The sequence below is a fragment of the Schistocerca cancellata genome, chromosome 1, assembly GCF_023864275.1.
Source record: "Schistocerca cancellata isolate TAMUIC-IGC-003103 chromosome 1, iqSchCanc2.1, whole genome shotgun sequence".
NCBI classification, from domain to species: domain Eukaryota; kingdom Metazoa; phylum Arthropoda; class Insecta; order Orthoptera; family Acrididae; genus Schistocerca; species Schistocerca cancellata.
In genome coordinates, this window is record NC_064626.1 from 366,309,290 (window position 1) to 366,453,468 (window position 144,179).

Sequence of the window (144,179 nt, forward strand, 5' to 3'; positions counted from 1 at the left end):
GATACCTTCAGCTAAATGCTGGCGGAAGAAAGGCTGCAGTGTACGGTACTATCTTTATTTTTGGCGGGAAATACGTCCAACTGATGAGATATTGGTATTGTACAGAGAGGAGTTTAATAAGAGCATTACCTGTAAGCATACAGCTAAGGACTGTGTATGTAGCATCATACACAAGGAATGCAAGGAGGTGATAATGGATGAGTGTGTGGGGAATGCTTTTCAGCAGATATTGATCATGCAGCTGGATGGACTGAAGTTGCATTTCACAACTCATAGAGACTATTACCTGTGCTGGAGCTGTTTGCGTTTCTGAAATGGCCAGTCAATCCACAGTGCAGGAGACGGCTTCGCGCACCCCCCCCCCCCCCCCTCCCCCCAACCCGTTTAGCCGATCGAATGTGTGTACCGTTGTTTGACGCTGGAGCTCACTGCAGACGTCTCCCGCTGAATTGATCGACAATCACCCTGCAAACCTGCTGCTCGATATTCAGGAAGGCCATTACATGCTAGCACAACTGATGGAAAATACTTCACTGTTCTAATTACACACCGAAATTATCATGAAAAAGCAGAGCTCATAAACAACAGGTCATAATGCAATACACATACTGGGCATTGAGAAAATCATCGTAATAACACAGCTACTGCAAAAAGCGACTCCAAAAAATCACACCAAGGAAGAGGCGTAGCAGTTACATAAGTGTTCTCCTCAGTATTTGGTCAGGATCTAACCAGTTTACAGCCAGTGTTACCCACCCCCTCCTACCATTCCTCATCCCTTCCTCTCCTCACCGTAGCGAGGGATACTGGCCTGTTCTATCCTGTCGCTAATGGTCCACAAAGAGATCCATCTGGTGGGCACTGATATACTGTTCAAAAAGTGGTTCAAATGCCTCTGAGCACTATGGGACTTAACTTCTGAGGTCATCAGTCCCCTAGAACTTAGAACTACTTAAACCTAGCTAACCTAAGGACATCACACACATCCATGCCCGAGGCAGGATTCGAACCTGCGACTGTAGCGGTCGCGCGGTTCCAGACTGTAGCGCCTAGAACCGCTCGGTAACTCCGACCGGCGGTGATACACTGTCTCTCGTCTGCGGAAATCAGTCACATATGAACAGAAAGAGCAGGACGTTCCCTGCAATCTGTTAAACGTTATTTCTCGCTGCCTCTGCTGGCTGAAGACTCTGCTCCCAGATGTGGAAGGGCCTGCAGTCAGCGGTAGCTGGAACCTCTGCCTCTCCTGCCGATCAGGCAGTCCAGGTGGTCAGTGCTATCGATGCCGACAGGCCACACAAACACAACAGGCCACGAGGCCAGTGGGCCACAGATCGAAGTGCGATAAATGACAGGAACCCCAACCGCTTGTTCTCTGTCTAAAGATGCGGCTGCAGAAGCACTCCCCCTGCCGCCATCGACTGCTTTTGCTGCACCTACCATTCTGTGAAGGAAGACATTTCACTGTAACAATTGTATTTAACTACAATACACCTTTTATAACAAAGCATCTATTGAAAAGAACACAATCGCGACAACAATAATAAAAATCGGTCTTGTTTCCATGGAAACAGGCGCAGTCCATTTTCTTTTAGTTTTACGGGAAAAATCGGTATAGTTTGAGACCATTCATCATGTTCAAATTATAAATTCTCATGTGTGAAGGCAGTATGTTCCTTTCAGACTGTTGAATCATCAGTATATAACGACATCTATATAGTCATTCTTTCATGTTACACTGTAGTATACAATTCACATCTCTCTCTGTGTCTCCCATAATTTTGTGATATCCAACGATGTGAAGAAGAAAACTGCAGCACTGCCACCGATTACAGATGACCAAACTGCAGACGTTGGAGCTCTATAGCCATACTTCTGACGGATGTATTAACTTATCTCATTTATCCTATACATGTCCAGCCAGCGTATAATAAAAAATACATCCGCTATTTTACTGCAAAAACTACCAATCATTACAGAATGTCCTCGTTATTGCCCGCATCTCGTGGTCGTGCGGTAGCGTTCTCGCTTCCCACGCCCGGGTTCCCGGGTTAGATTCCCGGCGGGGCCAGGGATTTTCTCTGCCTCGTGATGGCTGGGTGTTGTGTGCTGTCCTTAGGTTAGTTAGGTTTAAGTAGTTCTAAGTTCTAGGGGACTTATGACCACAGCAGTTGAGTCCCATAGTGCTCAGAGCCATTTGAACCATTTTTTGTCCTCGTTATATCGAAACTTCCATCAAAATAAGGAAAACCCGAGAATTTAAAAACCGAAGAAAAAAACCATACAGTCTAACGAAATGTCTATGTTAAGAGATTTCTTTCATTTTAATGGACAAAATCAGCTGGTTTGAGAGCATCCCTGGCGTTCAAATCAGTGTTTGTAAATAAACTTGACACGCTGTCTGCTCACATGTCGGAAGAAAAAGTCATGTTGTAACGCCGGAAATGCATATCCTCCTATTTCCATCTATTGAACTATAATTGTTTTCCTTATTTTGTCACCTGAAGATATGATATTTCTGTCTCTTTATTGTAATTGTTTTACTGTTTGTATATGTATATATATGCATTTATGTCGATGTATAATTGGTTTGTTTTGTTAATATTATTTGTATTTATACGCTGGGTCTGGCCTAGGGAAAACTATGCTATCGAACGAATACATCGATAGGTCGTGTGGAGAACCAAAGTGTTTAGGATCTTTGGTAGTGTTAACTCTGTCGCGTGGAGCGCGGGCAGAGAGAGTCTGACGGGAATAGTGCGGTGGAGCAGGTGTGTGTTTGGCAGCATGTAATTGCGCTCGACTTGCTATGATAGTTTCTGACATGGTGTCGCGGACGGGAAGCATTAGCTGGCGCACATCAAGAGCCCGTTTCGCCTGGTGACAGTGTCGAGAAGAAGGCGCGCCAACATCCAGCTTCTGCAACAGCTATGGCCGAAAATGGGTGACTGTCGCCACCTCCTCGATCGACGGTTTCAAACCTTCAATCAACCAACAAGGAAGACTGGAAGCACGTAAAGTTTTAGAACTGTATGGCAGACCTCAGCTTTTCAAACTGTTCCATTTCCGTAACTATGATTATAGCAACTTAGCATGAACATTTGTTGCTCATTGTCCCAATTGCATTACCAAGCAGGGCCCCTTCCTTTTCCGGAAAGAACCCGAGTGTCGTTGAAATTCAAACGCCAGCATTATAGTAATATTATTCCGTTTCACTGCTTTAATTTCAAAGTTCAGTTAAGGTACTCATAGCTGGCTACAATATTTAGATTACACAAGCACAAATTAAGAGTGCGAGTTTTGTTAGCATATTTTAGCTTACCTGTGACTGCAGCTCAGCTTGGTACGTACTAAATGTTACTATTGTTAATTGTCCAGAATCATTTAATTCAAGTTCAAAGTTAAATCTCTTATTTCTAAATTGCGTAGATTGAAGTAGCTTTTGAAATGATTGTTGAGGTAGCCCAAGACTAACCGTATTTTACTGAATTTCGACGTGCTTCAGAAACAAAGCTCACTATTAATTTGTCACTAAATTAACTTTCAATTTTCCGGTTTTATTAATTCTTTTGCTGAATTAAGTCAGAGTGTAGCAAAATTTATTACTTCTGACAAACTTTCAGTTTTCACACTACATGTGTCAGCCTTCAGTTGCCACGCTTCTAGTGCTAATTATATGTGTAATAACCTTTCTTTTTCACTTACTATAGTAATTGTCCATAGGACTGGCGACCGTAATTTCCCCCAAATCTCAGATATCTAATTACCACTAGTTAATTGTTAACGTAACGGCCCCACATTTACTTTCTTTATTAACTTTACCCCTTTTCAAAGTTCATTTACACCAGTTTTATTTGCATTTTTCGTTTCATTTAGATGTAACCTTTTGCTCCCTCTTTACCGACAGATTAACTTCGGTGACGATTGCTTTTCCCAAATTTCTATTAGGTACACGCGGTTTAATTTTTCACTGTTATTAAGGTCGATAAGTGAGGGGGAGGTTACAATGTTATGTTCGGCAACAACAAGCTATAATTCAAGAGGATGTTGCTGTTTTTTGCACTATCGCGGGTCCTGTTTTACCATTGCAATGGTATATCGTGCTGGCGTTCACGAAACATAAAAAAGAATTCGTGAGAGCATGTCTTCTAATAGAAGCTCCTAATGCCATCCAGTACAATATTCCACCGATACATCAAAAACAGATATCATCTGCGCACTGACATCTGACACGTCTTTATTCTGTAACCCGCCTCTGCCGACCTTAATTGTTGGTTGCGGCAGATTCTTGTGTTCTAGTTTCGTAAGCAATTTCGTCGTCACAGAACAGCCTGTTTCACGCAATCTAATCATATGTCGGGAAAAACACTATCATTTCTAGCTTCCACAATGAGCTATAATTCACATGGTAGCTGTTTTATAATTGGAGATTATGAAGTATTAAGTAGCACAGGACTTGCAGCAATACATATTTTTAAACAGATAATTGTGACGATAATAATAAAAATAGTCATGATTATGAAGAATAGAATAGGCGATTTCTATTAGTTTTATAGCAAAATTGCTACTGAAATGTCTAATGAAATGACGGGAAATATTTTATGTCTATACACCTGATTATGACTACTGTCTTTCTAGTTGAGAGATTTTTTACTACCTTATGAAATGCCATATGGCTAATGAATGATGTTTCATGCCTTCCTTTGTACATATTTGCTCATTTCGTTTAATATCTAGTTTCTAGCTGCACTGCAGCATTGGTTAAAATAAAATTTAATAGATGTACTAGTATAGTTATTTTATGCCTACAGATCCAGTCAATTATAAATTTATGATCTATTAAAAAAACGAAGGAGCATAGAAAGACATTTCCCTTCACAGGAATTGCATACGGAATTTTCTTTTCAACTACTTGGTAATTTTTTTGGTAGAATAACTTCTTGTGGTTCACCACTTTAATTACATAGACATTAAGATGTGAATATACATTTCCCTTGTCTGCATTATTGTCTTTAGTGTAATATTTTTTTTTTTTTTTTTTGCTTGAGCTATGTCATGTTTAGATATAAGTTATTACATTTGCTGTTGCTGTTTGCCAGGCATAGTGCTACTAAATTTCACTTTGTATTACTCTGTTAAGCTAGTTTTACTACTGATTTATTTTTCTTGTTGCTGCACATTGGCTCATATTAGTTGTAATGTTGCATTGCTTGGTAATTTAGATTTACTGCAGCTTGCTTTTACAATTTTCATTTTTTTCATTGCTGTCTGTATTAATTGTTTTGTGCTTCTGCATTGCCTCGTCCCTTAGTTTAATATCTGAGCTCAGTAGATTTAAGTTAGCTTAGGAGGGGGTAGACTATATGAGAAATTAACTATGATGAATTGGAAGAAATGCATTGAGAAGCTATAAAAAATGGTTTGGCCAAAAAAGTATTTTGAAAGAGGATATGAGCAAAAAAGTAGGGTTTAGAGACAACAGGTTTAGGTAGGATTTTCTTGGAAATAAATGATGAGGTAAGATAATGGAAAATAAATAATGAGGTAAGAAATATGTGAACATAAAAATACAGAAAGCATGCTTGGATAGGATTTCTTTTGGTGGAAACAAATGCTGAAATAAGACGAAAGATCTATGGAATGAAGTTTTGGGTTGGACTGCAGTACTAAATGTTACACTGAAAACAAACCCTGCACTTTCCTCTTGTGTTACTCTGCTATGTGTTTGTGTACCCTTCTTTATTTGTGTTTTTCCTGTCTTTATGTGTTTATCTGATAAGAGATATGTTGTAGAATTTTTCTAATAATGTGTTATTTACTTTGTAAAGATGTTTAGACATTATTTATTCTGTTTTGTTTTAATGCTCATGAGTGAAGTTGATGTTTCAAAAGTTATTCTGATCTTTTATGTAGGTACTTATAATTCCTGTAACACTGATGTATATGTTATTTCGGTTCTTTTGTAAAGCCTGTATTACTACAAATGTTATCTGTATTATTATGTTTTTAATGACGTTTTCTGTACCTTTGTTATTGTATTCTCATGTTATAATATTGTAATTGACACCAGTTCATCAAATTAAGTAACTTGTAAGTTACATTTCACTGCACACGTTTCTGTTGGTCATAGTATATGGACAATATGTGAGAAGTTGGGACTGTTAGTGCTTGCACGTGTGTTAATAATTCAGCGAGGGATTGGTTAACAGCATTGCTGGTTCTAAGGACAATTCCAAAAACTTTGTGAGTGCACAAGTGGTGGTTTATGGACTTACTATAAAGGACTACAGTGGGTCTGCATCTTTGATGGTCCACCAATACCAATATTTCTACAAGGAGTACAGTGGATCTGCACGTTTGATGGCCCACCAATACCATTATCTCTACAAGGACTACAGTGGGTCTGTATCTTTGATGACTCGCCAATACCATTATTTCTGCAAGGACTACAGTGGGTCTGCATCTTTGATGACTCACCAATACCATTATTTCTACAAGGACTGCACTGGGTCTGCACCTCTGGTGGCCCACCAATACCGTAATCTCTACCAGGACTACAGTGGGTCTGCTCTGTGATGACCTACCTACCAATACTCTTCAAAATTTCGCCTGACTCTGCTGTGGGTTTGCTCTGTTGTGGACCAATACCTGTCTGCATGTCAAGAGTCAGCACTGTCTTTCCGTTGGAAGGACAACACTACTTCTTCAAGATTGCATGGAAATCCACTACTTCCGTGTGCATTTTCTTTTACTGCACAGACTTTGAGAAAAACACTGCAATTTTACTGTGATGAATGATCAGGACTGTCTTTATGGACTGTGAATTTTAGCTTTTGACCAACATTGTATCAATAAGTGTGTGCATTTGATATCTTTGTTATTGTAATTATGAAAAATTTTATCAAATCATTATTGGCCACTGCCCAAATCAATTTGTAAAATTTTTGTGGGGAGCGTGGGGGTTATGTAAGTAGGCTGTTCACGTTTTTATATTGGTAACGCCACGTAGCGCTCTGTATGAAAATTACTGGCTGTGCTGTGTGCAGTCTGTGGCTAGTTTGCATTGTTGTCTGCCATTGTAGTGTTGGGCAGCTGGATGTGAACAGCGCGTAGCGCTGCTCAGTTGGAGGTGAGCCGCCAGCAGTGGTGGATGTGGGGAGAGAGACGGCGGAGTTTTGAAATTTGTAATACTGGATATCATGAACTGCTATATATATTATGACTTTTGATGACTATTAAGGTAAATACATTGTTTGTTCTCCATTAAAATCTTTCATTTGCTAACTATGCCTATCAGTAGTTAGTGCCTTCCATAGTTTGAATCTTTTATTTAGCTGGCAGTAGTGGCGCTTGCTGTATTGCAGCAGTTCGAGTAATCAAGATTTTTGTGAGGTAAGTGATTTGTGAAAAGTATAGGTTAATGTTAGTCAGGGCCATACTTTTGTAGGGATTTTTGAAAGTCAGATTGCGTTGCGCTAAAAATATTGTGTGTCAGTTTAAACACAGTCGTATATAATTTTTCTAAGGGGACGTTTCACTTTTAAACTCACGGACATGCAGCCACAGATACACAAGGCACCAGAAGCGTTGATCGGCGGCAAAGAGGTATAACATATGCGTGGAATTGGATCTATGGCTGCGCGATTGATCCACACGATGACATCGATGTATCACTGAGAGCTGCATCGTCACGACATCTTTGTGAGTTTATTACAGAAAATGCCAGATTCCATGATTTGTCCAAGCTGAAACCCCATTTTTATTAATTAAATTCGTCGCCAACAGAATTTTAATTGCTCTTTTCACTGTTGAGTCCCATAAAGATGAAGCTGAGGCTAAAATTTCGACATTATCGTACACCATAGAGTACCCCGTGTCAATACAGTGCTCTGCCATCGCAGATTTATTAGGCTGTAAGGGCCGGGTGTACATGCGGTGCTCTGTGCATCTCTCATGCACTGCACATGTCGTCCGTCCGATGTATGAACGGCCACATTCACAGAGCATATTGTAAACCCCAAGCTTCCGAAGCACTAAATCATATTTAACAGAACCTAAGAGTGCTGATGTCTTTGGTAGAGGGCTAGAAATCACTTTCACTTGTGTTTACTGAGGACCCGTCCTGTTTTTGACGATAGGCTTCCAATGTACGGCAGAAAAGCCGTGGATTTAAAACTTTCCGTGTCTTCTTCTGCGTTCCTTACACCCACTGTAGGTTTCGTTTGTAGCAGATTACGTATTTGCTGTGGAGAGTACCCGTTGGCTTCAAAAATTCTTCTCGAGTGTAGAAACTCTTCCTCCAGACTGCTTGTCAGCAATGAAGTCCGTTCTGTGTACCAGCGTTCTGAGTACACTCATAATCTGCGAAGAATGGTGTCAGCTATTCGCACGTAAATGTACGCTACTGGCCATAAAAATTGCTACGCCAAGAAGAAATGCAGATGATAAACGGGTATTCATAGGACAAATATATTATACTAAAACTGACATGTGATTACATTTTCATGCAATTTGGGTGCATAGATCCTGAGAAATTAGTAACCAGAACAACCACCTATGGCCGTAAAAACGGCCTTGATACGCCTGGGCATTGAGTCAAACAGAGCTTGGATGGCGTATACAGGTACAGCTACCCATGCAGCTTCAAGAGTAGCGACTGGCGTATTGTGACGAGCCAGTTGCTCTGACATCATTGTCCAGACGTTTTCAGTTGGTGAGAGATCTGGAAAATGTGCTGGCTGGGGCAGCAGTCTAACATTTTCTGTATCCAGAAAGGCCCGTACAGGACCTGCAACATGCGGTCGTGCATTATCATGCTGAAATGTAGGGTTTCGTAGGGATCGAATGAAGGGTAGAGCCACGGGTCGTAACACATCTGAAATGTAGCGTCCACTGTTCAAAGTGCCGTCAATGCGAACAAGAGGTGACCGAGACGTGTAACCAATCGCACCCCATACCATCACGCCAGGTGATACGCCAGTATGGCGATGACGAATACACGCTTCTAATGTGCGTTCACCGTGATGTCGCCAAACACGGATGCGACCTTCGTGATGCTGTAAACAGAACCTGGATTCATCCGAAAAAATGACGTTTTGCCATTCGTGCACCCAGGTTCGTCGTTGAGTACACAATCGCAGGCGCTCCTGTCTGTGATGCAGCGTCAAGGGTAACCGCAACCATGGTCTCCGAGCTGATAGTCCATGCTGCTGCAACCGTCATCGAACTGTTCGTGCTGATGGGTGTTGTCTTGCAAACGTCCCAATCTGTTGACTCTGGGATCGAGACGTGGCTGCACGATCCGTTACAGCCATGATGCCTGTCATCTCGGCTGCTAGTGATACGAGGTCGTTGGGATCCAGCACGGCGTTCCGTATTACCGTCCTGAACCCACCGATTCCATATTCTGCTAACAGTCATTGGATGTCGACCAATGCGAGCAGCAATGTCGCGATACGATAAACCGCAATCGCGATAGGCTACAATAGGACCTTTATCAAAGTCGGAAACGTGATGGTACGCATTTCTCTTCCTTACACTAGGCATCACAACAACGTTTCACCAGGCAACGCCGGTCAACTGCTGTTTGTGTATGAGAAATCAGTTGGAACCTTTCCTCATGTCAGCAAGTTGTAGGTGTCGTCATCGGCGCGAACCTTGTGTGAATGCTCTGAAAATCTAATCATTTGCATATCACAGCATCTTCTTCCTGTCGGTTAAATTTCACGTCTGTAGCACGTCACCTTCGTGGCGTAGCAATTTTAATGGCCAGTAGTGTAAATACCTATAGGTCGGTTCTCGATGTACTGCATGTCCAAAAGTGCCATCATCTTTGCGTCATACCACAACATCCAAAAATGGAAGGCGTCCATCTTTTTCGATTTCCATCGTGGACTGAATTTGTCTGTGGATGGAATTCAGATGGCTTAAAACAACTTACTCACGGCACCCATGACTCAGGGTACGCCTGAGTTAGTGTTCGAATGTGGATCCATCTCGCATTGTATCTGGAATGATATCTAGAGATGGACCCAAAATGCGTTACATGAGGGGCACAGTTAGAAGGTGGATCCACCACGAATTATATCCAGAACGGTGTCTAGAGGGTGATCCGCAATGCACTACATCAGCTACAGTATTCGAAGGATGATCGAGCGACGAGATGACTGGGTCAGGTTTACGGAAGCGAGCCACGACACAAGTATAGACACAGAAATACCGAAAATAGTGCAAATGCACTGCATCTGTAGAATATAAGGTTGTAGGTGACTGGGTGCATTCGCGTACAGCGTCACGCTATACTGTCCAACTAATGCGCTGTTCTATCTGGTGCATGAGAATGATACTCACGAAGAGGTGTCTCCCTTCATCCAATGGACATCTAGCACACAAAATAACAGATGTGTAATGATCGTGTGCTGTCATCGTGGATCTTTGGCAGTATAAAAGGAGGTGTGGTAGGCGCAGCATGATGCCTTGGTTTGTTGTAATTAGTGGAGAATGTAGACAATACGAGGTGCATTCAAGTTCTAAGGCCTCCGATTTTTTTTCTCCCGACTGGAAAGAGATAGAAAGATGCGCATTGTTTTAAAATGAGGCCGCGTTTATTGTCAATACGTCCCAGAGATGGCAGCACCGTACGGCAGATGGAATTTTACCGCCAGTGGCGAGAATGAGAACTCTTTTAAATACTTAAAATAGCGAGGTTTTCCTTACTTGAACAGCGTGCAATCATTCGTTTTCTGAATTTGCGTGGTGTGAAACCAATTGAAATTCATCGACAGTTGAAGGAGACATGTGGTGATGGAGTTATGGATCTGTCGAAAGTGCGTTCGTGGATGCGACAGTTTAATGAAGGCAGAACATCGTGTGACAACAAACCGAAACAACCTCGGGCTCGCACAAGCCGGTCTGACGACACGATCGAGAAAGTGGAGAGAATTGTTTTGGGGGATCGCCGCATGACTATTAAACAGATCGCCTCCAGAGTTGCAATTCTGTGGGTTCTGTGCACACAATCCTGCATGACGACCTGAAAATGCGAAAAGTGTCATCCAGGTGGGTGCCACGAATGCTGACGGAAGATCACGTGGCTGCCCGTGTGGCATGTTGCGAAGCAATGTTGACACGCAACGACAGCATAAATGGGACTTTCTTTGTGACAATGGATGAGACGTGGATGCCATTTTTCAATCCAGAAACAAAGCGCCAGTCAGCTCAATGGAAGCACACAGATTCACCGCCATCAAAAAAATTTCGGGTAACCGCCAGTGCTGAAAAATTGATGGTGTCCATGTTCTGGGACAGCGAGGGCGTAATCCTTACCCATTGCGTTCCAAAGGGCACTACGGTAACAGGTGGATCCTACGAAAATGTTTTGAAGAACAAATTACTTCCTGCACTGCAACAAAAACGTCCGGGAAGGGCGCCGCGTGTACTGTTTCACCAAGACAACGCACCCGCACATCGAGCTAACGTTACGCAACAGTTTCTTCGTGATAACAACTTTGAAGTGATTCCTCATGGTCCCTACTCACCTGACCTGGCTCCTAGTGACTTTTGGCTTTTTCCAACAATGAAAGACACTTTCCGTGGCCGCACATTCACCAGGCGTGCTGCTATTGCCTCAGCGATTTTCCAGTGGTCAAAACAGACTCCTAAAGAAGCCTTCGCCACTGCCATGGAATCATGGCGTCAGCGTTGTGAAAAATGTGTACGTCTGCAGGGCGATTATGTCGAGAAGTAACGTCAGTTTCATCGATTTCGGGTGAGTAGTTAATTAGAAAAAAATCGGAGGCCTTAGAACTTGAATGCACCTCGTATTACAAAATAACGATGAGGAGTGCCCTCGCACGCAATGAATGACTGTATGGATGCTGATCGGTATCGGTGTTTCATACGCCTGAAATGAATGTAATACCCGTGTGCGTGACAATTTGTAATTTTAACACACGGAATACTCTCAAACTACAGCGATTTTGCTCGTAAAATAATAGAAATTGACTGTATCCATTCTTGTGGAATCATGACTATCTTTATTATTATCATCACGATTGCGTGTTTAAAAATATGTATTACCACAAGTCCTGAACTATTTCACACTTCATAACATCTAATTATAAACTAGACACCACTTTTATTATAGCTAATTGTGGAAGCTAGAAATGAGTGTTTTTCACACCATGTGATTAGACTGCAGAAACTGGCTGTTCGGTGATGACCAAATTGCTTACGAAAGTACAACACAAAAATCTGATGGTATTGCCGTCGATGGTTTGCTGGCCGACAGAAACTTTACACACAGGTTGGTGGATGCAAGTTATGGAGCAAAAATGTCAGATGTCAGGGCACAGATCAGATTTGTTTTTAATTTATCGGACAAATCATATAGTGTTCTCAATTAGGTGACGTTAGGAGATTCTGCTACAAGGCATGCTCTCACGATATGTTTTTTTTTTAGGTTTGTAAACGCCAGCATAATATAGCTCTCCACTGGTAAAACGGGACCTGCAATAGTGTGTACAAAGCAACATGCTCTCGAATAAAAGCTTGTTGTTGCTCAACGTAAAATAAGTGTGTTTTTTCCCGACAAGTGAACAAATGATGTGAAAGATCGTGTTCTGTAATGTTATTTCACATGTTTTAATGTTTTTAATGCACATGAGCATGACAGTTTATTTACACTCACTGATTTTAACGCCAGGGACGTTCTCAAACCATGCAATTTTGTTCATCAAACTGAAACATATTGTTTAACACATATGGTTTTTTTTCTTTGGAGGTTAAGTTCTCGCTTTTCCTTTACTCTAATGAAAGTTTCGAGGTAATGATGACATTCTGCAGTGGTCGATAGTTTTCGCAGTGAAACAGTGGAAGTATATCTGATTATACGCAGGATGGACACGTATAGGATATGTGAGATAAGTTAATACATCTGTCAGATGTATCTCTATATAGCTCCAACCTCTGCATTTTGGTCATCTGTAATCGGTGGTAGCGCTGATTTTTTTTTTTTTTCACATCGTTGTATGTCACGAAATAATAGGAGGCAGAGAGAGAGATGTGAATTGTATACTGTAGTCGAACATGAAAGAATGACTGTATAGATGTCGTTCTATATTGATAATTCAGTCATCTGAAAAGAATGTAATGCCCACTTGCATGACAATTTATGATTTGAACATGATGAATGCTCTCAAACTATACCAACCTTGCACATAAAACTTACCAAACTGCGTTCCTGCAGGGTATCGCCTCAGTTGTGCGACTGGATTCGTGATTTCCTGTCAGAAAGGTCATAGTTCGTAGTTATAGACGGAAAGTCATCGAGTAAAACAGAGGTAATACCCGGCGTTCCCCAAGAAAGTGTTACAGGCCCTCTATTGTTCCTGATATATATTAACGACATAGGAGACAATTTGGGTAGCCGTCTTAGATTGCTTGCAGGTGATGCTGTCATTTACCGTCTTGTAAAGTCATCAGATGATGAAAACGACTTGCAAAATGATTTAGATAAGATATCTGTATGGTGCGAAAAGTGGCAATTGACCCTGAATAAAGAAAAGTGTGTAGTTATTGACATGAGTACTAAAAGAAACCAGTTAAATTTTGATTACACGATAAGTCACACAAATCTGAAGGCTGTAAATTCAACTAAATACTTAGGGCTTACAATTACAAATAACCTAAATTAGAACGATCATATAGATAATACTGTGGGTAGAGCAAACCAAAGAGTGTTATTCATTGGCACAACACTTATAAGGTGCAACAGACCTACTAAAGAGACTGCTTACACTACGCTTGTGCTCCCTATTCTGGAGTATTGCCGTCCGGGGTGGGATCCGCATCAGGTGGGACTGACGGATGACATCGAAGAATTACAAAGAAGGGCAGCTCGTTTCGTATTATCGCGAAATAGAGGTGACAGTGTCACAGACATGATACGCGAATTGGAGTGGCAATCATTAAAACAAAGGCGATTTTCGTTGCGACGATATCTTCTCATGAAATTTCAATCACCAGTTTTCTCCTCCGATTGCGAAAACATTCTGTTGGCACCCACCTACATAGAGAGACATGATAATCACGATAAAATAAGAGAAATCAGAGCTGGCACAGAAAAATTTAAGTGCTCGTTTTTCCCACTTGGCGTTCGACAGTGGAACGGTAGAGAGAGACAGCATGAAGGTGGTTCATTGAACCCTCTGCCAGGCACTTCATTCTGAATAGCAGAGTAATCACGTAGATGTAGACGTAGATGTAGAAAAGGAAATGGATTGTGTCTATCATCGTGGAAACAGAACATTTCTTATCGTCACAAGAGTGTTGTTTTTTAATAGATGCTCTCCTATAAGATGTACATTGACATTAAATACAATTGATACAGTGAAATGTGTTCCTTTGGAAAATTGTGAGTGCTTGTGGGGGCAGGATGCTGGCGGCGGGGGTACATGACTCATAGGCTCCCACAGCTGCACTTTCAGACAAACAACACATGGTCGGGGTAGCTGTCATTTATCTCGGTTTGTTGTGTGGCCCACTGGCGTCACGGCACGTTGTGTAGGTAGAGCTTTTGTGAGTAGTGATAGGGCTGACCGCCTGGACTGCCTCGTGCTCTGCCGGGGAGGCTGCTCGAAGGCCCCCAGCTGCTGGGGTGGGTTGTGCGGCTGTGTGCTGAAGTGGCAGCAGCTACGTGTTTTTCAAGCAGCAGACATTTGATACAGCGTTGGAGTGTTCTCTGGAATTTTATTGTTGTTCCAGTGGGAGGAGGGGGGAGGAGGGGGACAGCCTTCCTGAGAAATACGTTTAATAGATAGCACGAAGCGTCCTGTTCTTTTTGTCCATAAGTGAATAATGTCCATAGACCGGAGGCAGTATATCACTGCCACCAAATGGATCTCTTTGTGGACCGTGAGTGACATGATAAATAGGTTTGCATCGCTGCCTATGGTGAGGACAGGGAGGGATGGGGGGAGATTGGGGAGGGGGGGTGAGAATGTAAGACTGGCTCTAAGCTGGTTATTTCCTGACCGCTCATCGAGGACATGTCACTGCTCCCCCCTCTCTCCTGGTGTGATATTTTGCTGTCGGTTTTGGTGGTAGTTGTGTTATTATGATGATTTCCTCAATGCCCAGTACATGCGTCACATTATGACGCATTGTTTATGAGAGCTGATTTTTTTTCACGACAATTTAGGTGTGTAATTAGAACAGTGAAGCATTTTCCATCAGTTGTCATAGCGTATATTGGCCCTGCCAAATTTCGAGTACTAGGGCTGCAGCGTGATTGTCGAGCATTGCAGCGGGAGTCGTCTGTAACGAACTCTGACGTCAAACAGCTATAGACACAGTCGTCAGCTGTATGCTTATTAAATTCATGTATGCGCAACACCAACACTTCGTCAGTCGAACAGATGTCCCACCACAAACAATGATAGTACCTCCCACTCTAGCCTTCTTCCCGCCAGCTTGTAGTTGAAGGAGTCGTCCTGTGTGGGTTTTGAGTACGGTTCCCAGTAGTATTGTGAATTTTTTCCCAGCAGGATAGCACCAGTTGTGTGATATCGTCAGTTTTTGAGCTGTATCGCGATTTTAGGGGCTCCTTGTGTAGCGTTATGCATGTACATGTGTAATTAGTTCTGATCTTTATGATTATCATGTAATTAGGAGCGATCTTTACTTCAACCGGCCGGAGTGGCCGTGCGGTTCTATTCGCTGCAGTCTGGAACTGAGCGACCGCTACGGTGCCAGGTTCGAATCCTGCCTCGGGCATGGATGTGTGTGATGTCCTTAGGTTAGTTAGGTTTAATTAGTTCTAAGTCCTAGGCGACTGATGACCTCAGAAGTTAAGTCGCATAGTGCTCAGAGCCATTTGAACCATTTGCTTCAGTTTCCCACCTAACCTTCTGCTCCTGCATCTGGATAGTTTCCCTGTGTTGTGGGGTGCACTTAGGCTTTCAGCCCAGGAGGAGTGGGGTTCGAGCCGAGAAAGGGCACCGCCATTTTGAATTTCCAGTTGATTCCCGGGTTCGAGGTTGTGTGTAACGTCAGTAAAGCACTGAGACATAGAAATTACCGCCATTTTTGAAACTTCCACCTTTTTTTATTGCCGCCAAAAATTCGTAATTCCCGTCAACAGGTCAAGTATGTGTGGGGTGGATTGGGGAGGGGGAGGGGACCACGACGCACGTGCCACCTGGGGAGAACTCATGACATCATATGGTGTTGGGGAAGGGGGTGTAATTATTTATCCATTTAATTAATTACTATAAATAATATATCAGTTTCACATCAAAAGTGCACCAGTAAAGCCAACATCCCACTACTGATGTTTCCTGCATCGTATTAACTATACCAATTGGTGGACGACTTCTGCAGTGTAAACTAACAGTTTTGTGTACTCGTGTCCACATTTCAAATAAGCATTAATGAGTTGCTCTTGCCACACATACTTGGAGGTACCAACCAACCTAAAAACATAAGACTTGTAATAACTGTAATTATTAGTCTGCAAATGATGCATGTACTAATGCAGTGTTCTTCAGTACACTGTCCTCAGTCACCAACAGAAAAATCTGGACTTGTAGCCGTTGCACTCGGATTTCAGAAACAATGTGCGCTCCATGCACACATTACCTGATCGAAAGTGTGTGATGACTCATTAGTGGCCAATAATATGGGATGTATCCACCCGTCACGTTTATGCCCATTGAAACTCTACCTTGGGCACTTTAAATAAGATGTCTGAATGTCTGTGGAGGAATGACAGACCATTCTTCCACAGGAGCCGAGACCACAGAAGGAAGTGATGTTCGACGCTAGAGTCCAAATAGAAGTCGCCGTTCCAACTTGTCCCACAGATCCGCCACTGAATTCAGGTCGGGACACTCCGTAGGCCAGTCTGTTTCAGGAATTGATATTGCACAAAACATTACCAAACAGAAACTGTTTTGTGACACGCTACATTGTCACTTGAAACAACACCGTCTTCGAACTGATTCTCTACTACTGAGCGAGATAGCGCAGTGGTTAGCAGACTGAACTAGCATTCGGAAAGACAACGGTTCAAAACCGTGTCCAAGCATCCTGGTTTACGTTTTCCGTTATTTCCCTAAATCGCTTACGGGAAATGCCGGAATGGCTCCTTTGAAAGGACTTGACCGATTTCCTTCCCTGTCATTTCTTAATCCGAATTTGTATTCCGTCTCAAATGATGTAGCTGTCAACAGGATGTTAAACATAAATATTCCTTTCTTGTGTCTCTGCTGTACGCAGTACATGACGCTTAAGTGGAATAAGGGGGTCATACACCAACCACGCAAAATATCCCCGTACTGTCACAGCACTTCCTCTTTGCTCCTGTGCTGGCAGTACACAGCGTGGCTAGCAACATTCTCCAGGCATTCGCTAAGGCGAAACTTTGCCTTCGGATTCCCAAAGTATACAGTGTAATTCATCACACCCAGTGACTCGTTTCCAGTCATCCACTGTCCAGTGCCGTTGCTGTTCGCACCCCTTGAAACGCCGCTTATCGTTAACTACAGATATGTAGCCATTCTTTTAAAATTGCTAAGTAAAGCCACTGGGTTAGCAGCATTGCTGGTAGCACTCTGGAACTCACGAGTGACTCCCTCCTCTGTTTCCATGCGACTGTTTTACAGTCATCTTTAGTAACGCTCCAAAGTACTTATCCGTCACTGCAAGAAGTCTACCTGGTCTTGGTTTGGCTATGGTTGTTCTCTCGAGTTTCCGCTTCACAAACACATCACTAAGAGTCGATTTGGGCAGCTTTCGAAGAGTTGAAACGTTCGAAGTCACTGAGCTCGCTTCCCGTGCACGGGGTCCCGGGTTCGATTCCCGGCGGGGTCAGAGATTTTCACCTGCCTCGAGATGACTGGGTGTTTGTGTTGTCCTCATCATTTCATCATCATTTATGAAAGTGGTGATATTGCACGGAGCAAAGGTTGGGAATTTGTACGGGCGCTGATAACCACGCAGTCCACAAACCAAACACACCATCACCATCTTCTGACCGACCCATTCTGCTGTCACTGCCTCTCTGCTGGCAACACTGTACTCCCCGCCTCCTTTTATACTGGCGGGCCGGCCTCTCGTGGCATCTAGTGGTCAGTTCTGCATTAAACAAACGTGTCCAGATACTTTTAACCGGATAGTGTACTATTTCTGACCTAATTTTGGTGTATTTCCCCAATGTAGCGAACGACATTGAAAGAAACTACTTTCCTACGTCGTAGTAATTTAAATTTCTTTGTTTTTATTCACATCACATCTTAATGTACTGATCCTGCACGACGTGTTGGCAGCCATTCTCAGTGTCTGCGGTTTCTGCCTTCGCGGAAAGGTGAAGCGATCGTTTTCTCATTCATCTTCGTGCGATCATCAAAGTCGTGGGATTTCCGCGTGAGGGCCCTTGCGTCTTCAGTACTTTCCTTGGTAATTGGAAGCCAGCATTCAAAACACTACATGTCGACAGTCACATAAAAGACATGACTAAACAACTTAAGGGCCGTTTGTCGTACGAAATATCCGTATCTATGATATGGAAAGCATCACAGCTAACACTAATACGCAAGAAAGACAATAGTAATAATCCGTTGAACTATTTGTCGGTATGAATGACATCCGTTTGTAGTAGGCTTTTGGAACACTCATTCTTGAACATTTACTTCATCTTTTCTGTTGAAGGAATTTCGGAAAACCTTGTTTAGTAACTCTTGCTTTAGTGGCTCTGTCAACGGTAATATTACCATTGCTAAAGCGCAGCGAAGGTATTGGCTGTGTCTAGCCACTGGTATATTTTTACATACGACCAGAATCTCTTTGGATTGTCTACCAGATTTCGAGACACAGTTTCACTGTGGAAACTACCAGAAGCATCTCGCATCGAAGACGACGATAAATTTCGAGCTTCAGTGAAACTTCGCCAAACTTTAAAATTTGGCATGCTTTTTTCGTGGCTTCCACAACATGGTTGTCACCTGTTTAATGTACCCTTGGGGATTAGTAACATCTCCTATTAATTTATTTGGTATATGTCTCTCAACTGCTGTCGATACTTTTTCTTTGAATTGAAGCCATGGCTGGTGTACGCTTATATAGTCACTTTGGAAGGAGTGGAGATTTTCTTTTAGGAAGGCGTCAAGCGAATTTTTATCCGAATTCTTAAACAGAAGTATTTTGCGTTTAATTTTGATGGATTTGGAAGTTACGTTATTCAGTCATGCTGCAACGACCTTACAGTCACTAATCTCTGCATCCGTCATGATGCTCCCATTTACTCAGGCTTACTTGTTTCAAAGATGCCAATTATATTTCCATAACCGTTTACAAAAAATGGTTCAAATGGCTCTGAGCACTATGGGACTTAACAGCTGTGGTCATCAGTCCCCTAGAACTTAGAACTACTTAAACCTAACTAACCTAAGGACATCACACACATCCATGCCCGAGGCAGGATTCGAACTTGCGACCGTAGCAGTCGCACGGTCCCGGACTGCGTGCCTAGAACCCCGAGACCACCGCGGCCGGCATAACCATTTACATTTCGAGTGTGCTCGTGAAGTAATTACTCAATATAATTTTCGAGCAAAGCATTCAGTACTAATTTCTGACGATATTTTGTACCTACCACCGGCTTTGAACAGGCATTTTCGGAAAAATGTCGAAGGTAGATGATCATCTTAAATTAGAACCGTCACATAAAAATAATGTAGAGAAAGCGAGTCAAGCACGGCGTTTCATTGGTCGAAGATTTAGAAGATGCAACACATATACTACGCTTGTCCATACTCTTTGAGATACTTCTACGCGGTATGCGATCTTTACCGACAGCATTGACGGATTTCTTAGACGGCCCGTTCGTTTTGCATTATCAGGAAATAGGAGATAAATGTGTTCCAGCTATGATAATCTAGTAGGAACGGCAATCTTTTTCTTTTTTTTTTTTTAAAAAAAAAAGCGCTTCTTGGAGCGCTATATTCTCGCCACCTTTCTCCTCCGAATTCGAAAATATTTTGTCGAGTTCCATCTACAGAGACATAAATGAACACCTTAATAAAATAAGAGAAATCAAAATTGGCAAGGGGAGGATTATGTGTAAATTCTTCCCAGCTACACTTCTAGAGCCAGCCGCTGTGGCCGAGAGGTTCTAGGCGCTTCAGTCCTGAACCGCGCTGCTGCTACGGTCGGAGGTTCGAATCCTGCCTCGGGCATGGATGTGTTAGTTGGGTTTAAGTAGTTCTAAGTTCTAGGGGCTTATGACCTCAGATGTTAAGTCCCATAGTGCTTAGAGCCACCCTTCTAGACCGGAAGATCGAGACATTGTCTGAAAATGCTGCTCTAACAGACTGCCAAGCATTGAAGTGTGATTTGGAGAGAAGGTCTGTAAAAGCGGAGAGAGTGTAGGGGATAGAGAGATAGATAGAGAGAGAGAGAGAGAGAGAGAGAGAGAAAGAGAAAGAAGCAGGGTTAAGACGAATAGCGTCGGGACAGACATAATATCGTGGGACTCTCTACCCGTTTTGTATTATCGTGAAATAGGGAAGATAGTGCCACAGAATGGGAGTGGCAATCATTAAAACAAAGGCGATTTTCGTTGCGACGGGATCTTCTCATGAAATTTCAATCACCAGTTTTCTCTTCCGATTGCGAAAACATTCTGTTGCCAACCAGCTACATAGGGAGAAATGATCATCACGATAAAAGAAGAGAAATCAGGGCTCACACAGAAAAATTTAAGTGGTCCTTTTTCCCGCGTGCCGTTCGAGAGTGGAACGGTAGAGAGACAGCTTGAAGGTGGTTCATTGACCCTCTGCCAGGCATTTTATTGTGAATTGCAGAGTAATCACGTAGATGAGATGTAGATGTAACTTCTTGGGTTTGCCCTACAACGGAAGGGGAATTGGTGATGTGACCATCCTCTCGACGGGTGAGCTTATTTTCAAAATTTTACCGCTATCTCTCGCAGACTAGTGACAGTATCTGTCACAAAGTATGCCGTGTGCCGCCACTGGAATTGAAAATTCTCTCCCACTGACATCAAAAGCACAAACACAAAAATAATTTCTACACGCATTTGTCTCTGTTGTCTACTCTGGACAGATGATGTCACGTCATCACAGCGGAGCGATGTAGCGTAGTCTGAACCTCGTTATCCGTCATTTTCCTGAACGTCTTAAAAGCAAGTAAAAGGATAAGATATTCAACAAAGCTACGGCAGTTTGTTTTCAATATCCTTAATCAATTCAACTTTAGATCACTCTCTTTAGAAATGTAAAGAGAGATATCCAAAGAACAAGGTGGAAAGCTGGGCTGTTCAGCGCTAGGCAGATAGTAAATGACGATATACTGTACGCAAAGACATAGAGAACTAAATCCTTTGCTGCGCCAGTTGAAGGCCCCGACAAAAGCAAAAGTAGAACAAAATTAAGTAACTATTGGGGTACATAAGTCTTCTCTTTAATGTTTCTTTCGTATAAAAATACTAAGTACTTTCTTCAGAAAGGTATGTCTAGGCAAGCTGGTCATATTAAAAGAAATTTCTCACGTTTTCTCGGCGTGATTGATTAATGGAGTACTCAGGTGAACAGCCGAGTTATCTCCATTTTTGCAAGATATTTCGACGACTGACCAACTAGATCTTCTACAGGTGCTCCGATTTGTGCTGTTCTGTGCACTCGCTGCCTACACTTCAAAAAGACTGAAGTACTGTTGGTCTCGTGCCGATATTTATAGCTGATTGTAAGTTCGTCTCCCGACGCCCACTGCGCCATTTGATGCTATTTTGTTTCTCAGTGTCTGCGCTGATATTCCGCGAAATGCACATCCTCTCCGTGCTACGCACCTCAGGTTGGATTTGATGGCCGGCGAGGTCTTTCTGAATTCGTGCTATACCTCAAGCTTCGTCTAAATTGAGACCTCTGTCTGTGTTTGTCAGCTTTTTCGACATATTTATTTTCATAGGTTCCTTAATCATGCTGTCTCAGAAATTCGCAAAACGATACTAGGCGCTTCATACTTTATTTCATGGTTATGTTTGAGGCTCATTTCATAATTATATTCGAGGCGGTGCTCGGTGCAGGCGATTTGCTTGATGGTTTCAGTAGGGTGTGCCGGTAACGTTCCTTGTATCGCTCCTAGACTGTTCTAATAGTCTACTCTACGTAATACATATCACATTTGCATGGAATTCGTAGGAGACCTAGATCGTCTTTAACGTTACAAGACCTTTCATCTTTGTTGATAGGAGCGATAAGTGCTGGACGACATGTTTTCTCCGGCGTCAATCGATCTTCTGGGGTACCAGGCCAGGATAAGGATGGTAAGCACTTTTTGGCTTCTCTTCCTCTTCTCAGTCTCAACCTCTGTCGCCAGCGTCTTTAATTTTGGCTGTAATACCTACTCGATTTGAAGATCTGCGTATCCATTGAGATCAGTGCGAGTAGGTTTTCTATAAACACTGAACTAATACGTCGAGGATACATTTGCAACTTCCACCGTGAATTTTATGTTACGATGGACAGAATGTAAATTTTCCAGTTTTTCCGTTCCACATGTTCCACCTAATCACTCCATAATGTGACGTCCACTTATTGAAATAAACAAGTTCGTTTCAAGTGGGCATATCATAGTGCCTTTTCCTGAAAGCGTTCCATGTATAGGTTCCCCCACGAAAGGCGATAATGGACTACCCACCGCCAAGCCATCGGTTTTGTTCGTACTATTTCGGGCTGAATAGGAAGTAAGCTGATGTCACAACGTGTTTAAAAATTTCTGTAAAAGAATCGGTGAGACTCTCTTAAGGAGGGAGACTTCATGGAAACTGACATAATAATCCGAGCAGTTCGCTCAGGTGGTGAACAAAGTCAGCTAATCTGCAAATATGGTGTTCGTACTTCCCCACTCTGCGTGGAAAACGTTTTGATACAATTGATGTAGCTTCCAGTGAGATGATCTGAGTAATCAGACAACTCAACAATGAAGGATCCCTACCCAGTACACAGAAGTTGCCAAAACATTGGGAAGTTGACAGAAGCAAGAATCGAGAATTACAGTATACTGAAGAAGTGCAAAGATATTTTGTAAAACAAATTATTTTCTTCAGTTCTATCTTACAGTTTGCAAAATCTTTGAAACGACCTTGGTATCTATAGTGTATAAGGCGAACAAGTCACTTCGATTTTTGTATATTATCTACTTGCACGTCAGACAGAGAGAGCAAGTTATGTTACTGTTCAACAATCTTTGGTCTTGTTATGGCACAGTCTTTGCCTCTGAGCAATCTGATACATTCTTTGTTGAAGTGTGGTAGGTAATGGACGTATTCAGTAGTGTTGACTTGTGATTGTATCTGTTAGGCGAAGAAAGATCTATTGTAAAGGATAGCAGGGATGAATATGATGTATGTAATGGAAGGTGGAAAGAATATAAATTTTGAATAATGTTGCTATTTTTGAAGAGAAGAAGTTTGAGGTAAGACTGCAGCAGTGTGCTGTTTGTTTTTTAGAAATTCTCTGTTAACATTGTACCATTTTAAAAAACATTGTTAAATTTGTTAAGCGTACTTACGTTCAAACCAATACTATATGTGAAAATCACATGAAGCTTTACTCCGTCTTTTTGAATACATACTTCATTCTAAAATCGTTGTCTTGTAATATCGTTTCATAGGAATAGCTACTCTCCCATCCCAAAATGTAAAGTAGGTTGATGATTACACATTACTACATTACATCATACGATATGCAACAGTTTGAATATTGTTTGGAAATTTTACACCTAAGAACCAAGAAAACTGGTACAACTGCCCAATATCGTGTAGGCCTTCGCAAGTACACAGAAGTGCCGCAGCATGACGTGGAATGGACTCGACTAATGGCTGAAGTAGCGCTGGAAGGAAGTGACACCATGAATCCTGCAGGGCTGTAAATAAATTCGTAACAGTACGAGTGGTGGAGATCTCTTCTGAACACCAAGTTGCAAGGCTTCCCAAATTGCTCAATAATGTTCATGTATGGTGGGGTTAGTGGCCATCGGAAGTGTTTAAACTCAGAAATGTGTTCCTGGAGCCACTCTGTAGCAATTATGGGCATGTGGAGTGTCGCAATGTTCTGATGGAATTGCCCAAGTCCGTCGGAGTGCACTATGGACATGAATGGCTGCAGATGATCAGACAGGATGCTCACGTACGTGTCACCTGTCAAGACTTGTATCTAAACGTATCAGGGTTCACATACCATTCCAAACGCACACTCCCGACACCATTACAGACCCTCCACCAGCTTGAACAGTCCCTTGCTGTCATGCAGGGTCCATGGATTCATGAGATTGTTTCGTAGTCGTACACATCCATCCGCTCGATACAATTTGAAACGAGACTCGTCCGACCAGGCAACATGTTTCCAGTTATCAACAATCCAATGTCGGTGCTGACGAACTTAGGTCAGGTGTCAAGCAGTTATCAAGGGTACACGAGTGGGCCTTCTTCGAAAGCCCATATCGACGATGTTTCGTTCATAGTTCGCAAGCTGATACTTGTTGGTGTCCTAGCATTTAAATCTGCAGCAATCCGCGGATTCTCTTCAGTCGCAGTTGGTCCAGTTCTTACAGGATATTTTTCTGCCGCAGCGATGACGGATATTTGTTGTTTTACCAGATTCCTGATACTCACGGCACAGTCGTGAAATGGTAGTGCGGGAAAATCCCCAGTTCATCTCTACCTCGGAGATGCCGTGTCCCACCAGTCGTGCGCCTGGTATAACACCACGTAAATCTTGATAACCTGCCATTGTATCAGCAGTAATCAATGTAACAACTCCGCCAGACACTTGGTTCCTGCTACAGGCGTTTCCAACTTCAGAGCCATATTCTGCCTGTTTACACATCTGTGTATTTGAATAATTGTTCCTATACCAATTTCTTTGGCGCTTCAGTGTATTTAAAAAATGGAAATCTAGCTTAGCCGCTGCCTGCTTGCTGTTTGCTGTTGTATTTTCGAGAAATCTGCAACAATGTTGTCAAGACGCGAAGTAAATGGAAATTATGATTTGAGCCAAATAATTGCTTTACTTCAGTTGCGCATCTAATATAAAGACAAGTTGTACTGAGACCAGTTACAGTTCATTTCAAATTAAGTTCTTTTGAATCAAAGGTTAGCATATGAGTTTAAGTTAGATAAAAGTTTGTGAGTACATTATTTTGGTAATGCGTTTTTTTATAGAGTGGGAGGTAAAGCTGGGGTAAATTTAATACAAAAATATATAGTAGGGAGGTTACAAATGATGTAAAAAAAGCTGGACGAATATTCAGATACAGCTTTATAAATTTTTGAGTGAACATCAATTAGCTTTAAATTTACAGAAATTTAAGATTCTGCACTTCATAAAACGCAGAAAAGTGATAACCTACGGTTACACGATCAGTAAGTCGCTGTTGTAACGAGCACATAGGCTCAACTCGTAGGTAATGCAGGGCAGACTTCGGTTGATTAGCAGGGTTCTGGGACAATGCATGAAGCGTACAGGGCTGACAGCTTACAAATCACCTGCGAGTACCACCGTAGTACACTACTAAGGACTGCAGGAATGGCTACAGATCCGTTCGAGTCACAGGAAACCTGAATTGAGAAGTAAGCGCCAATTATTCCTCGAAATCCTACTTACGAGATTTCTAGAGGCAGTATTATGGAAAGAATCCAGAAATATTATTCAGGCCCCTACGTATCGTTCTCGTAGGGACCGTGAAAACAAGATTATACAGGACGCTATGAGGTGTTTAAGGAATCACTTTCTCCCTTTCTCCAAACGCTATTGGAACGAGATGAAACTCTAACATATTGTGCAATGCTAAGCATCCTCTACTATGTACTTCGCACTGGTTTGTTCAATATATATACGTTTGGAACAGGTTTTTTGTGATTTCTCCGTCCATGACTAAATTTCGCTATATTGTCACATTCCCCGTGAGATGTTCCATACGAAAAATACTGCTGTGAGTTTTCCCTGATTTATTTCACCTACATGTACATCTACACGAATGGTCTCCAATTTATCCTTAAGTACCTGACAGAGGGTTCGTACAGCAACTTTCAGCCTGTTTCTCTACCGATTAAATTCTCGTAACTGGGGTTCACAGTCATGTGCAATTTTGAAAAATGACATCTTATATACAGTGTACACGAATAATAATTTGAAATGACTCATGATAAAGATGTTAACAACAGCCGGCCACGGTGACCGAGAGGTTCTAGGCGCTTCAGTCCGGAACCACGCGACTGCTACGGTCGCAGGTTCGAATCCTGCCTCGGACATGGATGTATGTGATGTCCTTAGGTTAGCTAGGTTGAAGCGGTTCTAAGTTCTAGGGGACTGATGACCTCAGATGTTAAGTCCCATAGTGCTCAGAGCCATTTGAACCATTTTTTGCTAACAACAGCAACTAAAATTAAAGACCCAACTTATGACGTGCCTCGCATATGCCACATGATTTTTAGATTTTGACATATGCGAAGGATAATTATTTTCATATGGTTATGGAGACACTGCCAAAATTGTAATAATAGATTGCACAAATAAATGATTTTACAGCTGAAGTACATCATATCATGCACAAAATTACTCGATCGTCCCACGTGGTAAGAATGAACTGCTAAATCTTTCCGTGCGAGCTTTGATTTCTCTTATGTTATTACGACGGTCATTGCAGCTATTAGGCGGGTGTCAACAAAATATTTTCACATCTACATCTACATCTACATGATTACTCTGGAATTCACATTTAAGTGCTTGGCAGAGGGTTCATCGAACCACCATCATACTATCTCTCTACCATTCCACCCCCGAACAGCGCGCGGGAAAAACGAACACCTAAACCTTTCTGTTCGAGCTCTATTTTGATGATCATTCCTACCTATGTAGGTTGGGCTCAACAAAATATTTTTGCATTCGGAAGAGACAGTTGGTGACTGAAATTTCGTAAATACACTCCTGGAAATGGAAAAAAGAACACATTGACACCGGTGTGTCAGACCCACCATACTTGCTCCGGACACTGCGAGAGGGCTGTACAAGCAATGATCACACGCACGGCACAGCGGACACACCAGGAACCGCGGTGTTGGCCGTCGAATGGCGCTAGCTGCGCAGCATTTGTGCACTGCCGCCGTCAGTGTCAGCCAGTTTGCCGTGGCATACGGAGCTCCATCGCAGTCTTTAACACTGGTAGCATGCCGCGACAGCGTGGACGTGAACCGTATGTGCAGTTGACGGACTTTGAGCGAGGGCGTATAGTGGGCATGCGGGAGGCCGGGTGGACGTACCGCCGAATTGCTCAACACGTGGGGCGTGAGGTCTCCACAGTACATCGATGTTGTCGCCAGTGGTCGGCGGAAGGTACACGTGCCCGTCGACCTGGGACCGGACCGCAGCGACGCACGGATGCACGCCAAGACCGTAGGATCGTACGCAGTGCCGTAGGGGACCGCACCGCCACTTCCCAGCAATTTAGGGACACTGTTGCTCCTGGGGTATCGGCGAGGACCATTCGCAACCGTCTCCATGAAGCTGGGCTACGGTCCCGCACACCGTTAGGCCGTCTTCCGCTCACGCTCCAACATCGTGCAGCCCGCCTCCAGTGGTGTCGCGACAGGCGTGAATGGAGGGAGGAATGGAGACGTGTCGTCTTCAGCGATGAGAGTCGCTTCTGCCTTGGTGCCAATGATGGTCGTATGCGTGTTTGGCGCCGTGCAGGTGAGCGCCACAATCAGGACTGCATACGACCGAGGCACACAGGGCCAACACCCGGCATCATGGTGTGGGGAGCGATCTCCTACACTGGCCGTACACCACTGGTGATCGTCGAGGGGACACTGAATAGTGCACGGTACATCCAAACCGTCATCGAACCCATCGTTCTACCATTCCTAGACCGGCAAGGGAACTTGCTGTTCCAACAGGACAATGCACGTCCGCATGTATCCCGTGCCACCCAACGTGCTCTAGAAGGTGTAAGTCAACTACCCTGGCCAGCAAGATCTCCGGATCTGTCCCCCATTGAGCATGTTTGGGACTGGATGAAGCGTCGTCTCACGCGGTCTGCACGTCCAGCACGAACGCTGGTCCAACTGAGGCGCCAGGTGGAAATGGCATGGCAAGCCGTTCCACAGGACTACATCCAGCATCTCTACGATCGTCTCCATGGGAGAATAGCAGCCTGCATTGCTGCGAAAGGTGGATATACACTGTACTAGTGCCGACATTGTGCATGCTCTGTTGCCTGTGTCTATGTGCCTGTGGTTCTGTCAGTGTGATCATGTGATGTATCTGACCCCAGGAATGTGTCAATAAAGTTTCCCCTTCCTGGGACAATGAATTCACGGTGTTCTTATTTCAATTTCCAGGAGTGTAGTTCTGGCCGCGACGAAAAAGTCTTTGCTTTAATGACATTCATCCCAACTCGCGTATCATATCTGCCACACTCACTCCCCTATTACGTGATAATACAAAACGAGCTGCCCTTTTTTGCACCCTTTCGATGTCCTCCGTCAATCCCATCTGGTAAGGATCCCACACTGCGCAGCAATACGCTAACAAAGGACGAACGAGTGTAGTGTAAGCTGTCTCTTTAGTGGACTTGTTGCATCTTCTAAGTGTCCTATCAATCAAACGCAACCTTTGGCTCAACTTCCCCACAATATTATCTATGTGGTCTTTCCAAAAGAAGTTGTTCGTAATTTTAACACCCAGGTACTTAGTTAAATTGACTGCCTTGAGACCTGTACTATTTATCGAGTAATCGAATTCCAACACATTTCTTTTGGAACTCATGTGGATCACCTCGCACTTTTCATTATTTAGCGTCAACTGCCACCTGCCACACCATACAGCAATCTTTTCTAAATCGCTTTGCAACTGATACTGGTCTTCGGATGACCTTACTGGACGGTAAATTACAGCATCATCTGCGAACAACCTAAGAGAACTGCTCAGATTGTCAACCAGGTCATTTATATAGATGAGGAACACCTGATATCACTTCAGTTTTACTCGATGATTTGCCGTCTATTACTACGAACTGCGACCTTCATGCCAGGAAATCACGAATCTATCGCACAACTGAGACGATACCCCATAGGCACGCAGCTTGGTTAGAAGTCGCTTGTGAGGAACGGTGTCAAAAGCTTTCCGGAAATCCAGAAATACGGAATAAAGTTGAGAATCCCTTGTCGATAGCGGCCATTACTTCGTGCGAATAAAAAGCTAGCTGCGATGCACAAGAACGATGTTTTTTGAAACCGTGTTGATTATCAATAGATCGTTCCCTTCGAGGTGATTCATAATGTTTGAATACAGTATATGCTCCAAACCCCTACTGCAAACCGACGTCAATGCTATATGTCTGTAGTTCGATGGATTACTCCTACTACCCTTCTTAAACACTGGTACGATCTGCGCAGTTTTCCAATCTCGAAGGAGAAAATCGCTGACAGAAATTTCTCGAACAGAGTAGAGTGCAAGGGAAATCAGTGTACGAAAGGCGCCCGCTGTGGAATGGTTTTCTTGACCTGTGGCCACGTAGAGCTCTTCCAGTGAGTGGAGGTGGGCTGAGCGTCAGTGCGCGTTCCAGGTAGCGGCCGCAGCTGCGGGTATAAAGCGGGGGGCGGTGCCAGCCATCGCCAGTCCACGGCTGACCGCGCCATGGCCACCTCCTGCACTCCGAGGACCGCCGTCCTGCTGCTGCTGCTGCTGCTGGCTGCCGCCACGGCGCGCCCAGAGCACATGGGTGAGTCTGCCGTCGCGTCTCGCCGAGACGCGCCTCAGCTTCATACATTCCGCTTAATGGACGTACCCTTTCGCGGCTAAGACCATTCACGAAGTACTACACATACAAATATGATTGATGCATGAATAGAACCGTATAATCACCGAGGTCGCATTTTGCTCTCTACGAATGTTCTGTGAGTGACCCTCTGGTCACACGACATACTTCCATGCTGTAGTGAGGTTCGTTTCATACCTCGTGTCGCAACATCTTATCAAGGCGTTGGGGCGTTCTCTGATCTTTTTCCGTGTTCTTGGCAGTGGGTGTACTTAAACAGGATCCTTAATGTACCACTGAACGAAGAAGTCGCAAGGTGTTAGGTTAAGCCGACCCTGGGAGGACAACGGAACAGAGGCACATCATCTTCGCTACTATGTTCGATACAGCAGTGTGGAAATCTTCAACTTTTGTAGTCCTGTCTTCCTCAGTTGCGTGTAATATTACGGTATATTGATAATTTTTACTTATGGACAGTCTGACAACAACTGAATAGAACACAATTTTAGTGTCATACGCGTTTCGCCTTTATTTTCTGCAAGGCATCATCAGTGACAGGTTGCGTGGACAGTTTCTTACATATTACACTCCTGTTGCATTTTTGGTGTTGTTCTTCTTCTTATGAATGCCAATTTTTTTCCCCACATTCCATAGCACTATGAAATGAATACGTATTGAAACAAGCGTTCATTTCATAGTCCTGTGGAACGTGGGGAAAAACCGCAAATTGGCATTCATAAGAAGAAGAAGAACAACACCAAAAATGCAACAGGAGCGTAATATGTAAGAAACTGTCCACGCAACCTGCCACTGATGATGCCTTGCAGAAAATAAAGGCGAAACGCGTGTGGCACTAAAATTGTGTTTTATTCAGTTGCTGTCAGACGGTCCGTAAGTAAAAATTATCTACATACAGCAGTGTCGAAGTACATCGTTTAGGAAGCAACGAACACCGGTGCTCCACTGAGGGCGTGCCCCGACCTGTTGGAGGTTGGGAATCTCAGAATCAGCTGTCAGTTGTGGAAACAAGCACAACTGCAACGTATCAGGGTAAGAGATATCTTCCCAGTCTTCACAAGAAGAAAAGCGGCCCATACAGCTTCGTCTGTCACATTCCACGGAAAACATTAACCTTCGGCGAATTTTGTTCTCGCGCCACAATTTCAGGATGATTTTCAGTTCCCCATGCTCTTACAATGTGGCGATTAACCTTTGCAGATAAAAGGAAGGTAGCTTCTTAGCTGAATATCAGCTTCGAGGTGAAATGTTAATCCTCAAGGTCTTCCTGTATTGTGGGGGAAAAACTAAAGGAGCCGGCTATTATCTTTCGGTTGCAGACCGCACAGTTTGAAATGCAACCGCCGCCGCATAACTTTCCAATTTGTTTCATGCGGTCTTCCAAATTTGAGACTTCCGTGGACCGTTGATCTTTTTGCACTGCGTACGAACTTTTCCTCATCCTCCTCACAGCTGACACACTCTATCGACTGGAACTTTTGTGTTTAAGGACACGACTTGTATCTATAAATTGTCGATGTCAAAGTACAATCCTCTACTTACATGGTGATCGTTCTCCGTATTTCCTTCTGAATGCATACTTCACTGTTATAAAAGATAAACATTCGCATATTCTAACATACAAAAACTTGCCGCTATTTTGTCAAGGAACTACACTCTCACAAAGCAAACTCGGTATTTAAGGTTATACTCATGCATCAGTCACATCCGTGTATGTAATACTTTGGAAAATGTAACATTTTGAAAACGAGCGAATCGTTTATAGTAGCGCTGCAAAAAACGCATTTCGGAATACAATGTTCGCACCATCCGATTGTCGACACTCAGCTCAATTGGTAAAGTACTGAAAGCTCAGACAATACATTTCAAACGCTCATAAAAGGAACACAAATTGGACAGCGGATCCTCGCCTTACATTAAAATCTTCCTCTTCTGCCAGGACGCGAGAAGCTCCAACTGGACACTTTCGATCCCCACAGATGATGAAAACACGATTACCTGGTACGCGGTTACTGTCTGTGGTGTGATTTTAATGTAAGACGAGGACCCATAGTCTACTGTACTTTTCTGTTTGTTTTGTCAACACTGCAAGTATTTTTCAAAGATAAAATAAATTTCGTGTAATCAATTACGCTGCTATGGGTATTCTTTTATTTGAAATATAGGCCTATCAGGTTATCTGTAATAGAACATTTTATAAATTTTGGCACGTTTGTTGTATGACATGTGAGTTACTTATGGATAATATTATGTTAGCCTTGTTCAATTTTACACTTTCTATTAATTTTTCCATTTTAATTTTTATGCGTATAGGACGCAAAATATTCCCCATGATATTGCATGACATAATGAAAATTGCATAGTGCAAAGGTTGTTAGAGTTTTTATTATTTAATCGTGATATCTGACTGTCGACAAACTGATGATGATATTGCCTCTCGAAACGTGTTTTTTATGTGAAGTGCTGTTAAAGTGGTTGAATGCTAGCAATTATCGACGATGAAGTATAATAACATCTAACTGACATTCGAAAAATGGATAAATACATTAAATCAACCACTGTTCTTTATATTTGTGTATTATGTTTTATTATTTTGGATTAATTTGCCACTTTATCTACTTTATTTGTCCCATATGAATTATATAGTTACGTTCCGCCTAGCCTCTGACTTGGGACTAAGAATACTCTAAAGTATTTCGTTGGTCCTCTATAGGTATGGTTCTGGGAACATATGATTTTTGTGTGTTAATAATACACAGAAGACACAAAATAAATTTTCAAATTGTCTTGATATTCTTATTTTTATTGCAACATAACTTCACTCCGAGTAAACAGTTGCATTTTTGCTTCTTTTATGCTATTGTTAAACACGGCACATTGTGGTGATCCCTTCGCAAAGTAATGGCGATATGGCGGATATTTGATAATGGCGGACCAGGTAACAAACAGTGTCCTGTTGCTTTCACTGACGAACTAGAACTAACTTCACCGGCATCGTCTCCTTCATCGAGAAGAAGGAGACCAAAAAAAGAAAAGAAAGAAAGAATTGCCGTGCGGGGTAGCAGCGCGGTCTACTGGGCCTTCTCACGGTTCGCGCGGCTCCCCCCGCCGGAGGTTCGAGTCCTCCATGCGTAAGTTAGTTTAATTAGTGTGTAGGACTGGGGACGATGGTCCCATAGAACCTTACCACAAATTAAAAAAAAAAAAAGAATTCGTAGAGAGTATCAAGAATCGTTGCCCTACTTTAACGGTGGTAGTAAAATATATTTAATATTCAGACATTGACATGCTTTGTTGCTACACAGATATTATACAGTCCAACAATTATCACTATCTTGATGATGTTCCAACTTTGGAAAGTATGTAATGTTAAATGAGATAGGTTAAATCATGCCGAGAGATTATACAGCGCAACATGAAAATATTGCAAGCTGACGATTTAATAAAAACTGCCATAGTACTACTTTATATTCAGGAATTATTTAATATTACAAAACAATAGCAAGAGATAAATATGAACGCCACTACCAATGAGTGTCGTAATTCGCAGATCTACATAGCACATGAAGTACGATCGATTTCTTATTACGCATCTAGTCCGGAAATTCGAAAAATTTCTATCTACACCTGTTCTCCTCAAGCCGTCTTACGATGTGTGGCGGAGGGCGGAGTACTTCGAGCATTACTATCATAATCCCCATCACCGCCACGACCTTTCCCTGTTTTCCCTTAACACAACCTCCAATTTCTGTGATTTTTTTGCCGTTGTCATTTCGTCATGTGGCTGGTAATAATGATTCCCAACTCTTGCTGGAATACACCCTTTCGGAATTTCAAAGATTAACCTCTCCATGATGCACAATGGCTGTCTTGCAGCGCACATGCCAACGTAACCTTTAAAACAATGTTTTGACAAATCGATCCATGCCACATTCTGTAGGCTCACTTTTACAACTCAAGAACATTGAGGTGGGTGATATCTTCCTATTCCTAGAGCAAAGTAGGAATTTCAAATTTACAATAACGTCGTCAGAAGGAAGCCACTGATATTGCAACAAGTGTTCCGCGCTGCACACTGTGACCACCCCCGTCTCCATCACCTTAGCGGTGCAAACAATATCAAATAAGGACCCTGTACCTTATGTCAAAGGTGTCACCGATCGAACAGGCAATGTTTTTCACCGAGGAGGCATGGAACGCCTAAACCAGAATTTGGTAAAAACCACCAAGGCTGCTGTAAAAGCTCTCAACATTGCACGTGTACACGAGATACACTGCGAGTGCGCTGTAGCATACAATTGGAAAACCGGAAGGCCTGTTGCCACCCGAATAGCAGAGTTATGTTCGACTGTGGCAGCAAAAGCAATTGGTACTAGTGGAATCCCAAATGCGATTTTGGGGAGGCTATTAAGTTTCAGAAAGCCCGAGAACTTGCGAGACAGTCATCTGTGGGCTCGTATACAAACTAAGAAAGGCGACTGAACTTCTGAAGCAGCCTAACAACATGGATAGAGAGGATGTTCTGGCAGCCCGCATTGAGACCGCAGGCCACCATCATCATCGAACAGTGCCGAGAGCAGATTAACGAACAGTGCTTGAAAAGCTGTCGTGGTAGCTCTATGACTAACAGAAGAAAATCTCTGTTCCATATAGCCTGCCACGTCCCCTCCCCGCCGGACGGGGTGGCTGAGCGGTTCTAGGCGCTACAGTCTGGAACCGCGCGACCGCTACGGTCGCAGGTTCGAATGCTGCCTCGGGCATGGATGTGTGTGATGTCCTTAGGTTAGTTAGGTTTAAGTAGTTTTTATTTCTAGGGGACTGATGACCTCAAAAGTTAAGTCCCATAGTGCTCAGAGCCATTTGAACCATTTCTTCCCCCCCCCCCCCCGCCCCTCCCCCCTCAGCGCTCTCTCTCCCTCCCTCCCTCTCCCTCCCTCCCTCTCTCTCTCTCTCTCTCTCTCTCACTCTCTCTCTCTCTCTCTCTCTCTCTCTCTCTCCTTACACCACCCAGTGATATTTTAGGACCAATAAAATCTAAGAAATTTGACATCGGTGGTCTTATGGCACCGTTAAAATCTACGGAAGCACCAATTATACAGCTAACTCTAATACACGGAAGTGACAAAAGTCATGGGATACGTCCTAACATTGTGTCGAACCTTGTTTTTCCAGGTGTAGTGCAGCAGCTCGACGTGGCATGGGCTCAACAAATTCTCAAATAACTTACGGTTTTGCTACCGGGTGATGTGGTCGACCACCGCCAATATTTCGACAGGTGCATACCCTGCCATTCTCAAGGTAGAACTGGCAGGGTGTGCTCCTGTCGAAATATCGGCGGTGGTCGACCACATCACCCGGTACCAAACCCGTAAGTTATTTGAGCATTCAATTCGCCGGGAAAAGTTAAGGTCTCACTCAACAAATTGCTGGAATTCCCCTGCAGAAATATTGAGCCGTGCTGCACCTTTAGCCGTCCATGATTGTGGTGCAGGATTTTGTGGACGAACTGACCTCTCGATTGTGTCGCATAAATGTTCGACGGGATGTCGGGCGATGTGGATGGCTAAAGCATTCACTGGAGTTATCCAGAATGTGCTTCACACCAGTCGGCCCGGTGACATGACATCGTTGTTTGTCAACATGAAGTCCATGAATGGCTGCAGATGATCTCCAAGTAATCAAACATAACCATTTCCAATCAATGATCAGTTCAGTCGGACCAGAAGACCCAGGTCTTCCGCGTAATCACAGTCAATACCATTAAGGAGCCACTTCCAGCTGGCACAGTGCGTTGTTGACAACTTGGGCCCCTGGCTTTGCGGCGTTTGCTCCATACGCGAACTCTATCATCAGCTCTTATCAACTGAAATCTGGACTGATCTGACCAAGCCACGGTATTCCAGTCGTCCATGGTCCAATCGATATGGTCACGAGGCTCTGCAGACGATGTCGCGTTGTTAGCAAAAGCACTCGAGTCAGTCGGCAGCTGCCATAGACCATTACAGCCAGATTTCGCCCACTGTCCAAACGGATACTTTCGTCGTATGTCCCACAAAGATTCATGTGGTTACTTTTCGCAGTGTTGCTTGTCTGTTAGCACTGACAACTGTACACAAATGCCGTTCCTTTCGGTCAAGTGAGGGCCGTCAGGCACCGCATTATCCGTCGTGAGAGGAAACGCCTGACACTGTGGATCTCGGAATATTGAATTTTCTAACGATTTCCGCAATACCCCATGCGTCTAGCGCCACCAACCAAAGTCTGTTCAAACTCTGTTAATTCATGTCGTGTGGCAATAATCACATCGGAAACATGAATCACCTGAGTACAAATGACAGCTCCGCCAATACTCGGCAGTTGTATACCCTTCACATGCGATACTACTGCCATCTGGATATGTGCATATCGCTATCGTACGACTTTTGTCACCTTACTATATTAACCCTCATACTTCGCTTGCACCAACACATCAGCCTAACCTTACATCGACACTATTTTCACATCCTATCCCACTGTAACTGCCTTTTCCCTTCTTGACCAGGAAACCCGCCCAGAGATTGCCCAGTCCTCCCAGCTCTAACGGAATAATCTTCTCCTTATCGGAACTCCACTTCACCACGTTATATCCCTCTCCACCAGCAACTTTCCTCTCTCACTTTCCAAACCTTTTCAAACGCTTAGCCAACGGTTCTCTCCCTGTTTCCGTAACACTCTCCCTCCTACAACCCTCCTCACCTAACGGTCATCTATTGTAATTTCAGTAAAGTTAAGAGTTTCGTTTTATCTTTCATTGAATTTTTTTTTAAATAGATGGTAATTTACATAAATGTTCAGTGACAAACGTCTCTTTTAAAAACTTTATAAACAAAAATATTTAATATTTTTAATGTTTTTCTAAAGTACGTGTATTTTATAAATGCTCTCCGCCGAAACGGGGCAATGTTGCGCTGCCATCCTGTCCTCGCCTTGATGGACGAAACATAAACAACAACAAAAACACTGGTGACTAAATCAACCTACATCCTGAGGCAGGTCGCTGTAACATGACCGAAACGTCGTTTATTTTAGCATTTTAAGTATTTTATTCAACGGCCTTTCCTGCAATGGTGACACAGGTGCCTTTCAGATCGCCGAAGTTTAGCGCTGTCGGGTCTGCTGAGCACTGTTGGCAAGCAGGGTGCGCTCAGCCATTTTGTGGCCAACTGAAGAGCTACCTGACTGAGAAGTAGCAGCTCTGGTCACGAAAGCTGACAACGGCCGGGACACCGGTGTACTAACCACAAGGACCCTCCATGTCCGCATCCAGTGACGCCTAACGGCTGAGGATGACCCGGCGGCCGGTCGGTAGTTTTGGGGCTTCCGAGGCCTGTTCGAACGGACCTTAATTTTTAAGTATTTCAGAACGTGACGCAGCACTACACTCAGAAAGATTTTATTGAAAATACAGTAACTAATTTCATTGCAGAAAAGATATTTTTTTCAGTCATGCAAACAAAGCTAGTGAGACACGTTTCTTGTGGAAATCAGTTGATTTCAAAATATGGTAGTGTTCTGGAAAGTGTTTTATTGTGTTTCCCACTGTGGTTAAATAATGCAGTACCGGCTACGTCTAAGCTAATCGTGGTTGCTGTTGTTTCATTAAACATCCACTAAACATATTAATAGTGTCTGATGCAACTGAATATTTCTGCGGAGTGGAACACTGGTCTCGGACGTCATACAGCGGCGTACGGCGAGACAGCGGGAACTGCTACAGAAAGAGTGCCGGCGCGTGCAGTCGCGATTACGCAAAGGCCAGGCTTTGATATTGTTGTGGTGTTGTGTTGTTGCAGGCGGCGTCAAGGGCGTGAAAGGCATCGCGGCTGGCGTCGGACGTCCCTCAGGCAGCGGGTCCCTATCTGGTGACGGTAAGTGCCTGCTTATAGTCAGCCGCAATTCGTGACGCCTGAATGGAACGGCAAAGAACAGAAAAAAACGAATTTTATCCTTCGTATCCACATCGTTGTAGCGTTTGTATATTCCTGTTGCCATCTGTAACAGAATGTATGAAATCGAGATCTCGCTCTCTCTGTGTGTCTATCTATGTACCTACCTATCTCGCTAACGTCCAAAACCGGTCGCGTAAGAATTTTTTCTTGGAGCACCTGGAGCTGCCATTCAATAAAGCTAGTACTGACAGTCGTCGATGCACTGTGTGTTAGCAGAAATGTTGGGCTAAATAATAATACACGTAGTGTTGCACGACGTCGGTATTCCAGCCTGTTATTTCAGTGAGTGTCTTATAGACAGACAGACCCTCAATGATCTTTTTTACGATGAAACCGAGTTACATTTGTCGCGGAACCTGATCTCGCAGAACATATTGGTGTTCTGAAAACTTTCTACACTAACATAGAGAACCTGTGCGTGATGTGAAGATCCGAGTCCGAAGTGCAATTAGTTCGACACATACTTTAGGGCCGATCTTTGTCCACCAAATGCTAATTTATAGTGGCTTTGTGACCAACATATTAAATCTTCTAAATTTCTTAAAATCCACGGGCTTTCGGCCAATTGCTCCTCGGCCATTGTCAAGTGCCGATTGTTGTGTGACAGCGCTGACGTCCTTACACAGCCGCGCTGACTTCTTTGACGTCACTGGTACTCACTCCAGAGTCATTTGCGGTAATATTTTCGTTGCGCAGCCACCGCGCCGGCTTCAGACATCCCATGCCCAGGTCTCAAGCTCTGCTTACCTGCAGGCCCGCCGCATAGGGTAGCCGAGTTGTCTGGGGCGCCTTGCCACGGTTCGCGGGACTCTCCCCGTCGGAGCTTCGAATCTTCTCTCGGACATGGATGTGTGTGCTGCCCTTAGTGTAAGTTAGTTTAAGTTTGGTTAAGTAGTGTGTAAGCCTAGGGACCGATGACGTCAGCAATTTGGTCCCATAGAACGTTACCACAAATTTCCAGTTTCCAGTAGGCCGCGGGCATTATTGAAGGTGTTGCGACAAATTTTATACCGATTCCTGCTTTGTGGCAACACATTAATACAGCTGGAAACCTGCAGTTAAGCACAGGTTTGGAGCCAGTGATAGAAAGGTTGAAGCGGGCGTAGCGGGTGCGCAGCGAACTGTATTCCGGGCTGAAATGAGCAGCAAGTGACGTCACAAAAGGAGATAACCGTGAGAGAATTTTATCAATTTGTATCGCCGCGAAAATAATTCATGTACACTGGAATCTTTTCTTTTCTTCAGAGATCTAACAAGTAACAAATAAACCTACGGTTATTTCTTGCACGACCATGGAATTGAACACATTTCCAAAACGACTATGACAGTTTTCCGATGTGTTTTTGATGACAGGAACTATCCTATTTCACGATCAGCTTCTCCATCATGCATAGACGTCAATATTCAGGTGTTGTTCAACAACAATGCGTGACAGCTGGTCAGTCGATGCACTACAGGTAATCTGGAAGTTTCAGATTCAGTTAGTGCGCATTTCTGCGAGCAAACGCTGCTGAGGTGTTAAAATATGCAAAGGTTTTCCAAGCCCACTCCTAATTGGTCTGCTGTATTCTTGTCACACAAACCGAACAACGGCCCGGCCTGTCAGGCGGAGATCGTAGTCACAGCGTACCTGCGGCGATACTTATTCCCGCGGAACCCAGGAAGCAGCGCTTGCGTCGAACGTGAACGAGGTACTGGCAGAAGTAAAGCTGTGAGGACGGGGCGTGAGTCATGCTTGGGTAGCTCAGTTGGTAGAGCACTTGGCCACGAAAGGCAAAGGTCCCGAGTTCGAGTCTCGGTCCGACACACAGTTTTAATCTGCCAGGAAGTTTCATATCAGCGCACACTCCGCTGCAGAGTGAAAATGTCATACTGGAAACATCCCCCAGGCTGTGGCTAAGCCATGTCTCCGCAGTATCCTTTCTTTCAGGAGTGCTAGTTCTGCAAGTTTCGCAGAAGAGCTTCTGTAAAGTTTGGAAGGTATGAGACGAGGTACTGGCAGAAGTAAAGCTGTGAGGATGGGGCGTGAGTCGTGCTTGATAGCTCAGTTGGTAGAGCACTTGGCCACGAAAGGCAAAGGTCCCGAGTTCGAGTCTCGGTCCGACACACAGTTTTAATCTGCCAGGAAGTTTCGTGAAGCACAATGTTGTTATTCAGGCTTGCTACAGGATGTGCCTCGTAAACACGTAGACGCTTGCGAGTTACGCCCAATCTGACACCAGCACATTTCCATTCGACCTTAATCCTTCAGAATGAATTTCCATGAAACCACCTAAAGCAGGTATTATTAATGGAAGGACTTTTCATTCACTACATTTAAAAGGATTGGAATAGAAGGGAGAACCGATAGGTACTCAAGGTACCCTCCGCCACACACCGTCAGGTGGCTTGCGGAGTATGGATGTAGATGTAGATGTAGATGTAGATTTTACAGTCTTCTTAACAGATTGAAATTATGTCCGTATCTGACTGGATCTTAATAGTATAGCTCTCTCGCATGACACATGGCCATATATTACCAGCTAAAGTACAAAATCGCTGAGGCCAGAATTATTATTTTTTGCCATGCTGTTAATATGCAACAAAAAGAGCAGAGGAGCTGTTATGTTTTCTCGATGTTTCTCTACTCGAACAGCCTGTACTCTGCCTTCCAACAAAGTCGGAATTCATTAGCGAGAATTGTGTACTGAGTCCTAAGATTTTTAAAACGGAAGTTTTCCAAACTTCACCCACTCGAAAAAGTCGGCTTGTACTTTCCATCTAGCGACAGTCAATGACCCATAGCAAATCATTGCCAAGAACATTAGCTCAAGTGTACGTGCCGACGTCACAAGCAGAAGATGAAGAGGCAAAGAACGGGTAATTTAGTACGCAAGGGTCGTCCGTATCAAAGACTTGGGATCCTATATTAGATCCAAGTTTAACATAACTTTGGAAGACTTGCCGTTACATAAGTCAGAAGGAATAGATAACGGGTGTTCGGAATTTCTAAAAAAATTGGAAGAGGTGGCAACTAGCGAATTTTCAAGTTGCTCTGTAGGATCTACGAGGCGGTAGATATACCATCAGACTGCTAGAAAAATATACACACAATTCCAAAGACAGCAAGGACCGGTAAGTGCGAGAACTATCGCACAGTCGACTTAACAGCTCGTGCATTCAAATTGCAGGCATCAATAATACAAAGAAGAATGGAAAATAATATTGGAGACCAGTTAAATGCCGATCAGTTTAGCTTTCAGAAAGGTAAAAGCACCAAAGAAGCAGTGTTGATAATGAAAGAAAAAGAAAAAGAGACACGTTGAAAGGATCTTCAACTCAGAAAAACCTTTCGACAATGTAAATTCGTGCAATTTCGAAATACTGAAAAGATAAGAGCAACTTACAAGGAAAGATGGTAACGTACAATATGTACAAGAACCAAGAGGTAATGATGAGAATAGAAGACCAAAGATGGAGTGTTCGGATTGAAAAGGGTGTAACACAAGGATCCAGCCTTTCTTCCGTGCTGTTTAGCATGTACGCTAAGGAAACAATGGCAGAAATAAAAGAAAGGTTCATGAGTGGGATTGAAATTCAGGGCGAAAAAATAGCAACGATAAGATTTGCTGATGCTGTAAGAGTGGGGAAGAATTATAGGAGGTGTTGAATGGCATGAATAGACTAATGCTTGGAAAATGTATATTGAGACTAAACCGAAGAAAGACAAAAGAAATGAGGAGTATCAGAAATGGGATTAGCACTAGCTTGACACTAGAATTTGGTGACCCGTAAGTAGACGAATTTTGTAGCCTTGGAAACAAAATAACACGTGACTGACGAAGCAAGGAGGACACGAAATGCAGAATAGTGCAACGAAGGAGACTGTCCTGGCCAAAACAAGTCCACTAGTATCAAACATCGCCCTTAATTTGACAACGAAATTTGTGAGGCCGTTCGTTTGGAACACAGCATCGTATAAAGGTGAATGATGGGTTGAGGGAAATCAGAAAAGAAGAGAAGCGGTGCGTTTAAAATTTGGTGCTATAGAAGGATGTTGAAAATTAGGTGGACTAATAAGGTGAGAATAGAGGAAGTTCTTCGCAGAGTCGGTGAAGAAAAGAACATTGACAAGAAGAAGGGAGAGGATGATAAAACAACAGTTATTAACTTTTATGGTACTAGAAGGAGCGGGTAAAAACTGTTATGGAAGACAGAGGCATAAATGTATCGGAAAACTTATTCCAACATACAAAAGCTTGTCCCTATGCTTGTCCCTATGCATCCCCGCCTTACGTTAAAATCGTCCGCTTCTGTCAGGACAAACTAAATTTTGTAAAACCAGTTACGCTGCTATGGGTATTTTTTATTTGAACTTTAGACTTGTTTCAGATATACAGCCGTCATCAGATTATCTGTAATGGAACGTTTTATAAATATTGGTACGTTTCTTGTATAACAAGAGTTGTTTATGGATAATATCCTGAAACCTTGTTGAATTTTATACTTTGTATTAATTTTGCCATTTTACTATTCGTATAAGGCGGAAAATGTCCTCCATTATATTGTATGACATACAACAAATTGCATACTTCAAATATTTTTAAAGCTTTTAGTGTGGGTGTCGACAAGCTGATCATGGCATTGCCTCTCAAAATGTGTTGTTTATATTAAAGCGATTGAATGCTAGCAATTATTGACGATGAAGCATAGCATCATCAACCTCACATTCGACGAATGGACAATAATATTAAATCATCCACTATTCATTATATTTTTGTTGTGTTTTATTGTTTTTGGATTCATTTGCTACTTTATCTATTTTATTTGTCCCACATAAATTATATAGTAATGTACCGCCTAACCTTTGAATTGGAACTAAGAATGCTACAAAAATAAAATATTTCGTTGGTAGTCTGTAGATATAGTTCTGGGAACAGAAGATACTTTTGTGTTAATAACACACAGAAGACACAAAATAACTTTTCAAACTGTTGCAAGGTACAATCGCTATTTTGAGACGAAAAGGTTGGCATAAGAGAGAAGTTGCTGATAGGCCGCATCAAATCAGTCACAAGTCTGATGACTTGAAACAAGATGCTGACAACGGTCCACACTTACTGATGGTGTTTACTTTTCTCCACTGTGTGGCACAGGCGTGTGGGCGGGCTCTGGCAGTTCCTCCAAGTCGTCGTCGTCCTCGTGGTCGTCGTCGGGCGGCGGCTCCGGCAGCGCCAGCGGCAGCCAGTCGGGCAGCAGCTCCTCCTCCTTCGGCACTGGAGGCTCCAGCAGCAACGCCGGCTCCTCCTCCTCCGCGGGCTCCCTGGGAGGCGCCGGCGGCTCAGCCTCTGGAAGCCACAGCGGCAGCCACGCCGGATCTGCGTCCGGGTCAGGTGAGAGTACACTCCAGTACACACTCTTACATCTCCACTGGCTTCCAGAGTGCCGAATATGGGCGAACTGCCCAAAGCTCTTTGCTGACGTCCTCGCCCACAACTGGACAGTCGAACTAGGATGTGCAGCGCCTCCCCGTACTTAAGTTCTGTCGCTGAGGTGTACAGGAACTGTGCTGGCAGCCTTCTAACCGTCAATTTTTCCTACCTACGTTTATTTCTCTCTGTCTACGTACAAACATTGTTGATTCTAAGACGTTTTCGCTTAAATTTCTTAATATTCAATTAACAGGAATACGGCACAATTTCTATACCAGTCACTAAATAAGAAGTCACTAACTAATAAACCAGCAGTACATAGCAAAGAACAGAAAATGTAACTATAAAAGAATGTACGAGAGTATGAAATTAAAAAAGTATTTTCAAAGTTAAACAGCTGAAATACACATCATGAACACCTTGTTGATCAGACATATAAAGTCTGTAACAAACAAAGACGTCATGACAAACTGACCAGCTAGAATACGATAGCCAGAAAGACAATTTAAGCCACCAGAGGGCGGTGATGAACACAGAAGTAGTGCCACGTAGCGGAAAAAGCAGAATTTTTTTTTCTTTTTGATAAAAAAATATAGCATATAAAATTAACCTTTTACAAAACTTTACAAAGTGCGAATAATAAAATGAACGAAGAAAAGAAATTCACAGTTGTATAGAAAATTTCACCGACAAGAAAGACATACATATAAAACGACAAATAAACAGAATAAACATTCCTTAGCAGCTACATAAATTCAAACATTCATCCAAAATTACACAAGTAAAAAAATGAGGGAAGACAGCTTAATAAGGTACAAAAAGTAATAATGAAAGCACGTGTAAGAGAGGGTATAGATTATGTGAGGGAGATCGTGCAAGTAAAACTAATTAAAAGACAAAATCAATAACGTAATAAAAAAAGACTATAGGACCACAAAGCAACATAGAGGGCGTAATGTAATTTCCAAAAGCATTAGACTTAGCGGTAACAACCTTTTTCAGTACATGAGCATTAATTACAATAATAGACGTCAAGGATGCTGTGCACTGGAACCCTCAAGAAGTACACATAACAAAACTGATATTGGGAACAGCTGCATAGAGGTAGAGGTACAAAGAAAGGGATAATACATGCGGAAACGCTTGAAATTACACGTCCAATATTTCACTGAATATTTAAAAGAACTACTTGCGTCTAGACGACAGCTGTTCGCTCAGAATTAAAGTTGAGCTGCGCGACTGGTGTATAAAGTTTCTAATTCCTCCAATATATCCGACTCACACCTTCTGGCTGAACATGGAGTATCAGCAGTCCTCTCTCTATCGCAACATAAGCTGCCCCTCTGGTGTGTTAAACTATGTTCCTGGTCATCGCGTTCCAGCTAGTCAGTCAGTCTGCCGTGATAGCCTGTCTGTTACATAGTGTCTTCATATATCTTATTACCAAGATGTTCACGATGTGTATTTCAACTGTTTAATGTTGACTATACTTGTAGTTTCATACTCTTGCACATTTTCATAGTTACATTTTCTGTTATTTGCTATGTAAGGTTTGCAGGCCATATGAGATTGGGTTCTACCTGGAATGGGTCAAGTAAAGTGACTGGTTTATTAGCTGGTGGCTTCACACTTAGCGACCAATATAGGAATTGTGTAGTACTCCTACTGATTTGCAACATGGTCGCATTCTTCCTATGTAACCGTATGTCACAACTGTAAGTGTAAAAGGCTGCAATCAGATGAAACCAGAAACAGTGCATAATAGCCCCAGGTCCACCTCACCTCCACGTGGCAGGGAACGGTGGACGTGCAGCCGGAGGCAGCCACACACGAGCTGTCGTGAAGGCGCCGGTTAAGAGACCAGACAGTAGCTTTCCGGTCATCTTTAAATTATAAGGGCCACTCAAATGAAAACGAGACAAATGAAAAACAGCAAATAAACTGTTAATTATTTCGAAAGTAATCACCATATCTGTTAATACATTTATCCCACTGTCAGAAAAAACGGTCAATGCGTGGATGGAAAGATGTTTGCGATTGCCTACGGAACCATGATTGTACACAGGAGTGCACCTTTTCGTCGGAAGCAAATTGACTTCAGGACTCCAGAAATATTGAAGGCACATGAGAGAGATCGGGATTCTATGGAGGATGTGTAAAGGCTACCCAGCGAAACTTCCGCAGCATAGTCGAAACAACCCTGGAAATATGTGGGCAGGCTTTATCCTGCAACAGAAAGATGCCGTCCGTCAACATTACCGGCCGTTGTTAGTTGATAGCCGGTTCCAGTATTTTCGAAGCATCCACGATCGCTCGCCTTCTTGTTGCTTCGACTATACTGCAGACTTTTCGCTGGGAAGTACTTACACATTAACCACAAAGTCCCGATATCTCTCCATGCGATTTTCATATTTTTGGAGTCCTGAAGGAAAACATTCGTGGCTGTCGATTTGTTTTGGACGAAGAGGTGCACGCTTGGGTACAATCACAGTTCGTAGGCAACAGCAAACATGTTTCCATGAAAGCACTGACCGTCCTGTCTGTTAGTGGGATAAATGTATCAACATTTATGGCGACAGCTCTTGAAATGATAAACAGTTGAATTACTTTTTCCATCTGACTCATATACTAGGTAGCCTCTTATACTAGGCAGCCTCTTATACTAGGTAGACGTCTTTGAATTGCACAATGGTGGAAAAAGATCGTTCCACATTTCTGAGGTAACCGGAACTTCTGTGCCTCACTTCTAGACGTTACGAGCCGTCACCCCTGTCTTCTCGTGGTTACCACTAGAAGTTGATGTGATAACAGGAGAGATACCTGTATTGGCCTCTGCTACTCGATGAGATTTTGGAAGGAAAAAGTAACCACCTGTGTACTATCCCAGATTAAAGACAGCTACACAAGCAGAGCTAGCTGAGGCTAGGAGAGTCGTGAAATGTAAACATCAACATGACACTTACCGGGAATCGACCGTTACAGATTTGACACAACTGTCGTGACGCAGATTGAACTGTCTGTTCAGAAAACATTATGTTTCAAGGGTTAGTATCTCTTTTGTTTACCTTCCTCCGAGGTGGAGACCAAACCTGTTTCACACATTTACCAATGCAGTACGAACTATACACGGAGCGCTAATATCCTTAAGGTGTCTCCTCTAGGGCATGTCCCTTGTTTGTCGTTTTATGGTGAAAATGATATTAGGAATTGGCACCCCTGTGGCGCTTGGTGTGGACACGTTGACAGTTGCTATTTTTCCTTCGACGGCGTGAGCATCCCCCGCTTGTATGCCAGTACTCAGCATTCCTAAACCTAAAAGACGGCAGTGTTACGAATTTGCACTAGCGGAATCTAGCAAACATGCTGCCGCGGCAGGTCTAACACAACCATATCACCAGAAAGCTCGAAGTGGTCAGTCCGGCACCCAGGTCGTGTTGTCTAAGGATAAAAGCGGAACAACAGTGACAGCTTCTGTGGTTTTACTGTTTGCCCATCACTGTGGGCCAGCGCATCTAGTTTCGCCTCTCGGTTTCCTCCAAGTGGTGGCAGTTGTAAGCCACGACAGTATATCTTTGACAATGCAGATGTCATTTAACGGACAAACTTATGTTTTCTACTCATCTGTTTATTCTAAAGTGAAACATTTTGCATGAAGCATTATGTACATAATCAAGAATCTAACACTGTATTTTTCCAACCTCTGATCACAGAGGGTTCATTTGGTGGAGGAGACCAAACAGCGAGGCCATCGGTCTCATCGGCGTAGGGAAGAAAGCCGGCCTTGCCCTTTCAAAGGAACCATCCCGGCATTTGCGTGGACCGATTTAGGGAAATCACGGAAAATCTAAATCAGGATGGCCGGACGCGGGACTGAACCGTCGTCCTCCCGAATGCGAGTCCAGTGTGCTAACCACTGCGCCACCTCGCTCTGTCTTCTGGTCACAGAAATGGTCTCAGAACCGGTTTTGACTTCTTGAAAAATCAGCATCACATGGCCCTTTTAAAAACACTGGAAATAATGAAATACTAAGAAACTTTATAACAAACTTAATCAAACTTCCACCTACATCTACACGCATTTCAGAACGTTACGTAGTAGCTTTGTCACATACAACTGAGAACTGACGACACAGAGAGAGACGCTCACTGTCTGAACGTATTCTGATCGGTGAAACAGAAGACTACAGTTAATTGGGAAAAAGTATAGTTCTTGTACCTTTCAAAATTGTAACATTAACTTGAAAGTATTAATATAACTGATTCGCCTCGATGGACGATGGATCCACCACATTCAGAGCGGCTGCACATTTACGTCCGATATCTCTAAGCAGCGAGCATGAAGGACATGGAGAGGGACAGCGGATAGGTGGCATTCGGTGGGAATGTAGATCGGCCGAAAGGCGTGCCTAGATCATCCACGCAGTTGCGATAAATCCGGTGTCTCCGTGACGCAGTGGTTAACGCAACTACCCTATCAAGTGCAAGATCACGGGTCCGAACCCCTGCCCGGCACACATTTTCACTCTCCGCTGCTGATGCCGCACAGAGTCCTCGTGCAGCTGATATCTATAATCTCTTCCCTTTCCTTTTCTTTGTCCCCTGCCTTCCTTCAATTTACATAATCAAAATACAAAATTGATTTTGAGTCGGATATATTCGTCTCAAAGAAAATAACTGACCGAAATTAAGTAACTACTAGTGTACGTAATTCGACACTCACGTGAAGACACAGTTAGCAAGTGCAAACCGTCAGAAAATGAAATCCTAACAAAAGAGAAAAGAAAAAGACAGGGAAGACACACCATAACAGATTTTTGTTATTTTCATAACTGATGTGTCGTGGTTTTTAGTGAGGTTCTTCAAGTGTCTCTAAATGCACTCTTTATAAATGTAATGCTATCTAACAGGATGGCAATGTATCATTACATACGTCTTGTGGATTCACAAACATAGTGGAGAGCTGATCATCTAGAAGTGAATTTATACATACACTGAAGAGCCAAGGAAACTGGTGGTCCTGCGTTATATCGTGTAGGTCCACTGCGATCACGCAAAAGTGATGCAACACGACGTGGCATAGAATCGCGTAATATCTTAAGTAGTGCTGGAGGGAACTGACATCATGAATCTCAAATGACTGTCCATAAATCCATAAGAGTACGAGGGGTTGGAGATCTCTTCTGAACAGCACGTGCAAGGCATCCCCTGTACGCTAGATATTCTCAATAATATTCATGTCTGGAGAGATTGGTGGCCAGCGAGAGTGTTTAAACTCAGAAGAGTTCCTGAAGCCACTCTTTAGCAATTCTGGAATTGCCCAAGTCCTTCGGAATGCACAATGGACATGAATGGATGCAGCTGATCAAAAAGGGTGCTTCCGTACATGTCGTATCTAGACGTGTCACGGGGTCCCATACTACTCCAAATGCACACGCCCCACCACCATTACAGAGCCTCCACCAGATTGAAAATTCTCCTGTTGATATGCAGGATACCATGGATTCATGAGGTTGTCTCCATACCCGCACACGTCCTTCCGCTCGATACAATTTGAAACGAGACTCGTCCGACCAGGCAATATGTTTCCAGTCATCAATAGCCCAATGTCGGTGTTGACGGGCCCATGCGAGGCGTAAAGCTTTGTGTCGTGCAGTCGCCAAGGGTGGGCCTTCGGCTCCGAAAACCCGTATCGACGATGTTTCGTTGAATGATTCACAAGCTGATACTTTTTGATGGCCCAACATCTAAATCTGCAACAATTTGCTGAAGGCTTGCCCTTCTCTCATGTTGAACGATTCTCTTCAGTCGTCGTTGCTCCCGTTCTAACAGGACACTGGTGAAATGGTCGTACGGGAAAATACCCACTTCATCGTTACCTCGGAGATGATGTACCCCATCGTTCGTGCGCCGACTGTTAACACCACGTTCAAACTCACTTAAATCTTGACAACGTGCCATTGTAGCAGCAGTAACTCATCTAACAACTGCGCCAAACACGTGTTATCTTATGTAGGCATTGTCGACCGCAGCGCCGTATTCTGTTTACATATTTCTGTTCAAATGGCTCTGAGAACTATGGGACTTAACATCTATGGTCATCAGTCCCCTAGAACTTAGAACTACTTAAACCTAACTAACCTAAGGACATCACACATATCCATGCCCGAAGCAGGATTCGAACCTGCGACCGTAGCGCCTAGAACCGCTCGCCCACCCGGCCGGCAGTCATCATGAGGCAGAGAAACATATTTCTGTATTTGAATACGCGTGCGTATCTTTGGCGCTTCAGTGTATTTCTTCTATCGTAATCTTCCTCTTTTGTTTTTATTGATTAGCAAATGTTGGCGGGGAATATAGATGGCCGTGTGGTAAGTACTGAAATCCGCCCTCTGTGGGAGTCAAGAGGCCTGAAGAAAGCAATGCGTTAAAGATTAATGTTTCTTGTACATCCAATTAAACAACTTCAATATTGTACATCTGAGTAGCATCAACATAACCCAGCTTTATACTTACTGGCGGTTTATACGTTAGTAGCCACAGAATTAAAAAATATAAGTTCCATAATATGTACTTTTCCAGAAGACAGACAACTCACTACCACGTTTCTGATCATAGTTTGCCGACACTCTCGATGTAAGTTTCATTCTTTCACTGGCCACAGTGTTACAGAATAAATCGAGAAATTTAGTCTCAATTACGAGTCTCTTTAGGACAGTTTCACATAAAAGTTTTTAATTTGGCAACAAGGTCGTATAATGTGGATTAATCAAGAATTAGGGAGCACATTGCGGATTGGTTAAACGTAGTGAACAGTAATATTTCGAGCATATTTTAGTGTCGCAAGTTCAAAATATTTACATTTACCTATCGTTGTGGTCGTATTTATTTCGTAGATAGAAAGAATTTTAATATTTAAATGAGTTTAGTATTCGGATGAAATGCAAGCAGATTTTAAGTGCGGTCTTCTAGTGATTTTAATAATTAAACTAGCAACTCATCACCTTCATTGACCCAATACATTTTGTGCATGCTTCCTGTATGTCGTGTGATCAAATGTGTTTTTGTGAGAGCATACGTCTCTTTGTCATTCTGTGGGAAATATACTTATCCCCAAATGCTAATTTCTCGATTAATATATATGTTACATATAGATATTTGAAAGTGTATCCTAAGAACTATTGATTATTTATTAATACTAACCTGACCTATGGTAGCAGTTACAGATATGGTAAGAAAAAACGAGGATAATGGAATGTAGTCAAATTAAGTCGGGTGATGCTGAGGGAATCAGATTAGGAAATTAGACACTTAAAGTAGTAAAGGAGTTTTGCTATTGGGGAGCAAAATAACTGATGACGGTCGAAGTAGAGTGGGTATAAAATGTAGACTGGCAATGGCAAGAAAAGCGTTTCTGAATAAGAGAAATTTGTTAACATCGAGTATAGATTTACGTGTAAGGAAGTCGATTCTGAAAGTATTTGTATGGAGTGTAGCCATGTATGGAAGTGAAACATGGACGATAAATAGTTTGGACAAGAAGAGAATACAAGCTTTCGAAATGTGGTGCTATGGAAGAATGCTGAAGATTAGATGGGTAGATCACATAACTAATGAGGAGGTATTGAATAGAATTGGGGAGAAGAGGAGTTTGTGGCACAACTTGACAAGAAGAAGGGACCGGTTGGTAGGACATGTTCTGAGGCATCGGGGGATCACAAATTTAGCATTGGAGGGCAGCGTGGAGGGTAAAAATCGTAGAGGGAGACCAAGAGATGAAAACACTAAGCAGATTCAGAAGGATGTAGGTTGCAGGTAAGTACTGGGAGATGAAGAAGCTTGCACAGGACAGAGTAGCATGGAGAGCTGCATGAAACCAGTCTCAGGACTGAAGACCACAACAACAACAACAACAACAACAACAAGAATAATCAGAGCTCACACGGAAAGATTTAAGTGTTCGTTTTTCCCACTCACTGTTCGAGAGTGGAACGGTAGAGAAGTAGCTTTAAGGTGGTTCGATGAACTCTCTCCTAGGCATTTAATTGTGAATTACAGAGTAATCATGTAGATGTAGATGTATGATAGTTTTTTATTTATAGCGCTACAGACTGTAGCCGAGGGACCACTACAGTCGGAGGTTCGAATTCAGCCTCGGGCATGGATGTGTGTGATGTCCTTAGGTTAGTTAGGTTTAATTACTTCTAAGTTCTAGGCGACTGATGACCGCAGAAGTTAAGTCGCATAGTGCTCAGAGCCATTTTTTTATTTATGTTTCAGTTTACTTCCTGAATTTTATTTCAAGTAGCAAGCATTCAATAACAGAAAATTTAATGATTATATTTCAAAAATAAGCAATAGACATTTAAATACTTTCAGTTAAAACGTTTTTATTCCATTTCAATTTACAATGTAACTGTACCACTGTTCTTACAGGTGGCAGCAGCTCTGGGTCTACCTCTGGATCTATATCTGGCAATGTGGGCAGGGGGTCAAGTGGTACAGGAGGTGGAGCAGCCGGTGGGTATGGTGGAATCACTGGAGTGGGATCATCAGGAACAGGAGGCCTTGGAGGTGCCACAGGTGGTGCAGCAGCCACTGGAGGCAGTGCTGGATCCCAACCTGGTGGGTCTGGTCATGGTAGTGCTGGAGCAAGTGGTATAGGAGGTGGCTCTGGAACAGGAGGAATTGGGTTTGGTACCCATGCAGGAGCTGGTGGACAAGGAAATGTAGCTGGTGGTTCAGGTGGAAGTGGCGCTGGAGCTTTTGGACCTGGAGGAACTGGTTCTGGTACTTTTGGCAGTGGTGGATCAGGTACAGGAGGCTATGGCTCTCCTGGATCCGGAAATGTCGGAAGAGGAACTGGAACTGGAGGCAGTGTTGGTGCACCATCTGGTGGGTTTGTCACAGGTGGAGTTGCTAGTGGCTCAGGGATATCTGGAGGGCATGGTGGTGCAGGTGGCATTGGAGGTATTGGTGGAACTGGGTCAACTTCCAGTGGACATGGAAATGGAGCAGCTGGTCATGGAGCCCAAACTGGGTCTGCAGGCTTTGGTTCAGGTAGTTCATCTGGTGGAGCTGCTGGTGGATCAGATATATCTGGAGGGTATGGTGGTGTAGGTGGTGCAGGAGGTGTTAGTGGAACTGGGTCAACTTCCAGTGGACATGGAAGTGGAGCAGCTGGCCAGGGAGCCCAAACTGGGTCTGCTGGCTTTGGTGCAGGTAGCTCATCTGGTGGTGCTACAGGAGGTTATCGAGGCACTGGTGGTATTGCAGGTGGACCAGGATCTGGCAGCATTGGTCAAAGTGGTGCTGGCAGTGCTGGTGCAGGTGGTTCAGGAGCTTTTGGTGCATCTCAAGGAGGTTCCACTGGAACTGGTGGTGCCTTCAGTAATGGGGGCACAGGAGGTGCTGTGGGACATGGTGGTCCTGGAGGGGCTGGTCATGGTGTGGGCACTGGTGGAGCTGGTAGTGCTGGTGGAAGCCAGGGAGCTTACTCGGGAAGCTCTAGTGGTGGTTTCTCTGGAGCTAGTGGCCTGGGTGGAGTATCTGGTGCTGGTGCTGGCAATTTAGGACATGGTGCATTGGGTAATGTTGGTGGTGCTGGTGGTTCTCAGGGTCATAGTGCAGCTGGTAGCCATGGTGGAGTAGGAAGCTCTGGTGGTGGTGCTGGTAACTTTGGTACTGGTTCCATTGGAGGAGGTTCTGGAGCTTCTGGGTCTGGTGTGAATGGTGGTATATCTAGTAGTGGAGGTGCCGGAGGTTATGGCGGAAGTTCTAGGGTTGGAAGTGGTGCTGTCGGTGGAGGCAATCATGCTGGAGGTGCTGCTGTTGGCTCTGGGCACGGAGGTCTTTCCACTGGCTCCTCTGGACTCGGTGGCAGTGCTGGCTTAGGTTCTGGTTCCTTAGTCGGTGGTGGAGCAGGACAGTCGGGAACTGGCTCTTCGGCGGGAAGTTCGGCTGGATCCTCCTCTGGAAGCTCTGCTGGCGCTCTTAGTGGCTCTGGCGGCAGCTCTGGAGGCTCCAAAGCCAGTTCCGGCAGCTCTGCAGGTAGCGACGCCAGCGCTGGATCAGGCTCTGGTGCGTCTTCAGGCAGCAAGGCCAGCTCCAGCGCGAGCTCAGGAAGTGCTACGGGCAGAGATGGCCATGGCCGCAAGGGCGTCAAGGGATACCACGGGAGCCACCACTGACATGCAACACTGTTCGCGTCTGCACACAGATAATCTTGCTGAACTCTAGTATGTCGCAGTGTATGAACATTGTGTTCTGCCAAATTATACAGACATCCATCTGTGATCTACTATACTACATTACATTTCAACGCAATTTTCTTACTGTTCAGTGAGCCTGACTATAGGTTAACAGAAAATGTGCATTTTTTATTGCGTGAGTTGTGTGTAATAGTCAAGTGAATCGTTTATTATTACGCAGTGAATCCATTTGATAGTTAATTAACTTTTGTCATTTTGTGATACTCATGTATGAATGTTGTTTCTCAGTGAGTTTGAAAATATAGAACTGTTAACAAATGGATTTTTGTATCATTAGTTTCCTTCCAAATAATTTTCCGAAATTACTTCAAATTTATATATTCTGTTTGTATTTTTTTTATCAACAACTTACTACTAGTTATGAATAAGTTTTCTGGCACTCTGCAAAATTTTATCTAGCATTCTGGAAATACGCAAAAGTTGCTCTACCAAAAACGGAATGCTTCAATTAAAAATAAACTTGCCCGACAGAAACATGGCCATGAAAATCACTATATGGCATATTTTGTCGTATTTTGGCGGATTCTCCTACTGTGGTGGTAATACATAGTTTTCATTGTATCGTACAGGTGCACATTGCAGCCGATCCCAGTCAGGTGTTTCGCACGCTCTCTCTCGGAAAATCGCTGTATATGCCAAACGTGGCTGACAGCAGCAACGTGGTACCGGAAAGACTTTAAAATAGAAAAACCTTTGAGATGCCGTTTTTGAGCAAACGCTAAGAAAGGGAAAGCTGTTCCCGGAGAAACAGCATCCAACAACATGTGAATGCCATAACGACCTACAGAATTGCAATGTTGCTGTCTGTATGAACAGTTCTCACAAAGCTATCGACTCAGACCATATGACTCGTAATAAACGCAACCTATCACTAAAGATAAGCACATAAGCCACTAACTCGAACAGAACTGTACTAAGAAAAGCACCAGTGAAACGAATGATCTTGATGGACAGTGATACATAAGATCATTTCGCCGTGTGCCTGATACGAACTAAATAGCTTACGTCTGTTCCATACCCTGTTTATTTTGTTTTAAAGATCGAGCTGTCGGTCGGAATAGCTGCTTTAAAACTGTGTGTAAAAAGCTAAACTTGAAAGTGAATCGAATATGAAGATCTGACTACATCTCGTTTTACTTGAGCGACTGTCTGGTCACGCTCGACTGTTCACAGTGCGTGCGCGTCACACACCAGCGTGTGAATTAGCCGCTGGCCACGTCAGAAGTGAGGCGATGAGATCTGAGACTCACTGATTGTGCCGAGTATAGAATTTAAAAAATCTTTCGTGTGTTGAAAACAGAGGAAAAACAACGGACGACAGCGTTGTTGCTAACATCGGAAGTTAAGCAATTCTCGCCTCGATCACTCATTGAAACAGAAGTTGTGCTTTTGTCTCGTTTTAATCTTTATTATATTGTTTGGTGCGTTTCCGTGACAAGCAACATACGCCGCATGGGGACTTGGTCTTTTTCTTACGAGTTTTCTCTGACAGAAGAAATCAAATACTGAAAGCATAAGCTATTTATATTTCACGATCCCTGGAAAAAGGTTACAGTATCCATAAATAATAATGTAAAAAGATAAAAACGTTTTTTAGTGAAAATTGTTTGAGCAGTGACAAAGTCAAATGTTGAGGAAGAACCTGGTTTAGAAAGTTGTTTGGACCTTAAACGTAAAAAAGAACACAAAAGGTAAAGTAAGAAGCCACAATGCAATGCCTTCTAAATAACGTTTGACGTAGTTGTATGCATTTACATCCTCGAGCAAATATATATTTAAACAAAATTATTCTATTCTTTCCGTTTTCTTCGTTGTAGAGAGTTTACCATCGATTATGAATTTCGCTTTAGTCTTCAATAAAACCCGTTATCATAACTAGTGTCTTAATAATTATGTTACCATATACCGACTTTTTGTTATAAGAGCAGCAGATATGTAGGCCAGATGAGTTTGGTTAGAAAATTCAGCATGTTATGACTTCAGTGGAGTGAAAATGACGAAATTTTTAAATGCTAAATCTCACCTTTGGCAGAAGCATCAAAAACAATGTATCTTTTTTTGTACACAACTTATTGGTTTCCAAAAGATCGACAAGATATTTTGATATCACATAGTTTGCTGCTCACTTCATCCACGCAAAAAGATAAAGACACATATTATAAAATAAATCAATTTCTTAAGAACGCTTACAGGTGCAGAAATACAGCAGTTGTAAGCAGTAGAGCTGCAGTCAACAAAAATTATTTCTAATATCTTTTATATTTTTTACAAGAGAGTAGAAAAAATAAATTCAAGAAAAAATCTTTCAGGACTGACTTCTGTTTCTTTCACAAACTACATTCTTTGGTTCAGATGTTGCACAGAAATCCCTGTGCTGCTAACTAAAAAATGGCAACATCGCCATCAGGTTTTCCGGTTTGGTAAGTGACGAACATAGCTGGTCTTCCATAAGAATTACGGAACGACATACGCCAGCCATGGTCTTTCCTCTTATTCTCAGTAAGAAAAATTAATAGCTTTTTGTGACGAATGAGTGTGAGACACTTAGATCATACAGCATATGGAGCTCTTACACCCCTGCATTGACAATGTTCCAACAGCATATTTCAAATCAAATCAAATCAGAAACTTGTATGTTATCCACTCAAACCATCCCAGGTTAAACGCAGGAGTCTTTCAAGCACTGCACTTCGAGCTCCGGAGGGAAGAACTGCTTCGCACACAGACCAAGCACCAGCAACTAATAAATATTTGGAAGATTTTCCCATGATTTGGCATTTTAAACAAGTCTGGAAACATGCAACACAGTACTGAGAATACAACAGCAATGAAAAAGCTTTTTGCGAAAACGTGCAGCTTAGAAAAATTGACATTTCCACTCTTCGTTTGCTGACGAATGGCTTGCTATTCACATCTAGCTGTTAGCAGTAGCAATACCAACGCTTTTTACACAATGTGCGCTACCACGGGGGTAGGGGAGGGGGGTACTTTATGCCCACCACAAAAGAAACAAAAAAAACGCATTAACTGCTGTTAACTTATAGCGATAGGTTGTTGTTGTGGTTTTCAGTCCTGAGACTGGTTTGATGCAGCTCTCCATGCTACTCTATCTTGTGCAAGCTTAATTTCCCAGTACGTATTGCAGCCTACATCCTTCTGAATCTGCTTAGTGTATTCATCTCTTGGTCTCCCTCTACGATTTTTACCCTCCACGCTGCCCTCCTCGATGTCTCAGAACATTTCCTACCACCCGATCCCTTCTTCTAGTCAAGTTGTGCCACAAGCTCCTCTTCTCCCCAATTCTATTCAATAGCTCCTCATTACTTATGTGATCCATCCATCTAATCTTCAGCATTCCTCTGTAGCACCACATTTCGAAAGCTTCTATTCTCTTCCTGTCTGAACTATTTATCGTCCACGTTTTACTTCTTTACATGGCTACGCTCCATACAAATACTTTCAGAAACGACTTCCTGCGATAGGTACTGCTGTGTAATTAGGGTCTAGAAGCTGAAAATATCCTTTAGCAAATTGCTTTTGATGCTTCAGTTGAACGATGATGCAAATGTGTACAAATGAATGAGGACTATGTTGAACGGTTGTGTTGTGTAGAGGAAATTTGTGGTAAGGTCTTATGGGACCAAACTGCTGAAGTCACCGGTCCCTAAGCTTACACATTCCTGAATCTAACTTAAACTACGGAAAACACACACTCATGCCCGATGGACGATTCAAACCTCGGACGGGGGAACCACACGGACCGTGACAAGGCGGCTAAGGCCGCGCGGCTACCCCGCTCGGATGTGTAGCGGACAATTGAGCTAATATCTGTAACAATTCAGCTGTTATATCTTCAGTATTAAAATTTTATATGACAGACGTAGAATTACTTTTTGATCCACGCTCGGAAGACTATCGAAATAAAGGGATTGACAGACGAAATTAAAATTAAAGAATGAATACTCCTTTTGCAACATTAAAACTGTCTAAAATGTCACATCTTCAGATGTACGTCATTGTTGATACAGTGGTGTTGGACGACATCGATAATACTCCATGCATGTATGGCACGGCGCAAACAGCTTCTGGTCCTTGATTCCGTCAAGGAAATGCTATCGCACAGGAACGGGTAGCACTATCTGCCGCACAGAATCTCTCTGTATGCAAATGATGCTACATTCACTTAAGTGGGAGCTCGACTCGCGGCTACTTACGCGAGCGGTTCGTAGCTTCCTGTTTCTCTCACGGAACTAGCAACGAAGAGGTCGGGAGTAGGTCGCCCTAAGCGTTTAACACGTTTTCTGGAAGTCTTGGAAAGACAAATTATTCCAAATATGTACATAGTTCGTGTGAAACGCGGCGTGCTTCATGCCTACACGACATATCGCAGACGACGGGTAGAGTCCGTCTTCCTGGATTTCAGAAAGGCTTTGGGCGCGGTACCACATCGTTAACTACTAACCAAGACACGACCATACTGAATGCCTTGGCAAATATACGATTTAAGACAAATTTACTTACTCGGGGAATGAGCTTTATGGAGCAGACACAGGAAGTCTGTATCACCATCCTGTGCATAAGTCTAGTGGAGATGGTTATTCATTGCTTTCCTCCGACCTGTTATGAAGTGTCAGTTGCGTATCTGTCTCGTGTGGAAGGCTGCGAAGAGTGCATGTATTGTGTAACGTTGTTATGGATTGACAAAAGCCGGTCGCGGTGGTCTTGCGGTTCTGGCGCTGCAGTCCGGAACCGCGGGACTGCTACGGTCGCAGGTTCGAATCCTGCCTCGGGCATGGGTGTGTGTGATGTCCTTAGGTTAGTTAGGTTTAAGTAGTTCTAAGTTCTAGGGGACTTATGACGTAAGATGTTGAGTCCCATAGCGCTCAGAGCCATTTGAACAATTTTTTTTTGATTGACAAAATGAGATGATGAAACTCGGTGTAGGCAGATAGCCTACTCCTCTCGACTAGCGCCGAGGGGAGTGGCAAATTTAACGTCTCCATCCAGTGGACGAAGCACCATCAACAATATCACATTTCGTCACTTCATGAAATACTGCAGAGAGGTTTGGAATTTCGGAATGTGATAGAGGACATTGGAGCAAGGACTGGTGATCAGGAACTTCACGCCACCACCTCTCCTCCTCTTGTCGGCCGAATACTGCAAGTGAAAATTTTCCACCAGCAGGATTCGAAACGGCTTAGCCCCGAGTCGAGCGATACTGCACATGTGTTCTAAAGCCGTCCCCACGTTGTACGCAAGCCAGACTTCTTGTCCGTCGCGGTTGAAACACGCTTTGAAACGACTTGTTACACCTCACAGAACGCAGTTTGCGACCATACCACTCTCAAATGGCAGTTGTCGGCTGCCTCTAGCACACTAATTACACAATTTTTCTTACGAAAATGGACGCGCATAAAATAGTTCCCTGTTAGCTATCGTCGAAGTACGTTGGAAGAACTGCGAATAAGATTTTGGTCTAGTCGATGACTTGAAAAGTGAATTGCTAGTAGAGAAACACTACGTATGCTGCGTAATGGTCTGATATGCATACTGATAGAAGTTATTCGTAACTCAGTTGAATCTCCATCACATTTTCGTTTTAGATTAAATATAGTTAAATTGCAGCATCTAATGTCAGTTTTCGCATCTGTAACATCCATATTCTCTATTTTGCATTGACTACATCACTTTGAAGTAAGGTGCTTTGTCACATAGATTTCAAGCTCGAGTTTCGTATTGCAATTTCTTTCAAATGAAAGGGGAGATTTTCTCAAAGCTACTCACCATCACTGAGAAAGAAAAATAAAAACATGAGGCAGTCCATAAATACAAAACAGGTTTGTATCTTTTACATAAAGTTTAAATAGTAGTAGCTTCCAGGTTGTAACTTCTATTTACTTTCTGACAGACTCGCAGTTACGTTAATATTTCTAGCCGCTGGGGAAGCGTTTCAGTCATTGGCCTATGCAGAAAGAATTGCAGCAAATACATTATTTATAATAAAAATTACATCGATTACTGCAGATAATACTTTTATTCAAAAATGGTTCAGACGGTTCTGACACTATGGGACTTAACATGTCATCAGTCCCCTAGAACTTAGAACTATTTAAACCTAACTAACCTAAGGACATCACACACATCCATGCCCGAGGCAGGATTCCAATTTGCCACCGTAGTGGTCGAGCGGTTCCACACTGAAGCGCCTAGAACAGCACGGCCACACCGGCCGGTATACTTTTATTCAATTAATAAAAATGTTCCAGGATCTTTTATAAAACAAGAGGTGAAAAAATTGTAAATAGCTAAATATGTGCCTGCTTCTTATGTTATTATAGTTTACACCACTATCAATGATTGAACAGTTTCACGACTACAGAGGGGCCTAAGTTATATGGTATACAATGTCTAAAGGTTGGAACTGCAAACGCCATTATTTGACATTTAACTATGACAAATTGTACCAGGTACGACTCGCTTTTCCTTAATCATCATACTGTAATAGAACTGAAACGGAATACTTTGATAGGACGGTAGTTATAGCATTGAAAACATCCAATACGAAAAGCCTTTTAACTATCAAGAAGTAGTTCCCTGTCCTTTTATTATTATAAATGGTGCCTAAAACGACGTTTTCGGGAGAAACAGCTTATATTCACGCCAAGCACACTAGGATACAAAACTTACCACACGCAATGCTCAACTCAGTTTCGCTTAATAGAGTACAGCGGGGCTATAAGAATAATTTCCAATTACATCGAATTTTTTCCGGAAAATTATTAACTAAATTTGCGTTTTAGGAATTTAGTATTACTTCTGTGGGTATACCTATCCTATTGGTGAAATGTGGTTGTAAACTACTGTCAGACGTTTACGTTATGCTGTTATTCGAACTGATCTCCCGATTGGACAAAAGCACATTTCAGTGGGGCTATTCGCTTAGTGGTCGGGAATATGTGAATAATGTAAATTATGGGCGAAGACACAATTAAATTACGTGGAAAGTTAACTGATAATACGCTAATTTCTGTTTAATGCTCAGTACATCTAATAATACAATAATAAGTACAATAATAACGACCGAGCCGCTAGTTATAAGCGATAATCATTAATATCTTTAACAGTGGAATACATGTACCGGTACTATTGTTGCCAGGACTACAGGATAGACCACTTTCAGAAATGGTAGTATGGGACAAAATAAGAAAAAAAAAGTTTTGTGAACGTGGGCTCTAAATCGCATGCCTGAAGAGGTATGAGGACTTGTTCATCTGCTATAATGTGAAACACGTCTCTTCTATCGAAGAGGTGCTCGTAGGTCTTAAGGTATGCGTTTTAGAGGACATATTTCCTGGACATTTTTTCTTGTTCTGGTACATACTACCACCTCTCAGAGTCACCTACCTACAATCGTAGCAATAATGGTGTCTTTATACACGACTTTCCAGCGTCTGTGTTATTCCGAACTACGATGCAACGTTCCTTTGGGCATGTATGCATGTCCATAGGAACAGGCAGTGCGCCGCTTACAGCCGTTACGAAATATGTGAAATGAGTTCGCCATTGCGGCTATGGACAACCATCAGCTTTATAATGGAACGATGACAATGAAAATTTGTGCCGAACCGCGGATTTCCCGCTTTTCACGAGCGATCGCCTTGCCATTGGGCTATCCGATCACGACTCATGGTGAGACTAGGCTTCCATACGTCGTTTCCATGTGTCTACAACCTGTACTCGTACATCCATTATGTATGTTCCCGTACAGGCGAGACATTTTACTTGAAAGTCGCTTGCCCGGTGTCGGCGGATAAATACTACATTGCACTGCCTGTGTTATTCCGAATTACGACGCAGTGTTCCTTTCGACATGCCCACAACAGTCTGCTTTCCGCAGTCGTGCGGCTCGGGTGTCTACTTCCGTCCCTGCGGCGGAGCTTCGCGCGCACGCGGTTGCTTACTTCTACATCTACATCTACATCCATACTCCGCAAGCCACCTGACGGTGTGTGGCGGAGGGTACCTTCAGTACCTCTATCGGTTCTCCCTTCTATTCCAGTCTCGTATTGTTCGTGGAAAGAAGGATTGTCGGTATGCCTCTGTGTAGGCTCTAATCTCTCTGATTTTATCCTCATGGTCTCTTCGCGAGATATACGTAGGAGGGAGCAATATACTGCTTGACTCTTCGGTGAAGGTATGTTCTCGAAACTTTGACAAAAGCCCGTACCGAGCTACTGAGCGTCTCTCCTGCAGAGTCTTCCACTGGAGTTTATCTATCATCTCCGTAACGCTTTCGCGATTACTAAATGATCCTGTAACGAAGCGCGCTGCTCTCCGTTGGATCTTCTCTATGTCTTGTATCAACCCTATCTGGTACGGACCCCACACTGCTGAGCAGTATTCAAGCAGTGGGCGAACAAGCGTACTGTAACCTACTTCCTTTGTTTTCGGATTGCATTTCCTTAGGATTCTTCCAATGAAACTCAGTCTGGCATCTGCTTTACCGACAATCAACATTATATGATCATTCCATTTTAAATCACTCCTAATGCCTACTCCCAGATAATTTATGGTATTAACTGCTTCCAGTTGCTGACCTGCTATTTTGTAGCTAAATGATAAAGGATCTATCTTTCTGTGTATTCGCAGCACATTACACTTGTCTACATTGAGATTCAGTTGCCATTCCCTGCACCATGCGTCAATTCGCTGCAGATCCTCCTGCATTTCAGTACAATTTTCCATTGTTACAACCTCTCGATACACCACAGCATCATCTGCAAAAAGCCTCAGTGAACTTCCGATGTCATCCACCAGGTCATTTATGTATATTGTGAATAGCAACGGTCCTATGACACTCCCCTGCGGCACACCTGAAATTACTCTTACTTCGGAAGACTTCTCTCCATTGAGAATAACATGCTGCGTCCTGTTATCTAGGAACTCCTCAATCCAATCACACAATTGGTCTGATAGTCCATATGCTCTTACTTTGTTCAATAAACGACTGTGGGGAACTGTATCGAACGCCTTGCTGAAGTCAAGAAACACGGCATCTACCTGTGAACCCGTGTCTATGGCCCTCTGAGTCTCGTGGACGAATAGCGCGAGCTGGGTTTCACATGACCGTCTTTTTCGAAACCCATGCTGATTCCTACAGTGATAGTCTTTGCTAATGCTTGCATTTTACATCTCGAATGGATCATTCGTAACGACAGACTACCATCAAGATCAGCTTCAATAATGAATTTGTGCGATCGGAGGCATTTAAAGAGGAACGATTTATACGCGAAGAAATTAAAATTGCACCGTAAGATACAATTGGAATCCATTCTCTATCACAAGGGTCGTGATATGCGTCTAACTGATCAGTGACACGCTTTGTGACAAGATCGTACGCGACCACAAAGGTGGACTTAAATTTAAGTCGTATTGATCATGCGAGGCTTGGATTAACAAATGTCAGAGTATCTGAGCTAGCATTTGAGATTCCGGCTGACATCGTGATTGCCGCGTTACAGCCCTATGGCAGGGTAATCAGCTACATAGCAGAAAAGTAGAGAACCTTTATCACGTACTCGGTACTTAATTGTGTGCGACAATTAGCGATCGAGTTAGCAAAACATGTGCCGTCTTATCTCACTATTGGAAGCTGCAGAGCGATTCACTTACGATGGTCAGCCGAAAACTTGCTCCAGTTGTGGTCAGGAAGTCCGCGCCCGCTCGGCGTGTCTCCAACGGAGAATTGTATAAGTACCAACAGGTGAGGCTGTAGCAACACCAACGGCGACATCCCTCCCTCACACATAAGCAAACGTGTTCTGGAAAGACGTCTCACTGAACAGTGGGATCACGCAGCAGGTGCACAGTCCCGTCGAAAAGCCGACGCCGGATGACGACATGAGCCTGGTGGTGGCGGCAACGCCCCCCCCCCCCCCCCCCCCACCGAGTAGCACCGACCGATTCCTACAATACAGAAAGAAAGTGGTCATCGACAGTCGAATAGTGCCAACGCTTGTTTTCGTCTCAGACTGCAGTGACGACAGAGACACTCGCCCACATTCGGATAGAGAAACGCAAACACATAAGCAACGATCCCCGAAACAGAACAAGAAACGATGTCTCATCCCGTCAGATGACTGCTTAATACATACGTAGGGCGAGGATCAAGAAGTGACCTTGGAAGAGGTCACCTTACAGAGGGTACCGAGACTTCACATACCGAATACCACAGTTTCGACAGCAGTATTCGTCAAGAGCGACCTGGAAAGTTCGACAGCGCACAGCTATCAGCTGTCCGCTGTCAATCCAAGGTAGCAGAAGACGCGACACGGAGGGACGGGGTTGGAAAGACTCGGCTTGCGGCAAACTTATTCCAAGCAGGCTGGGGTGATGATTGTGAAGGGGACCCACGAGGTCGCAACAGGCGACACGGCGGGGGCGACGCCACTCTAATGTTAGAAATATAACCGACGACGGCGGACAGGACGGAACCACATAGCGGATCAGTACAACAACAGATGTCGCAAGTTCCCATGGCCGATACGCATATGACGGAACGAAGACAAGCATATCGGCTTGGCTCTATCAATACCATATGAACGCAGATTAATATGTCCGTACTCAAAAATATGTTAAAAGCGGCGGACATCGTCCTCCTCCTCTTACAAGAAGTATACGCAGATGAATTTCCTGTCATTTGCGGGTACGGCTCCTTGTACCTACCGTCGGCGCGGGAAAAGCAGTGACAATTCTTGATATACGACTCATCAACATCTACCCATTGGCCGGTACAGACAGGGAACGAGAGCGTTCCCGCTTGTTCACACAAGTATCGCTATAGAGCTCCAGCCTCTGCAGTTTGGTTACCTGTAATCGGTGGCAATGCTGCAGTTTTCTTTTCCACGTCGTTGGATGTCAAATAGTAATGGGATACAGAGAGATGTGAATTGTATCGTGCAGTCGTACATGAAAGAATGACTATATAGATGTCGTCTTATATTGATAATTCAATCGTCTGAAAGATAATGCCCTCTTGCACGACAATTTATAATTTTAATATGATGAGTGCTCTCAAACTATACCGATTTTTCTCATAAAACTAAAAGAAACTGGACTGCATCTATTATTGTGGAAAAAGGATATTTGTTATTGTCACAGCTGAGATTTTTTAATAGATACACGCTTGTAAGATATGCATTGACATTAACTGCAGCTATTGCATGAAATGTCTTCCCCCGAAAAATGGTGAGCGCTTGTGGAGCAGGATGCAGACTGCGAGGGGGGCATGTCTCATAGGCTCCCAGAGATGCCATTGTAGAAATGCAACACACGTTCGGGGTAGCTGTCATTTATCTGAGTTTGTTCTGTGGCCCGCCGGCGTCGTGGCCTGTAGTGTATAGGTAGCTTTCGTAGACAGTGATAGCACTGACCACCTGGACTGCCTCGTGCTCTGCTGGGGAGGCTGCTCGAAGGCACTGCCTGCTGGGGTGGGTTGTACAGCTGCATGCAGAGGTCGTAGCAGCTACCTGTTTACCAAGAAGCGGACATTTGAAAAAGTGTTGAATGTTTTATGGATTTTCATTCTTGTTACAGGGGGAGGGAGGTTGGGGGAATCTTTCCGAGAAGTACGTTTAACGGATTACAGGAAGCATCCTGTTCTGTTTGTCCATCTGTGACTTGACTTCCACAGACTAAAGACTGTATATCACCGCCACCAGACGGATCTCTTTGTGGACCATTACTGGCAGGATAAACAGGCGTGAATCCATACTTACGGTGAGGAGAAGGAGGGATGAGGCGCGATGAGTGGCAGGGGGGGAGGGGGGGGTAAGACTGTTTCTAAGCTTGTTATTCCTGTCTGTACAGGATAGCACATGTGTAACTGCCCCCCCCTCTCACCTGTCGTGATCTTTTGGAGCTGGTTTTTGTGGTAGTTGTGCTATTACGATGATTTTGTCAATTCTCAGTACATGTGTTAGATTATGACTCTTTGTTTATGACTGCTGGTTTTTTTTTCACAACAGTTTCGATGTGTAATTAGAACAGTGAAGTATTTTGCATCAGTTGTGATAGCGTGTATTGGTCCTGCCGAATTTCGAGCTGTGGGGCTGCATGGTGATTGTCGAGCAATGCAGCGGGAGGCATCTGTAACGAACTCTGACGTCAAATAGCTATAGACACAGTCGTCAGCTGTACGCTTATTAAATTCCTATCTGGGCAACACCAACGTCTTGTCAGTTGAAGAGATTTCCTGCCACAAACAATGATAGTACCTTCTCCTCCATCCTTCTTCCCGCCAGCTTGTAGTTGAAGGCATCATCCTGTGTAGGGTTTGAATACGTTTGCCACCAGTGTCGTGAATTTTTCGTAGCAGGATAACAGCAGTTGTATGACATCGTCAGTTTTTGAGATATAATGCGATTTTCGGGGCTCCTTGTTTAACGTTACGCATGTACATGTGTAATTAGGTCTGATATTTATGTTTACTATGTAATTAGGACCAATATTTACTTCAGTTTCCCATCCAAAATAAATAAAGTGTACGAACCTAACCTTCCGCTCCTGCATCTGGACACTTTCGCAGTGTTGGGGGGTGCACTTGGGCTTTCGGCCCAGGAGAAGTGAGGTTCGAGTCCAGAAAGGGCAGCTTCATATTGAATTTCCAGTCAATTCCCGTGTTGAGGATGGTGTGCAACGTCAGAAAAGCACTGAGACATAGAAATTTCCGTTATTTATGAAACTTCCATCTTTTTTTATTCCCACCAAAAATTCGTAATTCCCGCCAGTAGGACATGTGTGGGTGGGGTGGCTAGAGTAGGGGAGGGGGAGCGGACTTCTACGCACGTGCCACCTCGAGAAAACTCGTGACGTCATATGGTGTTAGGAGCGGGGGTGTAATTAATTGATCAATTTAATTTGTATAATTAATCTGATATCAATTTGACATCAAAAGTGCACCAGTAAAGCCATCATCCCACTACCGATGTTTCCTGCATGGTCGTAGCTACAGCTACTGGTGGACTATTTCTGCAGTGTAGCGTAACCATTTTGTGTACTCGTGTCCACACATCAACTAAGCATTAATGAGTTGCTCTTGCCACACATACTTGGAGGTACCAACCAACCTAAAAACATAAGACTTGTAATAGCTGTAATTATTAGTCTGCAAATGATGCATGTACTAATGCAGTATTCTTCAGTACACTGTCCACAGTCACCAATAGAAAAATCTGCAGTTATAGCCGATGCACCCCGTATTTCAGAAACAACATGCGCTCCATGCACACACTATCTGATCGAAAGGGTGTGGACACCCATTACTGGCCATTAATATGGGATGTATCCACCTGTCACCTTTATCACGGTTGAAACTCTACTGTGAGCACTTTAAATAAGATGTCTGAATGTCTGTCGAGGAATGACAACCCATTCTTCCACAGGAGCCGAGACCACAGAAGGAAGTGATGTTCGACGCTAGAGTCCAAATAGAAGTCGCCGTTCCAACTTGTCCCACAGATCCGCCACTGAATTCAGGTCGGGACACTGCGTAGGCCAGTCTGTTTCAGGAATTGATATTCCACAAAACATTACCAAACAGAAGCTGCTTTGTGACAAGCTACATTGTCACTTGAAACAACACCGTCTCCGAACTGATTCTCTACTACTGAGCGAGATAGCGCAGTGGTTAGCAGACTGAACTAGATTCGGAAAGACAACGGTTCAAAACCGTGTCCAGGCATCCTGGTTTACGTTTTCCGTTATTTCCCTAAATCGCTTGCGGGAAATGCCGGAATGGCTCCTTTGAAAGGACTTGACCGATTTCCTTCCCTGTCATTTCTTAATCCGAATTTGTATTCCGTCTCAAATGATGTAGCTGTCAACAGGATGTTAAACATAAATATTCCTTTCTTGTGTCCCTGCTGCACGCAGTACACGACGCTTAAGTGGAATAAGGGGGTCATACACCAACCACGCAAAATATCCCCGTACTGTCATAGCACTTCCTCTTTGCTCCTGTGCTGGCAGTACACGGTGTGGCTGCTAACATTCTCCATGCATTCGCTAGGGCGAAACTCTTCCTTCGGATTCCCAAAGCATACAGTGTAATTCATCACACCCAGTGACTCGTTTCCAGTCATCCACTGTCCAGTGCCGTTGCTGTTCGTACCCCTTGAAACGCCGCTTATCGTTAACTACAGATATGTAGCCATTCTTTAAAAATTGCTAAGTAAAGCCACTGAGTTAGCAGCATTGCTGGTAGCACTTTGGAACTCAAGAGTGACTCCTTCCTCTGTTTCCACGCGACTGTTTTACAATCATCTTTAGTAACGCTCCAAAGTACTTATCCGTCACTGCAAGAAGTCTACCTGGTCTTGGTTTCGCTATGGTTGTTCCTTCGAGTTTCCGCTTCACAAACACATCACTAAGAGTCGATTTGGGCAGCTTTCGAAGAGTTGAAACGTCCCTGATGGATCTGTTATTCAGGTCACATCCAGTGGCTACTGTACGTTCGAACTCACTGAGCTCGCTTCCCGTGCACGGGGTCCCGGGTTAGATTCCCGGCGGGGTCAGAGATTTTCACCTGCCTCGAGATGACTGGGTGTATGTGTTGTCCTCATCATTTCATCATCATTCATGCAAGTGGTGATATTAGACGGAGTAAAGGTTGGGAATTTGTACGGGCGCTGATAACCGTGCAGTTGAGCACTCCACAAACCAGACATCATCACCATCTTCTGACCGACCCATTCTGCTGTCACTGCATCTCTGCTGACAACACTGAGCTCCCAGCCTCCTTTTATACAGGTGAGCCGGCCTCTTGTGGCATCTAGTGGTCAGTTCTGCATTAAACATTTGTGTCCAGATACTTTTGACCAGATAGTGTACTATTTCTGACCTAATTTTGGTGTATTTCCCCAATGTAGCGAACGGCATTAAAAGCAACTACTTTCCTACGACGTAGTAATTTAAATTTCTTTGTTCTTATTCACATCACATCTTAATGTACTGATCCTGCACGACGTGTTGGCAGCCATTCTCAGCGTCTGCGGTTTCTGCCTTCGCGGAAAGGTGAAGCGATCGTTTTCTCATTCATCTTCGTGCGATCATCGAAGTCGTGGGATTTCCGCGTGAGGGCCCTTGCGTCTTCTGTACTTTCCTTGGTAATTGGACGCTAGCATTCAACACACTACATGTCGACAGGCACATAAAAGACATGACTAAACAACTTAAGGGCCGTTTGTCTTACGAAATATCCGTACCTATGATACGGAAAGCATCACAGCTAACACCAATACGCAAGAAAGACAATAGTAATAATCCGTTGAACTATTTGTCGGTATGAATGACATCCGTTTTTTGGAACACTCATTCTTGAACATTTACTTCATCTTTTCTGTTGAAGGAATTTCGGAAAACCGTGTTTAGTAACTCTTGCTTTAGAGGCTCTGTCAACGGTAATATTACCATTGCTACAGCGCAGCGAAGGTATTGGCTGTGCCTTGCCACTGGTATATTTTTACATACGACCAGAATCTCTTTGGATTGTCTACCAGATTTCGAGACACAGTTTCACTGTGGAAACTACCAGAAGCATCTCGCATCGAAGACGACGATAAATTTCGAGCTTCAGTGAAACTTCGCCAAACTTCAAAATTTGGCATGATTTTTTCGTAACTTCCACAACATGGTTGTCACCTGTTTAATGTACCCTTGGGTATTAGTAACATCTCCTATTAATTTCTTTGGTAAATGTCTCTCAACTGCTGTCGATACTTTTTCTTTGAATTGAAGCCACGGCTGGTCTACGCTTATATAGTCAGTTTAGAAGGAGTGGAGACTTTCTTTTAGGAAGGCGTCAAGTGAATTTTTATCCGATTTCTTAAACAGATGTCTTTTGTGTTTAATTTAGGTGGATTTGGAGGTTACGTTATTCAGTCATGCTGCAACGACCTCACAGTCACTAATCTCTGCGTCCGTCATGATGCTCCCTATTTACTCAGGCTTATTTGTTTCAAAGATGCCAATCATATTTCCATAACCATTTACATTTCGAGTGTGCTCGTGATCTAATTTCTCAATATAATTTTCGAGCAAAGCATTCAGTACTAATTTCGAACGACATTTTATACCTCCCACCGGCTTTGAACATGCATTTTCGGAAAAATGTCGAAGATAGATGATTATCTTAAATTAGAACCGTCATACAAAAATAATGCAGAGAAAGCGATTCAAACACTGCGTTTCATTGGCCGAAGATTTAGAATATGCAACACACATACTACGCTTGTCCATACTCTTTTAGACACTGCTAAGCGGTATGCGAACTTTACCGACAGCATTGATGCATTTCTTAGACGGCCAGTTCGTTTTGCATTATCAGGAAATAGGAGATAAATGTGTTCCAGCTATGATAATCTAGTAGGGACGGCAATCTTTTTTTTTTTTTTTTAAAAAAAAGAGTTGCTTCTTGGGGTGCTATATTCTCGCCAACTTTCTCGTCCGAATGCGAAAATATTTTGTCAAGTTCCACCTACATAGACAGAAATGAACACCGTAATAAAATAAGAGAAATCAAAGTTGGCAAGGGGAGGATTATGTGAAAATTCTTCCCACCCACTCTTCTAGAGCCGGCCGCTGCTGCTACGGTCGCAGGTTCGAATCGTGCCTCGGGAATGGATGTTTATGATGTCCTTAGGTTAGTCAGGTTTACGTAGTTCTAACTTCTAGGGGACTTATGACCTCAGATGTCCTATACTGCTTAGAGCCACTCTTCTAGACCAGAAAATCGAGAAATTGCTCTAACACACTGCCAAGCACTGAAGTGTGATTTGGAGAGAAGGTCTGTAAAAGTGGAGAGAGAGAGAGGAGGGAATAGAGAGAGAGAGGAGAGAGAGAGAGAGAGAGAGAGAGAGAGAGAGAGAGAGAAGAAGCAGGGTTAAGAGGAATGACGTCGGGACAGACATAATATCGTGGGACTCTCTACCCGTTTTGTATTATCGCGAAATAGGGGAGATAGTGTCACAGACATGATACATGAATTGGATTGGCATTCATTAAAACAAAGGCGTTTTTCGTTGCGATGGGATTTTCTCATGAAATTTCAATCACCAGTTTTCACTTCCGATTGCGAAAACATTCTGTTGCCACCCACCTACATAGGGAGAAATGATCATCACGATAAAATAAGAGAAATCAGGGCTCACACAGAAAAATTTAACTGCTCGTTTTTGCCGCGTGCCGTTCGAGAGTGGTACGGTAGAGAGACAGCTTGATGGTGGTTCATTGAACACTCTTCCAGGCATTTTATTGTGAATAGCAGAGTAATCACGTAGATGAGATGTAGATGTAACTGCTAGGATTTGCCCTACAACGGAAGGGAAACGTAATGTGCCCATCCTCACAACGGGTGAGCTTATTTTCAAACTTTGCCGCAATCTCTCGCATGCTACTGACAGTGTCTGTCACAAAGTATGCCGTGTGCCGCCACCGGATTCGAAATTCTCTCCCACTGACATCAAAAACACAAAGTCGAAAATAATTAGGTAATTACTGGCATACATAACTCTTCTCTTTAATGTCTCTTGCGTATAAAAAATTACTCAATACTTTCTTCAAAAAGTTATCTGTAGGCAAGCTGGTCATATTAAAAGAAATTTCTCAGGTTTTCTCGGAGTGATTGATTGATCGAGTACTCGGGTGAACAGCCGAGTTGTCTCCATTTTCGCAAAATATTTCGACTGACCCACTCGATCTTCTACAGGTGCTCCGATTTGTGCTGTTCTGTGTACTCGCTGCCTACACTCCAACCAGACTGAAGTACTGTTGGTCTCGCGCTGCTATTTATAGGTGATTGTAAGTTCCAGTCTCGACGCCCACTGCGCCATTTGATGCTCTTTTGTTTCTCAGTGTCTGCGCAGTGTTTCCCAGCTCAGGTTGGGAGTGGTGACCGTACCTCAAGCCTCATTGAGACCTCTGTCCATGTTTGTCAGCTTTTTAGACATATTTATTTCCATAGGTTCCTTAATCATGCTGCCCCAGAAACTCGACGATCGCTCGACGATATTAGGCTCTTCATACTTCATTTCATGGTTATGTTCGAGGCTTGTTTCATAATCATATTCGAGGCAGCTCTCGGCGACAGCCGATTTGCTTCATGGTTTTAGTAGGGTGTGCCGGTATCATTCCTTGCATCGCTCCTCTATTGTTCTAATAGTCTACTCTACGTAAGACATGTCACATTCGCATGCAATTCGTAGGAGACTTAGATGGTCTTTAACGTTACAAGACTTTTCATCTTTGTTGAACGGAGCGATAAGTGTTGGATGCCATGTTTCCTCCGGAGGTTTCAATATTTACGGGTACCAGGCCAGGATAAGGATGGTATGCACTTTTTTGGCTTCTCTTCCTCTTCTCAGTCTCAACATCTGTCGCCAGCGTATTTAATTTTGGTTGCAGTACCTATTCAGTTTTTAAGATCTGCGTATCCACTGAGATCAGTGAGAGTAGGTTTTCTATAAACACTGAACTATCCTACGATGGACAGAGCGTAAATGTTCCAGGAAATTTTCAAGTTTTTCCGTTCCACCTAATTACGCCACAATGTGACGTCCACTTCTTGAAATAAACACGTTCGTTTCAACTGGGCATATCATAGTGCCTTTTCCTGAAAGTGTTCCACGTATAGGTTCCCCCACGAAAGGCGATAATAGCCTACCCACTGCCAAGTCATCGGTTTTGTTCGTACTATTTTGGGCCGAAGAGGAAGGAATCTGACGTCAGAACGTGTTTAAAAATTTCTGTAAAACAATTGCCGATTCCATGGAATAGGTGAGACTCTCCTAAAGAGGCAGACTTCATCGAAAGTGACGATAATATCCCGAACTGTTCGCTCAGGCGGTGAACAAAGTCCGCTAAGCTGCAAATTCGTTGTTCGCACTTCCCCACATTTTGATACAATTGATGTAGCTTGCAGTGAGATGACCTGAGTAATCAGACAGCTCAACAATGAAGGTGCCCCATCCGGTATACAGAAGTTGCCAAAACATTGGGAAGCTGACAGAAGCGAGAATCGAAAATTACAATATATTGAAGGACTGCAAAGATATTTTGTAAAACAAATTATTTTTTTCAGTTCTATCTTACAGTTTGCAAAATCTTTGAAACGACCCTGGTATCTATTGTGTGTAAGGCGAGCAAGTCATTTCGATTTTTGTAAATTATCTACATGCGCGTCACACAGGGAAAGGAATTTATGTTAAAGTTAAACAATATTTGGTCTTCTTATGCCACAGTCTTTGCCTCTGCACAATCTGATGCATTCTTAGTTGAAGTGTGGTAGGTGTGGAAATGGAAATGCCGTGTGGCTAGGGCCTCCTGGTGTAAGTCTTTCGAGTTGACACCACTTCTGTGACTTGCATGTCGATGGGGATGAAATGATGATGATAAGGACAGCACAACACCCAGTCCCGGAGCGGAGAAAATATCCGATCCTGCCGGGAATCGAATCTGGGCCGTTAGGTACGACATTCCGTCGCGCTGACCACTCAGCTACCGGGTGCGGAAAGTATGATAGGTGATGGACGTATTCAGTAGCGTTCTATTGACTTGTGACTGTATCTGTTAGGCGAAGAAAGATTTATTGGAAAGGACAGCAAGGATGAATATGATGTATATAATGGAATGCGAAAGGAATATAAATATTGAAAATGTGACTATTTTTGAAGAGAAGAAGTTTGAGGTAAGACTGCAGCATTGTGCTGTTTGCTTTTTACAGAAATTCTCTATTAACATTGTACCGTTCGAAAAACATTGTTCAATTTGTTAAGCATAATTACGTTCAAACCAATGCTATGTGTATGAAGATCACGCGAAGCTTTACTCTGTCTTTTAGAATACATACTTCATTCTAAAATCGTTGTCTTGGAATATCATTTCATAGGAATAGTTACTCTCCCCATCGCACAGTGTTAAGAAGGTTGATCATTACGCATTACCACATTACACCGTATGATATGCAACAGTTTGAATACTGTTTGGAAATTTTACACCGAAGAGCCAAAGAAACTGGTACACCCATCTAATATCGTGTAGGGCCCTAGCGAACACGCAAAAGTGCCGCAATATGGCGTGGAATGGACTCGACTAATGTCTAAAGTAGTGCTGGATGGAAGTGACACCATGATTCCTACAGGGCTGTAAATAAATTCTTAACCGTACCAGAGCTGGAGATCTCTTACGAACACCAAGTTGCAAGGCATCCCAGATATGCTCTATAATGTTCATGTCTGGAAAGTTTGGTGGCTAGCGGAAATGTTTAAACTCAGAAGAGTGTTCCTGGAGCCACTGTGTAGCAATTATGGACATGTGGAGTGTCGCACAGTCCTGATGGAATTGCCCAATTCCGTCGAAGCGCTCAATGGATATTAATGGCAGCAGGTGATCAGACAGGATGCGTACGTGCGTGTCACGTGTCAGAGTTGTATCTAGACGTATCAGGGGCCCATACCATTCCAAATGCACACGCCCGACATCATTGAATATCATACACCAGCTTGAACAGTCCCCTGCTGTCATGCAGGGTCCGTGGATTCATGAGATTGTCTCATACTCGCACACGTCCATCCGCTCGATACAATTTGATACGAGACTCGTCCGACCAGGCAACATGTTTCCAGTTATCAGCAGTCCAATGTCGGTGCTGCCTGGCCGAGGCGAGGCGCAAGCTTTCTGTCTTGGAGTTATCAATGGTACACGAGTGGGCCTTCGGCTTCGAAAGCCCATATCGACGATGTTTCGTTGATGGTTCACAAAGTGATACTTGTTGATGGCCTAGCACTGAAATTTGCAGCAATCTGCGGAAGGGCTGCATTTCTCTCACGTTGAAGGATTCTCTTCAGTCGAAGTTGGTCCCGTTGTTACAGTATCTTTTTCTGGCCACAGCGATGACAGATGTGTTTTACCGGATTCCTGATATTCACGGTACACTCGTGAAATGGTCGTACGAGGAAGTTCCCACTTCATCGCTGCCTCGGAGATGCCGTGTCCCATCACTTGTGCGCCAGATACAACACCAAGTACAAACTCACTTATATCTTGATAACCTGCCATTGTAGCAGCAGCAATCGATCTAACAACTGCGCCAGACTCTTGTCTTATATTGGCGTTGCCGACCGCAGGGTCGTATTCCGTCTGTTTACATATCTCTGTATACGCATGCCTATACAAATTTGTTTGGCGCGTCAATGTATTTAAAAAATGGAAATCTAACTTAGCCGCTGCCTACTTGCTGTTTGCTGTTGTATTTCCGAGAAATCTGCAGCAATGTTGTCAGGACGCGAGGTAAGTGCAAATTATGATTAGAGAGAGATAACTGTATTACTTCAGTTGGGCACTTAATATAAAGACAAGTTGTACTGAGGCCAGTTACAGTTCATTTCAAATTAGGTTCTGTTGAATCAAAGGTTAGCATACGAACTTAAGTTACATAAAAGTTTGTGAGTACATTCTTTCCGCAATGCGCAGATTTCTTTTACAGAGTGGGAGGTAAAGTTGGGCTAAATTTAATACAAAAACATATAGTAGAGTGCTTACAAATGATGTAAAAAAAGCTGGACGAATATTCAGATACAGCTTGATACATTTTTGAGTGAATATCAATTAGCTTTAAATTTACAGAAATGTACGATTCTGCCCTTCAAAACACGCAGAAAAGTAGTAACCTACGGTTACACGATCAGCGAGTCACTGGTGGATATGGGACAAGCACATAGACTCAAGTCGTAGGTAGTGCACGGCAGACTTCGGTTCATTAGCAGCCTTCTGGGGCAATGTATTCAGTGGACAGGGCTGACTGGTTACAAATCACCTGTGAGTACCACCGTAGTACACTACTCAAGTGTGTAAGAACCGCTCTAAATACGACTAACAACGTGTACTGGACGTATGCACAGAAGGACTGCAGGAATGGCCACAGATCCGTTCGAGTCACAGGAGAGCGCCACGTAAATGTTGAGAAACCTGAATTAAGAGGTAAGCGCCAATTATCCCTCGAAATCCAAGAAGCAGTATTATGGAAAGAATACAGAGATATTATTCAGGCCTCTACATATCGTTCCTGTAGAGACCGTGAAGACAAAATTAGACAGGAAGCTAGGAGGCGTTCAAGAAGACACTTTTTCCCTTTTTCCAAATGCTATTGGAACGAGAAGAAACTCTAACATATTGTACAACGCAGAGCACCTTCTACCATGTACTTCACGGTGTTTTGCTCAATATATATGTATATATGTTTGGAACCGTGTTATTATGATTTCTCCGCCCATGACTAAATTTCGCCATATTGTCATATTCCCCATGAGATGTTTCAGATGAAAATTACTGCTGTGATTTTTCCCTGATTCATTTCACCTACATGTACATCTACAGGAATAGTCTCCAATTTATACTTAAAGAAACAGGGTACTTTTCCGGCTCAATACTACATATAAATCAACACCTATTTTTTCAGGCACTGTTTGTAAGGTATATGTGTTACAGATTTTTTGTTGATGTCAGTTAATGCAGCACACTTTCTGAATAGATTAGAAATATTTAAAATATTTTTGAACCTGCTTAGGGGTATTAAAAAGAATTACAAAGGAATTTGTACAATTTTTTCCAAAATACTTACTCAAATTGAGGTACCGTTTAATCCAAAGTCATACATTTGAAGGAGACCAAATTCTTACCAGATAAGCATGACATGATGGCTGAGGTACTAGAGCTATTTAATTCCACCTATTACGTATATTACAAGGATAAAAAAAATCACATCTTACATTTTAATTTTTATGATGTTTTTCCTAATAAAAATGTTATTTTTTCTATAATTTAGTAGATTCTACAATAAAGCTTAGTTCTACTACATAAGTGTGGACTATTTCCAGTTACAGAAAAAAATTAGAGCAATGCTTTATAAACTTTAGGAAATATTTTTATCTGAATCCTGAAAAATACAACTTTCGGGAAATTTGCTAATGAAGATATGTGAAACGTCCCCTTAGGAAAATTTATACAAGACTGTGCTTAAACTGACACACAATATTTTTAGCGCAACGCAATCTGACTTTCAAAAATCTCTACAAAAGAATGGCCCTGACTAACATTAAACTATACCTTTCACAAATAACTTACCTCACAAAAATCTTCATTACTCGAACTACTGCAATACAGCGAGCGCCACTATTGCCAGCTAAATAAAAGATTCAAACTACAGAAGGCACTAACTACTGATAGGGATAGTTAGCAAATGAAAGATATTAATAGAGAACAAACAATGTATTTACCTTAATATCATCACAAGTCATAATATATGTAATTTCAAAACTCCGCCATCTCTCTCCTCACATAAAAGTTGTATAAGCAAATACCATATTAGCTAGGGCTCCTTGTGCTTGCCAAACACATGGTACACAAAGTAAATGTGTACCCCCCTGAGGATTAATGTAATTATAACCTCAGGTGTTACAGATTACAAGAATGGAATGAAATGTATTACGGAAAACCTTTGTATCATTGTACTTCAAATATCTTTAAAAATAAATGATTTAAGTACAAAATTAATCACTCAAATACGTGTCTTGTAGCGCTAAATGTGCGTCTTGCTGTAAGATAATCTCTGTGCAAGTGTCGTAGTTATTGTCCTCCGAAAGCTAAGTTCTGCAGAAGCCAATGTACTTACCTCATGATAAACAAAAGTGAAATGCTTTGCGTATAGATATCTTAGTTATTACGCTTATTGTTGTGATGAAGAACGTACTGTGCTGTAATGTATTGTTGTGCTACGAAAGAGGCTGTCTCATTGTAGCTATACCACCAAAGTTACTATTAAACATGTTTTACTTTCCAGAAGAATTCAGAAAAACTGTGCAGATATGAAACAGATACTCCGCAAAAGCAATAATGTAAATTGTGTTACACATTCGAAACGTCGTGATATAATCGTGTAGCTGTCACATTAACTAACCACTGTGTCATCTGGTATCTCCCAGAAAGTACTTTAATTCAGAATGTATTTTCAAGTAAACCAAAATGTTGCATTAGACTCTCATTAGCAGTGCTGGTATATGTTCTAAGTATGTAAGCCGTATATTCGTTACGTAATCGTGCAACTAACAAGGAGGAATGTATAAATAACAACACTGTGTCGTCTGTTCGCAATAACAATGCATTCGCAATTACTTGTCTAAGTTACCTATGTTCTTGACTGGATAGTTAGTTAGCTTTAAAACATAGTTGCATGTTAACAGTTTGTAAGTGTGACAAAGAGTACTAGTAACGTGAAGTGAAAAATTTTATAGCAAAGACTAAGATAAAAAAGCAGATTATCTTTCAATAAACGGTTTTACATGTGAAAAGTGGTGTAAATCTTTACTCTTCCTAGTACGCAGAGTTTCAACTTCAACGCAATTATCATGTGGTATACGTCCGTAAAGAATACTGGAATTTTGCTCACGGTTAGCATCAATGTTATTTTTCCCTGAGCCAGCGGGCGCAAGTGGCTGCCTGCGGTGCGAGTCATTGTCTGTTTCTTTGTTGGCGTGTGTCGTTATTAGGATTTGGAGACCTAACTTCCACAAATTCACCGTGACAAGAGGGCTCTGCCCTGTTTAAAGCTCGCCAGTTCCGATGGAATTCAGGTCTGTCGTTTTGTCAGTAGTTCCTGTAGATTCTTTCTTGTCGGTTAAGTGGTGGAGAATTTCTCCCTGAATTATCACTGCACGGTGGACCGTTGCATCTGAAGTTATTATGTCTCCCGTGATAATAATAGTTCTGGTTGCCAAATTGTCTGTTTCTATGATTGTCTCTGTCATATTCATTACTACGGAAATGCGATCTTTCTCTGTAACTATTACTCTGCCAGTGGTTGTCATACGGGTGGTGTCTGTTTTGGTCACGATTTACGTTGTAAGAATAGGCTTGTCGTGGCCATTTATTGTTTCTGTCGTCACGGAATTGTTACGGATGTGACCTGTAGTGATTGTTTCCCTGTTTTTGCATCCCGCGACTGTCTGTGTCAATTTCTAATTCTTGTAAGAGTCCCTGAAAAGCTTCAATGTCGTCTTTGCAACGTCCTGCCAAAATAATATGCTGTAAATGTTCAGGTAATTTGATTAAGCAAATGCGGATGAGTTCTGAGGGGATGTATGGGTTTGACAGGTACTGATTCTTGTGCAACATGTCTTCAAAATATTTGACAAGACTGGAAAATTCAGATTGTTCAAAGTGTTTCATCATCATGATGCTATGTTTTACTCGGTCTTGTGTAGCTTGTGACCAATATGCTGAGAGGAACGCATGGTAAAATTCTCCTTCACTGTGACAATCGTGAATGACCAATCGCATTCTTACAGCTGGTTCATTCTCCAAGTAGCCACACATAAATTCTAACCTGTGCTCCAATAACCAGTTGGGAGGAAAACAATGAGAGAATTGATGGAGCCACGCTTGTGGATGAATGTCGTTGGCAGAATTCTTAAACGTTTTGAATTTACGTGTAGCAATGAACAGCTTATAGTCAAAATCATCGTGTCGGCGAGTAGCATATCGGACATTGTTACGCCGTGTCGGCGGTTCCATCTCAAAATTCGGTGTACATTGCCAATTCCTTTCATAACTTCCGAAATGCCCTGTGTTATTATTTTGTGGCTGTTCCGCATTTCTATGTCCCTCTTCCCGTATTGGAGCGCGAGTGTCCTCTGAAATACGTAATTCTTGTATTACCTGTGTCAGCTGATCTTGTACTTCCCGGATTTCTCTTTTGTACTGTGTATTATTTTGATTTTGATTTTGTTTGAATTTTCTTATTTGTTCATACTCTTCTGTGTCAGTGAAGGCTACGGGTCTTGTGTCATTCAGATCATCATCTACCTTTGTAGATAAGTTAATGACCTGATCCGAAAGTTCGGCTACTTTCTCCGATAGTACTTATTTCCTCCATGTGTCTTTCTGAACCAATTTTCAGGGTATCTACTCTGTCCTTTAAGTTTTCCTGAGTTTTTGCAAGTTGTGTAACCGAATCAGTAGATGCAACTGAGTCAATTTTAGCTTTCAAGGTCTCATGATTTTCATGAACAATAGTTTGCAGTTCTTTTATGGCTGCTTCGTGATTCTGTAATGCATTTTCATGACGCGAAAAAATATGTTGGAAATGCTCACAAATTTGTGTTTTTACGTCATTACAGACCTTTTGACATTTCGATTCGATGTTATGTAACTCAGTGGTTAAATCTTCAAGTGTTTGTGCAAGTGTGGTGTCTAACTTTTGAAGATTTTGTTCCATTGTGTCTAACTTTTGAAGATTTTGTTCCATTGTGTCTAACTTTTGAAGCTTTTGCTGTGTTTGTCTCTGATTTTGTTCCATTGTGTCTAACTTTTGAAGCTTTTGCTGTGTTTGTCCCATTTGTTGTATTAATTGTAATAACAATGCATTGGTGTCTGAAACATGTTCCTCAGTGCTTTTCGGCAGTGAATTTGCACCGGCAACATTCACATTTTGACAAGCGGAAAATGTGTCTTGACTCATTTGAAAAAACGGTGAGAACCCAAAACCTGAGTCTAAAGTATTTGCAATATTGTGTTCTGTCATTCCCGATTCCTGAGGCGAGCTGTTGCCGACCGATCGATCGATAATGCTTCCCTGTTCACTACCTGTTTCACTGTCTACATCATTATTTGACGCCCGCTCCATTTCCCTATGCACAATTACAAAATTACTACTTTCAACATTAGTAAATTCATTACTCGGCGGCGCTGATAAGCTACGCTCGTCGTCACTATTATTTCTCAGTTTACTTTGGAGCCTAGTGTTACGTTTTTCACACGCCATAATTGTCATAATATTTCACACGATAACACAGAAAAGCACAATTTGAAGAGTAAAATAAGATAACACATTAACATAGAAATGGAAATAATGTCTACTTAAATACTTGGTGCAAATCTACATGCATGTCACAACTGTTTTACTGTACAACAATGAAAGACTGCAACTACAAAGGAGATTCTCTCTATAATTACGCGCTAGCAATAAACAAAAGCTACACTAATTGCACAAACTACAAGAAAAAAATCAGAAGATTCCAGTGAGGTATCCTAGGCTAAGGGTCGACATATGAAACGTCCCCTTAGAACAAATTTATACAAGACTGTGCTTAAACTGACACACAATATTTTTAGCGCAACGCAATCTGACTTTCAAAAATCCCTACAAAAGAATGGCCCTGACTAACATTAAACTATACCTTTCACAAATAACTTACCTCACAAAAATCTTCATTACTCGAACTACTGCAATACAGCGAGCGCCACTATTGCCAGCTAAATAAAAGATTCAAACTACAGAAGGCACTAACTACTGATAGGGATAGTTAGCAAATGAAAGATATTAATAGAGAACAAACAATGTATTTACCTTAATATCATCACAAGTCATAATATATGTAATTTCAAAACTCCGCCGTCTCTCTCCTCACATCCACCACTGCTGGCGGCTCACCTCTAACTGTGCAACGCTACGCGCTGTTCACATCCAGCTGCCGCTGCCTAACACTACAATGGCAGACAACAATGCAAACTAGCCACAGGCTGCACACAGCACAGCCAGTGATTTTCATACAGAGCGCTACGTAACGTTGCCAATAAGAAAACATAAACAGCCTACTTACATATGAGTCCAATTAAACTGTGCCTCAGAATACCTGAAACATTGTCTTCATCCTGCAGCATTTCTTCATCTTCAAGTTTCCTCTTGGCATTCCTTTCAGCACTTCATGCTTCTTTGCTAAATTGAAGAGCGAATCTTTCAGCTTCATGCACCTGTTGTCTATCACACACAAGCAATTGATCTTCCATATGAAAGCCACATTTTATGCTTAAAATTTCTCAGGACTTCCAACCTTCCTATCACTCCATCATTGAAACATATCACTTTTAATGTGCTTAGTACTAGAAAAACATTATTGGGTAATCTTTTCCATAAGCAATAATTGAAACTTTCATTTATAATTTGAGTGCCCCCATGAAGACTATACTAAGCAAAACAGGGTCACTCAGGTCTTAAAAATTTGGTTTTATTTTATTCATAACAGGCTCAGGAAGAGAATGCTTATGATGGTATATTTGAATACTTTCTTTTGTTTCTTGGTAACCACACCAAGAATATGCTCCTTTAGGCAAAGTATGTGAACAGGGTGGTCATCTGTGGACAATTTCTGAATTTAGGTGGCACTACAGTTTTTCTCATTGCCGTAACATCATTCAGAGGTGCAGTTTGTCTAATGGCCAGTCCATAATAATTCTGAAGAAAGTCTATTTCAGTTTCTGTCCATCTGCATCGGCCAGACAGAGATTTGCCATCAGATAGCAACTTTCCTTTCATTTCTCTTCGAAGCTTCCTCAATCTAGCACCCACCCTCTTCTGCACATGTGCACAAAACTCCAATATTGTTACCAAGATGTCACCATAAACACTAAACTCATTAATTTCATTGAAAGCATTAGAGTCCCCATTGCCTACATACTTCGTATATCTAACGTTATGAAAAGATATCGACCTCTGAAACATTTGTAGAGCTCCATCACAATCCATACCTCCACAGAAACCATCATAATTCTTAAAACACTGATGTTCAATATCTCCTTTAGTGTTAGCATGGCAGGTGTGGCATTACTTAGATAAGCACTCAATATCAACAACTTTTCCACTCTCCAGAGAAGTAGCACTTACAACATCATTCAAGGAACGATGTCCTCGACGTTGCAATGTCCCATCAAGTGCAACAGCAATGTCCCTGGTTCCACTAACATTTACAATTTCTTCTACTGCACGTTTGAAAGATGCTTTAGACACAGTCGTCAAGGCACCTAAAAATATTTTTATGTAGTTGCTGAACCTACTGGGAAGAGGAGGAAGATCCATCAAACTACAAAGCGTTTGACCAGCCTTTTTTCCTTTTCCTATTGCAAGCATTGCGTACACTATCTTCAAATTCACATCATATGAATTTTGCACATTGTCAGGTCATTTTTGAGGTAGATTTATTGCAGGATCTACGCAGAACAACTAATGTTGACGCTAAACCCTTTCTGATACATTGTTGTTCAGTTATTTCCAGACAGCCTACACCAACACATTGTTTGCATTTCGCCACTTCCTTTATCAAAGAAGATAAGATTCCGAGATCCACAACAACAAATCCACTAGAAACAGCGTCATTGTTAACACAAAAATCTGAACCACCAGGAGGCGTGCCATGTGGGAGTTTCTTCTCTGAATAACGGCTACATAGGTTACTTTTAACAGTGTGGCTTAGATTGTTTGTGAATTGGTTAGCACGGAATTTCCTTTTATTGAATTTCTTGATGCGTGGCATATTTAGTATTTATTGCACACTAAAGGATATGTACTTCCACAAATATTCGTAGTACCTGGGCAACAAAAATTCTGTAACACGTGAACGAACTGCTTCAGCGAAACAAAAGTAAATACTAGCAAAGATAATCATATACAGACACTAGAAACCTGCACTGTTACCAACATATACAATGTCTCCTATGTATAACCACTGGAAACAGAAAGTTCAGTTATTTTCGAAATAATACTGGGTTTCTGTAACAGAAATAAAGGGGGCGTAGTGGCGTACGTGACTGTAACTTTAAAATTTAGTAAATATAGGTCATTTTTGATTTGAAACCCTATAATATCAATGAAATCAGGATAGACTATAGAATTTAATAAAATCATAAAGAAATCGATTTCTCCACTATTTGTAAGTACCTTGTATTCTTAAGTGCCTGGCAGAGGGTTCGTACAGCCACTTTCAGCCTCTTTCTCGACCGATTAAATTCTCGTTACTGGGAGTCAATGTCACGTGAAATTTTGAAAAATGACTTGATGCATACAGTGTACACGAGTAATGATTTGGTATGATTCATGCAAAAGATGTTAACAACAGCAGCTAAAATTAATGACTCAACTTATGGATGTGGTGATGACGTGCCTCGTATATGCTACATGATTAGATTTTGACATGTACTGAATCATAATTACACTACTGGGCATAAAAATTGCTGCACCACGAAGATGACGTGCTGCAGACGCGAAATTTAACCGACAGGAAGAAGATGCTGTGATACGCAAATTATTAGGTTTTCAGAGCATTCACACAATGTTGGCGCCGGTGGTGAAACCTACAACGTGCTAACATGAGGAAAGTTTCTAGGCGATTTCTCATACACAAACAGCAGTTGACCGGCGTTGCCTGGTGAAACGTTGTTCTGATGCTTCGTGTGTGGAGGCGAAATGCGTGCCATCACGTTTCCGACTTTGATAAAGGTCGGATTGTAGCCTATCGCGATTGCGGTTCATTTTATCGCGACATTGCTGCTCGCGTTGGTCGAGATCCAATGACTGTTAGCAGAAAATGGAATCGGTGGGTTCAGGAGGGTAATACGGAACGCCGTGCTCGATCCCAACGGCGTCGTGTCACTAGCAGTCGAGATGACAGCCATCTTATCCGCATGGCTGTAACGGATCGTGCAGCCACGTCCCGATCCCTGAGTCAACAGATGGGGACGTTTGGAAGACAACAACCATCTGCACGAACAGTTCGACGACGTTTGCAGCAGCATGGACTATCAGCTCGGAGACCACGGCTGCGGTTACCCTCGACGGTGCATCACAGACAGGAGCGCCTGCGATGGTGTACTCAACGACGAACCTGAGTGCACGAATGGCAAAACATAATTTTTTCGGATGAATCCAGGTTCTGTTTACAGCATCATGATGGTCGCATCCGTGTTTGGTGACATTGCAGTGAACGCATATTGGAAGCGTGTATTCGTCAACGCCATACTGACGTATCACCCGGCGTGATGGTATGGGGTGCAATTGGTGACACGTCTCGGTCACCCCTTGTTAGCATTGACGGCACATTGAAAAGTGGACGTTACATTTCAGATGTGTTACGACCCGTGGCTCTACCCTTCATACGATCCCTGCGAAACCCTACATTTCAGTAGGATAATACACGACCGGATGTTGTAGGTCCTGTGTGGGCGTTTCTGGATACAGAAAATGTTCGACTGCTGCCCTGGCCAGTACATTCTTCAGATGTCTCACCAATTGAAAACGTCTGGTCAATGGTGGCCGAGCAACTGGCTCGTCACAATATGCCAGTCACTACTCTTGATGAACTGCGGTATCGTGTTGAAGCTGCATGGGCAGCTGTACCTGTACACGCCATCCAAGCTCTGTTTGACTCAATGCCCAGGCGTATCAAGGCCGTTATTACGGCGAGAGGTGGTTGTTCTGGGTACTGATTTCTCAGGATCTATGCACCCAAATCACGTGAAAATGTAATCACATGTCAGTTCTAGGATAATATATTTGTGCAATGAATACACGTTTATCATCTGCATTTCTTCTTGGTGTAGCTATTTTAATGGCCAGTAGTGTATTTTCACATGGTTATGACCATACTGTTGAAATTGTAATGGTGGATTGTACAAATAAATAATTTTACGGTCAAAAGTTGACTGTATTGTTTACAAAACTACTCGATCGTTCGACGTGGCAAGAATGAATTTCTAAATATTTCCGTTCTAACTATTGTTTCTCTTGTTTTATTATTACGGTCATTTCTGCCGTCAGGTGGAAGTCAAGAAAATATTCCCGCATTCGGAGGAGAAAATCGGTGACAGAAATTGCTCGAACAGAGCAGACTGCAAGGGAAATCAGTATACGAAAGGCGCGCGCTGTGGAATGGTTTTCTTGACCTGTGGTCACGTAGAGCCCTTCCAGTGAGTGGAGGTGGGCTGGGCGTCAGTGCGCGTTCCAGGTAGCGGCCGCAGCTGCGGGTATAAAGCGGGGGGCGGTGCCAGCCATCGCCAGTCCACGGCTGACCGCGCCATGGCCACCTCCTGCACTCCTACGATTGCCGTCCTGCTGCTGCTGCTGCTGCTGGCTGCCGCCACGGCGCGCCCAGAGCACAAGGGTGAGTCTGCCGCCGCGTCTCGCCGAGACGCGCCTCAGCTTCATACATTCCGCTTAATGGACGTACCCTTTCGCGGCTAAGACCATTCACGAAGTACTATACGTACAAATATGACTGATGCATGAATAGAACCGTATAATCACCGAGGTCGCATTTTGCTCTCTACGAATGTTCTGTGAGTGACCCTCTGGTCACACGACATACTTCCATGCTGTAGTGAGGTTCGTTTCATACCTCGTGTCGCAACATCTTATCAAGGCGTTGGGGCGTTCTCTGATCTTTTTCCGTGTTCTTGGCAGTGGGTGTACTTAAACAGGATCCTTAATGTACCCCTGAACGAAGAAGTCACAAGGTGTTAGGTTAAGCCGACCCTGGGAGGACAACGGAACAGAGGCACATCATCTTCGCTACTATGTTCGATACAGCAGTGTGGAAATCTTCAACTTTTGTAGTCCTGTCTTCCTCAGTTGCGTGTAATATTACGGTATATTGATAATTTTTACTTATGGACGGTCTGACAGTAACTGAATAGAACACAATTATAGTGCCATATGCGTTTCACCTTTATTTTCTGCAAGGCATCATCAGTGGCAGGTTGCGTGGACAGTTTCTTACACATTACGCTCCTGTTGCATTTTTGGTGTTGCTCTTCTTCTTATGAATGCCAATTTATGGCTTTTTTCCCCACATTCCACAGCACTATGAACTGAATGCTTGTTTCAATGCGCGCTGTGGAATGTGGGAAAAAACCGCAAATTGGAATTCATAAGAAGAAGAACAACACCAAAAACGCAACACGAGCGTAATATGTAAGAAACTGTCCACGCAACCTGCCACTGATGATGCGTTGCAGAAAATAAAGGCGAAACGCGTGTGGCACTAAAATTGTGTTTTATTCAGTTGCTGTCAGACGGTCCATAAGTAAAAATTATCAATATACAGCAGTGTTGAAATACATCGTTTAGGAAGCAACGAACATCGGTGCTCCACTGAGGGCGTGCCCCGACCTGTTGGAGGATAGAAGTCTCGGAATCAGCTGTCAGTTGTGGAAACAAGCACAACTGCAACGTATCAGGGTAAGAGATCCCTTCCCAGACTCCTCAAGAAGAAAAGGGTCCCATACAGATTCGTCTGTCACATTCCACGGAAAACATTAACCCTCGGCGAATTTTGTTCCCGCGCCACAATTTCAGTATGATTTTCAGTACCCCATACTCTTACAATGTGGCGATTAACCTTTGCAGATAAAAGGAAGGTACCTTCTTCTCTGAATATCAGGTAAGAGGTGAAATGTTAATTCTCAAGGGCTTCCTGCATTGTGGTGGAAAAACTGAAGGAGCCGACTATTATCCTTCGGTTGCAAACCGCACAGTTTGAAATGCAACCGCCGCTGCAAAACTTTCCAATTGTTTCATTCCGTCTTTCAAGTTAGAGACTTCCTTGGACCGTTGATCTTTTTGCACTACGTAAGAACTTTTCCTAATCCTCCTCACATTTGTATCTGACACACTCTATCGACTGGACCTTTTGTGTTTACGAACACAACTTGTGTCTCTAAATTCTCGATATCAAAGAACAATCTTCTATTTACACGACGAACCTTCTCTATATCTCCTTCTGAATGCATACTGCACTGTTATAAAAGATAAACAACCACATATTCTAACATACAAAAACTTGTCGCTGTTTTGCCAAGGAACTAACTCCTAACAGGAACTGTGGGCACAAGGCAAACTCGGTGAGTTTACGGTTCTATTCATGCATCAGTCACATCTGTATATGTAATACTTTGGGAAATGTAGCATTTTTACCGTTTATAGTAGCGCTGTACAATAACGCATTTCGAAACACAATGTTCGTACCATCACACACACTCAGATCATATGATTAACGCACTGAAAGCTCAGACAATACATTTCAAGCGCTCATAGAAGGAACACAAATTGGACAGCGGATCCTCGCCTTACATTAAAATCGTCCTCTTCTGCGAGCACACGAGAAGCTCCAACTGGACACTTTCGATCCCCACAGATGATGAAAACACGATTACCTGGTACGCGGTTACTGTCTGTGGTGTGATTTTAATGTAAGACGAGGACCCATAGTCTACTGTACTTTTCTGTTTGTTTTGTGAACACTGCAAGTATTTTTAAAAGACAAGAAAAATTTCGTGTCACCAATTACGCTGCTATAGGTATTCTTTTATTTGAAATATAGGCCTATCAATTTACCTGTAATAGAACATTTCATAAATTTTGGTACGTTTGTTGTATGACATGTGAGTTACTTATCGATAATATTATTTAAGCCTTATTGAATTTTACACTTTCTATTAATTTTTCCATTTTAATTTTTATGAGTATCGGACGCAAAATATTCCCCGTTAAATTGCATGACATACTGAAAATTGCATAGTGCAAATGTTGTTAGAGCTTTTGGTGTTTTAATCGTGAGATCTGAGCGTCGGCAAACTGATGATGATATTGCCTCTCGAAACGTGATTTTTATGTGAAGTGCTGTTAAAGTGGTTGAATGCTAGAAATTATCTACTATGAAGTATAATATCTAACTCACATTCGAAAAATGGATAAAAACATTAAATCAACCACTGTTCTTTATATCTCTGTATTGTGTTTTATTATTTTGGATTAATTTGCCACTTTATCTACTTTATTTGTCTCATATGAATTATATAGTTACGTTCCGCCTAGCCTCTGACTTGGAACTAAGAATACTCTAAAGTATTTCGTTGGTCCTCTATAGGTATGGTTCTGGGAACATAAGATTCTTGTGTGTTAATAATACACAGAAGTCACAAAATAACTTTTCAAATTGTCTTGATATTCTTACTTTTATTGTAACATAACTTCACTGCGAGTAAACAGTTGCATTTTTGCTTCTTTTATGCTATTGTTAAACACGGCACATTGTGGTGATACTGATCACTTCGCATAGTAATGGCGATATGGCGGATATTTGATAATGGCGGACCAGGTAACAAACAGTGTCCTGTTGCTTTCACTGACGAACTAGAACTAACTTCACCGGCATCGCCTCCTTCATCGAAAATAAGGAGACCAAAAAAAAGAAAAGAAAGAGAGAATTGCCGGCCGGAGTGGCCGTGCGGTTCTAGGCGCTACAGTATGAAACCGCGTGACCGCTACGGTCGCAGGTTCGAGTCCTGCCTCGGGCATGGATGTGTGTGATGTCCTTAGGCTAGTTAGGTTTAAGTAGTTCTAAGTTCTAGGAGACTGATGACCACAGCAGTTAAGTCCCATAGTGCTCAGAGCCACTTCAACCAAAGAGAGAATTGCTGTGCGGGGTAACAGTTCGGTCTGGGGCGCCTTCTCACGGTTCGCGCGGTTGCCCCCGTCGGAGGTTAGAGTCCTCCACGCGTAAGTTAGTTTAATAAGTGTGTAGGACTGGGGACGATGGTCCCATAGAACCTTACCACAAATTAAAAAAAAAAGAATTCGTAGAGAGTATCAAGAATCGTTTCCCTACTTTAACGGTGGTAGTAAAATATATTTAATATTCAGACATTGACATGTTTTGTTGCTACACAGATATTATACAGTCCAACAATTATCACTACCTTGATGATGTTCCAACTTTGGAAAGTATGTAATGTGAAATGAGATAGGTTACGTCATGCCGAGAGATTATACAGCGCAACATGAAAGTATTGTAAGCTGACGATTTAATAAAAACTGCCATAGTACTTTATATTCAGAAATTATTTAATATTACAAAATAATAGCAAGAGATAAATACGAACGCCACTACCAATGAGTGTCGTAATTCGCAGATCTACATAGCACATGAAGTACGATCTATTTCTTATTACACATCTAGTCCGCTGAGGAGAATTCGAAAAATTTCTATCTACACCTGTTCTCCTCAAGCCGTCTTACGATGTGTGGCGGAGGGCGGAGTACTTTGAGCATTACTATCATAATCCCCATCACCACCACGACCTTTCCCTGTTTTCCCTCAACACAATCTCCAATTTCTGTGATTTTTTGCCGTTGTCATTTCGTCACGTGACTGGAAATAATGATTCCCGTCTCTTGCTGGAATACACCCTCTCGGAATTTCAAAGGTAAACCTCTCCATGATGCACAATGGCTGTCTTGTAGCGCACATGCCAACGTAACTTTTATAATAATGTTTTGACAAATCGATCCATGACCACATTCTGTAGGCTCACTTTTACAAGTCAAGAACATTGAGGTGGGTGATATCTTCCTATTCCTAGAGCAAAGTAGGAATTTCAAATTTACAATAACGTCGTCAGAAGGAAGCCACTGATATTGCAACATGTGTTCCGCGCTGCACACTGTGACCACCCCCGTCTCCATCACCTTAGCGGTGCAAACAATTGCAAATAAGAACCCTCTACCTTATGTCAAAGGTGTCACCGATCGAACAGGCAATGTTTCTCACCGAGGAGGCATGGAACGCCTAAACCAGAATTTGGTAAAAACCACCAAGGCTGCTGTAAAAGCTCTCAATATCGCACGTGTACACGAGATACACTGCGAGTGCGCTGTAGCATACAATTGGAAAACCGGAAGGCCTGTTGCCACCCGAATAGCAGAGTTATGTTCGACTAGGGCAGCAAAAGCAATTGGTACTAGTGGAATCCCAAATGCGATTTTGGGGTGGCTATTAAGTTTCAGAAAGCCCGAGAACTTGCGAGACAGTCATCTGTGGACTCGTATACAAACTAAGAAAGGCGACTAAACTTCTGAAGCAGCCTAACAACATGGATAGAGAGGACGCTCTGGCAGCCCGCATTGAGACCGCAGGCCACCAGCACCATCGGACAGTGCCGAGAGCAGATTAACGAACAGCGCTTGAAAAGCTGTCGTGGTAGCTCTACGACTAACAGAAGAAAATCTCTGTTCCATATAGCCTGCCACGTCCCCTCCCCGCCGGCCGCGGTGGCTGAGCGGTTCTAGGCGCTACAGTCTGGAACCGCGCGACCGCTACGGTCGCAGGTTAGAATCCTGCCTCGGGCATGGATGTGTGTGATGTCCGTAGCAGCATCGCGGTTCCGGACTGAAGCGCCTAGAACCGCTCGGCCATAGTGGTCGGCTGATCCTCTCAGCTCTAACGGAATACTCCTCTCCATATCGGGACTCCGCTTCACCACGTCGCATCCTTCCCCCCCCCCAACAGCTTTCCTCCTACACTTTCCAAACGCTTGTCCAAGGTTCCTCCCTGCTCCACCCTAGATCCATTCAAAAGCACTCTCCCTCCAACAATCCTCCTCACCTAACGGTCATCTATTGTAATTTCAGTAAAGTTAAGTGCTTCGTTTCTGTTTTTCATTGAAATTATTTTAAAAAAGGTCGTAATTTACATAAATCTTCAGTGAAAAACGTCTGTTTTAAAAGTTTTAGAAACAAAATTATTTAATATTTTTAATGTTTTTCTGGAATACGTGTGTTTTGTAAATGCACTCCGCCGAAACGGGGCAATGTTGCGCTGCCACACGGTCCTCGCCTTGATGGACAATAGAATGAAACATAAACAACAACAAAATCACTGGTGGCTAAATCAGCCCACATCCTGACACAGGTCGCTCTAACATGACCGAAACGTCGGTTCTTTTAGCATTTTAGGTATTTTATTAAACGGCCTTCCTGCAGTGGTGACACAGGTGCCTTTCAGATCGCCGAAGTGAAGTGCTGTGTGTGTGTGTTTGAGGTTTACGGGCGCTAAACAGCGTGGTCATCAGCGCCCAGTGAAGTGCTATCGGGCTTGGGTCGCGCATGGGTGGGTGACCGTCTGGGTCTGCTGAGGGCTGTTGGCAAGCAGGGTGCACTCAGTCCTTTTGTAGCCAACTGAAGAGCTACTTGACTGAGAAGTAGCAGCTCTGGTCACGAAAGCTGATAACGGACGGGAGAGTGGTTTGTTGACCACATGCCCCTCCATATCCTCATCCAGTGACGCCTAATGGCTGTGGATGACTCGGCGGCCGGTCGGTACCTTTGGGCCTTCCGAGGCCTTTTCGAGTGGAGCTTAGTTTTTAAGTATTTTAGTAAAGGACGCGGCACTACGTTCAGAAAGATTTTATTGAAAATAAAGTAAGTAATCAACTGCAGAAAAGATATTTCTGTCGATCACGTAAACAAAGCTAGTGACACATGTTTCTGATGGAAATCAGTTGAATGCAAAATTGCTAATGTTCTGTAAAGTATTTTATGGTTTTTCCCACTATGGTTACATAATGCAATACCGGCTATATCTGAGCTATTCGTGATGGCTGTTGTTTCGTTACACATCCACTGAACATATTAATAGTGCCTGATGCAACTGAATATTTCTGTGGAACGCAAAACTGGTCTCGGACGTCATACAACGGCGTACGGAGAGGCAGAGGGAAGGAACTACGGCAGAAAGAGTGCCGCCGCGTGCAGTCGCGGGATGCCGGCCGCGGTGGTCTCGCGGTTCTAGGCGCGCAGTCCGGCACCGCGCGACTGCTACGGTCGCAGGTTCGAATCCTGCCTCGGGCATGGATGTGTGTGATGTCCTTAGGTTAGTTAGGTTTAAGTAGTTCTAAGTTTTAGGGGACTGATGACCACAGCTGTTAAGACCCATAGTGCTCAGAGCCATTTGAACCATTTTTTTTGTGCAGTCGCGATTACGCAAAGGCCAGGCTTTGATGTTGTTGTGGTGTTGTGTTGTTGCAGGCGGCGTCAAGGGCGTGAAAGGCATCGCGGCTGGCGTCGGACGTCCCTCAGGCAGCGGGTCCCTATCTGGTGACGGTAAGTGTCTGCTTATAGGCAGCCGCAATTCGTGACGCCTGAACGGAACCGCAAAGAACAGAAAAAGAAACGAATTTTATTTCTCGTGTCCACAATGTTGTAGTGTTCGTGTATTCTTGTTGCCAGCTGTAACAAAATGTATGAAATCGACATCTCTCTCTCTCTCTCTCTCTCTCTCTCTCTCTCTCTCTCTGTAGGCCTATGTATCTATCTATCCGGTGATCAAAAAGTCAGTATAAATTTGAAAACTTAATAAACCACGGAATAATGTAGATAGAGAGGTAAAAATTGACACACATGCTTGGAAGGACATGGGGTTTTATTAGAACCAAAAAAAAAAACAATGTATTGCTAGACGCGTGAAAGATCTCTTGCGCGCGTCGTTTGGTGATGATCGTGTGCTCAGCAGCCACTACCGTCATGGTTGGTGTCCCAGGTCCCCAGACCTCAGTCCGTGCGATTATTGGCTTTCGGGTTACGTGAAGTCGCAAGTGTATCGTGATCGACTGACATCTCTAGGGATGCTGAAAGATAACATCCGACGCCAATGCCTCACCATAACTGCGCACATGCTTTACAGCGCTGTTCACAACGTTATTCCTCCTCTACAGATATTGTTGAGGAATAATGGTGGACATATTGAGCATTTCCTGTAAAGAACATCATCTTTGCTTTGTCTTACTTTGTTATGCTAATTATTGCTATTCTGATCAGATGAAGCGCCATCTGTCGGACATTTTTTGAACGTTTTTTTTTTTTTTTTTTTTTTGTTCTAATAAAACCCCATGTCATTCCAAGCAGGTGTGTCAATTTGTACCTCTCTATCTACATTATTCCGTAATTTATTGAGTTTTCAAATTTATACTGACTTTTTGATCACACGGTATTTCTGTAACGGCCGTAATCGGTCGTGTAAGAATTTTTTGTTGGAGCACGTGGAGTTGCCATTCACATAAAACTAGTACTGACAGTCATGGATGCATTGTGTGTTAGGAGAAATGTTGGACTAAATAATACATGTAGTGTTGCACGATGTGAGTATTGCAGCCTGTCGTTTCAGTATGTGCGTGATAGAGAGGTGAACCCTGCAATGCTCCTTCTTCTGATGAAACCTAGTTACATTTGTCGCGGAACGTGATCTGGCAGAGCACATTGGTGTTTTGAAAAGTTTCTGCACTAACATCGAGAGCCTGTGCATGATGTTAAGACTCGAGTGCGAAGGGCAATTAGTTCCACATAAATTTTCGGACCGATCTTTTTCCACCAAACACTAATTTATAGTGGCTATGTGAATCAATATATTAAACTTTCTAAAATTCTTCAGCCGCGTCGAGGGATTTAAAATCCAGGAGCTCTCGGCCGATTATTATGGGGCTGCTGCTGACGTTCTTAAACAGCCGCTCTGACTCCTGTGACGTCACTGGTGCTCACTCTAGCATCATGTACGGTAATGTTTTCGTTGCTCACCCACCGCGCCCTCTTCACACTTCCCATGGCTAGGTCTCAAGCTCTCCTTCTTTGTGATAACACCCTAATAAAGCCGGCAGCCTGAAGCTAAGCACAGCTTTGTACCCGGACATCGAATGGTTGAAGCGGGCGCGACGGGGCGCAGTAAAAACAATACTGCATGTGTGGCTGAAATGAGCACCAACTGGCGTCACAAAAGGAGAGCTGCTGTGTAAGGACGGCAGTGGCAGATACACAATAGTCGCCGCTGACAATAACCGACGAGCACTCACCGAAAGCTCGTGCATTTTAAACCCTTGACGCACCTGGAACCGCGAGAAAATTTTGTCAATTCGCATAGCCGCGAACCCATGAGTTCATGTATACTGCAACCTTTTCTTTTCTTCAGAGAACTAAAGGAAATACTTGTGACTATTTCATGCATGACAATGGAACTGAACACATTGTCAATACAACTATGACTGTTTTCCCATGTGTTTTTGATGATATGAATAATCCTATTTCACGATCAACCTCTCCATCGTGTGCAGACTGCAGTATTCAGTTGCAATACTGGTGCTCAACAACAATACGTGAGAACTGGTCAGTCGATACACTACCGCCAATCTGCAAGTTTCAATTTCAGTTAGTGCTCATTTCTGTAAGTAAATGCTACTGACGTGCTAAAACATGGAAAGGTTTTTCAAGAGCGTTCCTAATTGGTCTGCCTTATTCTTGTCAAACTGCCCGAACAACTGCCCGGTGCGTCAGGCGGTGTTCGCAGTCACAGCCTGCCTACGACAGTATCTAAATACCGCCGAACCCAGGAACCAGCGCTTGCAATGAACGTGAAGCACCCTGTAAATATTCAGAATTGCTATGCTGAGGAAGCAATGGCGGAATAAAAGAAAGGTTCATAAGTAGGTTGAAATTCAGGGTGAAAGGATATCAATGGTAAGATTTGATGATACTGTAAAAGTGAAGAATTACAGGACGTAAACAAGAAGACGCTTGTGGGTTATCCATAATCGGACACTAGCACATTTCGGATATAGCTTATGCATTCGCCCCTAACATTAATCCTTCAGAATTTTCAATGGAAGGACATTTCATTAACTGCATTTAAAATTACACAGTAAATGTCTGAAAATGGCCTTGTAAGCCGAAAACCGATTTACACAATAAAAGTAATACTGTGGAACAAAAGCAAACTGGTGCTTCTCATTTATTATACATTTGAAAGGATTTTACAGTCTTCATAACAGGTTGAAATTATGTCAGCATCTGACTGGATCTTAACAGTATTGCCGGCCGCGGTGGTCTAGCGGTTCTAGGCGCTCAGTCCGGAACCGCGCGACTGCTACGGTCGCAGGTTCGAATCCTGCCTCGGGCATGAATGTGTGTGATGTCCTTAGGTTAGTTAGGTTTAAGTAGTGCTAAGTTCTAGGGGACTGATGACCTTAGAAGTTAAGTCCCATAGTGCTCAGAGCCATCTTAACAGTATTTCTCTCTCGCATAACAAAATCGCCGAGAGTAGAATTATTATTTTCTACCACGCTGTTAACAAGTAGCGAAAACAGCAGGGGAGCTGTTTACTTTCTGGATGACTCTCTGCTCCAATAGCCTGCATTCTGACTTCCAACAAAGTAGCAGTTCATTAGCGTGGATTGCGTAATCAGTCTTAAGATTTTTAATGTTGAAGTTTTCCGAAGCCCTCTAAAAGTCCATATGTATTTTCGAGGGAGCGACAGTTAGTGACCAATAGCAAATCAACGCCAAGAACATTACTTCAAGTATACCTGCCGACGTCACAAGCACAAAATGAAGAGTGAGAAAACGGGTAATTCAGTAAACAAGGGTCGTCCATTTGAAAGGCTTAGGTAGTCCAATATTAGAACCAGAGTTTAACATAGCTTTGGAGGACTTGCTGTAAAATAATGCAGAAGAAATAGATAACGGGTGTTCGGAATTTCTAAAAACGTTGATAGAAGTGGCAACTAGTCAATATTCAAGCTGGTCTGTAGAATCTATGAGGTGGTAGATCTACCATCAGACTTTCAGAAAAATATCATACACACAATTCCGAAGATAGCAAGGAGAGATAAGTGCGAGAACTATCGCACAGTCGACTTAACAGCTTACGACAATGTAAACTCGTGCAGTTCCGAAATAGTGAAAAAATATTGTCAGCTTATAAGGAAAGATGGTAACGTGCAATACATACAAGAACCAAGAGGTAACGATAAGAACAGAAGACCAAAAATGGAGTGTTCGGATTGTAAAGGGTATACTTCACGGCTGAAGCCTTTCTCCCGTGCTATTCAATATCTACGCTAAGGAAGCAATGGCGGAAATAAAATAAGGTTCATGAGTAGGTTGAAATTCAGGGTGAAAGGATATCGATGATAAGATATGATGATACTGTAAAAGTGAAGAAGAATTACAGGACGTGTTGAATGGTATGAACAGATTAATGCGTGCATAATGTGTACTGAGAGTAAACCAAAGAAAGACTAAAGTAATGAGGAGTATCAGAAATTGAATTAGCTCTAACTTGACACCAGAATTTGGTAATGCGTAAGTAGACGAATTTTGTTGGCCTGGAAAGAAAATAACACGTGACAGACGAAGCAAGGAGGACACAAAAAGCAGAATAGTACAAGGGAGGGGACCGTTCCTGGCCCAAAACAAGTATCGAACATCGCCCTTAACCTGACAAAGAAATTTGTGAAGCCGCTCGTTTGGAGCAGAGCGTTGTATATTAGTGAGTAATGGGTTGTGGGAAATCGGAAAAGAAGACAAGCGACGGGTTTGAAATTTGATACTATAGTAGGATGTTGAAAATTAGGGGGACTGGTAAGGTGAGGAGTGATGAACTTCTTCGCAGAATCGGTGAAGAAAAGAACATGTACAGAGCATTGACAAGAAGAAGGGAGAGGATAATAAAACAAAAGATATTAACTTCTACGGTACTCGAAGGAGCGGGTAAAAACCGTCATGGAAGACAGAGACTCAAATTTATCCAACAGCTAATTGAGAACTTAAGGTACAAGTGCTGTTCTGAGACGACAAGATTGCCACAAGAAAGGAATTGGTAGTGCGCCGCTTCAAATCAGTCACAAGACTGATGACTTAAAATAAGAGGCTGACAACCATATACACTTACTGACAGTACTTTTCTCCGCTGTGTGGCACAGGCGCGTGGGTGGGCTCTGGCAGCTCCTCCAAGTCGTCGTCGTCCTCGTGGTCGTCGTCGGGCGGCGGCTCCGGCAGCGCCAGCGGCAGCCAGTCGGGCAGCAGCTCAGGGTCCTTCGGCACTGGAGGTTCAGGCTCCGGCTCCAGCAGCGGGTCCTCTTCCTCTGCAGGCTCCCTCGGAGGTCTCGGCGGCTCAGGCTCTGGAAGCCACAGCGGCAGCCACGCCGGATCTGCGTCCGGGTCAGGTGAGAGTACATCCCAGTACACACTCTTACTTCTCCACTGGCTTCCAGAGTGCCAAATGTGGACGAACGGCCCAAAGCTCTTTGCTGAGGTCCTCGCCCACAGGTGGATAATAGAATTAGACTGCGCGGCTGCTGTCCATACGGAGGATCTGGCCTCTGAACGGCCACGATGATAGCAGGCTTCTAATAGTCAATTTTTCCTAGATACTTTTATTTCTCACTCCCTACTTACAAACACTGGTAATTCTAAGACCTTTTCGCTTGAATATTTCTTAATTTTCAATTAATAGGAGTACTGCACAATTTCTATTGGTCACTAAGTAAGAAGCCACCTGTTGATAAAACAGTGACTTTGTTTGATGCGTTTCGGGCAGAATCCATTCTCAGATCGTCCTCAAACCAGATGTACATAGCAAATGACAGAAAATGTAGCTACAAAAAAAATATACAAGAGTACGAAATTACTAGTACCGTCAAAATTAAACAGCTGTAATACACATAATGAACATCGTGGTGAGATATATAAAGACAGTACGTAAGAAACAGCGTCATCATGTCAGACTAGCTGACTAGTTACAACGCGATAACCGTGAAGATAATTTAAGCCACCATAGGACGGTGATGAATACAAAAGCAGTGCCACGTAGCGACAAAGGCAGAATTTTTTTATATTTCATAATGAAATGTAGTATATAAAATTAAACTTTTACAAAGTGCGAATAATAAAATGAGAGAAGAACAGAAATTTACAGTTATGTAAAAAATTCCATCGACAAAAGAGGCTCACATGTAAAATTACCAATAAACACAACAAAAATTCCAGAACAGTTACATAAATTCAAGGCAGGAAGGCAGTATAATAAGATACAATAAAATATAAATAATAAAAGCTGTCGCAAGATAGGGTAAGAACTCAAACACTTGCAGGGTTAGATGAGGAACATCGTGCAAGTAAAACCCGATAAAAGATGAAATAAATAATTCTTTCTTTCTCTTACGCCACAGTCTCGCAGCGATCGCAGGGTCGGCGCGGTTACAACGGATTTGGCAGTGTTAGTGTTAGGGATGGCCGGATGCCCTTCCTGCCGCCACCCCGTACCCCCCAGGACGGAATCAGAGTACCCCAACTGTCTGCGTCTAGTGTACGAGTAAATCGTGAAATAGTGCGGACGTGTTTCAAATGTTTGCGACGCGTGTAACTGAGGCAGAACGTGAGGACCAGCCCGGTATTCATCTAGCGGGATGTGGAAAACCGCCTAAAAACCACATCCAGGCTGGCCTGCACACCGGTCTTCGTCGTTAATCCGGCGCGCCTACCCGAGTCCAGGAAGCAGCGCGATAGCGCGATCGGCTACCCTCGCGGGTTAAAAGATAAAATAAAGAATGTAATAATGAAAGACCATAGTAACACAAAGAAACACAGAGGGTGTAATATAATTTACAAAATCATTAAGCTAAGCGGTGACAACCTATTTAGTACATGAGCATTAATTATAACATTTGACATCAAAGATGTTGGGAATCGAACCCTCAAGAAGTACATATAACATAAGTGATAAGTATGAAAAACAACTGGGTGGAGGTAGAGGTATAAAGAATGGGGTAATACATGCGGAAACGCTTGAAATTAATGGTCCAGTATTTCACTGAATATTTAAAAGAACCACTTCCGTCTAGGCGACAGCTGTTCGTTTAAAATGCGCCTCGTTTAAAATGTGCCTCGTGCATAAAGTTTGTAATTCCTCTAATATATGCAACTCACGCTCTTTTGGCTGATCGTGGAGTATCTGCATTCCTCTCTCTAAGAGTAACATAAGCTGCCCCTCTCACGACTTAAACTGTCTTCCTGAGTGAGTCTGTCGTGACAGCTTGTTTGTCACATAGTGTCTTTATATATCATATCACCAGATGCTCATGATGTGTATTTTAGCTGTTTAATTTTGACGGTACCTGTAGTTTCATACTCGTGAATATTATTTGTATAGTTACGTTCTCTGCTATATGCTATGTATTTCTGGTTTGCACACCAGCTGACAATGGGTTCCACCCAGAACGCGTCAAATGGTCACTGTTTTATCAGCTGGTGGTTTCTTACTTAGTGGCAAATATACGAATTGTGCAGTACTCTTATTCATTTGCAATATGGTCACGTTCTTCCTACGTGACCTTATGTCATAATTGTATGTGTAAAATGCTGCAGTGAGGTGAAACCAAAAACAGTAGACAATGGCCACTGGTTCGCCTCGCCCTCTCCTTGCAGGAAACGGTAACGGTGCAGCCGGTCGCAGCTACACGAGCTGCCGTCAGGGCACTCAAATTAAAAGGAGACTAATGGGAAAAAGTAGATAAACTGTTTATTATTTCGAAGATAGTCGCCATAACAATACATTCATCCCACTGTCAGAAAAGACGATCAGTGGCTTCATAGAAAATTATTTGCCGTTGCCTACGCGACTATGATTGCACACAGGCACGTACCTCTTCGTCCGAAGCAAATTGACTTGCTTCAAGACTCCAGAAATATTGAAGTCGCATGAGATAGATCGGGTCTATATGGAGAAGTGTAAACGCTTTACAGTGAAACTTCTGCAGCATAGTCGAAACAGCCGTGGCACCGTGTGGGCGGACATTATCCTGCAAAAGAATGATGCCGTTCGTCAACATTCCCGGGCGTTGATGGCGCACTTCAGTTTTAGCAAAGTGTCCAGGAACCCTGGCGCGTTAATAGTAGCACCTTTTTCGAGAAAGGCAATTAGCAGCGGGCCCTTACACTCAAAGAAAAGGGTCATCATGAGTTTCCTGGAGATGGCGTTCTTGTTGTTTCGCCTACGCTCAGAAATTTCACTGGGAAGTATTTAAATATCAGCTGTAAAGTCCTGATTTTCTTCATGCGATATCCATGTTTTTGGTGTCCCAAAGGAAAACATTCGTAGCTGTCGATCTGTTTCGAACGAAGAGATGAACGCTTACGTACAATCAGAGTTCCATAGGCAACATCAAACATGTTTCCACGGAAACATACCTGTTTTGGTCTCCGCTACTCCGTGAGATTTTTGAAGGAAAAAGTAATCACTTGTGTACTGTCCCTGATTAAAGACTGCTACACAAGGTGAGCTAGCTGAGGTTAGGAGAGACGCGAAATGCCAACTTCAACATGACACTGGCAGGCGGTCGGCCGTCTCAAATTTGGCGCAAGTATCGTGACGCAGATTGAACCGCCTATTCAGAAAACATGATGTTTCAAGGGTTAGTATCTCTTTTGTTTACCTTCCTCAGAGGTGGAAACCAAACCTGTTTCACACATTTGCGAATGCAGCACGAACTATACACTGAGCGCTTATCTCCTTCAGCTGTCTGCCGTTTGCCGTTTGCTTGCTTGCCGTTTTATGGTGAAAATGACATTAATATTTGGCACCCGTGTGGCGCTTGGTGGGGACACGTTGACAGTTGCTGTTTTTCCTTCGACGGCGTGAGCATCCCCCGCTTGTATGCCAGTACTCAGCATTCCTAAGCCTAAAAGGCGGCAGTGTTACGAATTTGCACTAGCGGAATCTAGCAAACATGCTGTCAGGTCATGTATAACACAGCCGGGTCACCAGAAACCTCGACGTAGTCAGTCCGGCGGCCAGACCAGGTTATCTAGGGATAAAAGCGGAACAACAGTCAGAGCGCCTGAGGTTTTACTGTTTGTCCATCACTGTCGGAGAGCGCTTCTAGTCTCGCTTCTCGGTTTCCCCCAAGTTAAAACTGTCGGCAGTTGTAAGCTAAGATAGTATATCTTTGACACTGCAGATGTTGTTTATTAATGGACAAGCTTATGATTACCTCTTCATCTCTTCATTCTGAAGTGAAACATTTTATATGAAGCATTACGTACATAATCAAGACTCTTTTATTGCATTTTTGAAGCCTCTGGTCACAGAAATGGTGTCACAACCGGTTTTGACTTCTTAAAAAGTCAGCATCACACGGTCCTTTTAAAGAGACAGGAAATAATCAAATACTAAGAAACTACACAACAAACTCAACCAAACTTCTGCCTACATCTACACGCATTTGAAAAAGTTACGTAGTAGTTTGTCACGTGCAACTGAGAACTGTCGAGACAGAGAGGGACGCTCACTATGTGAACGTATTCTGATCGGTGCAACAGAAGACTACAGTTAATGCATGAGAGCATAAATCTTACACCTTTCAAAACGCAAACATGAAGCTGAAAATATTAATGTAATTGATTCGTCTCGATGGTCGATGGATCCACCACATTCAGAGTGGGTACACACTTACGCCCCATCTCCTGTGGCAATCTCCAAGTAGCGAGCATGAAGGACTATGGACAGGGACTGCGGATAGGTGGCACTCGGTGGGAATGTGGGTCGGCCGAGAGGTATGCCGAAGTAGTCCGCGCTGTTGCGACAAACCAGGTGCCCCGGTGACGCAGTAGTTAACACAGCTACCCTATTAAGTGGGAGATCCCGGCCCGGCACACATTTTCACTTGCCGCTACTGATGCCGCACAACGTCCTGATGCAGCTGATATCTATAATCTCTTCCCTTTCCTTTTCTTTGGCCCCCGTCCTCCATCAATTTACATAATCAAAATACAAAATTATTTTGGGTGGGATATTTCACGTCAAAGTAAATAACTGACCGAAATTACGTAAATACAAGTGTAGCTAGTTCGACACTCACTTGGGTTGGATGCCACTGAACAGTCGGTGTGAAACACATGTTACGTGAAGATATAGTTAGCAAGTCCGAATCGTCAAAAAAAGAAACCCTAATAAAATAAAGAGTAAAAAAACAAATAAGACACACCATAACAGATTAAAAATTATTTAAAATAAAGAGATTTTTGTTATTTTCATAACTGGTGTCGTGGTTTTTTAGTTAATGAAACGTACTCTAAGTTCTTCAAGTGACTCTAAACGTACTTTTTAGAAATTTAATGCTATCTGTCAGGATGGGAGTGTATCATTACATGCGTCTTAAGCAGCCACTAACATCGTGGAGAGCTGATCATCTAGAAGTGAAGTTACACATACCGTGAAGAGCCAAAGACACTGGTACTCCTGCGTTATATCGTGCATGGTCCCCGCGATCACGCAAAAGTGTCGCGACACGACAGGCAATGGACTAATGTCCGAAGTAGTGATGGAGGGAACTGATACCATGAATCCTGCAGGGCAGTCCAAAAATCGGTAAGAGAACGTGGGAGTGGAGATCTCTCCTGAACAGCACGTTGCAAGACACCCCAAATATGCCCAATAATGATCATGTCTGGGGAATTTCGTGGCCAGCGGAAGTGTTCAAACTCAGAAGAGTGTTCCTGGAGCCAGTCTGTAGCAATTCTGCTCGCATGGGGTGTCGCATTGTCCTGCTGCAATTGCCCAAGTCCTTCGGAATGCACAATGGACATGAATGGATGCAGCAGATCAGAAAGGATGCTTGCATACTTGTCACCTATCAGAGTCGTATCTAGAAGTGTCAGTGTGTCTCATACCACTCCAACTGTAAACGCCCCACACGACACAGAGCCTCCACCAGCTTGAAACATCTCCTGTTGACATGCAAGCTTCCATGGATTCATGAGGTTCTCTCCATACCCGTACACGTACTTCGGCTCGAAACAGTTTCAAAATAGACTCATCCATGCAGGCAACATGTTTCCAGTCATCAACAGTCCGATCTCGGTGTTGACGGGCCCTGGCGAGGCGTAAAGCTTTGTGTCATGCAGTCGTCGAGGGTACGCGAGTGGGCCATCAGCTCCGGAAGCCCATATCGATGATATTTCGTTGAATGGTTCGCAATCTGATACTTATTGATGCTCCAGCACTGAAATCTGCAGCAATTTGCTGAAGCCTTCCACTTCTGCCACGTTGAACGATTCTCTTCAGTCATCGTTGGTCCCGTTCTTACTGGATCTTTTTCTGCTCGCAGCGATGTCGGATATTTGATGTTTTACTGGATTCCTGATATTCACGGTACACTGGTGAAATGGTCGTACGGAAAAATCCCTTCATCGCTACCTCGGAGATGATGTACACCATCGTTCGTGCGCCGACTGTAACACCACGTTCAAACTCACTTAACTCTTGATAACATGCCATTGCAGCAGCAGAAACTGATATAACAACTGGGTCAAACACGTGTTGTCTTATATAGGCGGTGCCGCCCCCAGCGCCGTATTCTGTTTACATATTTCTCTATTTAAATACACGCCCTTACCTTTGGCGCTTCAGTGTATTTGTTCTATCGTATTCTTCCTCTTTTGTTTTTATTGATTAGCAAATGTTGGCGGGGAATATTGATGGCCGTGTGGTAAGCACTGAAATCCGCCCACTGTGGGAGTCAAGAGGTCTGAAGAAAGCAATGCGGTAAAAATTAATGTTTCTTGTACATCCAATTAAACAACTTCAATATTTTACATCTGAGTAGCATCAACATAGCCAAGTTTTATACTTACTGGCGGTTTATACGTTAGTAGCTACAGAATTAAAAAAATATAAGTTCCATTATATGTACCTCTCCGGAAGACAGCCAACTCACTACCACGTTTCTGATCATAGTTTGCCGACGCTCTCAATGTAAGTTGCATTCTTTCACTGGTCACAGTGTTACAGAAAAAAACCAAGAGATTTTGTCTCAACTACGAGTTTATTTAAGACAGTTTCATATAAAAGTTTTTAATTTGGCTACAGGGTCGTACAATGTGGATTAATTAAGAATTAGGGAGCACATTGCGGATTGGTTAAACGTTGTGAACAGTAATATTTCGAGCATATTTTACCGTCGCAAGTTCAAAATATTTACATTTACCTATCGTTGTGATCGTATAAAGAATTTTAATATTTAAATGAGTTTATTATTCTGATGAAATGCAAGCAGATATTAAGTGCAGTTTGATAGCGATTTTAATAATTAAACCAGCAACTCATCACCTTCATTGACACAATACATTTTGTGCATGCTTCCTGTATGTCGTGTAATCGAATGTGTTTTAGAGAGAGCATACTTCTCTGTCACTCAGTGGGACTAATACTTTTCCCCAAATGCTAACTGCACGATGAATATTTGTTACATATCGATATTTTAAATTATAATCCTAAGAACTACTGATTATTTATGAATACTTACCTGACCTATGGTAGCAGTTTCAGATATGGTAAGAAAAAACGAGGATAATGGAATGTAGTCGAATAAAGTCGAGTGACGCTGAGGGAACTAGATTAGGAAATGAGACACTTAAAGTAGTAAAGGAGGCATCAGAGGATCACAAATTTAGCATTGGAGGGCAGCGTGGAGGGTAAGAATCGTAGAGGGAGACCAAGAGATGAATACACTAAGCAGATTCAGAAGGATGTAGGTTGCAGTAAGTACTGGGAGATGAAGAAGCTTGCACAGGACAGAGTAGCATGGAGAGCTGCATCAAACCAGTCTCAGGACTGAAGACCACAACAACAACAACAAGAATAATCAGAGCTCACACGGAAAGATTTAAGTGTTCGTTTTTCCCCCTACTGTTCGAGAGTGGAACGGTAGAGAAGTAGCTTTAAGGTGGTTCGATGAACTCTCTCCTAGGCATTTAATTGTGAATTACGGAGTAATCATGTAGATGTAGATGTATGATAGTTTTTTATTTATGGCGCTACAGTCTGGAGCTGAGCGACCGCTACGGTCGCGGGTTCGAATTCTGCCTCGGTCATGGATGTGTGTGATGTCCTTAGATTAGTTAAGTTTAATTAGTTCTAAGTTCTAGGCGACTGATGACCTCAGAAGTTAAGTCGTCGCATAGTGCACAGAGCCATTTTTTTATTTATGTTTCCATTTACTTTCTGAATTTTATTTCAAGTAGCAAGCATTCTATAACAGAAAATTTAATTATTATATTTCAGAAATAACCAATCAACATTTAAATACTTTCAGTTAAAACGTTTTTATTCCATTTAAATTTACAGTGTAACTGTACCACTGTTCCTACAGGTGGCAGCAGCTCTGGGTCTACCTCTGGATCTACATCTGGCAATGTGGGCAGTGGGTCAAGTGGTACAGGAGGTGGAGCAGCTGGTGGGTATGGTGGAATCTCTGGAGTGGGATCATCAGGAACAGGAGGCCTTGGAGGTGCCACAGGTGGTGCAGCAGCCACTGGAGGCAGTGCTGGATCCCAGTCTGGTGGGACTGGTCATGGTAGTGCTGGAGCAAGTGGTATAGGAGGCGGCTCTGGAACAGGAGGAATTGGGTTTGGTACCCATACAGGAGCTGGTGGACATGGAAATGTAGCTGGTGCTTCAGGTGGAAGTGGCGCTGGAGGGTTTGGACTTGGAGGAACTGGTTCTGGTACTTTTGGCAGTGGTGTATCAGGTACAGGAGGCTATGGCTCTTCTGGATCCGGAAATGTCGGAAGAGGAACTGGAACTGGAGGCATTGGAGGCAGTGTTAGTGCACCATCTGGTGGGTTTGGCCCAGGTGGAGTTGCTGGTGGCTCAGGGATATCTGGAGGGCATGGTGGTGCAGGTGGCATTGGAGGTATTGGTGGAACTGGGTCAACTTCCAGTGGACATGGAAATGGAGCAGCTGGTCATGGAGCCCAAACTGGGTCTGCAGGCTTTGGTGCAGGTAGTTCATCTGGTGGAGGTGCTGGTGGACCAGGTATATCTGGAGGGTATGGTGGTGTAGGTGGTGCTGGAGGTGTTAGTGGAACTGGGTCAACTTCCAGTGGACATGGAAGTGGAGCAGCTGGCCAGGGAGCCCAAACTGGGTCTGTTGGCTTTGGTGCAGGTAGCTCATCTGGTGGTGCTACAGGAGGTTATGGAGGCACTGGTGGTATTGCAGGTGGACCAGGATCTGGCAGCATTGGTCAAAGTGGTGCTGGTGCAGGTGGTTCAGGAGCTTTTGGTGCATCTCAAGGAGGTTCCACTGGAACTGGTGGTGCCTTCAGTAATGGGGGCACAGGAGGTGCTGTGGGACATGGTGGTCCTGGAGGGGCTGGTCATGGTGTGGGAACTGGTGGAGCTGGTAGTGCTGGTGGAAGCCAAGGAGGTTACTCTGGAAGCTCTAGTGGTGGTTCCTCTGGAGCTAGTGGCCTGGGTGGAGTATCTGGTGCTGGTACTGGCAATTTAGGACATGGTGCTGGTGGGGCTGGTGGTTTTCTGGGTCATAGTGCAGGAGTAGGAAGCTCTGGTGGTGGTGCTGGTAACATTGGTACTGGTTCCATTGGAGGAGGTTCTGGAGCTTCTGGGCCTGGTGTGAGTGGTGGTATATCTAGTGGAGGTGCCGGAGGTTATGGCGGAAGTTCTGGTGTTGGAGGTGGTGCTGTTGGTGGAGGCAATCATGCTGGAGGTGCTGCTGTTGGCTCTGGGCATGGAGGTATCGCCACTGGCTCCTCTGGACTCGGAGGCAGTGCTGGCTTAGACTCTGGTTCCTTAGTTGGTGGTGGAGCAGGACAGTCGGGAACTGGCTCTTCGGCGGGAAGTTCGGCTGGATCCTCCTCTGGAAGCTCTGCTGGTGCTCTTGGTGGCTCTGGCGGCAGTTCTGGAGGCTCCAAAGCCAGCTCCGGCAGCTCTGCAGGCAGCGACGCCAGCGCTGGAACAGGCTCTGGTGCGTCCTCAGGCAGCAAGGCCAGCTCCAGCGCGAGCTCAGGAAGTGCTACGGGCAGAGATGCCCATGGCCGCAAGGGCGTCAAGGGATACCATGGGAGCCACCACTGACACGCATCACTGTTCGCATCTGCGCACAGATAATCTTGCTGAACTCTAGTATGTCGCAGTGTATGAACATTGTGATCTGCCAAATTGTACAGAGATCCATCTGTGATCTACTATACTACATTACATTTCAACGCAATTTTCTAACTGTTCAGTGTGCCTGACTCTAAGTTAACAGAAAATGTGAATTTTTTATTGCGGCAGTTGGGTGTAAGAGTCAAGTGAATCGTTTATTTTTACGCAGTGAATCCATTTGATAATTAATTAACTTTTGTCTTTTTGTGATACTCATGTATGAATGTTGTTTCTCAATGAGTTTGAAAATATACAACTCTTAACAAATGGATTCTTTTTCATTAGTTTCCTTCCAAATAATTTTCCTAAACAACGTCCAATTTATATATTCTGTTAGTATTTTGTTATCAACAAATTACTGCTAGTTGATGAACAACAGTTTTCTGGCACACTGCAGAACTCTACCTAGCATTCTGAAATTATGCAGAAGTTGCTCTACCGAAAACGAAATGCTCCAATTAAAAATGAACTTGCTCGACAGAAACCTGGTCATGAAAAACACTATATGGCATATTGTGTCGTATTTTGGCGGCTTCACGACGTTCTCCAACAGTGGTGGTAATACATAGTTTTCATTGTATTCGCGGGTGCACATTGCAGTCGATCCCAATCACGTGTTTCGCACGCTGTCTGTCGGAAAATCGCTGTATATGCCAAACGTGGCTGACAGCAGCAACGTGGCACCGGAAAGACTTTAAATGAGTAAAACCTTTGAGATGCTGTTTTGGAGTAAACGCTAAGAAAGGGAAAGCTATTCCTTGAGAAACAGCCTCCAACAACATGTGAATGCCATAACGTCCTTCAGAATTGCAATATTGCTGTCTGTATGAGCAGTTCTCACAAAGCTATCGACTCAGACGATATGACTCGTAATAAACACAACCTATCACTAAAGATAAGCACATAAGCCACTAACTCGAACAGAACTGTCCTAAAAAAGCACCAGTGAACCGAATGATCTTGATGGACAGTGATATGTAAGATCATTTCGCGGTGTGTCTGATACGAACTAAATAGCTTACGTCTGTTTCATACTTTGTTGAAAATCTTATTTTATTTTGTTTTAAGGATCGAGCTGGTGGTCGCAATAGCTGCTTTAAAACTGTGTGTGAAAAGCTAAACTTGAAAGTCAAACAAGTGAATCGAATATGAAGATCTGACTACATCTCACTTTACTTGAGCGACTGTCTGGTCACGCTCGACTGTTCATAGTGCGTGCGCGTCACACACCAGCGTGTGAATTAGCCGCTGACCACGTCAGAAGTGAGGCGATGAGGTCAGAGACTCACTGATTGTGCCGAGTATAGAATTTAAAAAATCTTTCGTATGTTGAAAACTGAGGAAAAACAACGGACGACAGCATTGTTGCTGACATCGGAAGTTAAGCAATTCTCACCTCGATCACTTGTTAAAACAGAAGTTGTGCTTTTGTCTCTTTTTAATCTTTATTATATTGTTTGGTGCGTTTCCGTGACAAGCAACATACGCCGCATGGGGACTTGGTCTTTTTCCCACGAGTGTTCTCCGACAAAAGAAATCAAATACTTCAAGCATAAGCTATTTATATTTCACGATACCTGGAAAAAGAAAAAGGTTACAGTATCCATAAATAATAATGTAAAAAGATAAAAACGTTTTTTAGTGAAAATTGTTTGAGCAGTGAGAAAGTCAAATGTTGAGGAAGAAACTGGTTTAGAATGTTATTTGGACCTTAAACTAAAAAAGGACACAAAGGGTAAAGGAAGAAGCCACAATGCATTGCCCTCTAAGTAATGTTTGATGTATTTGTAAGCATTTACATCCTCGAGCAAATATATATTTAAACAAAAATTTTCTATTCTTTCCGTTTTCTTCGTTGTAGAGAGTTTACCATCGATTATGAATTTCGCTTTAGTCTTCAATAAAACCCGTTGTCATCTACATCTACATTTATACTCCGCAAGCCACCCAACGGTGTGTGGCGGAGGGCACTTTACGTGCCACTGTCATTACCTCCCTTTTCTGTTCCAGTCGCGTATGGTTCGCGGGAAGAACGACTGTCTGAAAGCCTGCGTGCGCGCTCGAATCTCTCTAATTTTACATTCGTGATCTCCTCGGGAGGTATAAGTAGGGGGAAGCAATATATTCGATACCTCATACGGAAACGCACCCTCTCGAAACCCGACGAGCAAGCTACACCGCGATGCAGAGCGCCTGTCTTGCAGTCTGCCACATGAGTTTGCTAAACATCTCCGTAACGCTATCACGCTTACCAAATAACCCTGTGACGAAACGCGCCGCTCTTCTTTGGATCTTCTCTATCGCCTCCGTCAACCCGATCTGGTACGGATCCCACACTGATGAGCAATACTCAAGTATAGGTCGAACGAGTGTTTTGTAAGCCACCTCCTTTGTTGATGGACTAAATTTTCTAAGGACTCTCCCAGTGAATCTCAACCTGGTACCCGCCTTACCAACAATTAATTTTATATGATCATTCCACTTCAAATCGTTCCGCACGCATACTCCCAGATATTTTACAGAAGTAACTGCTACCAGTGTTTGTTCCGCTATCATATAATCATACAATAAAAGATCCCTCTTTCTATGTATTCGCAATACATTACATTTGTCTATGTTAAGGGTCAGTTGCCACTCCCTGCACCAAGTGCCTATACGCTGCAGATCTTCCTGCATTGCGCTACAATTTTCTAATGCTGCAACTTCTCTGTATACTACAGCATCTTCCGCGAAAAGCCGCATGGAACTTCCGACACTGTCTCCTAGGTCATTTACATATATTGTGAAAAGCAATGGTCCCATAACACTCCCCTGTGGCACGCCAGAGGTTACGTTAACGTCTGTAGACGTCTCTTCATTGATAACAACATGCTGTGTTCTGTTTGCTAAAAACTCTTCAATTCAGCCAAACAGCTGGTCTGATATTCCGTAGGCTCTTACTTTGTTTATCAGGCGACAGTGCGGAACTGTATCGAACGCCTTCCGGAAGTCAAGGAAAATAGCATCTACCTAGGAGCCTGTATCTAATATTTTCTGGGTCTCATGAACAAATAAAGCGAGTTGGGTCTCACACGATCGCTGTTTCCGGAATCCATGTTGATTCCTACATATTAGATTCTGGGTTTCCAAAAACGACATGATACTCGAGCAAAACACATGTTCTAAAATTCTACAACAGATCGACGTCAGAGATATAGGTCTATAGTTTTGCGCATCTGCTCGACGACCCTTCTTGAAGACTGGGACTACCTGTGCTTTTTTCCAATCATTCCTACCGCAAGTATCCTCTAGATACTTGCGGTACACGGCTGTTAGACGGGGGGCAAGTTCTTTCGCGTACTCTGTGTAGAATTGAATTGGTATCCCGTCAGGTGCAGTGGACTTTCCTCTGTTGAGTGATTCCAGTTGCTTTTCTATTCCTTGGACACTTATTTCGATGTCAGCCATTTTTTCGTTTGTGCGAGGATTTAGAGAAGGAACTGCAGTGCGGTCTTCCTCTGTGAAACAGCTTTGGAAAAAGGTGTTTAGTATTTCAGCTTTCCGCGTGTCATCCTCTGTTTCAATGCCATCATCATCCCGGAGTGTCTGGATATTCTGTTTCGAGCCACTTACTGATTTAACGTAAGACCAGAACTTCCTAGGATTTTCTGTCAAGTCGGTGCATAGAATTTTACTTTCGAATTCACTGAACGCTTCACGCATAGCCCTCCTTACGCTAACTTTGACATCGTTTAGCTTCTGTTTGTCTGAAAGGTTTTGGCTGCGTTTAAACTTGGAGTGAAGCTCTCTTTGCTTTCGCAGTAGTTTCCTAACTTTGTTGTTGAACCACGGTGGGTTTTTCCCGTCCCTCACAGTTTTACTCGGCACGTACCTGTCTAAAACGCATTTTACGATTGCCTTGAACTTTTTCCATACACACTCAACATTGTCAGTGTCGGAACAGAAATTTTCGTTTTGATCTGTTAGGTAGTCTGAAATCTGCCTTCTATTACTCTTGCTAAACAGATAAACCTTCCTCCCTTTCTTTATATTCCTATTAACTTCCATATTCAGGGATGCTGCAACGGCCTTATCATCACAGATTCCCTGTTCTGCACTTACAGAGTCGAAAAGTTCGGGTCTGTTTGTTATCAGTAGGTCCAAGATGTTATCTCCACGAGTCGGTTCTCTGTTTAATTGCTCGAGGTAATTTTCGGATAGTGCACTCAGTATAATGTCACTCGATGCTCTATCCCTACCACCCGTCCTAAACATCTGAGTGTCCCAGTCTATATCTGGTCATAACTAGTGTCTTAATAATTATGTCACCATATACCGACTTTTTGTTATACGAGCAGCAGATATGTAGGCCAGATGTGTTTGGTTAGAGAATTCAGCGTGTTATGACTTCAGTGGAGTGAAAATGACGAAATTTTTAAATGCTAAATCTCACCTTTGTCAGAAGCATCAAAAATAATACATCTTTTTTTGTACACAACTTATTGGTTTCCAAAAGAAGGACAAGATATTTTGATATCACAGAGTTTGCTGCTCACTTCATCCACGCAAAAAGATAAAGACACATATTATAAAATAAATCAATTTCTTAAGAACGCTCTAGGCGGTATACTAGGGAAGTAATTGGTTCCAAGTGGCGATAAGAAAGTTTATGTTTCAAGCATCATTAATACCTAGACACTGCCCTTTATTTGTGGTAATATAGGTGCAGAAATACAGCAGTTGTAAGTAGTAGAGCTGGAGTCAACAAAAATTATTTCTAATATTTTTTATATTTTTTACAAGAGAATAGAAAAACTAAATTCAAGAAAAAATCTTTCAGAATTAACTTCTGTTTCTTTCACAAACTACATTCTTTGGTTCAGATGTTGCACAGAAATCCCTGTGCTGCTAACTAAGAAATGGCAACATCGCCATCAGGTTTTCCGGTTTGGTAAGTGACGAACATAGCTGGTCTTCCATAAGAAGTACGGAACGACATACTTCAGCCATGGTCTTTCCTCTTATCCACAGTAAGAACAATTAATAGCTTTTTGTGACGAATGAGTGTGAGACACTTAGATCATACTGCATTTGGAGCTCTTACACCCCTGCATTGACAATGTTCCAACAGCATCTTTCAAATCAAATCAAATCGAAGCTCAGAAACTTGTATGCTATCCCCTCAAACCATACCATGTTAAACGCAGGAGTCTTTCACGCAAGGCACTTCGAACTCCAAAGGGAATATATGCTTCGCACACAGAGCAAGCACCACCAACTAATAGATATTTGGAACATTTTCCCATGATTTGGCATTTTAAACAAGTCTGGTAACATGCAACAGAGTACTGAGAATAAAATAGGAATGAAAAAGCTTTTTGCAAAAACATGCAACTTAGAAAATTTGACATTTCCACTCTTCGTTTGCTGACGAATGGCTTGCCATTCGCATCTAGCTGTTAGCGGTAGCAGTACAAACGCTTTTTACACAATGTGCACTATCAAGGGGGAGGGGGGTACTTTATGCCCACCACAAAAGAAACAAAAAAAACGCATTTAGTTAACTGATGTTAACTTATAGCGATAGGTATTGCTGTGTAATTAGTGTCTAGAAGCTGAAAATATCTTTTAGCAAATTGGTTTTGATGCCTCAGTTGAACTGTGATGCAAACGTGTACAAATGAATGAGGACTATGTTGAACGTTTGTGTTGTGTAGAGGAAATTTGTGGTAAGGTCTAATGGGACCAAACTGCTAAGGTCATCGGTTACTAAGCCTACACACTGCTTAATCTAACTTACACTATGGACAACACACACACCCATGCCCGAGGGAGGATTCGAACCTCCGACAGGGGGAGCCGCACGGACCGTGGCAAGGCGTCCTAGACCATGCAGCTACCCAGCGAGGCTATGTAGAGGACAATAGTTCAGCTATTATCTGTAGCAGTTCCGCTGTTATATCTTCAGTATTAAAATTATATATGACAGACGAAGAACTACTTTTTGATCCACACTCGTAAGACTACTGAAATAAAGGGATTGATAGAATACTCCTTTTGCAACATTAAAACTGCCTAAATTGTCACATCTTCAGATTTACGTCATTGTTGATGCAGTGGTGTTGGACGACGTCGATAACACTCCATACGTGTCTGGCACGGTGCAAACAGCTTCTGGTTCTTGATTCTGCCAAGGAATTGCTATCGCGTAGGAGCGGGCAGCACTATCTGCCTCACAGAATCTCTCTGTATGCAAATGATGCTACATTCACTTAAGTGGGAGCTCGACTCGCGGCTACTTACACGAGCGGTCCGTAGCTTCCTGTTTCTCTCACGGAACTAGCAACGTAGAGGTCGGGAGTAGGTCGCCCTAAGCGTTTAACACTTTTCTGGAAGTCTTAGAAAGACAATTTATTCCAAATATGTACATAGTTATTCCTAATACAGGTGAACCGTCGTACTACTCGATATTTTAGAAAATCAAAAACTACAATCTCACCACAGTTATTTAAAGGAAATAGGAAGCCCGGGATCACTGGTGATGGACAAGCTTGTGATTGTTTTACAATTTTAATTTGACTCAAAACAGACTTTATTATAAACTTCAATTCGGACATTTACCCTCTTAATGATGCAACATACAAATCTTCACTTTAATTAAATTACATAAACACGAATAAGAATCATATTTTGCGTCCGCAACCAAAATCATAGATACTAGGCACGGTGAATAATCAATCTTAAACAATCGATCTTGTTTAACCATGTCTCAAAAGACTAGTAACACTATACACTTCCAATCCAAAGTTACACAGCCACATAATACCACAACTTCATTAAAAAATAAATATTTTAAAGGTTAATAAAACTGAACTGCCCACATAAACTTTGGACAACATGGTTGTGGAGATAAAGCAGTGATTAGTATGATTAATCAATTATTCAAAAACAGTCTTAATCGCGTTTATTATTATTATACCGCCAACCGGTTTCAACCCGACGTAGGGGTCATCTTCTGGGCGTTAACACCGTTGGTCAACTGCTGGTGGTGTCACTCCTGTCTACAGAACGGCAGATGTGACATTTTAGTCAGTTTTAATGTTGCAAAAAAGTATTCATTCTTTAATTTTAATTTCGTGTATCAACCCCTTTATTTCGGTAGCCTTGATCTATAACTACCGTTCTGTAGATAGGAGTGACACCCAGTCGACCAATGGTGTAAACGCTCAGAAGATGACCCCTACATCGGGTTGAAACCGGTTGGCGGTATTATAACAATAATAAATGCGATTAAGACTGTTTTTGAATAATTGCCCACATAAAGGTCCACAGTGAAACATGCTTATACTAAAAATGCAAAGTGGGCCAACCAAGGTCGCAAAACTGGTACATAGGAAAAATAACAATTTGCACGTTGATTAAAAATATACAAATGATTAACATAAGTGTTAAATAAGAATGGATAGCAATAACTCAACCAGTAAAATGACCTACAGAAACGCTAATATTAACCAAGTGGCCTCACTTAAATAACGGACATAATGACTCAGAATGATTCCCAAATTGCACTTAACTTTAGAGAACAGCGTTAAGGCCCACAGCAGTATTTGGAAGCAATAACGCTACGGCCGGCAGGCAATACGAGCGTTGACTCCCCACGGCTTGTGCACATGCTCACTAACAGGCGGTATATATTTATAGATAGTCCGACCGGCCTCACAATGAGCGGTCCTGACAAGAATCCATAACCGCACCGACGCCAGGAAACGAGCAGACTTAACAAATGGCCTGCAGCACAGATTGCAAAGAAAACCAGGTCAAATCACAGCCATACTAGAATATATAATAAGCATGCCGCCAAATTCTTATGGAGCAATACTCTAACGTTACCCGTCTCCCAGTAAATTAGCAGGAAACTTAGAGATCACTTCCAATTGCCTTAAGGCACTTTCAACATTAAATAAACATACCAAATCCTACCGTGACAAACGATTAAACCATTAACTCTACAACTGCCGGGCCCGTACACAACCGCAACCAGTCCTTAAGCGGTCAGTATGTCCTAAAACAAGTTAAAATTTACATGAAAACCACTTAAAACAACTCCACAGATGATGAGAAACGAAATGAAGAACATGAGCCTCTTTAAAATAGCCACTGTGGAGCCAAGTTCAGAGCCATCTCCGGCAGCTACCCATGCAACAATAAGTTTCAACAATCTTGTTAGTTAAACACATGCGTAACTTGGAGCTTGCAATTTACGAGCTGGGAAGCTGTTCAGCGTGAGACTACGAACCCACCACAATTTTACCCGTCAAGGAGGCCAATGATCGGTGCGACAAAAGACAAGGGCGGCGAGCACGGCGAGGCCCATGCACCACGGTTAGGGAAGCAGGCTTGTTTTCAACACACATTGGCTCGTTCAACGCCGACCGGAGCCTCTCTCGTCACACGTTCACCCGGAAAACCGCCGGGGGGAGCAGTCAAAGATAGCAAGACAACCGAATATCGATATCAGCGATGCAAGTAGAGCACCCTAGCGCAAGCCGCCACGGCGCAACAGGAAAAATAGTTCGTGCGAAACATAACGTGCTTCATGCGTACACGATATCTCGCAAACGACTGATGACGGTGAACGTGTAGAGTCCGGCTTCCCGGATTTCAGAAAGGCGTTGGGAGCGGTACCACGTCGTTGACTACCAATCAGGATACGACCATACTCAGTGCATTGGCAAATATACGGTTTAAGACAAATTTATTTACTCAGGGAATGAGCTTTATGGAGCAGATACAGGAACTGTGCATCACAGTCCTAGTGGAGGCAGGTATTCATTGCCTTCCTCCGAGTTGTTATGAATTATCAACTGTGTACCCCTCGAGTGTGGAAGGCTGTGATTAGTGTATGTGCAGTGTAATGTTGTTATGGATGGAGAAAAGGGAGAGGATGAAACCCGGTGCAGGCACTTAGGCTACTCCTCTGGAATAGCGCCGAGGTCAGTGGCAAATTTAACGTCCGCATCCGGTGGACGGATGACCATCAACAATATCACACGCCGTTACTTCATGGCATACTGCAGAGAGGTTTGGAATTTCGGAATTTCATAGAGGGCATTGGTGCAAAGACTGGTGATCAGAACTTCACGCCACCACCTCCTCTCCTCTTGCCGGCCGAATACTAAAAGTGAAAATTTTCCACCAGCTGGATTCGAAACGGTTTACCCCAGATCGAGCGATACTGCACATGTGGGCTAAGGCCGTCCTCACATTGTAATTGTTTCTCTTCTCAAAGCACGCCGGACGTGTTTTCCGTCATCGTTGAAACACGCTTTGAAATGACTTGCTACACCACACAGAAGGCGATTTGCGACCATAGCACTCTCAAATAGCAGTTGTCAGCTGCCTGTAGCACACTAATTACACAATTTTTTTTACGAAAATGGACGCGCATGAAATAGTTCCCTTAACTCTGTTAGCGATCGTCGAAGTACGTTGGAAAAACTGCGAATAAGATTTTGGTCTAGTTGATGGCTTGAACAGTGGATTGCTAGTAGAGAAATACTACGTATGCTGCGCAATGATCTGAGATGCATACTGATAGAAGTTATTCGTAACTCTGTTGAATCTCCATCACATTTTCTTTTTAAATTAAATATAGTTAAAATACAGTATCTAATGTCAGTTTGCGCATCCGTAACATCCACATTCTCTATTTTGCATTGACTACATCACTTTGAAGTGAGGTGCTTTGTCACGTAGATTTCAAGCTCGAGATTCGTTTCGCAATTTCTTTCAAATGAAAGAGGAGATTTTTCGCAAAGCTACTCACTATCACTGAGAAAGATATTTAACAGAAAGACACAGACATGAGGCAGTCCATAGATACAAATTAGGTATGTATCTTTTACACAAAGTTTCAAATAGCAATAGTTTCCAGGATGTAACTTCTGTTTACTTTTTGACGTAGACTGGCAGTTACGTTAAGCCGGCCGCGGTGGCCGAGCGGTTCTAGACACTTCAGTCTGGAACCACGCGACTGCTACGGTCGCAGGTTCGAATCCTGCCTGGGGCATGGATTTGTGTAATGTCCTTAGGTTAGTTAGGTTTAGGTAGTTCTAAGTTCTAGGGGACTGATGACCTCATATGTTAAGTCCCATAGTGCTCAGAGCCATTTTTGAGTTACGTTAATATTTCTAGCCGTTGCGGAAGCGTTTCAGTCATCGGCCTATGCAGCAAGAACTGCAGCAAATATATTATTTATAATAAATAACATCGACTATTGCAGATAATACTTCTATTAAATTAATAAAAATGTTCCACGATATTTAAGAAAAAAAGGTGAAAAAATTGTAAATAGCTAAGTGTGAATCTGCTACTTTTGTTATTTTAGTTTACACCACTATCGACGATTCAACAGTTACAGCTCTGCAGCAGGGCCTAAGTTACACGGTATACAATGTCTAAAGGCTGGAACTGCAAATGCCATTATTTGACATTTAACTATGCCTGGAACGACGCGCTTTTGCCAAATCATCATACTGTAATATAATTGAAACGGTATACTCTCATAGGATGGTAGTTATAGCACGGAAAAAATCGAATACGAAAAGCCTTTTAACTACCAATAAGTAGTTTCCTGTGCTTTTTTTATTATAAATGGCGCTTAAAACGACGTTTTCGGAAGAAACAGCTTATATTCACGCTACGCACACTAGAATACAAAACCTACCACATACAACGCTCAACTCAGTTTCGCTTAATAGGGTACAGCTAGACTATAAGAATAACTCCCATTTACATCGAATTTTTTCCTGAAAATTATTAACTAAATCTGAGTTTTAGTAATGTAGTATTACTTCTGTGGGTATACCTATCCTATTGGTTAAAGGTGCATGTAAACTATTATCAGACGTTTATGTTATGCTGTTATTCGCTTTGACCTCCCGATTAGACGAAAGCACATTTCAGTCGGGCTATTCGCTTAGCGATCGGGAATATGAGAATAATGTAAATTGTGGGCGAATACACAATTAAATTACTTGGAATGTTAACTGATAATACGCTAATTTCTATTTAATACTCAATGCATCTAATAATACAATAATAAGTACAATAATAACGACCGAGCCGCTAGTTATAAGCGATAATCATTAATATCTTTAACAGTGGAATACATGTACCGGTACTATTGTTGCCATGACTACAGGATAGACCACTTTCAGAAATGGTAGTATGGGACAAAATAAGAAAAAAAATGTTTTGTGAACGTGGGCTCTAAATCGCATGCCTAAAGAGGTATGAGGACTTGTTCATCTGCTACAATGTGAAACACGTCTGTTTATCGAAGAGGTGCTCTAGCTCTTAAGGTATGCGTTTTAGAGGACATATTTCCTGGACATTTTTTCTTGTTCTGGTACATACTACCACCTCTCAGAGTCACCTACCTACAATCGTAGCAACAATGGTGTCTGTATACACGACTTTCCAGCGTCTGTGTTATTTCCGATTACGATGCAATGTTCCTTCGGGCATGCATGCATGCATGTCCATAGGAACAGGCAGTGTGGCGATTACAGCCTTTACGAAATATGTGAAATGAATTCGCCATTGCGGCTATGGACAACCATCAACTTTATAATGGAACGATGACAGTGAAAATTTGTGCCGGACCCGGAATCTATCTCGGATTTCCCGCTTATCACGAGGGATTGCCTTATCATTTGGCTATCCGAGCACGACTCATGATGAGACTCAGGCTTCAATATGTCGTCAGCCATATGTCTACAACCCGTACTCGTACATCCAATATGTATGTTCCCGTACAGGCGAGACATTTTACTTGAAAGTCGCTTGCCGGGTGCCGGCGGGTAAGTACGATATTGCACTGCCTGTGTTATTCCGAATAACGATGCAGGGTTCATTTGGACATGCGTACAACAGTCTGCTTTCCGCAATCGTGCGGCTCGGATATCTACTTCCGTCCCTGCGGTGGAGCTTCGCACGCACGCGGTTGCTTATTGGGTGATACTCTTCGCTACTGCTTGCACTTTCCATCTAGAATGGCTCATTCGTAACGACAGACTACCATCAAGATCAGCTTTAATAATGAATTTGCACGATCGAAGATATTTGAAGAGGAACGGTTCATCCACGAAGAAATTAAAATTGAACCACAAGATACAATTGGAATCTATTCTCTATCACAAGGAGTGCGATCTATATCAAACCGATCAGTGACACGCTTTGTGACAAGATCGTACGCGAACACAAAGATGGACTTAAATATTCTGACGCCACGTCGTACTGATCATGCGAGTCTTGGATTAAGAAATGCCAGAGTATCTGAGCTAGCATTTGAGGTTCCAGCTGACATCGTGATTGCCGCGTTGCAACCCTGTGGTAGGGTAATCAGCTACATAGCAGAAAAATGGACAACCTTTACCACGTACCCGGTACTTAATTGTGTGCGACAATTAGCGATCGAGTTAGCAAAACATGTTCCGTCTTATCTCAGAATTGGAAGCTGCAGAGCGAGTCACTTACTATGGTCAGCAGAAAACTTGCTCCAGTTGTGGTCAGGAAAGCCGCGCCCGCTCGGCATGTCTCCAACGGAGAACTGTATAAGTACCAACAAGTGAGGCTGTAGCAACACCAACGGCGACATTCCTCCCTCACACATAAGCAAACGTGTTCTGGAAAAACGCCTCACTGAAGAGTGGGATCACGCAGCAGGTGCACAGTCCCGTCGAAAAGCCAACGGCAGATGACGACATGAGCCTGGTGGTGGCGGCAACGCCCCCCACCGAGTAGCACCGACCGACTCCTACAATACAGAGACCGGGAAAGAAAGTGGTCATCGACAGTCGAAAAGTGCCAACGCCTGTTTTCGTCTCATACGGCAGTGCCGACACTCGCCCACATTCGTATAGAGAAACGCACACGCATAAGCAACGATCCCCGAAACAGCACAAGAAACGATGTCTCAATCCGTCGGATGACTGCTTAATACATACGCAGGGCGAAGATCAAGACCTTGGAAGAGGTACCGAGACTTCACATTCCGAACACCACAGTTTCGACAGCAGCATTCGTCGAGAACGACCTGAAAAGTTCGACAGCGCTGTGCTACGAGCTATCCGCTGTCAATCCAAGGTAGCAGAAGACGCGACACGGAGGGACGGGGCTGGAAAGACCCGGCCGACTGCAAACTTACCGGGTGATCAATAAGTCAGTATAAATTTGAAAACTGAATAAATCACGGAATAATGTAGATAGAGAGGTAAAAATTGACACACATGCTTGGAATGACATGGGGTTTCATCAGAACCAAAAAAATACAAAAGTTCAAAAATGTCCAACAAATGGCGCTTCATCTAATCAGAATAGCAATGATTAGCATAACAAAATAAGACAAAGCAAAGAATGTTCTTTACAGGAAATGCTCAATATGTCCACCATCATTCCTCAACAATAGCTGTAGTCGAGCAATAATGTTGTGAACAGCACTGTAAAGCATGTCCGGAGTTATGGTGAGGCATTGGCGTCGGATGTTGTCTTTCAGCATCCCTAGAGATGTCGGTCGATCACGATACACTTGCGACTTTAGATAACCCCAAAGCCAATAATCGCACGGACTGAGGTCTGGGGACCTGGGAAGCCAAGCACGGCGAAAGTGGCGACTGAGCACACGTTCATCACCAAACGATGTGCGCAAGATATCTTTCACGCGTCTAGCAATACTTTGTGGTTTTCTTTTTTTGTTCTAATAAAACCCCATGTCATTCAAAGCATGTGTCTCAATTTTTACCTCTCTATCTACATTATTCCGTGGTTTATTAAATTTTCAAATTTATACTGACTTTTTGATCACCCGGTATTCCAAGGAGACTGGGCTGATGACTGAAGAGGACCCACTGAGGTCGCAACAGGCGACACGGTGGGGGCGGCGGCCCTCTAATGTTAGAAATATAACCGACGACAGCGGACAGGACGGAACCACATAACGGTTCAGTACAACAACAGACGTCCCAAGTTCTCATGGGCAATACGCATACGAGGGATCGAAGACACGCATATCGGCTTGTCTCTATCAATATCAATAAAATAATAATGCAGATTAAGATGTCTTTACTCAAAGATATGCTAAGAGCGGCGGACATCGACCTCCTCATCCTACAAAAATCATACGTCAAAGAACTTCCTGTCATTTGCGGGTACGGGTCCTGCGTATCACACGCCTCCGAAGCTGGCAGCGGCATCACGGCAGAGGATGTATTATACCTACCGTCGAAGCTGGGATTAGCACTGACAATTCTTGATGTACGACTCATCAACGTCAATGCATTCACTGGTACAGACAGGGGACGAGAGCGTTCCCTTTTCACAGAGGCAATTGCCTCGATCTTCCAAGGTTGACCGTTTAAACCTAGGCGGCGATTTTAGTTGCACCGAAAGCCCAATTTCCTCCCTATACCCCGTGACCAGAACTCCGAATGTTGGAGCAGAATATGGTTCAAATGGTTCAAATGGCTCTGAGCACTATGCGACTTAACTTCTGAGGTCATCAGTCGCCTAGAACCTAGAACTAATTAAACCTAACTAACCTAAGGACACCACACACATCCATGCCCGAGGCAGGATTCGAACCTGCGACCGTAGTGGTCGCTCGGTTCCAGACTGTAGCGCCTAGAACCGCACGGCCACTCCGGCCGGCTGCAGAATATGCATCTAGTTTACGTCTGGGAGCATATCCATAGCATCAGTGCAATAATGACACACGTCGTGAGCAGACAGTGTGGCGGCGTCACACAATGGAATTCTATTTCACGGTGCAACGTAAATGCGTCGAACAAGTGCCTTTTCCGGAGCGGCAAGTGGTGGAACAAAGAGCAAACGGCAAATTTAAATCCATCATGCGACGCCACCTAGAAGGTACAGTAGTCACGGCACGGACTCTAGATCGGGTTACAGGAGAACGCCCATCGTCATGGTAATCACATCATTAATGAAAGCAAAAGACGACGAAGAGCCCTGGTACATGCCGTCGGCACGGATGGCATCGTAACAAGAACTCGGCAATGCATTTGTATAACATAGCACTCACCTTCATACTGTAGTGCATACCGATATGGGCGGACATCCCGAAGTTATTCTTTTTGAGTCATCAGTCTTCTTTCATCTCAGAGCAGCACTTGCAATCTATGTCCTCAATTATTTGCTGGATATATTCCAATCTCTGTCTTCCTGTACAGATTTTGGCCTCTAAAGCTCCCTTTATTATCATGGATGTCAATCTCTGATATCTTAACACGTCTCCTAACATCCTGTCCCTTCTCGTTGTCGGTGTTTTGCAAATGTTCCTATCCTCCCCGATTCTGCGCAGAGCCTCCTCATTCCTTACATTATCACTCCATGCAATTTTCAACATTCGTCGGTAGCACCACATCTCAAATGCCTCGATTCTCTTCTATTCCGGTTTTCCAACAGACCATGGTTCACTACCATACAATACTGTACTCCAAACATACGTTCTCAGAAATTTCTTCCTCAAATTAGGGCCTATGTTTGATACTAGTAGACTTCACTTGGCCAGGAACGCCCTTTTTGCCAGAGCTAGTCTGCTTTTGATGACCTCCTTCCTCCGTTCGTCATTGGTTATCTTGCTGCCTAGATAACAGAAATCTTTAACTTCATCTACTTCGTGACCATCAACCTCTGGGTCGGCGGGTGGAATTATTGTTATATAAAAATGTTCCTATTTATTTATTTATTTAATGCTGTTGTTTGCCGTTCTCAACACTGGCTCTCTAACTACAATATTGGCAACCAGAAAGTGATTAGCAAAACGTGAAGCCTGTAATTAGAATTCCTAGTGCCCACTTCATCTGAGAAATACATTTATAGCTACAGCTACAGCTTATAGCTCTGAGGAATTAGGAGATTGTCTGGGATTCATAATCAAAAACCATTTTCTCTAAAATGTTCACTATATTCTGAAAGTCACAGACCAAAAAGTATCCACACAATCCAACTAACAGTGCAGTTCAGAGTCTAATGCGCTGATGTAACTATAACTGTTCAAATTAAATGTTTAAGTGAATGCTCACCATAATTTGATGATAATGTTCATCAAACGCCACGCTAAATAATGGTAGAATGTCTGTCCCGCGGCGGCACATGAAAATACGACATACGCAAACTGAAGATAGATCATTAAAGTCATCCCAGAATTAACACTTCGCTCGAAAACGATTCATGGTTACGCGTATCCCTAGTAATTTATTACGGTATCTGAGGCTGTTTATAGCAATCATACCGACGCGACGCGACTCCCGGCACAGGTGGTGCGCTAATCAGTGTTTGGAGAGAACTGGGGCCTTTTTCACTCGCGTAGCGTTCTTATATATAAAGCCGCGGAGTGGACGGCTAAGGGAACGCCTGATCAAATCCGCTCTCCCGACTAGCCACTGGGCTAGTAATGCACCACTTTAAGTTATTGAATAAATCATTGCTTCCTTTGCTGATGGCCGATAAATCTCTCAATTTAAATGTGCAATCAGCACATCATAATAAATGTCTGACGTGGCTAAGTCAAATATTTTGGGCGAGAGAATTAATTTAATTTCAACTATAATTTTAATTTGTGAGATCCAGAATACTGTTTCTACTAAATTATTATGCAAAAGAAATCTAATCTAAATTTTTATGTTTCTAGCTCTTTTCTGTTGCGCCAATGATTTTTACAGAAAAACGTCCAAATTTCGAAAATGGTTTAAGTTATTGAACTGATATTCAACACATATTGATTTAGTATTACTCCTGACATGCTAGAAACGTTTCAGGTTATTTACTTGATTTTTAAAGTATTGCGCAACATTTATGACGTCAGAGCTAGTTACAGTGGACTGGCTGGCACAGAATGGAAAGACTGATGTGAATTCTATAAGGCGTGAGTATGCTGCTTTCCTACATCACCCTCTACTTAATTTTTTTTTAATGTAAATGGAAAAAAAATTAATTACAAAAAGGGAAGCAAGAGTACAGTTTAACTCCCTATGAAAATTAAAATTGAAATGTAAACATATAGAAATATTAAAAGAAAACTTATTACCTACTTCAATTACTTAAATTGCTGGCACATTCACTGCCTCTTAATAATCAACATTATCACTCAAAATTTAAGCAAAATCAATGAAACACTTTGGCATACATATTGCCTTAGACAGACAAACACATAAAAATATGTAAAATTATGAAAATCTTAAATCCATTAAATACATTTTTACATACACAAATTCAAAGAAAATAACACAGTTATTCATGATACATAAACAGATAATCATATCTTAGCAGTCTTTTCTAAACCTTAAAGAAAATTTCACAAATCATGACAATTTCATTTTTACACACGTGGTTGTAGCCGCTTTGGCTGGCGGTCTACACTTCCATTCACAAGGGTAGAGGAGGGGAAGTTGCTATGGTGTGCGTCCTTCACGTTCACTCTAAATTACATGGGGAAAGGGGGGGTCACTGTGAGTTGTGTCCAAGTCACTCCACGCTTTCACGCAGCTACCAGGCTGCCATTATCTGGTTTGTCCTGTAGAACAAAGAAAAAGAGTGCCTCAGACTCTGTTCACTTAATATCTAAGGGTGGGTCACAATGAAATGGGGATATATACATTTTATCTTTCAATATGTTACTGGAACAAAGTTAACAGAACTTTTTCAATTTTACTCTCGCGGTTACTTAACTGTCATAAAATCGATAAACCAATGGCTCAAAACGCCGTTAGTCACGTACTAGAGAAAATTTATGCTCAAGGCGTACCATCATAAATCCTATTTAATCTCAATTTATTATTTCTGGGTCGCAACACTGAACCAATGCTCGGTATATTCTATTTTATTTACTTAGCTGACTCATCTTCAATTACCTTATTCTTAGAGATAGTATGAGTATATCTGATTAGTAGTTGTCTTCTCAGCTTCTTTGTACATGTGAGTAACTTGTGGTAATAGTACAGATCTGAGTGTTCAAAACACACTACGTTTAGTTGACTACTAAATCCACTTTTTGGTCCTCTGCTGCTGTGTCAGTTCCACATCTGTAATTATGTACTTACTTCATCGAAGTGTATTTATGCTGAGCTATAAATAATGATTCACGTCTGCCATTATGTTACTCAATTATGTTGCTAGTGTATGTACTTATTTAACACTCTCTCTATTAACATTTAACGCATAGGATAGCACATTTATTTCATATCTGTAGTGTATTGCAGCTGATCAGTTTGCTCACGTTGCAATCCATTTCCACTCGATCGGACGCTGAAACCACAGGTAGTCTCTCTCGACCTACCACTAAAGTGCATTAAGTAATTATGGACGAGCGTAATGCTAAATTCCTTAAACCTATAGGACACCATGAGCTGCTCTGTCTCATCTAACATAAGGGTACCTATGGTCGCATTCACGCCTCCAACTCATAACCTCAATACATGTAGGTGTGTTCTGTCACACACTACACCAAATAACGGCCAGCTCCAACCTTATAAATATTTCAAGGACGTGTCCTTCACGTCTCAACCACAAACACTGTTCAATTCTATTACACTGCCATTCCTTGCTACAGAAGGTGAGTTCATTTTTACAACTTACCTGCATATTTTTCATAACATTAAGCAATCTCTTTTACTATTAATTAGTTAGCTCTACAGCATACAATAGGTCTCATTGCCACTTCAAATCCTGCTTATAAACGAATTTGTATATGTTTTTAAATTACTGTTGGTGGACCATTTCCAATAAAACAACAATTTTGTACTTATAATATTACCAGGGTTCTATACATACTTGTTACTCAAATACCTTTGTATCTTAATTACATCATACTTCTCTGTTGTTTGTGTCACTGTTAGGTTTGTCACATTAGGTATTTTCTTCACTAATCGGTGGATAGAATGGTTACAGAACTCATGGCTTGATAGCCATGACGGAAATTTTTTGTATTGCAAAGACGGAGTCGAAACTTTGGTGGATAGGAAAGATGAAGAATGAGTGAGACCTGAAAAGGAAAGAAGATCTCACACAGCTGGGACTGCACAGCTGCCACACTGTGTAGAGGTTACAGAACAACCTCGTCCCTACAGAATTCATTAGTTTATTATTGGCTTGATAACCATAACGGAAAATTTAATGTGTTGGAAAGAAGAGGTCGAAATCTTAGGTGGATAGAAAAGATGAAGAGAGAGTGAAATCTGAAAGGGGAAAGAAGATCTCACTCAGCTGGGACTGCACAGCTGCCACACTGTGTAGAGGTTACAGAACAACCTCCTCCCTACAGAATTCATTCACTACCTATGAACTTCTTTAGGTCGATCACGTTCCTGAGACCTAATAGCTTTTTACTTTTAGGGTACTCTAGCCTGTATGCATTGCCATGTGGTTTTCATATGATCCTGAAAGGTCCTTGGTATTTACTAAGATTAACACCTTCGTCCCAATATCTCCTATTTTTCAGAACTCATATAGGCAGCTCCGAAGTTTCATCATTAGTTACTACATGTTTATCAATAAAATGTACCATATTTACTCCGGTTATCGGCAAGACCAATTTTAACTGGCTTCTTTCAAAGTCAACAACACTGATATTTCGACAAGAAATCTATTCCAATTAAAACCTCAATACTGAGATTATTTACAATTAAGCATGGATGATCAATTAAATTACCACTAATGTTAAAGGGCAGTAAAGCTTCTTGTTTTACCGTTTTTGACACCTTGTCAGTAGCACCAATTATTCTTAGTCCTGATACCCTCATTACTGTAAGCTTGTCTTTACCAGGTAATGCATCAAAGAAGGACTGAGATATCGCACTCACCTCACTTCCACTGTCTAAGAGACAATGTACATTGATACCCAACATATTCACTATTATTATAGGGTGGCTTATTCTAGTTTGTACAGGTGGTTCCTCAAACTCATCCAAAAGTTCCTTTTGGATTTGTCTCCAACTAAAGTGATCGACATCTATCCTCATTACATTTAGGTCAAAGTGTGTATGGGTTTCCCGAACTACATTTTCAGCTGCCTTTTCCAGTCGGTCTATTAATATCAAATCGAAACACCACACGACTTCATTACATTTCGTTTGCTGAACATGACCCAAATTACTGTAGTCTGAGCGATTCTGCGCCTCCAGACCGGGCATAACACTAGTTACAGCTAAACCACTTTCACTATTATCGTCGGGTTCCTTCTCCAGTAACAACTGGTCACAGGTACTGGGTTCATCGACCCCCAACAGGCTATCCTCTACATTCTCACTTACCTCCTGTCCGGAATCTATTAGTACAGTATCAACATCCTGCACAAGCACTTTAGATAAGAGCACATCATCCTCATCGTAAATACACTCCTGGAAATGGAAAAAAGAACACATTGACACCGGTGTGTCAGACCCACCATACTTGCTCCGGACACTGCGAGAGGGCTGTACAAGCAATGATCACACGCACGGCACAGCGGACACACCAGGAATCGCGGTGTTGGCCGTCGAATGGCGCTAGCTGCGCAGCATTTGTGCACCGCCGCCGTCAGTGTCAGCCAGTTTGCCGTGGCATACGGAGCTCCATCGCAGTCTAACACTGGTAGCATGCCGCGACAGCGTGGACGTGAACCGTATGTGCAGTTGACGGACTTTGAGCGAGGGCGTATAGTGGGCATGCGGGAGGCCGGGTGGACGTACCGCCGAATTGCTCAACACGTGGGGCGTGAGGTCTCCACAGTACATCGATGTTGTCGCCAGTGGTCGGCGGAAGGTGCACGTGCCCGTCGACCTGGGACCGGACCGCAGCGACGCACGGATGCACGCCAAGACCGTAGGATCCTACGCAGTGCCGTAGGGGACCGCACCGCCACTTCCCAGCAAATTAGGGACACTGTTGCTCCTGGGGTATCGGCGAGGACCATTCGCAACCGTCTCCATGAAGCTGGGCTACGGTCCCGCACACCGTTAGGCCGTCTTCCGCTCACGCCCCAACATCGTGCAGCCCGCCTCCAGTGGTGTCGCGACAGGCGTGAATGGAGGGACGAATGGAGTGTCGTCTTCAGCGATGAGAGTCGCTTCTGCCTTGGTGCCAATGATGGTCGTATGCGTGTTTGGCGCCGTGCAGGTGAGCGCCACAATCAGGACTGCATACGACCGAGGCACACAGGGCCAACACCCGGCATCATGGTGTGGGGAGCGATCTCCTACACTGGCCGTACACCACTGGTGATCGTCGAGGGGACACTGAATAGTGCACGGTACATCCAAACCGTCATCGAACCCATCGTTCTACCATTCCTAGACCGGCAAGGGAACTTGCTGTTCCAACAGGACGATGCACGTCCGCATGTATCCCGTGCCACCCAACGTGCTCTAGAAGGTGTAAGTCAACTACCCTGGCCAGCAAGATCTCCGGATCTGTCCCCCATTGAGCATGTTTGGGACTGGATGAAGCGTCGTCTCACGCGGTCTGCACGTCCAGCACGAACGCTGGTCCAACTGAGGCGCCAGGTGGAAATAGCATGGCAAGCCGTTCCACAGGACTACATCCAGCATCTCTACGATCGTCTCCATGGGAGAATAGCAGCCTGCATTGCTGCGAAAGGTGGATATACACTGTACTAGTGCCGACATTGTGCATGCTCTGTTGCCTGTGTCTATGTGCCTGTGGTTCTGTCAGTGTGATCATGTGATGTATCTGACCCCAGGAATGTGTCAATAAAGTTTCCCCTTCCTGGGACAATGAATTCACGGTGTTCTTATTTCAATTTCCAGGAGTGTATAAGCATGAATTTCCTCTGCTTCTTCACCTGTCAATTCAGTATTTTGTAGCTCTTTCCTACAATTACACTGCTGCGCCTTCTCTCTCTCTTCCCACTTAGAAAGCGTCTCTAACACGGTATCTATCAAATACTGTGAGTGATCTAATATTTCTGCTGTATCCTTAGATGCTACCGACTCCTCATCCACATGTTCAGTTTGAGTATTCTGATCTGTCTTACCAATTACTGTAATTGCTGGCTTAGGAAAAATAACCGCCTGGTGAGCGCCAGTGTCCTCATAGACGGGAACTAATTTTCCTGCTTCGGCCTACTACTGTTTCCTTTATTTCCATAATAGTTAACTGGCACAGCATTGCTTTCCGCACTGTTGTTTACGAGCATAATTTTGTTTGGAACAAAATTACTATCATTTGGATGCAATTGTTGGTTCTGCTAATTATTTCTCCAATTCCTACTTTTCTTAGGTTGAGGGACACCTACTGTTCTGATGTTTACATTGCCATTCTGCTCGTTCTTAAAATTACTACTAGTGTTATTAGCATTTCTGTTATTATGTGCTTGCTCATCATTGGCAGCCACACGCTCTACACGTTCCAAATATTCAATGAAACGATCCAGATTGTCTCTAGGGGCAAATATAATTCTAGTTTGCCAATACCATGGCAGTTTGGCTTCAAGACCTAGTATTATCATTTTAGGTTTTAGCTTATCGGCCAAATGTGACAAACGTGAGATCCATGACCTAGCAAACCCTTTAATAGATTCCTTGCCTGGATTGAAGCGTTTTCCACTCCAAAATTCTCTCAACACTTCATTTTGCTTATTGCTATACCAATACTCATTAATGAAAGCTGTTTTAAATTCCGCTAATGTTTTACACTTCGACATAACATCAGCTGACCAACGCATGGCGTCACCTGCTAAATGGCTTCTAATAAATGAGATTGTCTCTCGTTCAGACCAAATTGGTGGAATCACATCTTCAAAATCGTTACAGAAATCTAGCGGGTGGATATTTTTATCTGGATCGAACCGCAAGAACTGCCGACACCCGATAAAAGCGGCGTTTGCAGCTACAACTTGTTGCGTACTACCATTACCAGAAGTTACTGAAGCTACTTTACTCTCAATGTTAGCAATGTTAGTACTAATATTTTCTACTCTCATTTCAACATTATCTACTCTTTGCACAATATGAGTAGTATCAGTTTTGATTGCATCTACTTCTGCTTGACATATGTTTACTTTTATATTAACATCTTTAAACCTATCTGAGCACAGTTCAGATTCCGCCTCGATCTTTTCTGTTAACTTGTGCTCCAGCTTCGCATCTTCCATTTGTAAGTCTTTGTGAACCTCAGCAACTTCGGATTTTACTGTTTTATACATTTCAAAAAATTGTTGAGCAACCTTTTTCTTAATATCCTCATGATTTTAATAAATTTTATAATTTAAACTGTCCAGATCCTCTTTCAACTTATTGCAGCCAGTCTTGAAGGAAGTTTCTAATTCAGCTTTATTGGATTCTAATTTATTGTCCATTGTCTCAAACCGTTTATTAAAATTGGTTTGGCTGGCCATAATCTCTTACTTTAATTCAGCAATACTGCTTTTGACCTCAGTTATTTCAGACTAATTCAGCATTACTGGTAGCTATTGCTTGTAATATAACATTTAAATCAATAGCCCCAGTATCTTTGGGTTGCTCACTAGCTGGTTTTTTATCACATTCAGGTGACGAAAAACTCCAATACAAAATCATCAAAACGAAATCAAACATCTGATTGATCAGTCATATCTAACTTATCCTTTTTAAACTCTGCCACCTCTGATGACTGTTTCGTTTTTAACTCATCAGATAAACTATCATCCAATAAATTAACAATTTCTGATTTCTGCTTTACTACAGGGGTCTCTATTATTGAATCATTGCCCCTTTTCACACTACTGTCAGGAGACATTACTTCGTGTTTCACTTTAACATTACTATTTTCATGCATATTTACACTTGAATCGTTGTCTGGATTTACAGTTTCCTCAACAGACATAGGTTCTGATTTAAGTTTAACCTCGGTTTCTTCTGGCAGTTCCATCGCCGACAGTCTCTTAGTGCAGGTCAGTAAAGTTTTTAACATAACTTAGTTCCTTCTGCACGACGTATGGCGTTGCCGGCGCGGCGTACCAGGATTGCTGATGCGACGCGGCGCGTTGAACTGCAGACGGCACTTTGACGGCTGCTGTGTGGCCCACAACTGCAGGCGCGGCTCCGGTTGCTCCGGCGGACGACTGCGGTGAGGCGAAACTGGCTTTTCGCGATGCCGGCAGCGCTGCTAGACTCAGTGCCAGCTCCGTCAATCCAGATGCGTTGTTAATCCAATTGCGTCGTCCACGTGCACACGTAACACTATGACTGTTCTATTACTCAGTTGCGTGTCGCATTTCACTCCCGAATCCGAATATTTAAAAATCACTTTCACTTTTACTCAGTTTCTTCCCGGCCGATGCACCATATGTGGGGCGGTGGGTGGATTATAATTATTGTTATAATGTTTTGTTTTTCCCGGCCGATTAGCAACATATGTGGGGCGGTGGGTGGAATTATTGTTATATAAAAATGTTCCTATTTATTTATTTATTTAATGCTGTTGTTTGCCATTCTCAACACTGGCTCTCTAACTACAATATTGGCAACCAGAAAGTGATTAGTAAAACGTGAAGCCTGTAATTAGAATTCCTAGTGCCCACTTCATCTGAGAAATACATTTATAACTACAGCTTATAGCTCTGAAGAATTAGGAGATTGTCTGGGATTCATAATCGAAAACCATTTTCTCTAAAATGTTCACTATATTCTGAAAGTCACAGACCAAAATGAATCCACACAATCCAACTAACAAAGCAGTTCAGAGTCTAATGCGCTGATGTAACTATAACTGTTCAAATTAAATGTTTAAGTGAATGGTCATCATAATTTGATGATAATGTTCATAAAACACCACGCTAAATAATGGTAGAATGTCAGTCCCGCGGCGGCACATGAAAATACGACATACGCAAACTGAAGATAGATCATTAAAGTCATCCCAGAATTAAAACTTCACTCGAAAACGATTTCATGGTTACGCGTATCCCTAGTAATTTATTACGGTATCTGAGGCTGTTTATAGCAATCATACCGACGCGACGCGACTCCCGGCACAGGTGGTGCGCTAATCAGTGTTTGGAGAGAACTGGGGCCTTTTTCACTCGCGTAGCGTTCTTATATATAAAGCCGCGGAGTGGACGGCTAAGGGAACGCCTGATCAAATCCACTCTCCCGACTAGCCGCTGGGCTAGTAATGCACCACTTTAAGTTATTGAATAAATCATTGCTTCCTTTGCTGATGGCCGATAAATGTCTCAATTTAAATGTGAAATCAGCACAAAGGTAAGTAATCATAATAAAAGTCTGACGTGGCTAAGTCAAATATTTTGGGCGAGAGAATTAATTTAATTACACTACACACAGTAGACGAGCTCTGAACTTGCCCTTTGGAGATACGCTATCGCTATAGTTTTATAGTTATTCAGTTGAAACTGCTCACATAGTTATTATTATAGCGGATCTCCCTTCTACTTAAATTTAAACATCCTAGCCTTATTTATTCGCCTACTTAATCTATCTTGCTTCCTTAATTTTTAAGACAAAAACCAGAAAATCATAAATTTCAACTAAACTTTTAATTTGTGAGATCCAGAATACTGTTTCTACTAAATTATTATGCAAAAGGAATCTAAATATAAATTTTTATGTTTCTAGCTCTTTTCTGTTGCGCCATTGAGTTTTACAGAAAAACGTCCAAATATCGAAAATGGTTAAAGTTATTGAACTGATATTCAACACATATTGATTGAGTATTACTCCTGACATGCTAGAAACGTTTCAGGTTATTTACTTGATTTTTAAGAGCTAGTTACAGCGCACTGGCTGGCACACAATGGAAAGACGGATGTGAATTTTATAAGGCGTGAGTATGCTGCTTCCCTACAAACCCTGATGTTAACTTTCTCGACATTCTCGTTTCTGCTACTTCTCATTACTTTCCTCCTTCTTCGATTTGCTATCAGTCATTATACTCTACTGATTAGACTGTTCATTCCGTTCAGCAAATCATGTAATTCTTCTTCGCTTTCACTCACGATAGCAATGTCATCAGCGAATCGTATATTCATATCCTTTCACCATGAATTTTAATTACACTCCTGAAGCTTTCTTTTATTTCCATCACTGCTTCTTCGATGTACAGATTGAACAGTAGGGTCGACTACATCCATGTCTTACATCCTTTTTAATCCGATCTCTTCGTACATATTGTGTACAACACATCTCTCCCTACAGCACACACATATTTTTTGAGAATTTCGAACATCTTGCACCACTTTACATTGTCGAATGCTTTTTCCAGGGCGACGAATCCTATGAAAGTGTCTTGATTTTTCTTTAGTCTGGCTTCCATTATCAACCGCAACATCAGAATTACCTCTCTGGTGTCTTTACCTTTCCTAAAGCGAAACTGATCGTCGTCTAAGAGATCCTCGATTTTCTTTTCCGTTCTTCTCTACATCATTCTTGTAAGCGACTTGGATGCATGAGCTGTTAAGCTGACTGTGCGATAATTCTCGCACTTGTCAGCTCTTTCAGTCTTCGTAATTGTATGGATGATATTTTTCCGAAAGTCAGATGGTATGTCGCCAGACTCATACACTCCACACGCTAAGGTGTATAGTATTTTTGTTGTCACTTCCCCCACTGGTTTTACAAATTCTGTTGGAATTTTATCTATCCCTCCTGCATTATATGATCTTAAGTCCTCCAAAGCTCTCTTAAATCCTGATTCTAATACTGTATCCCCCATTTCTTTTAAATCGACTCCTGTTTCTTCTTCTATCACATCAGACAAATCCTCCCCCTGGTAGAGGACTTCAATACACTCTTTCCACCTATCTACTCTCTCCTGTGCATTTAACAACGGAATTCCCGATGAACTCTTAATGTTAACACCCTTGCTTTTAATTTCACCGATGGTTATTTTGACTTTCCTACGTGCTGAGTCAGTCCTCCCGACAATTATTTCTTTTTCGATTTCTTCGCATTTTTCATGCAACCGTTTCGTCTTAGCTTCCACGCACTTCCCGTTTATTTTATTTCTCAGCGACTAGTGTTTCTCTGTTCCTGAATTTCAATGAGCATTTTTGTATCATCGATCAACTGAGGTATTACTTCTCTCATCCACGGTTTCTTCGCAGTTACTTTCTTTGTAGCTCGGTTTTTTTTCTAACTTGTGTGATTGCCCTTTTTACAGATGTCAATTCCTCTTCAACTGTACTGTCTATTGAGCTATTCCTTATTGCTGTATATATAGCCTTAGAGAACTTTAAGCGTATCTCTTTATTCCTTAGTATTTCCGTATCCCATTTTTTTGCCGACTGTTTCTTCCTAACTAATCTCTTAAACTTCAGCCTACTCTTCATCACTACCACATTGTGATCTGAGTCGATAGCTGCTACTAGGTATACCTTACAACCCAGTATTTGATTTAGAAATCTCTATCTGACCATAATGTAATCTAAATGAAATTTTCCTGTATCACTGGGACTATTCTAAGTTCGTCTTCTCCTCTTCTGATTCTTGAACAGAGTATTCCATATTACTACCTGAAATTTATTACGGAATTCAAGTAGTCTTTCTCCTCTCTCATTCCTTGTCTCAAGCCCATATTCGCCTGTAACCTTTTTCTTCTTCTTTTTCTCCTGGAGCTGCATCCCAATCCTCCATGACTATTAGATTCTCATCTCCCTTTACGTTCTGTACTAGTCTTTCAATATCCTCATATACTTTATCTATTTCTTCATATTCAGCTTGCGGCGTCTGCATGTATACCTGAATTATGGCTGTCTGTGTTGGTCTGCTATCGATTCTGATAAGGACAACACTACCACTGAACTGTTCGCAGAAACATTCCTTCGGCCCTACCTTCCTTTTCATAACGAATCCTACGCCCGTTATACCGCTTTTTGCTGCTATTGATATTACCCTATACTCATCTGATCAGAAATCATTGTCTTCTTTCCATTTCACTTCACTGACCCCTACTATACCAAGATTGAGCCTTTGCATTTCTCTTTTCAGATTTTATAGCTTCCCTACCACGTTCAAACTTCTGACATTCCACGCCCCGACTTGTAGAACGTTATCCTTCCGTTGGTTATACAATCTTTTTCTCATGGTAACCTCCCCCTTGGCAGTGCCCTCCCAGAGATCCGAATGAGGGCTATTCTGGAATCTTTTGCCAATGGAGAGATGATTAATTACAGGCCACATGCCCTGTGGATACACGTTAAGTGTCTTTCGTGTAGTGGTTTCCATAGCCTTCTGCATTCTTATGCCTTTGATCAACGCTGATTCTTCCGCCTTTAGGGACAGTTTTCCACCCCAAGGACAAGAGAGTGCCCTGAACCTCTATATGCTCCTCTTCCTTCTTTGACAAGGCCTGTTGGCAAAATGAGAGTGACTTCTTATGCCGGAAGTCTTCAGCCACCAACGGGACCTAGGACGTTTTGATCACTAATCAAAGACGTTCCCCTCCTTTTTTCGTATTAGTGGACGTCACATGACATCCGTTGAAATTCGTTGATCCCTTCACTCTTATTATTATTATTATTATTATTACAGAGAGCAGTCAGCGCTCTGACCGATCACATTGAGCTACCGTGCCGGCAACCCCTAGACCACGCGTGCTATCCCGCAGTTATACAAATATTTTTGTTCTTCATTGAACCAGAGGCGGAAGCACAACTGGTGGAGAAGATTACAGAGGAAGAATAGGCGGAGGTCGTTGGTAGGCGAACGGTGAATAAATAGCCAGGACCAGAGACCTGAGATAAATGCAGCTGATGATAAATTGAGACAAAATGGTAATTTTACAAATTGGTAGCAATTTCCAAAACAGAGAAAGGTTGTATATTTCCTACATTTAGGATGTAATTCGATTTGCCAAAATCTGAAGAAGACATTAGCTTTGCATCACGAAATTTCTGTAATAATTTGTCTCGTGCTGTGGTCGATCTGTTTCTGATTGTATTATACAGTTGATTTGCCTGGAATCGAGAACAAATCTAATAGAATCATCCTTCGTTTTAAAAATGTGCAACCAGCTGTTATATGAATTCACAGCATGCTCGATTATTCCCTGATTTAGCATAGATTGTATCTCCTGTTTAACTTTTTCTCTATTAGTCAATGGAATAACATAAGGTGGTACAAGAAATTTATTATGTTCATTAACTTTGAATTTTGAGAGAAAATTTCAGGACGTGATTTTAAAGTTTCGAATAATTAATCTGTGTTTGCATCATGCCTGTTTTAGTCACGTCTCTCATCATAAAGTTCTCGTGAATTCCATCTACGTTTTCAGTTACGCCGCTGACGGTAATTTTCCCAATGCTGACTATTATTCTTTCTGTGTGAGATCATTATTGTCAAAGTAAAGTTCTTGCAAAAGAGCTTGAAAAGACCCATCCTCACAACGTCCTGCCACAACTATGTAACGTAATCTGACAAGTAATTTGATCAAACAAATGCGGATTAATTCCGACGGAATGTACGGATTAGTAAAATATCTGTTCATGCACAGCATGTTCGCAAAGTACTGTACAGGAGTTGAGAAATGCGATTGCTTTTAATTCTGCACCATAATAATGTTACGTTTCACGCGATCTTGAGTTGTTTCAGACCAATAAGCGGACAAAAATGCGTGATAAAAATCACAGCACGTGTGACATTCATGTACTATCGATCTCATTCTTGTCGCAGGTTCTCCTTCGAGATAAATACAAATGAATTCAAGTTTGTGGCCAATTGGAATTTACCACCAGGTAATGAATAGTCACATTGTCGTATGCACTCCCTTGGGTGCATTTCATTGGTAGCATTGCGAAAATTTTTTAATTTCCTAACTGTGAGAAAATATTTGTACTCAAAACCATCGCTTTGCTGAGTGAATGAGTTTTCTTTCATGTCGTAACTGGCATTCCAGTCTTTGTGTCTATCAAACATATCACGTTCACTTCCAAAATTAGTGCAGTCATTGTGATTTCCAACATGATAATTACCGAACCTACTGGTATCGTCATCGTGACAGATCTTTCCTTCGATATTGGCAAGCTGTTCCTGCATGTTTCACACGTGACGTTTATTTTTAATCGCCATCCGCCCTTCTTTGAAACGTTGTCGAGACTAAAATTCTTCGGTATCAGCGAAATGAACCGGCTGAGTATCGTATGACCTTCTACCAGAATCATTGTTCGTTTGTGTCGGATAATTGTTCCATTCGTTTTGCAACTGTGACAACTGAGTTTGCGTTTATGAAACTTCAATGTTAGTCTGCTACTTTAATGACTCGAACTTCTGTGTTTAATCCTTTATTTATGATCAAGTTATTGAGTTTGTTGTCTCAACTCAGTAATACCATCAGACTGAATACACTGTACATGATCATATCTGGACTCAAGATTATTAATATCAGACTTGAGTTCCTCATGTACCTGAGTTTTCAACCGTTCTGACATTTCTTCGAATTTACGATTTAAATTGTCATTTATCTCGTCCCGAAACAATTTGAATTTCTCTTCCTGTTTGTTACTAGATTCTTTGATCTCCCCATGAAGTTCGTCATTGGATTTTTTAATCTTGCTATTAAACACTCTAATTTCATTATTGGATTCTCTAATCTCATCAACTTGAGCTAATGTTAATTGTGAAACATTATTACTGAAAGAGGGGAAGTCAAAATTGCGTTGCTATGTAGAAGTAGAAACAATAGTTGAATCTATCATAACAAAACCGGATTGTGTCACGGTATTTTGCCCTTCTGAAATGCGTGTCGTTCTTTGCAGTTCGTCACGTATAATTGGCCAATAATAACCCATGTTCTGATTACTAACCGTATTGGTCGAATGTTCCCTAACATTATCGTACTGCGAAGAATTTTCTACACTGTGTCTCAAATTTTCTAGAACTTCTTTTGGAGATATTTCTACAGCCTTTTTTATTCCTGCCTAGCTCGAGTGGAGTTGTACCAATACAGAAAATGACACAAAAACGCAAAACAAATATATTGACACAAAATTGTTAACCTCACTGTTATGGAACAAATGAACAAATTCTGAACCAGAAAATTCCTGAAATAAAAAATTTTGAATTGGTGCTGAGGAGCACCCAAGCAACAAAAGTGCTGTGCAACAAATATTAACCAACTATTATTACATAAATTTTTATAACTGCGGTAGCAACACAAGACATCACTAACTACGTCATCATCCAACGAAACGAAATCGTGGCAGACGGTTTTTTTTTTTATATCATAAACTATAGCTATTACTGACCTGGTGAAAGACATACGAAATTGTGTAAAGCTCGGTCTCTGACAATGTAATCGTTTGGAGGGCTAGTAGAAATCCTTGGGTAATAGAAGAAATATTCAATTTAATTGATGAAAGGAGAAAATATAAAAATGCAGTAAATGAAGCAGGCAAAAAGGAATACAAACATCTCAAAAATGAGATCGAACGGAAGTGCAAAATTGCTAAGCAGGGATGGCTAGAGGACAAATGTAAGGGTGTAGAGGATTATCTCACTGTTGTTGTTGTTGTTGTTGTCGTCTTCAGTCCTGAGACTGGTTTGATGCAGCTCTCCATGCTACTCTATCCTGTGCAAGCTTCTTCATCTCCCAGTACCTACTGCAACCTACATCCTTCTGAATCTGCTTAGTGTATTCATCTCTTGGTCTCCCCCTACGATTTTTACCCTCCACGCTGCCCTCCAATACTAAATTGGTGATCCCTTGATGCCTCAGAACATGTCCTACCAACCGATCCCTTCTTCTGGTCAAGTTGTGCCACAAACTTCTCTTCTCCCCAATCCTATTCAATACTTCCTCATTAGTTATGTGATCTACCCATCTAATCTTCAGCATTCTTCTGTAGCACCACATTTCGAAAGCTTCTATTCTCTTCTTGTCCAAACTATTTATCGTCCATGTTTCACTTCCATACATGGCTACACTCCATACAAATACTTTCAGAAATGACTTCCTGACACTTAAATCTATACTCGATGTTAACAAATTTCTCTTCTTCAGAAACGCTTTCCTTGCCATTGCCAGTCTACATTTTATATCCTCTCTACTTCGACCATCATCAGTTATTTTGCTCCCCAAATAGCAAAACTCCTTTACTACTTTAAGTGTCTCATTTCCTAATCTAATACCCTCAACATCACCCGACTTAATTCGACTACATTCCATTATTCTCGTTTTGTTTTTGTTGATGTTCATCTTATATCCTCCCTTCAAGACACCATCCATTCCATTCAACTGCTCTTCCAAGTCCTTTGCTGTCTCTGAAAGAATTACAATGTCATCGGCGAACCTCAAAGTTTTTATTTCTTCTCCATGGATCTTAATACCTACCCCGAATTTTTCTTTTGTTTCCTTTACTGCTTGCTCAATATACAGATTGAATAACATCGGGGAGAGGCTACAACCCTGTCTCACTCCCTTCCCAACCACTGCTTCCCTTTCATGTCCCTCGACTCTTATAACTGCCATCTGGTTTCTGTACAAATTGTAAATAGCCTTTCGCTCCCTGTATTTTACCCCTGCCACCTTTAGAATTTGAAAGAGAGTATTCCAGTCAACATTGTCAAAAGCTTTCTCTAAGTCTACAAATGCTAGAAACGTAGGTTTGCCTTTCCTTAATCTTTCTTCTAAGATAAGTCGTAAGGTCAGTATTGCCTCACGTGTTCCAGTATTTCTACGGAATCCAAACTGATCTTCCCCGAGGTCGGCTTCTACTAGTTTTTCCATTCGCCTGTAAAGAATTCGTGTTAGTATTTTGCAGCTGTGGCTTATTAAACTGATTGTTCGGTAATTTTCACATCTGTCAACACCTGCTTTCTTTGGGATTGGAATTATTATATTCTTCTTGAAGTCTGAGGGTATTTCGCCTGTTTCATACATCTTGCTCACCAGATGGTAGAGTTTTGTCAGGACTGGCTCTCCCAAGGCCGTCAGTAGTTCCAATGGAATGTTGTCTACTCCGGGGGCCTTGTTTCGACTCAGGGCTTTCAGTGCTCTGTCAAACTCTTCACGCAGTATCGTATCTCCCATTTCATCTTCATCTACATCCTCTTCCATTTCCATAATATCGTCCTCAAGTGCATCGCCCTTGTATAGACCCTCTATATACTCCTTCCACCTTTCTGCTTTCCCTTCTTTGCTTAGAACTGGGTTTCCATCTGAGCTCTTGATGTTCATACAAGTGGTTCTCTTTTCTCCAAAGGTCTCTTTAATTTTCCTGTAGGCAGTATCTATCTTACCCCTAGTGAGATAAGCCTCTACATCCTTACATTTGTCCTCTAGCCATCCCTGCTTAGCCATTTTGCAATTCCTGTCGATCTCATTTTTGAGACGTTTGTATTCCTTTTTGCCTGCTTCATTTACTGCATTTTTATATTTTCTCCTTTCATCAATTAAATTCAATATTTCTTCTGTTACCCAAGGATTTCTACTAGCCCTCGTCTTTTTACCTACTTGATCCTCTGCTGCCTTCACTACTTCATCCCTCAAAGCTACCCATTCTTCTTCTACTGTATTTCTTTCCCCCATTCCTGTCAATTGTTCCCTTATGCTCTCCCTGTAACTCTGTACAATCTCTGGTTCTTTCAGTTTATCCAGGTCCCATCTCCTTAAATTCCCACCTTTTTGCAGTTTCTTCAGTTTTAATCTACAGGTCATAACCAATAGATTGTGGTCAGAGTCAACATCTGCCCCTGGAAATGTCTTACAATTTAAAACCTGGTTCCTAAATCTCTGTCTTACCATTATATAATCTATCTGATACCTTTTAGTGTCTCCAGGGTTCTTCCATGTATACAACCTTCTATCGTGATTCTTAAACCAAGTGTTAGCTATGATTAAGTTGTGCTCTGTGCAAAATTCTACCAGGCGGCTTCCTCTTTCATTTCTTATCCCCAATCCATATTCACCTACTACGTTTCCTTCTCTCCCTTTTCCTACACTCGAATTCCAGTCACTATCTGAATAATTTCTTTTATTTCATCATACATTTCTTCAATTTCTTCGTCATCTGCAGAGCTAGTTGGCATATAAACTTGTACTACTGTAGTAGGTGTGGGCTTCGTATCTATCTTGGCCACAATAATGCGTTCACTATGCTGTTTGTAGTAGCTTACCCGCATTCCTATTTTCCTATTCATTATTAAACCTACTCCTGCATTACCCCTATTTGACTTTGTGTTTATAACCCTGTATTCACCTGACCAGAAGTCTTGTTCCTCCTGCCACCGAACTTCACTAATTCCCACTATATCTAACTTTAACCTATCCATTTCCCTTTTTAAATTTTCTAACCTACCTGCCCGATTAAGGGATCTGACATTCCACGCTCCGATCCGTAGAACGCCAGTTTTCTTTCTGCTGATAACGACATCCTCTTGAGTAGTCCCCGCCAGGAGATCCGAATGGGGGACTATTTTACCTCCGGAATATTTTACCCAAGAGGACGCCATCATCATTTAATCATACAGTAAAGCTGCATGCCCTCGGGAAAAATTACGACATTAGTTTCCCCTTGCTTTCAGCCGTTCGCAGTACCAGCACAGCAAGGCCGTTTTGGTTATTGTTACAAGGCCAGATCAGTCAATCATCCAGACTGTTGCCCTTGTAACTACTGAAAAGGCTGCTGCCCCTCTTCAGGAACCACACGTTTGTCTGGCCTCTCAACAGATACCCCTCCGTTGTGGTTGTACCTACGGTACGGCTATCTGTATCGCTGAGGCACGCAAGCCTCCCCACCAACGGCAAGGTCCATGGTTCATGGGGGGGATTTTCTCACTAGAGGTTCAAAAATGGTTCAAATGGCTCGGAGCACTATGGGACTTAGCTTCTGAGGTCATCAGTCCCCTAGAACTTAGAACTACTTAAACCTAACCTAAGGACATCACACACATCCATGCCCGAGGCAGGATTCGAACCTGCGACCGAAGCGGTCGCGTGGTTCCAGCCTGAAGTGCCTAGAAGCGCTCGGCCACTCCGGCCGGCTCACTAGAGGTAAGATAGATACTGCCTACAGGAAAATTAAAGAGACCTTTGGAGAAAAGAGAACCACTTGTATGAATATCAAGAGCTCAGATGGAAACCCAGTTCTAAGCAAAGAAGGGAAAGCAGAAAGGTGTAAGGGGTATATAGAGGGTCTATACCAGGGCGATGTACTCGAGGACAATATTATGGAAGTGGAAGAGGATGTAGATGAAGATGAAATGGGGGATGTGATACTGCGTGAAGAGATTGACAGAGCACTGAAAGACCTGAGTCGAAACAAGGCCCCGGGTGTAGACAAAATTCCATTAGAACTACTGACAGCCTTGGGAGAGCCAGTCCTGACAAAACTCTACCATCTGGTGAGCAAGATGTATGAGACAGGCGAAATATGCTCAGACTTGAAGAAGAATATAACAATTCCAATCCCAAAGAAAGCAGGTGTTGACAGATGTGAAAATTACCGAACTATCAGTTTAATAAGTTACGGCTGCAAAATAATAAAGCGAATTCTTTACAGACGAATGGAAAAACTGGTAGAAGCTGACCTCGGGGAAGATCAGTTTAGATTCCGTAGAAATATTGGAACACGTGAGGCAATACTGACCCTACGACTTACCTTAGAAAACAGATTAAGGAAATGCAAACCTATGTTTCTAGCATTTCTTGACTTAGAGAAAGCTTTTGACAATGTTGAGTGGCATTCTTTCTTTCAAATTCTGAAGGTGGCAGGGGTAAAATACAGGGAGCGAAAGGCTATTTACAATTTGTACAGAAACCAGATGGCAGGTATAAGAGTCGGGGGGCATGAAAGGGAAGCAGTGGTTGGGAAGGGAGTGAGACAGGGTTGTAGCCTCTCCCCAATGTTATTCAATCTGTATATTGAGCAATCAGTAAAGGAAACAAAAGAAAAATTCGGAGTAGGTATTAAAATCCCTCGAGAAGAAATAAAAACTTTGAGGTTCGCTGATGACATTGTAATTATGTCAGAGACAGCAACGGACTTGGAAGAGCAGTTGAACGGAATGGACAGTGTCTTGAAAGGAGGATATAAGATGAACATCAACTAAAGCAAAACTAGGATAATGGAATGTAGTCGAATTAAGTCGGGTGATAATGAGGGAATTAGATTAGGAAATGTGACACTTGAAGTAGTAAAGGAGTTTTGCTATTTAGGGAGCAAAATAACTGATGATGGTCGAAGTAGAGAGGATATAAAATGTAGACTGAGATGGCAAGGGAAACGTTCCTGAAGATGAGAAATTTGTTAACATCGACTATAGGAAGTCGTTTCTGAAAGTATTTGTATGGAGTGTAGCCATGTATAGAAGTGAAACATGGACGATAAATAATTTGGACAAGAAGAGAATAGAAGCTTTCGAAATGTGGTGCTACAGAAGAATGCTGAAGATTAGATGGGTAGATCACATAACTAATGAGGTATTGAATAGAATTGGGGAGGAGTTTGTGGCACAACTTGACTGGAAGAAGGGATCGGTTGGTAGGACATGTTCTGAGGCACCAAGGGATCACCAATTTAGTATTGGAGGGCAGCGTGGAGGGTAAAAATCGTAGAGGGAGACCAAGAGATAAATACACTAAGAAGATTCAGGAGGTTGTAGGTCGCAGTAGGTACTGGAAGATGAAGAAGCTTGCACAGGATAGAGCAGCATGGAGAGCTGAATCAAACCAGTCTCAGGACTGAAGACCACAACAACAACAACAACAACCTATACTTTGCTCCAAAAAATTGCAAGACGATCTAGTGAAACTTTAATATTGTTATTACAAAATCCGGTATGTAGCTGTTCAACTTGTATGACGAAAACTCTTATTCCGTCATGTCAGTGGTCAAAGATTTTCTGGAACTTCCTAATATCGGACATGTCAGTATTCTGACAGAGAACAAAAACAGAAATTAATTACTCTTCGTACAAATCATAAAAAATCAGTTCTCTAGCATCTGACTGCGAATTTTAAACATATTATCTAATATCTCCAAGCAATTATACAGCAGTGCTCGTGTATGCAACAGACAATTTACCTCGTCTTGCTGCTGCAACTGCGTGACCAGGAACACGCTAAAATAATTCAAAAGAAATACCTCCATCCATGCATGATTATAACTACTGATTCAACTGCTTGTCTGTTTTCTTGTTTAAAAATTGAGTGGTCAGGTGGGCTTTGGTCAATAAGCCTTAAGCGGTGTAAAAA

At 42.6% G+C, this 144,179-nt stretch overlaps 1 protein-coding gene across 1 annotated transcript; it reads left to right on the forward strand.

Annotated features, from left to right (window-relative positions):
* The first annotated feature begins 29,700 nt into the window (after positions 1–29,700).
* LOC126174762 (uncharacterized) lies at positions 29,701–107,148 on the forward strand. The gene is made up of 5 exons (XM_049921097.1): positions 29,701–29,799; positions 37,686–37,760; positions 42,977–43,213; positions 51,686–52,063; positions 105,583–107,148. The coding sequence occupies exons 1-5, from the start codon at positions 29,715–29,717 to the stop codon at positions 106,926–106,928; spliced, it is 2,121 nt and encodes a 706-aa protein (XP_049777054.1). The 5' UTR covers positions 29,701–29,714; the 3' UTR covers positions 106,929–107,148.
* The last annotated feature ends 37,031 nt before the right edge of the window (positions 107,149–144,179 follow it).

Excerpts from the sequence above, each read along its gene's own strand:
- LOC126174762 (XM_049921097.1), top strand. The coding sequence starts at position 29,715 with ATGGCCACCTCCTGCACTCCGAGGACCGCCGTCCTGCTGCTGCTGCTG. Across the intron at positions 37,761-42,976 it reads CGGGTCCCTATCTGGTGACG|GCGTGTGGGCGGGCTCTGGC; the intron begins GTAAGTGCCTGC and ends TGTGTGGCACAG. Across the intron at positions 52,064-105,582 it reads TTTTGGCAGTGGTGGATCAG|GTACAGGAGGCTATGGCTCT; the intron begins GTACAGGAGGCT and ends GTGGTGTATCAG.